This window comes from Ursus americanus, chromosome 1, assembly GCF_024610735.1.
Source record: "Ursus americanus isolate L20-20 chromosome 1, mUrsAme1.1.p, whole genome shotgun sequence".
NCBI classification, from domain to species: Eukaryota; Metazoa; Chordata; class Mammalia; order Carnivora; family Ursidae; genus Ursus; species Ursus americanus.
This window is the reverse complement of record NC_142127.1, coordinates 73472644-73616822: the sequence shown is the minus strand read 5'-3', so window position 1 is coordinate 73616822 and position 144179 is coordinate 73472644. Positions and strand designations below refer to the sequence as shown.

General features: G+C 40.6%; 3 protein-coding genes across 9 annotated transcripts; 1 reads left to right on the top strand and 2 right to left on the bottom strand.

Annotated features, from left to right (window-relative positions):
* Nucleotides 1-26180: 26180 nt before the first annotated feature.
* MAIP1 (matrix AAA peptidase interacting protein 1) lies at nt 26181-103494 on the bottom strand. Of its 5 annotated transcripts, XR_015724637.1 has the most exons (8): nt 102832-103488; nt 97613-97684; nt 97076-97202; nt 95842-95989; nt 36829-36978; nt 34965-35027; nt 28687-28789; nt 26181-28204 (listed from the first exon to the last, which is right to left on the bottom strand). XR_015724637.1 is itself a non-coding variant. In XM_087862415.1 (7 exons), exons 1-7 carry the CDS (start codon nt 103270-103272, stop codon nt 28144-28146), a joined length of 1062 nt encoding a protein of 353 aa, XP_087718541.1. In that variant the 5' UTR covers nt 103273-103490; the 3' UTR covers nt 26181-28143. The 5 variants fall into 5 exon arrangements, 4 of the variants coding, with proteins under 4 accessions (XP_087718541.1, XP_087718548.1, XP_087718540.1 ...); XM_087862415.1 differs by lacking the exon at nt 28687-28789 and having other exon boundaries at nt 102832-103490; XM_087862422.1 differs by lacking the exons at nt 26181-28204; nt 28687-28789; nt 34965-35027 and having other exon boundaries at nt 36343-36978; nt 103180-103494.
* A 29-nt stretch (nt 103495-103523) lies between these two features.
* Nucleotides 103524-123989, top strand: TYW5 (tRNA-yW synthesizing protein 5). 3 transcript variants are annotated; one of them, XM_087862426.1, is made up of 9 exons: nt 103524-103679; nt 108400-108554; nt 113021-113090; nt 115657-115722; nt 115844-115888; nt 116959-117096; nt 118843-118930; nt 119237-119353; nt 122233-123989. In XM_087862426.1, the coding sequence occupies exons 1-9, from the start codon at nt 103602-103604 to the stop codon at nt 122487-122489; spliced, it is 1014 nt and encodes a 337-aa protein (XP_087718552.1). In that variant the 5' UTR covers nt 103524-103601; the 3' UTR covers nt 122490-123989. The 3 variants fall into 3 exon arrangements, with proteins under 3 accessions (XP_087718552.1, XP_045662368.1, XP_045662369.1); XM_045806412.2 differs by lacking the exon at nt 115657-115722 and having other exon boundaries at nt 122233-123978; XM_045806413.2 differs by lacking the exons at nt 115657-115722; nt 115844-115888 and having other exon boundaries at nt 122233-123983.
* A 3919-nt stretch (nt 123990-127908) lies between these two features.
* On the bottom strand, nt 127909-140212 carry C1H2orf69 (chromosome 1 C2orf69 homolog). Its single transcript, XM_045806411.2, has 2 exons — nt 139720-140212; nt 127909-129875 (listed from the first exon to the last, which is right to left on the bottom strand). Exons 1-2 carry the CDS (start codon nt 140059-140061, stop codon nt 129048-129050), a joined length of 1170 nt encoding a protein of 389 aa, XP_045662367.2. The 5' UTR covers nt 140062-140212; the 3' UTR covers nt 127909-129047.
* Between the last annotated feature and the right edge of the window lie 3967 nt (nt 140213-144179).

The following is a 144179-nucleotide window of genomic DNA, read 5'->3' as shown; positions in this document are numbered from 1 at the left end:
GGATGGGACCTCTCACACATACACGCCCCTCCAACTTCCTACTGCGCTGGGCCAACAGGATGTCAGCAAAGCCTGCGGCACGTGTGACTTGGGCCAGAGACAAGGAAGGTGGTGGCCTGCTTTACCCCCTCCCCATGTCGCCCCATGATGCAGAGACTGCTTCCTGCTGCCTTGCATCCCTTGGTCAAGGGCAGAAGACAGCCGGCAGCTGGCATGGAAACAAACTGGGACAGGCATTGTCCCCGAGACCTCCTCCCTTTTCTTGCTGCTTGAGTGCTTCCAGAGCAGAAACGCCAGCCCTGAAAGTGCTGAGACCCTCAGCCAATGCCAGCTGCCCTCCGGGTCTGCACTACTTGTGCCGAGAAAAAGAACGCACTGTTGGTCGGGTTTCCTTGCAGTGGAAACATTTCTAACATATGCTTGCCACCAGACCAGTCATCCACATGGGTGTGGGGTTGCCAGCCACTGCCCTGCCTCGCCCTCCCCTGTGGCTGCAGCCTCAGCCTCTCCGTCCCCCCTGAGCTGCACACCGTCACATCCTCCGAACTCTCCCCTGCCCTCAATCTCTCCCCAAATCGTAATCTGTACTTCCTCCAGACAGATTAAAGATTTTATTTATTTATTAGAGAGAGAGAGAGAGAGAGCACGCATAAGCTGGGGGGAGGGGCAGAGGGAGAGGGAGAAGCAGCCTACCCCCTGAGCTGGGAGCCCGACAAGGGCTCCATCCCAGGATCCTGGGATCATGACCTGAGCTGAAGGTAGACACTTAACTGACTGAGCCACCCAGGCGCCCTTTCCAGACGGATTTTCAAAACAGAATACCATCTGTGCCTCTGCAGCTGAGTACCTTCAGTCCTTCTCCACTATCCATGGTCCAAAGCCCAGACTCCTCAGTGTGCGTATTAAGCACCCTCGGTCTCTCCAGCTTCATCCTTCCCAAGCCCCTCCCTGCACCGCAGCCACACAGAACCTACTTACAGCTTCCCTCGGGCCCGTCCAGCTGCTTGCCTATGCCTGATGGCTCCACAGCCCATTCCCTTCCTTCTGTCCCATCCTCTGGTGGGGAGAGCCCGCCCCCCCACGCACACACTCATCTTTCAAAGCTTCATCCAAAGCGACTTGTCTAAAGAGCCTTCCGTGACCTCCTCAGGTCCTGCTCTGTGCAGGACCCACCGCCCTCCCCACGCTCAGTCTGTGCTCCTCACATGGCTACCGATAGTTCCTTCCGGTTTGTTGCAGCATCTGCTTATTGATCTGCCTCCCACTATCCTGGGCGCTCCCAGGGCTGTGAAGCAAGTCTTACTCAGCTTTGCGACATCCTGCGCTGATGGCATTTCCTGGTCCTAGCAAGACCTGACGAGGGGCCTTTGTTGAATGAGTCATCAACTGATGAAAAGCCCCCAAGCCCAAATCAAGTCCATACGATGAGTTGTGGCCATCCCCGGGGGCCACTCCTGTGAGGATGCTGGTGGCCCCCTCCTCAGACAGATCACAGGTACACGGGGAACCCACTGCCCAACAGGGCCGGGGCTGAGCTCCCATCTTCAGGGGCCCTACCGGGAGTCCTGACACTCAGCGCACAGAGCAACAATGGGGGAGAGACACAAGAACGTGCCCCCCACGGCTGCCCTGAGACCAGCTGGGGCCCAGGCCAATATTTTTTCTGGGACATTTGTCTAGATAAGTAATTTGATTATGAAAATATATCACAAAACTCACGGGTCCATGTGAGGTATAGTAATTTAGTGATGAGGATTTTGACTAATGGATAAAGAAGAAGCACTTACATCTTTCTTTATAGTCCAATAAATGCATGAAGAATCTTCATAATGTCCAGACGCCATCTTTTCCTGCTCAAGTCCAGGAACCATCTCCTCGTGTTCTTAACTGCCAAATGTGCAGATCCTGGTGAATTTTTTGTCTTTCACCACAGGTAGAGATAGTAATACCATTATTCTCACGAGGATACAGCTCTTTAGGGCCAGTTTGTATTGAAACAATATAGATCTTCGGGCTCTGCAGTTCCCTGACACCCACTGTTTAATGTCAGTCCAGAATTGCTTCTGACACTGCCTCACGCAGGCTGCCCCCATGAAGACTTGCTTCGTTAGCGCTCTCAAAGGTGGTTTCTGTGCCTCACTGATGATGACCAAACATGCGAGTTTTACCTGGAGTATGCAGAAAAAAATGTGAACAGTAATTTATTTTCTGGTCATATACAGTTTTCTTTTTGGAATTTTATAGCATATGCATAATATATTTCTCTTAGGCTACATCACTGAATTTCTAGAACGTGTCTCTTTTGATGTTGATGTCGCCCTGTACACCATCACCAGAGAGTCAGAGAGGCAACAAGTCTATGGCTGAGTGAGAAGAGCAGTCCTCTTCCTTCAAGGAATGCTGGTCCCTCACTAAGACCTGCCCTGAAGATCGAGACATCATCATGCCCAGTGGAGGAAGAAGAGCGTAACACTGAGAAGGGCCCGTTGGGCTATGGAGCAGCAGCCTCAAAAGCCCTTGGAGCATAAAACAGGCACCCTTGGGGGCCTGTCCAACAGGTGGCATGGAGCCCACGGAAGGGGTAGGGGGACTGTCCTGGGTGCCCACAGCAGAGGGGGGCATAGAATCAAGGACAACGGAGCCACCTCTCCCCCTATGAGGGTGCTACAGAGCGGTGGCAGCATGGTCAGCGCATAGAAAGGCGAGAGCCAACTGGGCCCCACAAATGTAGCTCGAGCCCAAGAGGGGGCTGTGGACCATCCAGAGTTCAGAGCCCTAACTTTGTTCTGTGCCCAGCGTCAATAGGAATCACCCCAAATCAGCAGTCAGTAACGTACTGGTGGCCCAGGCTTGTGTGATCCCATGAAAGAAATACCTTACAGTTCAGTGGCTGTGATCTCCTGGCCAGGTGGCCCTCCCAGAACCTTTTTGGCCACAGATTGGGACAATTGCAGAGAGAAGACACACAAAACTTTTCAAGGCATCTGGTTGATGCCCCACACCAGATCGGGGATAGAAGTTTGGCGAACTCCCTACTATGGAACAATGGAGATGGCTTCACAGTCTCTGCTCAGATGGCACTGCCCATTCAGCTGGTGTCTTGCATCAGAGGCAGGTATCCTCTGAGGAAGGTTTGCTGAAGTGCATGGTCCTCTGAGGGTTGGAGTGGAGCCGACCGTTTGCCCAGGTCAGAGGTCATACTGGCCAGTGGCGGGGAAGCCCTGACAGTCCTAGTGGAGAATGAGATGAGGCCCTGTTCCTTTCATGGAAATGCAGTCAGAGCTTCTGCGCATAAATTTCTAGAGTCAGATCTAGAAAAGATAGAGGAGGACAAGCTGAGCTCTTCTGTACCTTCCATTAGGGAGAACAACAGGCTTAAAAGAAACTAGATCCTGTACTCAGGGGCAATAGTATTAAAGCATAACGGGTTGAATGGAAACTCCCAAAGGATGCCCAGTAAACCTCATCACAAAGGCCCTATAATTATCAAAGGGAGACCATGATTTCCTTCAAGGAGCTTTGAATTCTGGTTTCTCTACCACGTCATACTGGAAGTCAGTGAGCAATGAATTAAGAATTCCCAGCATGTAGAGAGATGCGAGAGTTACACGTAGAAAATCGGTGAGGCAGCAGGCAGGTGAGGTAAGGACGCCACACCGAGTCGGCCCTCCTGAGAGGGCAGCTTGCCCTTCACCCATGGGGGGAGCGATGACGGTGGATGAGACCTGTGGGAACCTGCCCTGTCTCTGTGGGAATTGTCCCAGTCTGCTGGGCTAAGCTTGCTCGAACCGCTCACACCTGTTTCAGCAGTGTGATTCCTGACGTTTCTTCGCGTACCTGCAGACACAGGATTTGCCTTCCAGATAACATTCCAGCAATCCATTGAAATCATTTAGGTGAAGTGCTAAATGACAGCTGAGACCCGGTAGTGTTCGGGAGCCCGTCTGGGTCTACCACTGGAATACGCTAACCCCTTGCTAAGCAGGACTCCATCCCTAAGCGCACTGCGCTGCCCGAGCTGGGGCGTGGGCAGTAGCTCCTAGAACACAGAGGAACTCGTGCAAAAGCAAACAAAAATCGGCGCTAAGTATCTTTTTTAACCCGAAAAAAAAAAAAGCAGCAAAACTCTTGATTTGTTGATAGTTAAAACTTTCTCCAGGAAGGTATCTTTGTCTTGAATCTTCAATTTCTCAGGAAATATTGGTATAAAAACCTACCTATTGAGAGGGAGTTTACCAAAAGAGATTTATTCTTGAAAGTCGATATTCTTTTTTTTTAAGATTGTATTTATTTATTTGAGAGAGAGAGAGAGAGCACGCACACGCCTGCATGTGCAGGCAAGGGGAGGGGCAGGGGGGAAGAGGGAGGGAGAGAGCGAATCCCAAGCAGACTCTGTGCTGAGCCCAGCGCAGGGCTCCATCTCACCACCCTGAGATCAAGAGTCAGACGCTTAACCGATTGAGCCACCCAGGCACCCCAAGTCTATATTCTTTTTAAAGTTTGAAACTTGCCTCTACTGACTTGAAATATAATGTGTTTTAAACCTGCTTTGGCTTTTTTGTTCTTTTTGAAAGACTCAGCAAATTGCACATGTAATGTCACCAACTGGCTTTTTCTGATACTTATCGCAGGTGGGGGATAGAGGTATCGCTCTGCCATCCACGTGCAGTATGAGAAGTGTGAGACAAATGCACTTTCCCCTTGACGTACTGACTTAATCATCCAACAGAACTGTCTACAAACTCTATGAGAGTTGAACGGAAGGAGCATAAAATAAAAATTTGAAGATTTAAAAAATTCTTGTGTAGAAATACAAGGTGGAATTACCTTAAAACTATGGCTAATAACAGTTATTATTGATTATGACTGGTTCACTGCTAACACATACAATGCCTGTGTAAGATTTAGGGAAATGTTCCCTTCCTCTAGTTTGGAGGTGTTTTCAGACTGGTGCAAAGCCCCACTGGCTGCTTTGCCTGGCACACCCATCAGTGCACAATCAACACAACTGTACATGGCGATCCTGATCCTGACAACTCAATGATTTCTCTGTGCAACGAGCCCCAGCCCAGCTTCAGCTCTCTTTCTTTCTGAGTATTGCTGCTTGCAGCCCTCACTGTGAATACAGGGATTGCATTTTATTGTCCTTTGTATCCCTCGAGCCTGACACGGAGTAGGCACTCAACAGACAGTTGTTGGTTGAATGAGTAAATTAAAAAATGATCAATGCAATAAAGAAAGAAGTTGCAAGTGAAGGGCTATGGAAAAACACAGGTGTCAAAAACATTGTGTGTCGTATCTACATATTAGAAAACCTTTTTATTCTTGGTATCACTTACCCCACGCAACAATACACTGCTAAATGCTGAAATGGTTAAACTCAGAAAAGAGTATAAAGTGACCCTGAAATAGCGGCAGAGAGTTAAGTGTTAATTTCTAAGGGTTGGGAGTACAGAAGTCCAGAAATCAAGGAGCTCAGGACAAGAAGTCTGCTTTGCTGATTTTCTTTTTCCATCTCATGAGTGGTTAGTATTACGCTTTGAAAGAGCGTGATTTAGGCTTGGTAGCAATCAGTTGCAGAACACCATTATGCTAACATTTCTAGGGGAAAAAAAAGTTTTAGGAACTTGCTCTTTAGAATTTCTCAAAAGTCAGTTGGAGCCTACACATGGAATTCAAAGCAAGTCTAGTTGGTATGCATCTTTTCCTTCCTTTTCTAATTTTATCGCCCAAAATTGAGTATCCTGGGATGTTAACAGCAGAAGGAACTTGGGGTAGACACTGACAAATAGGCCGTGACCGGGCGCTGGTGGATGGATACATCAGATGGCCTCCAGACTGGCATTTCTTGTTTGTATGACGCCCTCGAATGGGTGGCCTGTCGCTTCGTGTAGAACGGGAGGTTGCGTTGTGGTGAAAAAGCAAACGCCGTCCCTTGCGGCGCCTGGGGTCCAGCACCGGTGCTTCCTAGGGGAGCCTGGCCTGGGAGGCCCGCCTGGGAGGGCAGCGCGCGGTTCGGGGGCAGCCTCACAGAACCCCTCCTGCACAGGACGTGGTGATGGGGCCCGAACGCGGGAAAGTGCTGGTAAAGGCTCACAGCCGTTCAAGCCAAAACAGGCAGTGCCTTTCACAGACCAACCATCCCCGAACTTTCTGAAACTCAAGATTCGCCTGCGTTCAACTCACGGATCAACAGGCCCTCGATGTGTTGAAATAATGACTTTACAACAGCAACTGTGAAATATCCAGGGGTGTTTGTTTGTTTAAAGCAGCTTATTTCCCCTCACAAGGCAGAAGGTGCACGTCTATTCGCTTTAAACTGGATACATGTTAAACCAGGCTACAGAAAGAATGAACTATCATTAACAAGATTTAGCCAAGAGCTTCCCAGATAGAAAAACTGACGTGCGCCGCGATCTGTTTCGCAGGAACGAGGCTGAATCAAACATCTGCTGGGCTTTCCTCCCCTCCCTCTCCCCTCCCCGATGCTTAATGACATCTGAAGTGCTTCAGCTTTGCACATTCCTCCACTAATTAAATTCCTGCAAAGCTGTCTCATGAATCAGGTGCTTTGTGCAGCACGAACACAGACCCTGCCTTTGTGTCGCCAGGGCCCGCCTAAGCGCAGGTAGCCCGCGCCTCTTCTGCACCCTTTTCAAAAGGGTTCTAAGAGTTCTATTTTCCCCAGAGATCTTCCTTTGTTTTTTTATTACTGTTCTGTCAAAACTAAATTGACACAAATAGAGAAATGAGAAGTTGCACAGATGAAGATTGAAGAATGTGCAAGTACTAATTTTTGAGGGGACGGGGATATTTCAGTAACCCAGGTGGAAGTAGAGGGAAAAGGAACTGCTGCCGAAGCGAAGTCCTGCTGCTTCAAGTCCTTCCTTCCTTCCTTCCTTCCTTCCTTCCTTCCTTCCTTCCTTCCTTCCTTCCTTCCTTCCAACAAGCAAATATGAGTTGAGTGCCCCCTATACGTTCCTCACAGTAATGGGCCTGAAGGGAAGAACAGACCAGGCCCCTACTCTCTTGGCGCTTGCATTCGCCATCTCAGGCCTTAGGACCCTTAGACCAAAACCAGAATGAGCAGTGGGAATCCTCCCATGATCCAGAGATGATAAGGTCATTGAGGCAAGGGACTATAGAAAGAAGTTTCCAGTTGATGGATACCTCGGGGCAGGAATCCTGAGCACTGGATCCACCGTAGTCAAGTGATTATTAAGTGCATACTGTGTACTGTAGAAATAATGCTGAAAGCTGCCTCATATTAAATGCCTGTTACACACAAGGCTCCGTGCTGAGCACAACACAAAACAGTGCTGGGGACGCTGCCTACAGGGCTAGACTTCAGACAAGGGGGTCTGTCCCAGCATTCAGGGCACTCTCTGCAGTGGGGACTGGAGAGAAGGGAATCAAAGCAAGTTCCAGATCAGGTGAAAAGAAGCAGGAATGGAACCATTAACAAATTTTTTTTTACCATGAAGTCATTTTAATTAGGGAAAATTAGGTGAACAAAGACACAAAGGCATAACGAGCAGCAACTGTTCCAACCTTCCTGTACTTTCCTCAGACACTTTCTCTTCCAGGCTCACACTGTCCTCCTCCACAGAGGAAAGGGACACCGTCAGCCCACCCAGAGCAGAAGGTCCTGAGCACAGAGCTCTGCTGGCCCCTGCTCTGTCTCCTTCTTTCCCTCCTGTTACGGCACAGGTGCTTTCTCAACCTCACTGAGACCAAAGATCCAGCCTGTGTTCTGGTGCCAGGAAGTAAAGGGCAAGCCTCTGGTCTGGCTGCACGTTTCTGACAAAAGGACTAGCTGTATTAGTAGAAGTCACTAGCCTGAAAAAGAATAACTGCTCTACTCCCTAACCTCATCTCTTATAACTTCAACCAAGCAGAACTACCTATAATCCCTTTGTGTTCCGTGTGCCTTCATGCTGCTGTGGCATTCCCGAAGTTTTTCTCTCTGCCTAGGAAACCCTCTGCCTTTTCTCTACTTGACTGACTCCTATGAATTCTTCAAAACTTAGCTCAATGGGCACAATATAGGTTAGGAGTAAGGAAACTCAAAATAATAATAGCTGAGATATGTGGGTTTGTATTTTTTATATAAAAAGTAGGTAGTCCAGAGCTCTATGATGGGCACCATGATAGTTAGGGACTGAGATTCTTTATATTGTTCTGCTCTACCATCCTTAGTCCTTGGATCCTATCCATAAGTTCACCTAATGGTACAAGATGGCTGCTGGAGCTCCGGCTATTACATCTGCATGCCAGATGGAAATTAAAAAAAAAAAAAAAGGAGGAAAAGCAAAAGGGACAAGTTCCAGCTGTCTGTCCTCCCTTTTAAGAAGTCTTCCTGACAAATAGATCAGAATGTCTATTTATATCTCACTGGTCAGAATTTAGTCACATGATCATTAGGGAGACTGAAAAACAGAATTTCTCAGCTTGGCATATTGCCACACTGAATAAAAACTGGCACTAGATTAACGAGGAAGGGAGTGGATATTGGGTAGGCAACTAGCAGTCTTTGCTTAAATATCACCTTCTCTTGTAAGCCTTCCCGAGTCACCTCCTGCTTTGAGGTGATCTTCCTCTGTGTTCCTATTGCACCCGGGGGTCAGACAGGGGACCTCTGCAGTAATGCGTATTACGTCACATTGTCATCACCTGGTTTGCTTGTTTTTCCCCTCCAATGACTGTGAGCTCTGACGATAGGCACCGTCTTCATCACACATGAATTTCCTAGCACAGGGCCTGGGAAATTAGTCCCTAAATAATTGATTACATGGTGGCATATTTCTGAGCATCTCCTGGGCCTGGGTTTTCCACTCCTGTCTCCCTTTTTTGGAACATTGGTATTGTCACAGAGAAAACACTAGAAATATCTGGAAGGTTATTTCAAAGTGCTGCAAGCTACCACCATGACTGGTGGCAGTTTCAGAGCAAGGAGCACATGCTTTTGAAACCAAACTTAAAATAGTATTGAGATGCTGATTTCAATTTCCCCTCAAATAGGTCATTTATTTGCTATCTGTTACTAGGGAACCACACAGAGTGTGGTGGGTGGCAAGGACATTCTAACCAGGCTGCTATAATTGAAAAGGCCCGGAACATGAATTTGAACCGATCTCCTTTTAAATTACACTTTTTTTTTTTACAAATGCAAATAATTTGGGGGTGGGGGGAATGAGCTGGCTGCTAAGAACAAGATGGAAACATGGTCACGCAGCTCAACTGAAGTCACATTTTAATTATACGTATGAGTCTGGCTCTGTCTTTTTGTGGGAAGAGGAAATAAAGAGAACATTTTAAATGATCTATTGAAGGCCAACACACAAGGAAATCATACTAATGTGACACAAAACCTCTAGGAATTGTAGTACAAGATGCCATCTAACACCACAGCGTCATCCGCGACTTCCTACCCTTCCTGGCCTTTACGCTCTTTCTCTCACATCTCTTTCCTTCTACATTTTCACCGCCCTCAAGCTCCCTCAGGCCCTTCGAACACTGATGTGGAAGCAGCAGCGATCTCCTACCTGATACTCTGCCTCCACACCCCTCACCCTCCACCTTCTCCCCTGTCCCTGCCAGCCACCCACACCTCTCACCATCTTCTATGGATTCTTCGCTTCTCTCCTTCCCCCTCCGTGAGTGACAATTCCCTCGACTCAGCTACACTGGAAGGTACCACTTATACTTCCTCCTGTCCCTCCGGGCCCAGTCCAGAGCTCCGCTCATTGCAGGGACTAAGGATTTCTTGACTGCTGACTCAGGACTGAAGGATCCATTGGGCGCAGCGGGCACAGACATACGGCCCGCAAAACTTCCAGGGAGCTGTGAAAATGGTTCTATTTTCATTTCTTTTAAAATCAGGGGGAAAAAATGAATGTAGTCATAATAATGAATATATACTAAGGAATCCGGCCTGGATTATATTCATCTCTATACCAACAAAGCCATAAGATATCACTTTTATTATTTTTTTTAATGCAGGAAGGGGCCCAGGAGAGCCGAAGTGCCTAGAAGTCATGATGAGGCCCTGGACTAATTTTTCAAAGCCTAAGTCAATAAAAGTAAAAGTGTGTCCCCAACATGACTTTTTGGTGCTTATTTTCGATGTGTCTTTTCCTTGAACTCTATTTCTTGGATTTTTATGCCGGTCCAGGGCTGATCACCAGTCCAGAAAGTGCGAAGGCCTCTTCCTGCACTTGATAATTCGATGTAGATGGGATGTGACATGTTACTGGGTTACTTTGTTCACACAATCGCCCCTTTGAGGGCTCAGTAAAAGGTGGAAGAGAGAAACTTCTCATGATACCTGTGAAATATACGCCGAATTCAGTCTGTGTGTTTAAAGACATAAAGCTCCCTTTCCAGTTTCTAAAACGCTAATTTCTGTGTATCAGGGCCAAATGGAATGTGTTTTAGCTGGCTCTTGGGTAAACACAGAAACGTCATCTTTCCTCTCCTGAAGCCGAGCCCGCTTCACACACTGCATTCGTGTGTGTAATGTTTGTTTAAGCACGCAGGGACTAGGACTTGAAGCTGGTCTGAAAGCACTGGTGGGTGTTTTTCTTAAAGCATCTAAGTCTAATGATCTGAGAATTTACAATATTTTTAATCTTCCTAGCTAATTTTCCCTTCCAGGTAATTCATATGCAACTTGAGTTTGAAATTAAGGAAATAGTAACTGTACTTTCTTTTCTCTTTTGGGGGGAGGCAGAAGATGTTCTCTGAAGAACTGACATTACCTTGCAATTAGGAGTTTCATTTCTTTTTATCTAAACACAATTATCTCTAATCCAAATAAAATCCAGAAGATGAGTTGACCTTTCTCTTTGCACCATAAATTATAATCAAGGCCATCAATTGCTGCTTTATTCCATTAATTAATATGTTTTTCTGTCAAAATGTCACCTGCCCCTTTCTAACTTTACAGCAAATTTACATAATTTTAAACTACTTATATAGCTACCTAAACGGTCCATTTTGTGTCTTCATGATTTACTCCATGATTTACTTTTCTATTCTTTGAGTTTTCCTTCTCATGGTCCTAGAATTACAGCGTAAAAATGATCTTGAAATGTCGCCTGGCCTCGTCCCATGCTTTTGGGTAGTGAATGCCTCAGAGATTAGCATCTGGGATGAAGAGATGACCCTTCTCCTTCTGAAGGTCAGAGATTCCACTTCCGCAGCTCCCCTCTGGGGTGCCATCTTGTTTTAACTGCCCTGATCTTCAGGGAGATCCTCCTGAATCTCAGCCCCGAATCTCTTGTCTCCCTCCTCACTGGTTTCCTTTGACTCTGTCCTCTGCAAACATGAAGAATACCTTCACGGCATCTCCCCAGAGAAATTCTTCCTAAATTGGAAGTCCAAGTCTGACGCTTTTGCTTCCTCTTCCCCAACCCAGTCTTCTACTCTACCAGAGCCATTTTCTGCCTTAAAAAAAAAAAAAAAAAAAAAAAAAAAAAAAAAAAAGCTTAAATGGCATAGCCATGCAATGGACTATTATTCAGCCATAAAAAGGAATGACATGCTGGTCCAGGCTAGCACGTGGACGAACCTGGAAAACATTATGTTGAATCAAAGAAGCCACCAGAGGTCACATATCGTATGAGTCTATTTCTATGAAATATCCACAACAGGCGAATCCACAGGGATAGGGATTGAGGAGAGGGGGAACAGGGATTGGCTACTTGAGGCGGCATGGGTTTTCTTTTGGGGGGATGACACCATTATGGAATAAGTGGTGGTGGTTGCAACACAGTGGATTGGACACTTTATAGTGGTCAGGATGGTGAACTGTATGTGGCATATTTTACCCCGCTCCCCACATACACACTACTTAAATAATTCTCTGAAGCCCTTCAGTTTTTCCTTGTAACCCCTTTTAAGGGCGGTGAGGAAGAGGATGGGTCCCTAAAGGCCTGACAGGGGAGTGCAATAAAAAGATTATACCTCAGATGACCAGAGATGGAGTTCAATGGGTAGAAGACACATCTAAGAGTGAGGCGCTGGATTTCGTTCATTCATCAACGAATATCTGTTCAGCAGCTACTAGGTGGGATGTGGTGTGTCATCCTCCAGGGACCGGATATGGCCACGTGGACATTTCAGACATGGCCCAGGTTCTCAGGGAGTTCCAGTCCAGTTAGGCCATTCCATGACTTTATGAGAGTAGAGTCAATGTATTCTCTGACCTTTGTTTCACAAACAAAAGGGGCTGGGTGGATAATTATATTTCATCATATTTACCTTCCACAATCCAGAGTATGGCAAGGATTAAATGAGATAATGCGTGTGAACATAATTTGTATTTTATAAAGCACTATACAGAATAGCAGGCATTAATATTATATTATTCTAGTTTAATGTTGACTTTTTTCATGACAGCACTGCATTTTCAGTCAGCTATGAAACCGGTATGGTTGTCTCTTTATAACATTTATCGGTGCTGGGGGAGCAGGCTTCCTATTACAGATGTAATAGATGTCCATTGTAGGAAATTTAGCAAATCTGGAAAGGGACATTTTAATCAACAGTTACCTTGCCCGCAGATAGACCCACCGCTAGCATTTTAGTATATGTCCTTCGGTGGTGATAGATCACCGGGTTAAGAGCAGGGTGCTGCTGGAGATGGGTTCCATCACTAACTAACGAACTTTGGGGGAGGCAACTCACCTCTCCAACCCTCAACTCCTTCTCTGTAAAATGGAGGAAATAACAGTAGCCTCCCGATTGTGAGGCTATATGAGGAACTCTATGTGTATCACTTCGCAAAGTACTTAACACATTATACACACACACTCACACATACACGTACATAGCTCATACTTATGTCACACACATAAATATAAAATTTTCTGTTTGCTTCTTATTAGTGAAGCAGCAACAAACACATCTATCTTAATCAGTGCCTTAGCTCATTGAGTAACTACTTAAATGAGCCTCCCAAGTGTATTATAGTGTAACTTCTTTGAAATAAAAATATTCAACCCCTTCAAGGGTAGGAGATCTTACAATCTGTGTACAGAAGTTTCCAAGTTTTGTGCTGTGTATCATTCTTCTTTTGCCTGTAGTGGGGAGAAACAATTCATATTTTAACAGCTGGCCCTATGAGCTCCTTCAGACAGAAGCGTTTGCATTTAGCAAAACGCTTTGATATGCAGAGAAGATGACATCTTCAGGGTAGAATATGAAAGCATATGAAACAAACTGTCCAAACAAACCTCATAAAAAATTAATAAGAATTGGAGAAGGGGCAGAAGGAGGAGTCTGGAGCGGAAAAGACAGTAGGGCTGGGGCAGAGGAAGAGAAAGGGAACCAGCATCAAGCAGGATTGTGAGTTCTGATAAAAGGCTGTGAGCAAGAAATGTCCAGGGATGGATTAAGCAGATTGATGTTAAAGAGCCTGAAGTTCCAATATTCTAAGTTTGTGTGTGTGTGTGTTGCTGAAATATGTATGCCATCCATTATCCCCAAACTTGAATAAAGTCCTCTGTGCTCGTAAATACACTGCATAGATCTCCATGTAATTTAGGTCTTCTTTGCTTTTTCTTAGAAATGTTTTACAGATATTACACATCTTTTTGTGAGATTTATTCCAAAGCCATATTTTTTGCTAATATAAATGGTAGTTTTAAAAATTTCAACATCCAATTGTTCATTGCTAGTAAGTACTGCCAACCCTGTATATTGACCTTATAACCTGCAACTTATTAGTTCTAGTACCTTTTTTTGTAGATTCCTTCAGATTTTCTCTGAAGACAATCACAGTCTTCTGAGAATTCAAACGATTTTATGTCTTCCTTGTCAATGTGGATACCTTCTATTTTTTTGCTCACCTGCTTGTCCTGGCTAGACTTCTAGTACGGTGTTGAACAGAAGTGATGAGATGGAATGTCCTTACCTTGTTCCTAATCTTGGGGGGGGGGGCAAACATTTAGTCCTTTGCCATTAGGTATGATGTTAGTTGTAATTTTTTGGGGGGGGTGTGGAGATTCCCTTGATTCCTAGTATGCTCCAGAGTTTTTATCAGGATGGATTTGGGATTTCATCAAATGATTTTTCTTCACTGATTGAAATAATCATATGATTTTTTCTTTAATCTATTAATATGGTGAAATGCATTGAATGATTGTCAAAGTTTAAATCAACCTTGCATTCTTCAGATAAATCACACTTGGCCATGATGTATTATTTTGATTTCATATTGTTGAACTCAAATTGCTAAAATTTTGCTAAAAATCTTTGTGTCCGTGTTCATATGGGATTTGGTCTACCGTTTTCTTTTCTTGTAATATCTTTGCCTGATTTTGGTATCAGAATAACTCTGGCCTCATAGAATGAGTTGAAAAGTATTCCTCTTTTTTCAATTTTCTGAAAGATTTTACACGGAATTGTTATTATTTCTTCCCTAAATGTTTGGTAGAGTTTGCCAGAAAGCCACCTGGCCTTGGTTTTCTTTATAAGCATTAAAATTCTGTATTAAAAATTTTATTTCTCTAATAGACATAGGATAATTCTGTAATTTATGCCATCTTTTTTTCTATATTAGTTTGGTTAGACTATCAATATTACTGCTTTTATCAAAGAATAAATTTTTGGTTCCTTCATTTTCTTTATTTATTTTTGTTTGTTATTTCATTGATTTCTGCTCTAATATTAATCATTTCTTTTTTCTAATATTTATTACTTACTACTTCTACATACTCTCTTATACCATTATTTTTTCATTTCTGCTCTTGTTTTTCTAATTCTTCAAAAGGTTTTATTTATTCGGCAGAGAGGGAGAGAGAGCAGAAGCAGGGGGAGTGGCAGGCAGAGGGAGAAGCAGGCTCCCTGCTGGGCAGGGAGTGGATGTGGGTGGGACTCAATCCCAGGACCCTGGGATCATGAGCTGAGAGGAGGGCAGCCGCTTAACCGACTGAGCCACCCAGGCGTCCCTTGCGTTTCCAATTTCTTAAGGAGGAACCTGAGGTCATTGATTTGAAACCTTCCTCCTTTTTTAAATATACACATTTAGAGCTATAAATTTCCCTCCAAGCCCTGACGGCTTTAAATACACCTCACAAATTTTGACACATTATGTTTTCATTTTCATTCAGTTCAAAATATATTCTTATTTCCCTTTTGGTTTCTTTTTTGACCTGTGAGTTTGTTGGTTTGTTTGTTTTTAATGCTGTTGCTCACTATCCAATATTTGGTGATTTTCTGGGGCACTTTTTGTTATTGACTTAACTGTATATAAGATACTTGGTATGAATTAAATCCTTTTAAATCTACTGAGAGTTATTTTATGCTTCAGAATGTCTTAGTAAACGTTCCTGGAGAAGCATGTATATTTGGATCTTGGTGGTGGACATATCTATTCCATAGATATCAATTAGGTCAAGTCTGTTGATAGTATTGTTCAAGTCTTCAATAACCTTATTTATTTTCTATTTGTTCTATCAATTTTTGATAAAGGGGTGTTTAAATGTCTCAGTATAATTGTATCTAGTATGTATCTAGTTGTCTTTGTATCTAGTTCTCTTTGTAGTTTGACCAATTTTTGCTCTGTGTATTTGAAGCTGTCTTATTAGGTACATAAATATTTAGGAACATTATGTCTTCTTGATGAATCGACTCCATCATCATTATGATATGATCCTCTTTTTCCCTGGGAATATTTTGCTCTGAAATCTATTTTATCTGTTATTCATAGAGCCACTCCAGCTGTCTTTTGATTATTGATAACCTGGTATATTTTTTCTATACTTTTACTTTTAACTTGTGTCTTTATAAAAGTATTTTTCTGTAGGCAGCATATAGTTGAGTCTTGTTTTATTATTCAATTTAAATATCTCTGTCTTTTAATTGGGGTGTATATTAGTTACCAAATGATATGTAACAAATTACTCTAAAACTTGGCTTGTTGAAACAGCAAACATTTATCATCTCACAGTTTCTGTGGGTCAGGAATGCAGGTGGAGCTTAGCTGGATGCCTTTGTCTCAGGGCTTCTAATGTGGAAAGAAATTTATCATTCCTGTATTTACTAATCAATCATTTTGGGTTTTATTCTATATATTCCATACAGGTCTAGTTTTGACTGTCCGATCAAGTTCATTAATTTGAAATTCTACCATCAATTATATTGCTGTAATTTTTCTTGTAAGCCTCACTTTTGACTCATTTCTTACTCCGTCCAACTAAATTTCCTGAAAATTGAAGACGTGAGCTGCCCTGCAGCAAAGCCCCTGGTCCCCTTGCCAAATATGCAGAATTCTGCACCATAGAACTCACCTTTCCACTAGATGAGTTCTATGGTGCAGAATTCTGCATATTCTTCCATGAAGAATTCCATTCAGTAGAGAGGGCAGCAACCATGTCCATTATTCAGGAACAGAGGTGGGCATGATGGCAGCGGTAGCATCAGGGGCCGGGCCGGGCCACAGCACTCAGTGAGAAATGGCAGCAGCCACGGTGTCCTCTCCCTGGACTGAGCCTGTGGCAGGATCGTGGCCATGGTTCCAGCTGGCTATCCTTCCACTGTTCCCTGCGAATATACTGAGCTGTCGTCTTCCGTCTTTCCCCCTTCTCTTCTCTTCGTCTTCAATCTCACATTTGGTTGCAAATTCGTTTATAATAAAGATTCTTTGCTTCCAAGCACCAGAAATCTATTCTGGCTTATTAAGCAGAAAAAACATATATATTACAAAGGTATTAGTAGTTCACAGAATTGATGGGAAGACTGAAAAATCAGACTGGGAAGGGAAGAACAATCAAGGTAGCTCTGGATCGTGAGGTAACAGGAGTTCATCTATAGCCCGAGTCACAGCTGAGTTCATCAGGGTCCCAGCCTGGCAATGCGTCAGTGCCAACCATTTTGTTCCTCTGTCAGTTAACTCAAGATTGGCTAAATTATCTCAATGAACTCTCCTTTGGCTAAGGGAGGACAGCATGCTTTGACTGATGGTGCTACCAAAGGCCCATAAAGGGAAGAAGGGTAATTCACCAAAAGGACATCAGGATGCTGTTGTTATACGAGGGAGAACTAGATTCTAGGTAGCAAAAATAGAAATAAATAAATAAAATGCAATGAACGCTTACACGTACAGACACAATGCTTTCAAAATGTTGTATATAATCCTATTATATATATCTTTTCTTTTTTTCCAATGACCAAACTCTCAGAAGCAAGTGGATCTTTATTCCGATTGAGAAAAAATGTTGTTAAATGGACATCTTAACAAGATGAATGGGCTTGTAAAGGGTGAACCATGACTCTATCTATGAGCTGGGAGGGACAAAAGTCAATGTCACAGATGCTGGGAGTCACTGCAAGCTGCTGGGCATCCCTGAGTATCGCAAGAGTGTGGGGTCAGAGAGAAACACAGAAATGCAGCAGATGGGTAAGTGCCAAGCATTTATTTTGCTATCTGCAACCTCAGGTAAGTTAGCAGAAATTAAATTTTGTGGTAACTTACCTGAGGCTATTAGGGATCACTAGTTTTTCAAGGATTCGGTAAATTTTCTTAAAGCACTTTGATGCCATTCAGAAGGAAAAAACTAGCATGAGAATATTTTGATCACAATCCTGGAGCATGAAACCTGATTTAATACCCAAAGGTCACTGCACTGTTTTATGGAAGGGAACATTTCCCTTCGTGTTCAGAAGTTACAGGGTCCAATGAGCTGCAGTGGGGATTGGAAGCTGCTGTTTAGGCTGTCTGTCCTCCATTATACTGTTTGTATTATACTAAGGAGTTCTGGAATGAAGCCACACGGCAGCTCTTTCTCCCAAGACTTCTCTGGAAATAAGATATACGTCTCATGCGGCTCTCCCAGCAAAAATCATTAAAATAAATAAATACCCCATCTGTTGCTAGCCATCTGAATTGTCTAATCTCTTCACCTTTCTCTGCGTTGGTCTCACACTGTGGACTTGCATGTCAGGCAGGCCGAGGTGTGTCTGGAGTGACCTGGCCGATCTTCTCTGACACAGTAGAATTCTCGACTCTCTTTTGTTAATGTTACGCCAATGCATCTCTTTTGTGTCCTGCTTGGAGCAAAGTTGTCGTGAGAGCTGTTGTTTAAGGGCAGTTACCGGTCCAGGACTCGAAGAGAAAGTTCCCGGGAGGATGTGGCATTGAGGGTGGCTCCTAAGAGACAGGTGGGGTTTGTTGGGAAAAGTGAGGGCAGTGCGGACAGCAAAAGGGAGACAACTCTTGCAAAGAGGGGTTCAGCTTATGCTTGAAACTGGGGGTGAGTGAGGGCATGGCCTCTGCGATCTGCGAAGGCTCAGTGTGTGTGAATGTGTGTGTACATATGAATGTGTACGTGTGTGTGGGTATGTGTGTACGTGAGTGTGTGCATGTGTGTGAGAATATATTGAGGGTGTGTCTAGGGGCCTGGAGGCTGGCAAAGCACGAGGCAAGAGAGATTAGCTTATTTCATTTCTATGTGGTGCTGTTTGTGCTTTTAGTTCTTTGAACATAGAGTAATGGTCTTTCCCACTGTATCCAGTATTAGAACTGGCTTCAAAGATCAAAAGCCTTTTCAGGCATCGCTTTCTGGCCTTTCCTGTGGGCTCTTGTTCTAAAATCAGATTTTAAGATCAGGTGGCCTTTATTATAAAATCGGGCTGCCCACTCACTCATTTCGAATCCAAGTCCTTGAACCTCCTAGCTCCTCAGAGCAGTGGTTGGGTGCTCCTTCTTTCTGTGACAGTGTGTTCCAGCCCCTTTCGGTGTCACCCTCCTGAATTTTGCCCCCTTTTAACCGGCTAAACTATGGAACTGGAATTCGTATGTGGACTGATTTATTGAATATTCTTATGTGTAAAGTGCCTTCTCTTAAATTAAAAAGAAATATAAAGAACTATTATATCCATCACTTACCAATAAATAAATAGTCTTTGACTCATACAAAGTCCTTGATTAAATTTTTGGCAGGTCAGTGATGCTTAGAAACAAGAAGATTTTACGTGCTTGTACAGCTGCTATCACTGCTCGCCTGGCTTTTGGGAGAGTTATGTCCCTTACCTTCCAGACGCCTTATCTGGGTGTAAAAACAATCTGCAACATTTTCCAGAAGCAAGAGGGCAAGACTTTAACGGACGCCTGCATGCGGTAGCTCCAGCCTGGCTCCGTTTTATGCCCCTCTCTTTGTTTTTCCCTTTTGTTCTTCACGTATTTCTAATGTATGCTGTCTTGCTATTTTTTATGTATCCTTGTAAAGTCCCTTAAATCCACTCTGAGACAAGGTAGAGTATAAATTTTAAAAAATAAGTAGTATGAAAAAACATAAAATAAATCATGTACTATATATTTAAGAACAACATACTGTTTTTTCAGCACTGTGAGGGATTTTAACTCATTTTATAGTTAAGGGGCTGAAGGCTGAGAAAGGAGGTGCATTGCCAGGTCTCAGGAACATCCGTCCTGTATGTCTTTTGTTACCTTACAAATCCTAAAAGATGATTTTCTTTTAGAATTTGGGAAAATGTCTACGAACATCTCAAACCTGGTACCATAGAAAGAAGAGATTTCCCTACATTCCATTTTAATTCCTCAGGGACCTATCAATGCTTTAGTCAATTCAACCCCAGACAAGAAAGGGGGCCAACGTGACACCGGTGGCCTCCAAGAAGAGCAGGACCCCAGCCCCCACTGCCGTGGAAGCCCCCAGGTAGCAGCCCTCCTGCCCTTCCTGTCAGGCAGGTTGTGAGAGAGACAGAGACACAGAGAGAGAGAGAGACGAGTTTGGCTCCAAGTCTGGGGGATGAAGCAACTCCTGACACGGCTGCAGGGTGGCAAGGGGAGCAGCCATTAGAAGAGGGATGTCCCTGGGATTGTGAGGTGGGGCAATGAGTAGGGGATGAGGCTGTGACAGCTATAAGATAACACTATTGTGGGACAGGCAGGTTTGAGAAATTATGGGACAATTAGAGAAACAGTTCTACTTCTTCCTGTCCAGCGTTTCTAAACTAAGTCCACTTTTGTTTTTAGATGGAGAAGAATGTCCTCCTGGACACTTGAGAATATGTTCATTGATGACAGTTCGGAAAACATTGCTATAGATAGTATTTTCTCTGAGAATTGATGTGTGTCCTTGGGAGCGGAGTGTGTGTGTGTGTGTGTGTGTGTGTGTGTATGGTGTGTGGGGGTATGTCATATGTACATGTACGGTGTGGTTTGTGTATGTCTGTGGGAGTATTGTGGTGTGTGTGTATATGTGTGAATATGTGTGTGTGGTGTATGTGTGTGTGTGGGAGTATGCATGTGGTATGAGTGGTGTGTGTGTGTGAATATGTGTATATGTGTATGCGGGAGTATGCATGTGGTATGAGTGGTGTGTGTGTGAATATGTATATGTGAGTGTGCGGGAGTATGCGTGTGGTGTGAGTGGTGTGTGTGTGTGTGTGTGTGTGAATACATGTATGTGTGTGTGCGGAGTATGCGTGTGGTGTGAGTGGGGTGTGTGTGTGTGCGTGTGTGAATACATGTATGTGTGTGCGGAGTATGCGTGTGGTGTGAGTGGTGTGTGTGGGTGTGTGTGTGTGAATATGTGTATGTGTGTGTGCAGGAGTATGCGTGTAGTGTGAGTGGGGTGTGTGTGTGTGCGTGTGTGAATACATGTATGTGTGTGTGCGGAGTATGTGTGTGGTGTGAGTGGTGTGTGTGGGTGTGTGTGTGTGAGTACGTGTATGTGTGTGTGCAGAGTATGCGTATGATATGAGTGGTGTGTGTGGGTGTGTGTGTGTGAATACGTGTATGTGCGTGTGCGGAGTATGCGTGTGTTGTGAGTGGTGTGTGTGTGTGTGAATATGTGTATGTGAGTGTGCGGGAGTATGCGTGTGGTGTGAGTGGTGTGTGTGGGGGTGTGTGTGAATATGTGTATGTGAGTGTGCGGGAGTATACGTGTGGTGTGAGTGGTGTGTGTGTGGGTGTGTGTGTGAATACATGTATGTGAGTGTGCGGGAGTATGCGTGTGGTGTGAGTGGTGTGTGTGGGTGTGCATGTCTCGCCGCAATTGATTCCTTCCTGCGCAGTGATTTCCTCAGAGCAGGAGTTGATGCAACAGTGATTCGCGCACTGCCCCAAGGATGCCACAGTCCACACCAGCACGTGGAGACCACTGCTGCCACATCCACATCTGGAAGTGGGGTGAGGCAGGTGCTGCGAGAGGAGCATACCGGGCAGGAGTGATGAGCGAGCAGATGACTCCAGAGCAGGCAGCACGCCAGACTTGTCTCCTTCCTAAATATCCTGGAGAGAACTGACCGTGAAGGAGAGAAGAAAATGGACTTTAGGGGCGCCTGGGTGGCGCAGTCGTTAAGCGTCTGCCTTTGGCTCAGGGCGTGATCCCGGCGTTCTGGGATCGAGTCCCACATCGGGCTCCTCCGCTGGGAGCCTGCTTCTTCCTCTCCCACTCCCTCTGCTTGTGTTCCCTCTCTCGCTGGCTGTCTCTGTCACATAAATAAATAAAATCTTAAAAAAAAAATGGACTTTGGTACAAAGCAAGAGAGGCCACATAGGGTGACAGGGTGTCTGGGGGAGACAGGTCTGCACCTTGGCCAACAGACAGAGCGGGACATTTGACCCTCATCTTGCTGACAGCAAGAGGGGTCATGATGCCCACCGAGGCGCTCACACGGACCCATTCTGCCAAGTTCCTGTGTGGCCTCTTTTGCAAAACGTACCCAAGACAGTCAAGGGAAATGAACATTTTTGAAGTCTAATTTTAATAGGCAATATAAAATAAAATTAGACAAATCAACATACCATTCAATATTATAACCTGAAGACAAAGACCTTTTGGGGGAAAAAAATGCTTCTATTAAGACTTAGAACAGCGTGCGTTAATATACATAGGAGTCACCTGGGTGTCTTGAAAGCCTGCAGGCATTGATGGGGGGGCGAGACCGGCTGGGGCCTGGGATCCTGCACTTCTTTTTTTTTTTTTTAAAGATTTATTTATTTGAGAGAGAGAGTGTGCACACACACAAGCAGGGGAGAGGGGGTGGAGGAGAAGGAGAGGGAGAAAAGCAGGATCTTCGCCGAGTGAGGAGCCTGAGGCAGGGCTCGATCTCACAACCCTGAGATCACGACCTGAGTCGAAATCAAGAGTGGGACACCTAACCAACTGGGCCACCCAGGCGCCCCGAGATCCTGCATTTCTGAGGAGCTCCCGGTAAGGCAGGTGCTGCTGGTACATGGACCGTATACTTTGAATAGCAAAGTTGTAGTGTATTTTCTAGTCCCTGTTTTTTAAAAAAACCTGTACCTTAACAGATTATCTAGCAGCTTCAGGATCCCTACCTTCTTCGGAAATCTGTATTTTTCTCTGTTGGTGTGCAGTGTTGTCTGTTTCAGTTTTGCAATGGTTAATAACAGTATGCTGCGCGACATACGCGAAGCGCTGAGCACGCCAGGAACTGTTCTAAGGGCATTATTTCTCTCAGCTCATTTAACCCTCACAACCGCCTCCTGAGCAGCTACTATGATTGTCCCTATTTTACAGGTCCAAAAACTGAGGGGAACTGAGATGGCAAGTTTATTCCTACTCTTTGCTTTGGTCTTCACTAAGTGAGCCTTATTTCAGTCTGCATTCACAATTCAAACATGACACATAAGTCTATTGATAATCATTTTGAAAATAAAATCCAAGACTTTCTGTCCTTCTGAAGCAGCCCATTAAGCTCTAATTGTCTTCATTTTGGAGGTTAAGTACCAACAACTTTGCCCGATTCATCCAGATAATTGAGGGAAATTATCCAGCCTCCTTGCAGCCCACGCGTGTATTGAATAAGCCGTGAAGTTTCCAAGCGATCATTTGTTAGCACTCTTTATTGCTAAGGAAAAAAATACAGAATCAAGAAGTATTTGTCTGCCCTAAGCTCCTCTATCTAGTATCTTCTATGTTGAGTGAAACCAGCTCTGCCATTCTGCCCACGACAGTACAACCATGGATTGGTACATGGGCTTTGCCCAGAGAGGACAGCTGTCTCTGAAACAGCTTGACCTGAAAGTAGGTCCAAGGGGATGTTCCATACAAGATAGGGGCAAAGCACCTTTTCTTTAGGGGCATGAAGATGCTAATGACAAGGCAGGTCACAGGGCTAGGCTGTATTCCAAAGGGACGTTCTCCTTTTGTGTGGCATCTTTTTCCCTTTTGGAGGGGCTGGAGCGAGGAGTATCTGGCTGGCTAAAAAGAGAGTTCTTTCCTTGTATCTTTATCATGCGTCCTCATTACTGAGCGTAATTAGTGTCTGTCTTTTTCAAACTAACATAACGTACTAATAGAACTTGTTGGGTTATATCCAGTGCCTTGCCTGCCACTATCCTTTGGGTTTAAATAAGCTGAAACAACATATATATTCAATTAATATAGTTCTGTTTGGAATTAATTCATGAATGTAGTTTCCTTCCACATTTGTGCAAGATAGATAAGAATATTCTATTCGGGTGCCAGGGTGGCTCGGTTGGTTGGGAGTCTGCCTTCAGCTCAGGTCATGATCTCAGGGTCCTGGGATTGAGCCCTGAATCAGGCTTCCTGCTCAGCGGGAGCCTGCTTCTCCCTCTCCCTCTGCCGCTCCCTCTGCTTGTGCTATCTCTGTCAAATAAATAAAGTCTTTAAAAAAATGTTTGTCTATTAATTGCTGAATTTGGTGGAAAATGTGAGGCATTTTAAAAGGTCACTTAGCCTCCCAAGAATGTAGCCAGCAAAGTGTAAAAGACACGAAAAGAACATTCTCCCCATTTATTTATTTATTTATTTATTTATTTATTTATTTATTTATATTTGAGAGAATGTGAGGGAGCGTGAGCAAGAGACAGCACAAGCAGAAGGGAGAGGGAGAGGGATAAGCAGACTCTTGCTGAGCAGGGAGCCCGATGCGGGACTTGATTCCGGGACCCTGAGATCATGAGCTGAGCTGAAGGCAGATACTCAACCGACTGAGCCACGCAGCGCCCCCTCCCCCTGTATTTAATAAACATTGTTTGCATCTCAAAGTTTATTGTAAGTATACGTTATACATAAATGAATGTTTTTAATTGCTCAGAAATACGTTCTAGCCCTGTTACTGAAGAAAAGTCCTCCAGTGATTACGCAACTATAATAAACTTTGCAACACATCGGGTTAATGATGAAGGCAGTCCTGAAGTCTCCACTAAGTCAGCGTCTACACGCTTCTAAAACTTACTAACAGGGTCTCTATAAGATACGTTCTTTTTTTTTCTATAGGACAAATTATGACTGTATTTTGTTTGTTTTTGATTCCCTTAGGGGAAATGCCGTCATCCCTGTGTTAGCGTTGAAGATGTAGGATGGCCAGGCAGCATCAAATTTGCAGTAAAAGGAGTTAATTTTGCTAAATAATTTCAATACAGTAATATAAATGCATGTTTTATTTTCCTTAATTTTTCAGTCACGATCATCTTGCCCCGTAAGCCATGGCCTCCTTTTCTTTGTGTTCATCCTGTACGGGGTAAGGGAACGCAAACTAGAAATAATTTATCACTGCCCGGGTAGTTGGCGAAGTCACCAAGATTCAGGCTTCGTAAGTTACCTGAACCACCAGCTTCCACGTTTCTTGACTTCGGGCAGAGCATCAGCATTAACACCCGCTATCTCACGCCCGTCAGGAGCTCTGATAGGTGGTTACATATGTTTGCTGGATTCTTAAAGAAGCAGAAGGAAGGGAGAAATGTCTACGAGAAACTTAGTAGGCAAAAATGCCTCGAACATGGTATTTGGGAAGGGAAATAATTTTTTAAGGTCTTTGGATGGAGAGAAAGAGAAAAAAACACCCCTGGCTAAAGAATCTTTCAGATAACGTTGGGAAAGTTCTTTTTAGAATTACATTTAAAAAAAAAGAAAGAAAAAGAAACTGGGAATAAAAAGGTGAAAGTAAGAAAAGCTGAGAAAAGAGAAAAAAAGGCAAACCGGTAAAAGATGGAGAGGAAACTAAAACTGAGGGAAGCTTGGAATAAAAAGAGGAAAGGATCCAGCGTGTCGCCCTTCCTTCCAAACTGCCTTTGTAGACAGGAATTCCAGTTCACTGCCTCCGTCCGGAGCCTCTGCGTCGTTCGGGAGACCTGTGCGAGCCGGCGCCGAAGCCGAAGCGGCTCGGTTCTGGGTCGCTGGATTCTGAAGCCAGAGCGGGAAGAGCGCCCAGTCTAACCGGGAGCAGCACACATGATAATGATCTAGGGATCATCGGGAGAAAACGAAGATTCCTGGGTGTCTCCTCCTCCGAGTTAATGAAATAGCGGAGCACTGCAACGATGCAAAAAATCCTTTGGTCAATTTAGAGGAACCATGAAGATGGGTTCCTATGCGGATTATTTGCCTTTAGCATGCAGTTCAGCCTCACCGGATCTGGATACGGTGTCCCCACGAAGATGGACCTGTCTGCTTACGAAAACGAAATAGCATTCTAGCACCTTGGTTGGGTTTGAAAGACATTTATGTTAGGTTGTCCTGATAGCGCTTGATCGTGAATAAAGAAAATCAGTGATCGTCTGCAGCATGCTATGGTCAACGTCTCGAGTTTAGCCAAACTGTCATTGACTCATTCATTCATCCAGCAAGTATTTATTCAAGGCCTGCAATGGGCCAGCTGTGGTTCTGGAAGTACGGATTTGGCCATCAGGACATACTTCCTGACTCCGAAGTATTTGACCCACAGAAAAGCAGTGAGAAGACTGACTTTTTAGTCTGATTACAGAACTAGTACATTTACTCTCAGGTTTACTCACTTTTTACTTTTCACAGAATTTGCTTTTTACTTTTTACACAATTTAAAAACTCTTAAATAGGGAAGAACAGTGGGTGAAGAGAAATGATTCTGGATAGGGCTCAAAAAACAAAACAAAACAAACCCCCAAAAAACCAACAACAAAAACATGACCCTACTGGCCAACTGTAGCTAGGAGCGTAATTCTTTCCGTGCAAGACTGCGTGGCTTTCAACCAGGGCAGCTCCCGAACTAATCAAAATTTCAAAGGACACAGAAGACCACTTAATAGGATTATACCTAAACCTGTTCTAGATTAAATTCCCTGGCTGTTCGGCACCCTGGTAACGAGCCCAGATTTGTATTTACCAAAAGGAGTTGAGAAAAATTCCTCCTTGATAGGAACAAGAGAATATCCTACCTCGCCTAAAAAAAAAAAAGGAAAAAAAAAAAAGGCAGGAGGGTTGGGGCAGTGGGGACCCGTGCCAGGAAACAGAAAACCCGCCTCCAGTGTATTGTTGGCAAAGTTCAAATGTACCGGGAAGTACTCGGAGCCATGGCCCTCCGCGCCCTCTGATGCAAAACCGCACTGCCCGTTGTTTCAAAAGGCCCATGGCCAAGATCTAACATTTCTCCCCCGGAACAGCGGGCCCAGTAAATATCCACCTCCAGGTGACACAAATGGTTAAGCGTTGACAGAATTTGAAATAGCAAGTACTAAAAACCCTGCCTCCGAGCTGCACCACTAATCTTACTGTACCTTCAGAGCTTGAGGACGTTTGCTACTGACACTAGCAACACACCGGCAGGAAAATTATGGGAAGAGGAAAAAAACACAAACTTGTATTTTTAACCATAAAATGGTTGGAGGAGATGCAGCTGGGTGAAATGAGAAGGAAGCCATATTTTTTTTAATCGTGACGGATAATCCCTTTCCACAGACATGTGTTCACCCCTAAGCTAATTAATGTTCAGACAAAGCTGTCATTCTATTATCCGTGCAAGACACGAAGATGTTCATAAATAGAAAACTATATGAGTAAGAGTTGACGCAAACAGCTTTTCCTGACACCTATGAAAAGTCTTAAAAGTTATTTCTGTATTGACTTGCACCAGCTGGGAAGATTTTCTGCAGCTAATAAAGCAGTTTTCCAAATAGTTTTCTAATAAGGCCAAGTCAGGGTTTAAAACAGACCGTCTGCTTGAAGGTTGGAGAGAAGTCTTAAGAGTTAATTCACTTTTAGTGAAGAAGGCTGATTCATCCCAGATGGTTTGTATTTATACAGGTTCGATAGCTGATGCTTATTTGCAGCATTTTTTAACTCGACCTTATATTTGTTATCAGGAGGCTCTTCCGAGCTGACTTCTTTACTACGGAATTGAGTCTGTGACCCGTACTGTGCCGAGGTGAAAATACGGTAGGACTACCGTTGAAGCGTAAGGCCGCAGCTGGTGTCTAGGCGCTGTGTGTGGAAGGAGAGGCGTGAGCTCTGCTCTGCCGCCTTCACAGGGACGAGACTTGACGGGATCTGTCACATCAGAGGGTGCCTTGTCACAGTTGTGCTGGCTGGCGTATATAGAGCGCTGTAAACACGTCTTCCATCTACAACAAATATTTACATTTGTCATGTTTACAAGAGACGTTCATATTTATTATTTATAAACATGAGTATGCACTCCTACTTATTTAATTTGATTTTATCATAATCCTAACAGGGTAGGCACTAAAATATATTATTGTGTACTTGGGAAAATTTTCCCCAAATCCAAGGCTCTGCAAAAATGTATGTGTCCTCAGAAATCTCTGTTGCTTCTTCCTGCATACAGCGGTTAGCAGCAGAGGCTCCGATTCCCGCGAACATTCTACTTCTGCTGGTAATTTATCTCTCTAAATCTCAATCTCATTAGCTCTTAAATGGGGATAATCATAGTCTGCCTTCCGAGTTGCTCTAACAATTAAATGAGATAGTGCGCGTAAAGTGCCTCGGGTAAGTGCCTTGGAAAAATAGGCCTAAGTGTGTGTGAGGCACTATTCTTACCTATCGCCTCAAATCTACTGTCAGCGACTGCGAATGTAAACCACCGCGGTATAAACCACCACAAAAGAAAAAAACGGAACAACGCTGCCGGTTCAACCATACCACTATGATGTAATGCTTTTGCTTTTTCATTACTTAAAATTTTTTATTTTACGTTTATTGAGACAGTCTTTTGAGATAGAGACATTTGTTTTATCATATAGCCCTCATGCATATATGAAAATATGAGTGAAAAAAATTGGTTCAGGTATTCCTAAACTTCACATTCTGAGTCTGACTTCCTGAATCGCTTTTTGTCTCGTAACTGCTGGTGGCTGTGTTTTCTCCACACGGTGTCCTCCCGGCATCAAGTGTTGGAGACGCTGCGTCACCGGCTAAGCCACTGACACTCATCCTTCCGGGTTTCATGCTGGTGCTTCCCGGCTCTTCTGAAATGACAAGAGAAGGTTTTCATTCAGCGCCAGGGTGGATAGTTCTTTCTCAAATAACGACTGAATCATTTGTTGACTGAAACATACAGGAATTGTCTTTATGTCGGCACACCGTCCGGAAAAAAAATCCAGTTGACAAATGCACAGCAATGACTCTCCAAATTGGGAAACTAGAATTGATCAAATACAGAATTTTCCCTGTTACTTTTTTCCCTCTCTCGAGTGAGTAAAATGAGATTGTTACTACCTACAGTCAAAATGAAATTGAAAGTGAGGCACTTCCCTATAGAACATAGGTATTGATTCTAACAGTGTCCACGAAGACCCAACATTTACTTGTTATTTATTCATCTACGTTTATGGAGAGTCTAGTGTACGAATGCACAATAGGTAAAGGCATCAGGAATTCAAGGAGATTAAGGCTTAGTCGCTGAGACAAAGTGACAGACGCAGCTCTCGGTCAGAGGGGGAGAGCAAACCTGTGAGCTAACACTGAATGCAGCGGCCGGAGGTCCTAAGAGCTGCATGCACAGGGTATACTGGTGGCACAAAGGAGACCTCCTCGGTGGATTCTAGTTGGACCTGAAATGGAAAAATGAAAATGAAACTACAGGCCAGTAAGGGAGGAAGGGGCATTGTGGGCAAAAGGGGTTTTCCTCAAAGGAAACGCTGTGATTTCCTTTTCTTTCTTTCTTTCTTTCTTTCTTTCTTTCTTTCTTTCTTTCTTTCTTTCTTTCTTTCTTTTTCTTTCTTATTCTTTTCTTTTCTTTTCTTTCTTTTCTTTCCTCTTTCTCTTTCTTTCTTTCTTTCTTTCTTTCTTTCTTTCTTTCTTTCTTGAAGATTTATTTATTTACCTATCTATTTGAGAGGGGGCAAGGGGCAGAGGGAGTGGGAAAGAGAGTCTTAAGCAGATGCGGGGCTTGATCTCAAGACCCTGAGATCACGATCTCAGCTGAAACCAAGAGTCTGACACTTAACTGACTGAGCCACCCAGGCACCCAGAAACATTGTGATTTCTGATTTTTCTTCAATTTTATTTTATATGTCCTGTCCGTGTTCCTTGCACTGATAGGTTGAAATCAGCCATTGCTCTTCTTTCTTCTGGGAATGTCTTTTTATAACTGTTGTCTATTCTCCTCTTGGGTTATGTTCATTTATGGATTTGTAGGAACTTTCTATGTACTAAGGACATTAACTCATTCTACAATATGTATTTTGCAAACATATTCTCCATTTGTCTTTTAAATTTGTTGGTAGCAACCTTTATATTCCAACAGTTTAAATATTTCCCCAGTCAAATCTGTCAACATTTTCCTTTATGGTTACAAGGTTTTAGATTTGCTCATAAAGGCCTTCCCTACCCTAAAACACATTTTAAAAATTTCTTATATTTTCTTCTATCTTAAGGGATTTTTTACATGAAAGTCTAAAGCTAATATTAATTTTTGAATATTGCATGTGGTTACTATAACTTTTTCCCCCCAAATGCATGTTGAATTTAAACCTAACCTTAGATTTTCTGTTAGTTCTTACCAGATTGTTATTAACTTAGAAAATTATAAGCAGGCAACTTTCAACAATCAATGCCAACAAAGGAATGTTGTGTTACACATGAAATAAAACAACCCTTTTAGTTTCAGGTGTCAGAACTTTCTGTCAAAATAACTTTGGAAAGACAAGACTTTTTTTGGTTCTCGTAAAGCAAGAAAGGGCAGGGATGCGTCGGTCTCAGAAATGGATGGATCTGGGGATTTGAAAGTCAGAAAAACCAAGTCCACCATTTGTTTCTGCTTCTCTGTGTTGGTTCTTTTCTCCAACTGCTAACAGATTTTTTCCATATGGTAGGAGAAATGGGTACAGAGCATTCCAGACACATTCTCCCAGTTCAACAACCAGAAAGGGAATGTGTTCCCTATCAGATCTAATAAAAAACAAATCTCAGGGTAGAAGTCTAATTACACTACCCTTTAGTCACTGTTCATTTCTTTCTCAGGCAATGACCCATTCCCAGACCCAGAGGAGGGAGTTCTGTGCTCTGACTGAGCGGACCTGGGTCGCGCTCCCAGCCCAGCTGCCAAAGCGGTAGGATCTGGTAGTAGAAGAAAGAGATCACAGACATAACTGCCAAGAAAATCACTAACAAACAATCAGTCCCTCCACTGTGTGATTTGCTGCAATCAATAATCACAAAAGCAGGGGCGCCTGGGTGGCACAGCGGTTGAGCGTCTGCCTTCGGCTCAGGGCGTGATCCCGGCGTTCTGGGATCGAGTCCCACATCAGGCTCCTCTGCTGGGAGCCTGCTTCTTCCTCTCCCACTCCCCCTGCTTGTGTTCCCTCTCTTGCTGGCTGTCTCTCTGTCAAATAAATAAATAAAATCTTTAAAAAATAATAATAATCACAAAAGTAATATAAGCATTTACCATTTTCTTGTTGACTACATTAGAGTTTTAGACATGCAAGTGGCCTTTCTCAATTTTTTACTAACTTAGGCTTGTATTAAAATTGACTTCCATAACCTCAATACACAATGATTTATTTGAAACCTGGGTTTTCATTATTTGGCCTAAGATAAGCTGTTCAATCTCACCTAGTTCAAGACTTTTCATCTGTAAAATGAGGTCTTTGATCTTATGATGTAGGGAAACGGAAAGAAGATGATCCCAAAACACAAAGGAGTCTGGGATTCAGTTTTTGCCACAGATGCTTCCAAAATCTACAAGGGCATATGAGTAGGTGCTCTTAGGAGGTGAACTAGCACTTTCATTAGGCGAACTCTGCTAATGGCATCATGCACCTGTATCCTGCATGCCCTTCTAGATCTTGCATGTGTTACTTAAGGGAACGATAAAGCCCAGAACCAGAATTTTCTCTGTATGAGTCAGGAGCTCTTTTAGGAGCAAGTAATGGAAACCCAAATTAGGTTAATGGGGTAAAAAACTATTTACCAGTTTCTATACCTCGAATGGGGAACGCACAGCAATGAAGGAAAAACTACAGGAACTGGGGTCTTAGAAACTGTGACTGGAGACTCAAAGTCACCAGTGCCCTGTGTCCATTTTGTTCACTGCTTAATTTTACTTCTCTTTGCCTTTTTAGACTCATTATTTTGTAACGGAGAGGGGTGGGGGGGCATGGCTGCCAGAAACCCCAGGTGAGAAATCATAGCCAAAAGACATATTTCTACCCCAAGAAATGCCTCTGTCCCTAATTGGTTTATGTGCACATGACTTGGGCCAACCTCTGTTGGAACGGGAATTGGCACAGATTGACTTCTGTGGCCAGGGAGATGGCATCTATTCACCAAAAACTGGGGTGGATGTGGAATATGGCTGCCAGACTTAGCAAATAAAAGTTCATCCCATATTTAATCTGGCAACCCTAGGTGGGAGAGCTTTCTGAACAGGCAAAATTAATAACCACCCCAGTTTACTCCACTGTTGCTCAAGAACCTGCCTTGTGCCTCCGCCATGTTGCTCGTACCAGTGGGTAGATGCACGGGCAGACAGACAATGGCTGTCACCACAGGAACTTGGCTCGGCATGAAGGATGGGCTCTATGTTTTTGTCCTCCTTGAGAAACGCTGTCTTTGTTTTTCTTTTTCTTTTTTTTTTTTAAGATTTTATTTATTTATTCGACAGAGATAGAGACAGCCAGCGAGAGAGGGAACACAAGCAGGGGGAGTGGGAGAGGAAGAAGCAGGCTCCTAGTGGAGGAGCCTGATGTGGGGCTCGATCCCACAACGCCGGGATCACGCCCTGAGCCAAAGGCAGATGCTTAACCACTGTGCCACCCAGGCGCCCCTGTGTTTGTTTTTCTTAAAGCTAACATGCCTTTTCCATAAGCATCGTGGTGGCTATGAGCTATGTATTCTATCCCCGCCATAGAATCACAGAGCTGGGGAGAGGTCTGCAGGTCCTGGTTGGCCCTTGGAAGTGGTTGGTAATTTTGGAGTACAGAGAGTCATCTGCCCAAGAATGTCATGCGTGGCCATCTCTTGATGAGGAGGCTGTACCAACTCCAAGTGTTTCTGGAGCTTAAGGAGACAGCAGAGGAAGGAGATGAGGCTGGGAAGCAATCCAAAGGAGCTTTGACCAGCGAGGAGTTGACAAAGACCTTCCGTAGCAGAGCAGAGCTGCTCAGTCCGTGTTTTAGACAAACACACGGTTTAGGGACCATAAGGGGCAGGGCCAAAGGGAAGTAGCCTGATGGGAAGCAGGTGCATTGGTCCCATTGAAGGATGATGGGGGTTTCAGTTCCAGCAGTGGAGGTAGGAGGGTAAAGGAGACGCCTTTACGCAGTCCAGACTGATATATCAACAGGAATTGGTGGTTGATACTTTCCATATTTAACCTCACTCCTGCTGTTAGCTTTAACCAGTGACATATCATCAGTTTCTCACACTGTCAAGAACCCATAAGCAGCACACGTTGATTTTTTAAAAAGCCATATTCAAATATTTGCTAAAATACCACACAATTATTGAGTTCATCATATTCACACCATTTAATGATGTTTTTAAGTGAAAGTACTTTTCATACATCTGTCCGCTTAACGTTTATTTTTACTGTGGGAGTTATATGCACAAGGATGATTCTACCATGGTGTTGGTTTAAGTGATTTTTAAAGAAAATATGCAATGATCTAAATTCACTCTTTCACTTGCCATGATTCCCATTTTGACCTTACCTTCAAAGTGATGCAGTGGGGAAAATGTCAGATCAAGTGTTAACTGACCTGTTGCAGACATACGTCTTACTTGCACGGGTCAGCTGGATGACCATGGACGTGGGGCAGAATCTTGGATTCTCCACCTACAAAATGAGGGACCTTGGGCCAAGTCATGTCTCAAGAGCCTTCCAAATCGAGTACATCAGTTTCGGTGGCTGGAGAAAGTATAATTGAGCCCAGGAAAAGATGGTGACCTTTTGCTGAATGCTACCTCTTTCTTATAAAGTAAGCAGCAATCTCAGATGTGGGTTTAAAACACAGGCTTTGGAACCCAGCAGACCTGGGTTTGAATCCTGATCCTGACATTTCACATCTCCTCTTCCCTAAGCCTCAGAGTTTGCATTTCTGAGACAGAAATGGAAATACCTGCTTCCTACTGTCATCACAAAGGATGCATGAGATGAGGTATGGGGAGCACTTGACACACGGCTAGGCACCCAGCAAACCCCCAAAATGTGGAAGTTGGCAATACTATTCATTCCATGCCGTGCCAGCACAGAACTAGAGAAGTTCTTCCAATCATTCATTTGTTTGTACATTTATTCAATTGTTCATTCAAGGAATGCTACATGCTACATCTGCCCAATAAATATTTGCTTGGGCGTGCAAATCGGCATGGCCTCTGGCTGCAGACTCCCGTCAACAGTTTTTATATTCGAACTCTCTGGCTTCCCCAGCATGCTGTGATTGCAAGATTAAGGCCCATTTGGAGTTGTTACCATTATGTTATCTTTAAAAGTAACAGGCTCCTGGTTTTAATTAATCTTGGCCCCTAAGATTTTCATGAAAAGAAAAGCCGGTGAACTCACGCGGGAGCATCTATTTCCAGAGTCATTTGCGTGTGAAACTGCCAAAGGCAGCCTGGGTGACTGTCCTGTGGAACATCTGCACAGTGTTTGTCATTTTGGCATCTGAGAACTTTGTAAATATGTGCAGACCCGTGACAACCTCAGGATTTTGTTTCCAAATGTGCCATTGATGAATAATGGCTCAAATGAGCAAAATCATCTAGGCGACAATTTGGGTGGAGAGCAAGGATGGGAATTACAATGTGTTTCCAAGGGCTCTGAGGGTAAAAATCCGTTCCTATCATTGCAAAACAATGAAGTCTTTGGAAGCACAATAATGTGTAGGATGGCTTTAGAATCAGACAACTTGCTTTTGTTTTGGAAGCGCAAATTCAAGTCTGGCCTCAGATAATCACTGGCAGAAGCAGCTTTCTTGATTAAGTCAGTCCCATGAAAGAACATGTGTCTTTATTACAGAGAGCACCTTCTCCTAATTCCCACCTTAGAAGCAAAGGCCAAGTTCCCTTCAGCTGAGCTCATGGCTCCGTCAAGCCAGGGCTCACTGCCTCAATCCCAGCCACTGGTAATTTGAGATAAATTCAACTTGCACGGTCTCTGCTAGCGCCCCAGTGGCTCTCTCTCCTTTTAAACGACTCAATCTTTTGTCTTCAGATGGTATCTCGGAGATGTGCAAAGGCACTAAGGAGATTATTTTTGAACATCTCCTAGAACTCGAGAAACTCCTTCACAGAAGGTTGAAACCATGCCTGGTCATTTAGTCTGACTCGACTTAAAAAGGCATCAAATACAAATAGATTCTGGGAAATAAATCAACTTCAGGCTTTTTACTGCTGACGGCTTAAAATAATTCCCAAAAAGGCTAATTATGCCTTTCTTTGCTCAGTAGTTGGGCTTAATAATAAACACCAAACATATGGCAAAGACTGGGCTGCATGAACCCTCATAGCGTTCTGCTCGGCAGCAGGGGTAGATTGGTCCTAAAGAAATTATGTACAAGGAGCTTACATGTATTAACAATCGTAGTTGTAATATCTATTTATCTATTACCACGGAAAACTATAACTGCTAACTGGCTTCTAAAAATTTCTCTCAACTTTCTAGGAATCAAAGGAGCATCATGTAAAACAACACTCACAACCTATTTTTCACCGATCAGATTAGTAGAGTTTTTAAATGATGGTAATACTAAAGAGGATTTGATGAAATTTGCATTTTCATACCTTATGGTGAGACTATAAATTGGAACCATCTTTCCGGACAGCAATTTGGCAAGAGATACCAGGCTGTAAAAAACAAAAATTCATATATTTTGATCCCATCATTTCATTTCCAGAAATCTATCTTAAGGAAATAGTATAAACCGTGGATAAAGATTTAAATCTAAGACTGTTCCCTGCAATACCGTTTCTAAGAGCCAAATGTACAATGAAAGAAGAATGATCAAGCAAACTGCGTGTCTACCACATTCTACCGGGCATGATACAATCGTTCAAAATCATGTCGACAAATACTCTCAAAAGCAGAGGGGGGAATGCAAATAGGATCTAGAACAAGAGTTACGCCATGATCTTGACTATTTAAAATAATATAGCTGGGGCGCCTGGGTGGCTCAGTCGTTAAGCGTCTGCCTTCGGCTCAGGGCGTGATCCCAGCGTTCTGGGATCGAGCCCCACATCGGGCTCCTCTGCTGGGAGCCTGCTTCTTCCTCTCCCACTCCCCCTGCTTGTGCTCCCTCTCTCGCTGGCTGTCTCTCTCTCTGTCAAATAAATAAATAAAATCTTTAAAAATAAATAAATAAAAATAAAATAAAATAATATAGCCAACGCATTGTGGACATCAAAAGATGTTATTTTGAAAACGTCGGCAGTTTGTGAGTTCCAGGGAAGAAGCTGAAATGTGCCTTAGTCAGGGATTGGGGGACAGAGGGATGTGCCTCGGGCACTGTCCTCGGGGAGGCTCTGAACTAGTGGAAAAATCTAAATCCAACTGCAAGAAAGACACTGTTTAATATTACCAAAGTCAGCCTCCACTGTAGGCACTACGAGCCTCTAAAGAGCTCTGGCACGTGTTTAAGTGGCGAGGGTTTATGGAGCCCCCATCGTGTGCCGCGGTGCCAGTGAGGGGGAGACAGTATCCGGCAACAGAAACACGGTTCCTGGCTTCCTGGAGCTTACAGTCTGATCCGTCATCAGCAGCAAGCCACCTACCAATACTTCTTGGTAGTGGCATTGAGTCAGGGTCGGGGAAAGAGACGGCCGGTGGGATGTGTATGGCTCAGGGATGCTGGACAGAGCAACATGGGGTACTCTGTTGTGAGGTTCCTTCCCTACCCCGAAATGGCCTCGTGTGATCCTCGAGACATATGAAGTCTGTTAAACATGACTGCCTCGTGGTAGCTGCACCATGCAGAATAACGGGGGGGGGGGGCACAGAGCAGCCAGACAGGCATCCGCGAGCAGCCGAAGCCTACCCAGGAGAGGCCGAGACAGAAGCAGGAGCGGCTGCCAGTTCAGGGCGGGAGGTGAAGAGAGTCAGGATAGCGGGGGGCCCACGCAGGCTAACCGCCCCTCCACCGCGCAGAAATATTCAAGACGGGGTTGCCCTTCATTCACCTTGAGGGGAGCTCAGACGATTATTCTTTTAATATGAGAGGAAAGGCCGGAAAACATGAAGCCTCTCTACAGCAGGTAAGAGAGAGAGAGAGGTAAAATCCCGGGAGGAGATAAACCAAATACCGCATGGGTATAAGTGGGGTTATGGGCGTATTCATTGTTTTCATCCAGCCACGTGTATTATGACGACATGCACGAGACGTCACTTTCAAAACCTCTGCTCTTACAACTCTCGTGTCATTCGTGTGTACTCCTACTACTCTTAGCTTCCTTCTTCATCTTTCTCATCATTTTTCTTTTGCTTCCTTCTCTCCTTTGCCTGCCCACTGATCACAAGTCTTGTCAGCCAGTCACATGTAGAAGCAGCCTTTTTTTTTTTCCATGACCTATATTTGGTGTTAAAATAGCAAAGCTCATCGTGCACTGTGTTAAGCATTCACACGTATTGATTCTTTTAATCCACACAACAAACCTCCTGGGTAGTAATACCACTACTCCTCTTCGGCCGACAAGGACGCCGACGTGCAGAGATCTCAACCAACCTGCCCAGGCATCCTGGTGAACAGCAGGACTGAACTCGGAACCTGGGAGCTCAGGCTCCAGAGCACACACACCGGCTCCACTGGACAGCGTGGGGGAAACATAAGGGACACCAGTTATATTTCTTGTCCCAAGACTGCTTAGCATCTCGGCTTTTCTATAAAATTGAGGGTACAATTCCTGGGGTCCCGAGCCCAAGTATCTCATAAGTGCTGCGACACAGATCCCGGCTGAGTGCTTTAGAATGCTCACTGTTCCCAGTATGCCACACCCTCGCCAAAAGAAAGTTCTCCAACTCCAGTACTTATCCAGGCGGTCTTGCCTAAGTGACTTAGGTGTTCTGGATTTAGTTTTTCAATCTATGAAACAGGTTAGTAATACCCACCTCATTAGACAATATGTATATATCCTTAACACAATGCTAGAGCATAATTAGTTCTCAATAATATTAGCTATTTTTTCCCATTAGTCATTAGCAAACTTTATATGGAAGAGGACTCACTTGTCCTTTTGTAGCTTACATTCCAGAAATCAGCAAACTACAACCTATAGGTTAAATCTGGCCCACTGCCTATCGGTATAAATAAAGTTTTATTGGAACACAGCCATGCTCATTCATTGATGTGTTGTTTATGGCTGCATTCATTTTACAACAGCAGAGCTGACTAGTTGCAACAGAAACTATATAGCCTGAAAAGCTTAAAATATTTATGCTTTGGCCTTTTATTGAAAAAGTTTGCCAACCCCTGCTATGACACACTTACCATGGCAATAAAAGAAATCGACACAGTCAGTATCCTTTTGTCAGATTTTAGATACGTATCTCTGCTTGTTTCGTTTATTGTACAGAAAGCTAAAGTAAGAAGGTTTATTTTCTAGGCAAATAATATAGAAAATGTATAAAATAGAAATAAAAAAGTTGCAATCTTTAAAAAAATCACAGATACACAAAGTTATTTGGCAAGATGTGAAATGGTTTATAAATTCCCACATCATTTGTCCTTCCATGTGTCTTTCAACTTTGCTGCTGAAGGCTTCTATCCTAGGCACTGATATTCTTATCAGGGAGGCAATGATGTATGTTTCAGCCCCTTTGTTCATACGTTTGGGTATCATCTGCCTTGCCCAGAGATGAATCAAAATGAAACATTACAGGAGTGACGATGGTGGAGGTTATGGCTTCCAGAATAAAACAGCAGCCTAGTGATCTATAGAATGTCTCCAAAGGATATTAAATTAATCAGCCAAGGATTATTGTGTATTTTCCTGAACATCTGTGGGCTCTTTCTTTAGGTTGTCTGGGTGGAGTTTCTGTGATGAGCGGGGGAAGCACTGTTATTGTCATACAGATGGTATGTGGGGAGAGACTCTGGGTAGGCAGCAGGAGCTCAGCATTCAGAAGTCCAGTGGCTTCTCTGGGACTATGAAGACATGCTGGCCTGAGAAAGGAAGGTAGTGCTCTATGGTTTGTTTAGAGAAGGCTTAGGTTGGTCGGAATGGAGAATTTGTTTTTCCTATTGTGCTCTTTCCGAATCAAACAGCAGCCAAAAATCCCAGAGAAGAGAGAGACAGAGAGAAAGAGAGAGAAATAGAGAGACCTCTTTTCAGAAGGATAATTGAGGAGAGGGGTCAACCAAAAATGTACGGCAATTGTACATGCATCCTTACCAAGACAGGGATTCCTTTCCAATTCCAGTTCACATCACGTGACAAAGATCACAGATCCTAACTAACCAGGGACTTGGGGGAGCCTGGTTTGGAGGCAGAGATACAGGATGGAGACATGGAAACAATGTAGTTTAATGTAAAAAGCTATTTTGTCTCCAGCCTCCACCAAATGAATTGTGACAAAAATTACTTTTCAAGGAAGGTACTTACCTGGAAAGGTATAATATCAGGGTTTGGTTAGACAGTACTGCACAGAGATAAAACTGAATGCCATTGCCAGAGTCAGAGGAGAAAACCAGGGAGTTGGGACGCAGAAAGACCTGTTTGCGGTGCAGGTCAGCCACTAGTCCTAGTAGAATTTGGAAGAAATTACTTCACCTCTCAGAGCCTCCCTTTGCCCTGCCTACAGTCAGCCACACTCACACATAGAGAAAATGGCGACCCCCACTCACGACCCAAGGCTCTCTGCCTCACCCTTCAGCTTTAGGCCCCTCTACACCCACACTTTTTCTTGCCCTCTTTCTTCCCAAAAAAAATGGAGTGCCACTCCTCTTTTTCCCTTTAAGGCCAGCTGTGTCCTTGCCTATCTTCCCTCCCACCTCCTCTGGAATCCCAGTCTCTGTATTACCTGTCTGGTCCTCTCTACCCTACCACCTATTAACATGAGCATATATTCCCCATCTCTCCCCTGAAATTCCCTGACCTTCCATTTACTTCCTCATTCTGGAGACACTTGGGGGCCATTGGCTCTCAGTTTTCCCTTCCCTGGATATTATTGCCTTCTCTGGATATTCTTTTTAATGTTTAATGTTTATTTAACATTTATTTTAATATTTAAAAAAATATTTTCACTAGGTTGTTCATTTTATTTTCATAGTTATATTATAGAGTCTTAAAAATTAGGCATAGTTGGGGCGCCTGGGTGGCACAGCGGTTAAGCGTCTGCCTTCGGCTCAGGGCGTGATCCTGGCGTTCTGGGATCGAGCCCCACATCAGGCTCCTCTGCTGTGAGCCTGCTTCTTCCTCTCCCACTCCCCCTGCTTGTATTCCCTCTCTCGCTGGCTGTCTCTATCTCTGTCAAATAAATAAATAAAATCTTTAAAAAAAAATTAGGCAAAGTTATGCGCAAAGCCCAATTCCACCACTTGCTGGCTGTGTGAACATGAACACCTTAGTTACCCTTCTATACCTGTTGGTTTCCTTGTCTGTTAATTTGCAATAATGTATTTATTTTGATTTTAGGACTAATGAAAAAACACAGACAAGTGAAGAGATATAACTAATCCAATATCTATTTGTATAAGAAGATACTTTTTTGGAGATTATGTTTGTAAAATACATATCAACTTTTTCCCTTTGTTGACATGATTTGACCTTTCCTTGTGAAATCTATTCTCTCCCTTCTCCTCTTGCACCTCCTTCTCCTTGGATAATGACACATTACAAATAAAACCAGTCTTCCGCCAGAGTAGGGGAGGAGTAGGCTGAACACATTAGAATTATCTGGGCCCCCATACTCATTCTCATTCCACTACCAGAAATTCTGATTCAGTATTCAGTATTCAGAGGGGGGCCTGAAGAATTTGAGTTTTGAAAAGATGCTCCAGATGATTCAAATACTTACCCCTTCCATCCCAACCTGCCTCCCAAATAGAAATCGCTGCTTTGACTTTAGGCAGGTACCCCAAGCTAGGCCTCGGATCCTTCACAAGACACCTGCAGTCACAGCTGCGCGCCTGTTCAGTTAAATTAGCTGTGTGCCTTCCCGGAACTAGATGCATCCTTGACAACCTGTTTCTATCAGGCAGCTTTTGTCCTTTCTTTATAAGGACTCGAGACAACCGTTTTTGGCTGGGCCAAGTGTGTAATTGGAAGTCTTTGGGAGATCTTTTTTGGACTTCTATGCCAATTAAGTATTTTCATGTCTAACTTCCTACTTCGATGCAATTAGACGAATGCAATCCATGCTTGCAGCTTCTGACCTGCAAATCCCAACAAAATCTCCACCAGCTATTTCTGGGAATTCTCAGAGATTACTCATTAGTGACTTCTGATATTTTTGTTCTCTCTCCTTGCTCCCTCCCCTGGGTGTTGCTCTCTTGAACCTGCTGGACTCACCACGGCTTCCCCTTGAGTCTGCTGTGTCTATTCCCTCTTCTGGGTGTCACGGCCTCAGCTGGACAGTCCCACTGCTCTGGCCATACCACCCACCCAATAGGCCTGCGGCCTCCGCAGGCTGCCAGTGTCAATTCAAGGGGAACAGGCCCCCCAGACTGCTACTGGGAAGTAAGGGGAAAGTGACTCTTTCTGTATTCAGTGTGAGGTTCTCTTAGGGAACATCAGAGCAATGTGATTTGATTAATCAGCATAAAAGATACTAGAAATAAATTTTCAATGGTGAAACTAGTAGTATTCAAGATGTGTGCTTGGCTGGACCTTGATAAGGATATTTGAAATGTTTCTTAGCCCCTTTTGGAGTTTGGATTAAAGACTAAGGAATTTCAAATGCTAACCAAAGAATATACTAACCCTTAGATGTAGGCGAAAATCAATTTGCATATATCTATCACATTGTTCGTACTGAACTGTTTCAAATTAAAATACCATGCAGGCAATACAGCAGACCGATACATACTTCTAGTGGCCATCTGGATCAGGAGACAAATCCGAAAGATGAGCTCTCTGCTATACTCAGAATCGCCCTTCCCATTAATATTTAAGAATCAGTAACATTCTATTTAAAAAAAAAAAAGAAATTGTAACATTCTAATTCAGAGTATTGAACCTGATTCCTTTTTCTAGAATGACTTTGTTTTCTCTTGCGAAGTTCCCTGGACTCATTCGATGAGACTTTGGGTGGCCCACCCAACATTTCCCCAAATATGCCCAGACGTGGCATTCCAGCTACACATAGCTCTTGAATTTGCTCCCACATTAGTACTTATATGTTCCCCCATCCTCCAGTCAGATTTTTCCTCTCGATAACAGAGCTGCCCTTTCCTTCTCTTTCAAGAGCTGTTGATCACAGTTAGCTTCAATGACACCCCTGTTTCACTTTGTTGTTAGAAGTGGAGCAGGACTAGTCACTCACTCCTCATTTATCAGTTGTAACCCATTTATAAATAGACTTAAGGAGTCAAATGAGAAACAGTATAGCACTGGCGAAGTCGATGTGAGTAATGGGCACAGACACTTGACTTCTTTCTCCAATTTGGACTCACCCACTGATGCAACTAAACAACTGGAGAAATGCAGACCTTCCTAGCAGGTGAAGGTCTAAAGCAGCTATAGAAGATCAGCTATTTGAAGCAACTCCTTCTGAAGTCAGACAAATCCAAACAGGAAAAACGTGAGCCAAGGCATAACATGAGCCACTGACCCATTAGACCCCCCTGGGAGAGACCCAGAGGACATCGAGACCCTCCCCAACTTCCTGCTCCAGGCTGTTAAGATGCAGACGGGACAGGAGAATGGCTCCCTCCCCCATACACTCTTGGTCAAATCCTTTCACCTGTAGGGCACATTTATAACGTCCCTTCCCCCTACACTCACTTTTTAAGAGGTTATAAGGGGTCTTCTGTACTAAAGGAATAGAAGTTTCCGAAGAAGGAGAAAAATGAAGTTAAATGCCCTCTTCCTGGTTCTCTCCAGCTTTCTTTCCTCCTAGGCAACTGGAGGTAAGATTGGGGTGGGTGAGGGGCTTCTGCTTGGGAAGGACTTCTCCTTTTTGAGGGCCTCGTGGGCCCGGGTAGGGCCTCGGGTAGGGCCCGGAGAAAGGGAGCCCTGAGCCTGCTGTCAGGTTTACCCATCTCCACCTTCAGTTAATGGGGGTAAACAGATGGCCATGTGTCTGCCTGCTCAGCCAGCACAGAAGTTAGAGAGGTTCGAACCGCAAGACCTAGATGCCTATTAGAAAGTCAACATTTCCCAGGAATAGCCCTTAGGCATTTGTGCCCCCAGAACCAAGTGGAGCATCTCCACAAGCCATTCGGATAACAGGCAGCCCTGTCATCTCTTTGCTGTTTGTGGAGACCAGCATTGCACCACAGATAAGCCTCTCCCAAAACACCTGCTTGTATTTCCACGTATGTCTAGCATCAGCATTAACCCCACTTCATTATCATAGGATGATGATTTGTTCTTAAGCCAAGACTGTGCACTGTTTCTATCCCTGCACACTCAAGTAACAGCAGTGGACATGTGCTTGATTGCTTCTGATACAAATACTAGTAACTATTTTGGAAACCTGACAGTTGCTCGTCAAATTCTTTTCTAATGGCCTAATGTTACAGCCTTAGAAGAACTTATTAAAGAATGATTACCTCGTTTGAATTTTTAATAGTCTTCCATCTCTTTTTATGGATATCAACATGCCACTCCCTCACAGAACTACTATCATATGATTATTATGTTCATTAAGTCCAACAGCTGTCCTTCACCATGGGGAAAACTGAGGCCCAGAACATTTAAGCACCACTTTTCCGAATATCTCAGCTGAACTACCTGATGTATTGTGTATTTCTCTGGAAGATGAAGCTCTGCCTTGTGCAGTTTTGTCCTATTGCTTACATTGGACTCTACCTTTCCTCCAGTCATCTCATAAGAGTCTGCACAAATTTTCTTTTGGATCTGTGAAATTCTGACTACTAGCCCCCTGTTTTGAGAGGTGGGAAGTAGAACATAAGAGGAAGAGCCAAATGACCGCTGGTTGCAAGTGAGTTCTGTTTAAGAAAATCCATGCTCTAGTTTGATAAACTTTCTGCTCAAAGTTTCAATTAAGAGCAAGTGGTTCTGGAGTTTATTCTCAGGTAACAAGTTTATGTTCTAAAATCAGATTAGAAATTAGCTGGGTTCTTTGATCTTTTTCTTTTGCTTATTTGAATTTCTACTTTTTCTATAGAGAACATGAATTACTCATGTAACTTAGTAAAACTGTTGTAAAGAAGTTAGTAAATTGTGAACACTTCGAATTAGCATGAAGATGTTAACCCCATGGGAGGACTGTCTGAATGGAATGCTACCCAGCACTGACTGAATATAGCCTTAGGACTGTTTTTAATGGTTCTCTACTTCATTAAAGCTAAGTCTGCTAGGCTAATAGAGCAGTGTGAATTCATTTTTGAAAACTCACTCTGCTCCAAATACGTAGCAATGATGGATAAAGTACAGAAATACAGAAAGCACCAAGAAATTCAACTGATCTAAAAAGGAGAGATTAATATCTTACTGGGCCAGTCATGGAAGAGAGGTGTTGTTGTTTTTTCATCTGTATCTTTACAATTTTAATGTTTTTTCATTTGAGGTAATTGTAGATTCACATGCAGTTGAAAGAAATAATATAGAGAGGTCCTATGTACCCTTTACCCAGCTTCCCCCATAACACCTTATGTAACCATAGTGTAATATCACATTCAGACAATTGGCATTAGTATAATCCACCAATCTTGTACATATTTCATGAGTTTCACATGTACTTAGTCATTTATTTATTTGTTTGTTTTTTAAGTAGGCTCCATGCCCAGCATGGAGCCCAACGCAGAGCTTGAACTCACGACCCTGAGATCAAGACCTGAGCACAGATCAAGAGTGTGACACTTAACCAACTGAGCCACCCAGGCTCTCCAATCATGTATTTAATTCTATGCAGTTTTATGTTGCACGTACAGATTCACATAATCCTCTCCACTGTCTGGAGACAGAAGAGATTCATCACCATAAGGGTCCCTTGTCCTGCCCTTTTATGACCACAGCCCCCATCTCTCTATCCCCTGGCAACTACTAATCTGTTCTCCATCTCTAAGATTTTGTCATTTCAAGGCCGTCATATAAAATGGAAGAATCATACAGTATGTGACCTTCTCAGATTGACTTTTTAAACTCAGCATAATTCACTTGAGCTCCATCCAAGTTGTTACACAGAGCAGTTCCTTTCTGTTGCTGCGTAGTATTACATGGTGTGGATGTGCCACAGTTTATCTGCTCACCCATTGCAGGATATCTGGGTTGGTTTTCATGTTTGGCTATTACAAATAAAGCCACTATGAATATTTGTGCATATGTTTTTGTGTGAATGTTAAGTTTTCATTTCTGTGGGATAAATGCTCAGAATTTTTTTCTGCTTTCAAAAATAAAAACATAATAGGATGAAATTTACACTTCTCACAACCAGTCCATGAGTCCGGCTTAAATGATCGTGCTCATGTTAGAGATGAAGAAACTGGAACTGTCAAATGCTTCAGTAGAATTAGTCTCCATGGAAGCTTTGAAATTGGAATTCTCACTCATTTAAGGCCTTGTTTACTCTTTAAGGCAATCCTCTTAGAAGGGAAGTTTACTCCCTACCTTGCTTGAAACATACTCTCCTACCTCTGAGGTTGTTCATCTTAAATACTAATGTCTAAAATCCCAAATTCTGCACACATATCAGAGATGTCTGTGATTTTGAAAATTGATCCTTGGGGCGCCTGGGTGGCACAGCGGTTAAGCGTCTGCCTTCGGCTCAGGGCGTCATCCCGGCGTTACGGGATCGAGCCCCACATCAGGCTCCTCCACTGTGAGCCTGCTTCTTCCTCTCCCACTCCCCCTGCTGTGCTCCCTCTCTCGCTGGCTGTCTCTCTCTCTGTCAAATAAATAAATAAAATCTTTAAAAAAAAAAAAAAGAAAGAAAATTGATCCTTATCCCTATTCTCTTAATGAAGAGAACAGTCCAGCAACGGCAGACAATCAGGAATGCATTAGTGCCAACTGGGGAAGAGCAGGAAGTCTGCAAAGCCCTCAGTGAGGCTAGCTAGCAGCCAGAAATTCTTCCTCCCCATAAGCTGGAAACCAGCTGTCTCTGGAAGCTGTTGCTCCAAGGGAGGAATTACTTACACTCTTTTCTTTAACTCAAGAGATCAAGGCCTGGCCAAATGGAAGGCCAAGTCATTTGTCTGTTCGTTCACAAAGGGCAAATCTAGCATCCCTAACTTCCGACTGGTTGTACTTGAAAAAGTAAACCTGGACACCAAGAACCACCAAACCCTAAGCTTCGTTATATCTTCCTTTGACTGTTTTATTTTATTCAAATGGGCCACTCAATGATTATATTTTTGTCAATGTTTATCCATGTGAGAGGAGATGAAAAGACTTAATGACTCAGCAAAACCTAAAAAAAAAAAAATATTCTAAATCTATCAATCCCAAAATGTGCATTTCAGAAGATAGGGAGCCAGTCTAATTTAACAATATGCTAAAGAGGTAGGATATTTTATCTTAGAATTAAAGTCATCAGCAGTGAAACATGCAGCTTCTACGCTCTGCCTGGAAAAGACAAGAAATGTTCTGGCTCTGTTGTGAGAGCCATGCATTCAAGCCAGGGCAGGCAGGGATTCAAATGACCTGAATATGCCACTTTCCACAACTAATTCAGATTAAATGAATTCTCCACCTTTCCTGGTTACTGGGCTGGCCTGACATATAAATAGAATCAATCCTTGCCTATGAAATGGGATTCCACATAAGCAATAAAAACTAACACTTATTAAGTGCCTGCATGAGGCTACATACCTCACAGGGATTATTTCTGTAAATTTTCATGATAATCCTATAAGGTAGGTATAATTGTCCCTATTTTATAGATAATGAAACTGAGGCTTAGAGATGATAAGTAACTTGCCTAATATAGCTACTCATTAATGGATCCAAGATTCAAATGTGGGCACGTCTAATTGAGGAGTCCAAGTTCTGAACCATATGCTCAGCTCTTTACTCTTAAATTTTACATTAGAAAGCCACTTGCTTGGCATAAGATACAGTCCCTTATTAAGTGGCAATTTCCTTTGAGGGGGATTACATGTTCAGGTGTTATGGTATTACTAATCACCAACTCCAGTGTCAATGAGTTTTCCAAATCCTTTATAACTTGATAAAAAGCTGGGAAGAAGTGCATCAAGGAAACAAAGGGGAATGAGTATGAGAAGTTTAAGGATGGCAATGAGATGTGGAGGGCCTTTGAGAGTCTGTAAAAAGGCTATAACCAGAGTCCCTATGACTATTGCCAAGTCTGCCTAAAGAGATTTAAAGCAAGCCTACTTTTTTTTTTAATGATTTTTTATTATATTATGTTAGTCACCATACAGTACATCCCCAGTTTCCGATGTAAGGCTCGATGATTCATTAGTTGTGTATAACACCCAGTGCACCATGCAATACGTGCCCTCCTTACTACCCATCACCGGTCTATCCCATTCCCCCACCCCCCTCCCCTCTGAGGCCCTCAGTTTGTTTCTCATATTCCATAGTCTCTCATGTTTCATTCTCCCTTCTGATTACCCCCCCTTTCTTTATCCCTTTCTTCCCCTACTGATCATCCTAGTTCTTATGTTCCATAGATGAGAGAAATCATATGATAGTTGTCTTTCTCTGCTTGACTTATTTCACTTAGCATTATCTCCTCTAGTGCCGTCCATGTTGCAGCAAATGTTGAGAACTCGTTCTTTCTGATAGCTGAGTAATATTCCATTGTATATATGGACCACAACTTCTTAATCCAGTCATCTGTTGAAGGGCATCTCGTCTCCTTCCATGATTTAGCTATTGTGGACATTGCTGCTATGAACATTGGGGTGCATATGGCCCTTCTCTTTACTACGTCTGTATCTTTGGGGTAAACACCCAGTAGTGCAATAGCTGGATCATAGGGTAGCTCAATTTTTAACTTTTTAAGGGACCTCCACACTGTTTTCCAGAGTAGCAAGCCTACTTTTATCCTTCTGTCTGTAAATGGCATTCATACCCACACAGGACTGGCCCTACTCACTGACCATTCTTTTATGCCAAATTAACTTTATTGATACTTCTAGGTGACAGTAGTACACATTTTTCATAGACCCCCCCAATATACTTTCACCCACTTCTTTGGGTCTTATACTCCATACAAATCGAGTCTTCTTGTCTCTGTTTATTCTCAGTAACTTTTGATGAATAAGAAACCTGTTTACAAATTAAAGGGATAGAGAGGAGTGGAAACTAACATGAGCTGAGGATCTGTTATATGCCAGACACTGTGCCAGGGACTGACATACATGACCTCATTAAATATTAACAGCAACCCACGCATGAAGGTGTATTATCTCCATTTTACATTAGAGGAAACCCACATCCAAAGCCTGCCCTCAGTTTCACAGCCTCACCAAGCCAGGATTCAAGCACAATCTTACAGACTCCAATCTCCATTTTTGAGCCACTACTAGATCAAGTAAATGAGCTATAAAGTAAATATCTTAGAAACAAACCCCTGATTAAAATTAAAATAATATTCAAAAGGAGCAGAAAGGATACTGATACCTCATACGCATCTTGGTAGTCAGGACATCAAAGAAGGGTAGATTGGTCTTGATGGGGGAGAGTAGTGAAAGTGATGGGAAAGAAAAACCAGCCAACCAAAAGTCTTGACAGCCACTCATTTGGTGTGGTTGCTAATAGTACATGCTAGTCATGATCAACAGAAAGATGGCTTAGACTTCAAATCCTCTAATCCTTACCCGAGAGGAGGACATGCACAGCTGACACTCTAAATAAAGTTACATTGCTGATTACAGGGCTGGTTTAGGGCTTCAAAGCCCAAACTGGTCTCCTTGGGAGGTAGGATGGGCTCTGTGAGCTCTGGTTGCCTCTTGGTCTTCTAAGAGCAGCCAAATAGGAGATAGTCCTAGACTTTCTCGTTGCCCTATTACAAATGGGGTTTTATGTGAAGAGTGACAGCTTTTAGCTTTTGCCTCTCCCATTGGAGTTTTTGCTCCAATCCTTAGCATTATTTCCCAAATGAAAGAAAAGATGCACAGGGAATGCCCTTGGCCAAATTGTGTCCTTGTCTCACACCCAAATGCATTTTTCTTGGCTTGAAGGAGAAAGCCTTGAGCTCTTCTAGAGGCAATCGTTTTAATCGTCTCTTATTCACCCTATCAGTGAAGGAGGGATTCCCACCCTAGAGTTTTGTGGATGACCAAACACATGAAGCCAACACTGTACAGGTGAGGTCAACGACAGTTTATAAATCACATATACTCACAGACTAGGAAAGGAAGGCACTGCACATCACACATGGCCACATGAGGGTTCACTCAGTAAGAGAATGAACAACCAGGGAGGCTGTGCGAGAGAGATGCTATAGTATGAAGAGGGTGAAAGGCCCCTGATTTCCACGGGAGTATGTAATTGACTTATTTGAATAATTCTGTGAGCTGACAGGGACCTGAAGCCTGTTATTCAAAGATAACCAGGCACTATGCCTGGTCCCAGTGGTGAGAAGAGCTGCTAGGCTCTCCTCTTTCACAGGAGCAGGGCAGGGAGGTGAACTTGTGATTAGGTCCTCTCGGTTTTCCTCAGAAGTCAAGCAAGGAACACATAATATTAGGCCTTAGTTTTAGTCTTTGTACTGCAATAGCACATGCCATTAATGGAACGAACAAAAATACAGAAGGCATAATACAAATTTTGATTCGTATATGTCCTTCCTCTGTCAACTTACATGCTCTGGAAGTAAAGAAACATACCTGCCCCTCCCCTTTTCCTCTCCTTCATGAAGCCTTGGAAAATACTCAGTCCTTTTTGATGGAATGCCACAATAACCAGAAACTTAGAGTTACTGATCGAAGAAACCGATTTTTATTTGAGCAGATGCTGTCATCCAATTTTTAAAATGAATTTATCAAATATTTATAGAAACTCTGAATACATACCATCAGTATATGAGCTATGTCAGGGTTCTTTGGTTGCAGGCAACAGAAACTGACCCTGGTTGACTTCAGCAAAAAAGGAATTTGTTGGACTGTATTTGAGTAGTTTAGAAAAACAAACAAACAAACAAAAAACTTAAATGACTTAGAATCAGAAAAGAAAATAATCAGGGCAGCTCTGTGGATCATGGTAACAGAAATGAATGGATACTCTAGTAAGGACATCATAGTAGGAATGAATCAGCTCTAACACTTCAATCATTGGCTTAACATTCAAATTCCAAGGAGAATTTTAATGGCACTACTTAAATCTTGGCCAAGGAATGGCGGACACATTGATTAAAAGCCCCACCAAATCTGCAATAGATGAGGGATGATTTCTCAAAGGAAAATCAAATGATTGTTTAGCCAAAGAAAGGGGAATGGATTCTGGGCAGGCAAAAACAAAACAAAACACACAGGTATTCATTTCTAGAGAGGTTTTCTTATATTATATGAATCAGAAAATCAGTGATTATTAAACAAAACCGGTAAGTCGTATTTTAGTTCACTTGTTGGTTATACTTTCAACTGTGTATTTTTCCATTTGTGTACATATTTTTTCATTTAATTAAAATGAAGCATTTTCAATGTCTCAATACCTGGTTGTAGGGTAGATTTGTTATGGATTTAACTATTTATTTATTTATTTATTTATTTATTTATTTATTTATTTATTTATTTATTTATTTAAAGTAGGCTCCACACCTGGGGCTTGAACTCATAACCCTGAGGTCAAGAGGTTCATGCTCTACCAAACGAGCCAGCCATGTGTCCCCTGTTATGGATTTAATCCTTAAAGAAGCCAGTCTGCCTTTAAGCCTAATCTCTTACCTCAACTACAAGAGTAGGTCTTTTTATCTTTTCTTTTCCCTCAAAAAAATAAGTAGGAGTGTAAATAGATCAGTAGAAACTCAATTTGTTCAGTGATTTAAATACTGTTTAATGAAAGCGTATTATGTGCACACTGCAGTGCTAGCCTTGTGGGTAGTAAAAAAAACAGATACACCCAACAAAAGTACAACTGCCTACACCTAAGGAGTTTGTAATGAATGTATGCACACACAATTAAGTGAAAGTTCAAATAACAAATATGTAATCCAGATGTCAATGGAAACTACACATTCCTTTCCCTCTCAGTTTCCTGAAGAATCCAGAGGCTTCTGTATTCAAGGTCACTTTTGAATCTTAGTATCCGCTACCCCTGGAATCTTATTTTTACTTTTATTTCTGCCCCACAGTTGCTGCCTTTTCTCTGCTCTATACCAAACCAGCAGCACTCCTACTTAAAAAACAAAAAGGCATATATCTGAGTATAGTAGACCCCCTTATCTCCAGGGATACATTCCAAGACCCACAGTGGATGCCTGAAACCACGGATAGTACTGAACCTTATAGATAATATGGTTTTTCCTACATATATATATTTATGATAAAATTTAATTTATAAATTAGGCACATTAAGAGATTCACAATAACAACTAACAATAAAATAGAAAAATTATAACAATATACCATAATAAAAGTTATATGAATATGGTCTCTCTCTCTCTCTCAAAATGCCTTATTGTACTGTACTCACTCTTCTTGTGATGATGTAAGATGATAAAATACCTACATGATGAGATGAAGTGAGGAGAGTGACATAGTCATTGTGACATAGCATTAGGCTCCTATGGACCATCTGATGGTCTGTTAGAAGGAGGACCACCTGTTTTAGACTGCAGTTGACAGTGGGTAACTGAAATCATGGAAAACAAAACCACAGATAAGGGGGGCACTACTGTATAGCAAACTACTCAATCTTTGGAAAAATGAGGGGACTCACATCACAGAAGAGATAACTGGTTCAAAAAAAAAGTATGTGATTTCTATATTTTTAAAAAGTCCCTCAGCTCTTTCCAACAATTCATGCCTCAGCATTTTGCAACACATTTTAGCGCGTTCCTTCTCTAACTCCTTGCCAATAATTTGTCGCATGTTATTATGCAATGCAATTCAGTTCTCCTTAACTCAGCCCAGTCCCCCCTTGGCACATCCAAAGACCCTCTAGCTATTGGACAATAGGTCATCTACTTCCTCACTGGTCTCTATAAGAGAACTGGGCCAGTAAAAATAATTCCCCCCCAGGGATATTAATCTTACCACCCATCTTTGAGAGTTAGGATGGGGGCAGAAATGGTTATGGTTAGCTTAGATTTTAATATTTTAATACTTTTATCTTTGTTATAACTATGTGTGCAGGCCCATGAGGGAGGGAAGACTATGGGCCCAAGAGGTAATGAAAGGTTTTTCTGGGAAGAACTATGATTTGAACTCATGACTATGATTTAAAGGTGTGCAGACGAAATTTTTTTTTAATTTTTTTTTTTTTTTGGTCAGAGAAAGAGAGAGAGAGAGCATCAGGCAGAGGGAGAAGCGGGCTCCCCGCTGAGCAAGGAGCCCAATGCAGGACTCGATCCCAGGACCTTGAGATCATGACCTGAGCTGATGGCAGACACTTAACCAACTGAGCCACCGAGGCAACCTGAAAACGAAGTTTAAACTGAAAATTTCAGATTACATTTATTTCCCTACCTAAATACATATATTTGTCTCTCTTTTCCAAACCCCATCAAGATGTCGTAAGTAATGTCGAAGGAAGAACAAACCCATTGTAGTACTGAAAAACTGAGGGGGTACCTTCAAGCAAGTAAAGAATTCCTGGAGGATATAAAGCAAATGGAAAATCCCCCTAAAGCTGAAGAACCTGAAACTCCATGTAGTTGAAAGAGAGGAGCGCTCTCCCTCAGAAAAAAAGAAAAAGAGAAGAGAGAGAGAGAAAATAGGAAAACAAATATGAAAGGAAGGAAGGAAGGAAAGAAGTTTCCCAAAAGAATGTTGGAATCTTAAGATTAAGGATAGTAGGAATTAAAAGAAGAACTGACTATGGGGAGGGAGGTTGGGTAAATAACTAAAGCCTGCAGAACAACTGCACCAGTACCCTGCTCTCAGTGTTGCTGGCTCTGTTGTTTGTCCCAGGATACACTCTTCCACTGCCCAAATAAATGAAAAATCTGATACAGAGTATTCCCAGGGTAGTTTTTGGGACCAGAAAATCATGAAGTTCCCGAGATAATGTATGATCACTATGTGATCCCCAGTGAAAAAAAACAAGCAACTTGTACATCTTTCCCTTAACTTCACTTATCAATTGCCAAAAGAAGGTTTGCAATATTCAGAACCTGTCAATGACAGGTAAACAAGGATTTTCACTTGGGCTGAGGAAAAGCACTTCAGCTACCTATCTAGGTCAATATAGAACATTAATAAATATGAATATACAGCCAACAATCATCAATCATTTCAAGAAAAAAAATGACATGAAAGAGAGGGAGCCGACTCCAGGAGTGAAAGAACTACTTCCTGAAGAATAAAAGTTAAGAGAAGAAACAAAAGAGAGTCAAGAGCATGTCACATCCAAAAGAAGAGCAGATGGTTTTAGAAAGAATTTATCAGAATCCTTGGAAATTAAAAATATGATCACCAAAATAAACAGCAGATGGCTCAAATAACAGAATTTACATAGCAGAAGATAAAATTAGTAAATTAAAATATCTGGCCAAGGAAATCTCTCAGGATGCAATAAAAAATAATGAGATGAAAATAGGTGCAAAATTAAGGGACAGGAAAGATAGTTACAGGAGATCCAACATTTGTCTAATTGGAGTTCCAGAAGGGGAGAAATCCGAGAGGAAATTATCAAATAAATAATTATGTAAACACATTAAAAATGTTCAACATTACTAATCTTTAGGGAAATGCAAATCAAAACTGCAGTGAGATATCTCTTCAACACACTAGGATAGCTATTATCAGAAAAGAAAAAAAAAAGAAAATGACAAATGTTGGCAAAGATATGGAGAACCTGGAACCTTTGCACATTGCTAGTGGGAAGGTAAATGGTGGAGCTGCTGTGGATAACAGTATAGTGTTTCCTCAAAAAAGTTAAATACAGAATTATCATATGATCCAGGAATTCCACTTTTAGGTATATATCCAAAAGAATTAAAAGCAAGGACTCCAACAGATATTTGAACATTGTTATTCATAACAGCATTATTTACAATATAGACAAAAAGTGGAAACAAACCAAATGTCCATTAGTGGATAAATGGATAAACAAGATGTAGTATAGCCATATGAATATTACTCAGCCATAAAAAAGAATGAAATCCCGATACTTACTTCAACGTGGAAAAAACTTGAAAACATTATGCTTAAATGAAATAAGCCAGGCACAAAAGGACAGTGATTGTATGATTCCACCTACTTAGAGTAGTAAAATTTGTGGAGACAAAAATTAAATTAGTGATTACCAGGGGTTGCAGGAAGGGCGTTATTGCTGAATGGTTACAGATTTTGGTTTCAGAAGATGAAAAAGTTCTGGACATGAATGGTGGTGATGGTTATACCATAATTTGAGTGTACTTAATGTCACTGGAGTGTACACTTAAAAATAGTCAAAATGGTAAATTTGATGTTATGTGTATTTTGATAAAATGAAAAATTTTGAAGCAAAACAAAATATATTATTTAAACAGACATTTCTAAGAAGAAAAATTATGTAAAATTTCACTGAACTTAAAAGTCTTCATATTGAAAGAACTCACTGAGTGCCGAGCAGGAATAATTTTTTTAAGAAAATCAAACCTAGACACCTCATACTGAATTTTCTGAAGTCTAAGATTAAAGAGAAAATCCTAAAACCACAACACAGAAAAAGCAGATTACCTACCAGAGCAAAGGAATCATATTGACATCTTACCTGCAGTACAGGATGCTAAAAAAAAAAACAATGGAGTGATGCCTTCGAAGCTATGAAGGGAATTATTTTGAGTCTAGAATCCTTTCTTGAGCAAAACTGGCAATCATATGTGGAGGGAGAGCAAGTTTAGACATGTAATTTCTCCATTTACCAATTTTGAACCCTTCCTAGAGCAATTATTGGGAGATGAAATAGGGCAAACTGGAAAATTCATTTAAAAAAAGAAGTGCAATGCAAGGAAAAAAATAGATACTAAAAGACTTTTTAATTAAAGTTAAATAATTGTTGATAATGTGTCTATAAAACAACTACAATTTTTAAGAAAAGATAAGGATAATGTAAAATAATTCAGAATACTTAGAACTTAAAATTCAGAGTTATTTCAATGAAACCTGGGGAAGGGAATGGGGTAGAAAAATTAAGTGAAAAGTCTTGCGTAGTTTGAGGGGCATGAGATTTAGATATAGATTAAGCATCAATTTCAAGAGAAAATGTAAATTTAAATATGGTTATTAAAAACCTAAGAATACTGGACAATAAAAGCAAGATTTAGAACTTTCAAATACCATGGAGAGAAAAAGAAAACTTTATTAACAAAAGGGAAAAACAAGGACACACACAAAAATGTAAGCAAGACCAAAGTCAAGAAAGTCTTGCAAGTAGAGAACAACACAAGAAGGCAGGAATAGGACTAATGCATAGATTTAGCAAAAACCCAGCACCTGCATTGTCCTAGGGACTGTCCTAAGTGCTTCACAGGTATTGACTGTTTTAATCAAGCATACAATTATCTCAATAAAAGTGAATGGGTTAAATCCCTCAATTAAAAAGAAATTCGTCTGTCTTAAATTATGTTAAAGCAAGGGGAGAATGGGAGCAACAGTGGAAGTGAAAGCAAGAGAGGAAAGAACACCTTAAAATAAAATTAGTTAAATTTTTGAAAACAAAGAGCTAGGAAAATTACACCAAACCAAACCAAACCAAATAAACAAAGCAGGGATGGCAATATGATTATTGAACAATAAAATTCAAGTTGAAAAGCATTAAATAAAAGAAAAGGATTATTTGATAATGGTGAGAGCTATAAACCATTAAAAGCTTTAAGAGTACCAACTTATGAGCCTCAGAATAATATCAAAACATACTAATCCAAAAATATTAGGAATGCCAGGATTTGAATTGATTGAGACGGTAGAAAAGGGAAGGAGGAAGTTTTGGTAAAAAGAGATTACCCAATCAGAGCTCATACTGGGAAATGGTCACCTGGACTAAAACTGAGGCTCAGGGGAGGAGACTGAGGGAGAAATAAGACAAAAAAGATGGAGCAGGTTGAATGCCAGCTAAAGGGAGTCTAGATTTTACCTTCCAGGAAAGGTGATGAGGAGCAGAAGAGAGAGGTGATGAAAGGTGTTTTTTAGGAAGGTTAATCAGGCAGCAGTTACATGACTGGCCGGAGGGGCACTGGGGTGGCTCAGTTGGTTGAGTGTCCAACTCTTGATTTAAGATCAGGTCATGATCTCAGGGTCATGAGATAGAGCCCCGTGTGGGGAGTCTACTGGAGATTCTTTCCCTCTGCCACTCCCCCTGCTCCTCTCTCTCTCTCTCTCTCTCTAAAATAAACAAACAAATCTTAAAAAAAAAAAAAAAGGACTGGCTGGAGAAGAAATGGAGTATTGGCAAAAAGGCAAAAGTGCATGCTTACTATTGGTAAGTCAGCGGTACATTTTCATATTATACTTATGTTCTTGGACTATCACAAAGAAGTGTTTGGAAATTGAATTCAATAATGTATATGAAAGCACTCTGAAAACTGAGGCACTATAAATATGTAATATTAATATTAATTATTCTCATTCATTCTATAGTATTACACTTAAATACTTAGAGTCTCTAAATTATGATCAATGTAAATTGGTATCTGTTATCCTTATCCTCTAGGTAATTGGAAGCTTTGAAGAACTTGATCAAAGTGAATTCTTTTCACCAAGAAATCCAAGAAAAGCCAGAGTATGAGCAATTACAGAGGTTGTCCAAGCATATCTGCTTTCCTCTTTTTTTTTTTTTTTTTTCCTTGCAGGTTATCCTACTCTATACCATGCAGAAAGTTAAGATACAGGAACTTGAAAAGGTCCTACTAACTAGAAGGACATTTTCTCCTGTGAGAGAAGCTTTCTTTGTTAGGATATTAAAGCAGTTTTGTAAACTTAAGAAAATTTTGATACTCACATTTTTTAGGAAATATAATTTTTTAAATCTATAGTGCTCAAGATATGCACAGAAGCAGGCCACGAAGAACAGATTCGCCTGGTTTTAGGAACTGTTGTCAGAGATGCCCCCCGCCCCCAATCAGCTGCATTAATGGAGGAAGCCAAGCTGGAGATCATGCCAAGGGTGGATCATTCAAAAACACATTGCTCTTTAGTTGGGAGCATAGTCAATTACTTCCTTTTCTTGTAGCTAGATCTTTCTAATTGCATATTCCTTAGGTTAATGTTCAAATTCATTTACTATCCCTGACCACACACTAATTTATAACAGTAGGAATGGCCCAGGTATGCTGTTGGCAGTGGTGCATTAAGCCCAGATTTAGCAATTTGCCACAAATAACTACAAATGGGTAATTCACACCCAGATAACAGAGAAACCTTAAATATATAGAACTTTGTTAAGAGTCAATTGTTAAATATCTATGATATCTGTCATTCTGTGTGTGTGTGCATGTGCGTGTTTGTGTGTGTGTATAAGAGAGAGAGAGAGAGAAAGACAGAAATTAAGAAAGATTTTATGATAATTTTATGGTAATGTTTTAGCACTAAAAGGTAATTCCCAAAATCTTGTTTTTGGAATTGAAGTCATTCTCTTTAGCCTCTCTCTAACTTCGAATGTATGAGGATTTTTATTTTTAAATGAAAAAATTCAATGATAATCTCTAAGTAAATTATTTTAATGTCACATATCAGAAAGAGAACGTATATATTAAATATGAGACATCATTTCTCAACTGGTTTCATTAAGGATGATCATTTTCAGGATTTTTATCAAAGCTTCACACTGGCAACAAAAATAAACATAGTTAATTATTGTCTGGCTTCACAAAGCACTGTTGTGAGGTATTGAGAGTAGGTTTTAAGATAGATAGAATTATTATTGAAGGATATGAGCCATTTATATATTTTTCCATAATACCTATAAAATATAATTTAGAAGGAATTATAATCAAAGTGTATATACAATATCATTTTCTTCACAGATAGGAATCGGTGAGTAGTCCATCGTTTGGTGAACCTGTCCCAAATTACAAGGCTAAAGATAACATAGTTACTGATAACTGGTAATAACAATTGAGAAATTGAATGAACACCAGCTTGTCAAAACCTAATATTGGCAATGACTACCATTCTACCCACCTATCATTTTCTTGCTGCCCACTTGTTCTTCTTGAAGAGGATGTCTGGCTGTGACCAGAAGGGACCCTAGAACAATGTGTCCTTGACTATCAGACAGTGTGAGCTGATTGGACCTAGGTTGAAATCTCCCCAAATATGAGACCATCACATTCTCTCTCTTGGTTTTGGATATGCAAACTAGAATGCCATTTGTAATCAGAGATGGAAGCTGCTATTTTTAGGGACATACGTAATTGTATATTTTTCAAAAGACAAAAGCATGAAGCAGGTGCAGCAGAGACAGCACATGGGACAAGAGAAAAAGGGAGAGAAAGAAAGTGAGCAAAAGAAAGAGGAGTTTACTGATCATTTTTTGGTTCTGTAAAATTTGGCTCTACTTGCTAAAGTTGGGCACCATGAAAGGCATCCATATCCTTACAATAAACTTCTCTTTAATTAGCCCGACTTAAATGGATTTCTTCTTGCAACCACGCATAAGAAACTGTTCAACCACTATGTTAATTTTCAAGACTTCTAAAGATGGCAATAACTTACACTTTTCTGCCAGAATTTCAGAGAGAAGCAAGCAAAGCAGATATCAGAAATGCAGTTGCCTCATTTTTGGTTTGATCTCAAATCAGTTTAGGGAAGCAGTGGGTGAACATTATTTTTACATGGCCCACAGTCAACTTACTCTACTCAAAAGTGGGACTGCAAGACTAAGGAGATAGAAGTGGTCAAGAGTTTTTAAATTATTTTCTTTTAAGTGATGGTAATACCAAGTGTAGGGATTATACAGAGCAACTGGATCTGTCATACATGGCGGATGGAATTGTTAAATGATACAATAACTTTGGAAAACTATTTGACAGTTTTCTATAAAGTTCACAATATATTTGCCTTTTGGCCCAGCAATTCTATTCCTAGGTATTTACCCCAAGGAAATGAAAACATGTCCAGAAAAATATTGAAATAAGAATATTCATTTCAATATCATTTATTGTAGCATAAAATTAGAAACAATCAAACTGTCCATCAACAAAAAGATGGATAAACCAGTTATGGCATATTTACATAATGGAATGCTTCTTAGCAATAAAAAGGAAGAAACTACTGATACAACAACATGAATGAATCTCTAAAGGACTACTGAGTGAAAGGAGCTAGACCTCCTAAACTGTATTCAATAATAGGCAAATGTAATATATGGAGATATAAATCAGAGCAGTGTTTGTCCAAAGGGAGTGCTTGCAGACTTTGAAGAGAATTTTCTACGGTAAGAATTTTCTAGGGTGATGGCAATATTCTATAACTTGATTGGGATTTTGGTTTACAAGTGCATACATTTGTCAAAATTCATCAAACTTTACGCTTGCAATTGTGTGCTTTACTGTGAGAGGAAAGTAAAGGCATTACTTGATCAAAAACATGTAAGAGGGCAAAAACAGTTACTGAGGCAGAGGGGGTAAAGGAGGAGAGCAGAGGTGGGGCACATTCAGAGGAAACATGCTCCAGCTTGTTGTTCAACTCCAAGGTTCCTAGCATAACTGCTTCCCCTGGAGACCCTAGTAATAGACCTTGAAATTCCAGCACACATGAAATATATGAGTCTCTAGATGACTTAGTTAACCTCTCAGCTGTAAAACGGTGATGGTGATAATGGTAACACTCACCTGGTGGACCACCATAAAGATTGAATGAGTTAACACATGTAAGGCTCTTAAAATTCCTTGGCATGTAAGAAATACTTGATAAATGTTAAAATCTCGTTCTTTTTCAGAAAACCAAAAAGGAATTCTAAAGTGGGTCTTCATGCATAGACTCTACTGTGCAAGTTTTAACATACTAAGTAAAAAAAAGATATATGGACTTTTGAAATTTTGAACCTGCCTGTATATTTCTCTGAAAATGATGGTTTCTATTCAGGGAAGAGGCAGTCTGAACTTTTCGCAGGGATTCAAGAGGCTGTGAATTGTAGTAACGGTTTCACTGTGTTCCCTACCACAGTTGGGTGGGAAAGGCGCCATTGGGATTAAAAGCATTTCTTCCCATGCCAACGATTGTAAAGTGAACATCCCATTAACTGAGGCAGTTACTGTGTCTGCTTGTTTTCTCCAAATTACATAAACTATAACTAGTCAGACTACTAGTGGAATATTGAATAGTGCATTCGCTTTTACTGGTTCATCCTTCATTTGATCAAAGGCTATGAACATCTTCTTTTCACTTCAGATTTTACCAACAGTATCCATGAATTAGACCTCAAAATGACTACATTACTGCAAACTAGATTAACTTAGCCAGCTTATATTACTGGCAATAGTTTGTCTTTGTTCTGAGATAGATATACTGTCCTAAAAATCTGATATAGCCCTCTTTAAAAAAATTTGATGAATTCCCTAGTAGTGTACAGGAATCCAGAGACATTACTTACTGAAATGGATGCAACCGTATAATGTATCTTATTGAATCAGGACTATTTCCCAGTTGATTATTGGATGCATAAATCCAATCAGAGTTATCACCTATCGAACTGAAAACATTAAACTTACAAAGAAAAATGGATCACCCGGCAAATCATAAATATTGCCATGGCATCTACATCATGGTACTCTGTTGTTTTGAGTCAGGACTTGGGAGAAACATTAACTCTTTCATGGGACCAAGGGTAAGGTGTGTTCTCCCAGAAATGACCCGCTATAATCAGGTTTAGGAAGCTAAACTACCCTTCACATCTGAAAAGGCACCTTTCCAAGCAACACGTAATAGGCTCCTTCCATCTCCCTGTCCTTTCTCCCTTGGAGCCAGTGACCTCCAGAGCTGTAGACAAAGCAGCTTTTCTGCTGCATTTAAAACAGACAAACAGCACAGGAAGGTGACCCCATGTGATCAAGACAATATTAGGCTGTTCTCACTGATCATAAAAATACAAAGTTGAACTCTCATTAATATGCTGTTCCTGCTTTCCTCCTGAGAGAAAGTTGAATTTGGGGTTACCAGGAGAAAGCAGGGCTGTCTCAGGGTGAAGCAAAGTGGGTTTTTTCATTTTCATTTTAGAATGGCTTGTTAAATCCTCTGTTATTCCCCTCCTCTCTAGGTCCCATTATGTTTTTCTTTGTCTTGTATGTACACTTAGACATCAAGTACCCCTACATCTTACATATTTCTAGAGACTTCTGCTTTCAAATATGTTCTGCTATTTTCCCCATAAGCATATTCATACCAGTCAGATCATGTTTCCTGCTTTTTAATTTGGAGACCAAGGTCACTAGTACACCCATGATGAAAAGAGTTCCCTGTTTCGTACAGGCTGTGTGTCTTCATTCCTCCGTCATTAAGTGCGGCAGACGTTGTGCTACATTGGTATTCTCTGCCATAGTCTGTGTGCTAGTTAGCATTCTTTCAGTTGCAAGTGAGAGAAACAGTCTCTGGCTAAGTTAAGTTAAAAAAAAAAAAAAGTAATTTATTGAAAGGGTGCTTAAGCAGTTCCCAAATCCGAGGATGAAGAAAATAGCCAAGCCCGCTGGCTAAACTCTTGGCAGCAGGAGTCCATGGACCTTCTCTCTGAAGCGCCACCACTGACGTGAATCATCTCCAAGGGGTCCTATCTCTGCACATCTCATTGAAAAATCCCAAATTGGAGATTCCCTCCGGAATCTGATTTGCTTAGCTTGGCTCAGGTGTGCACTGCTGTATCCTTCAGCTTCAGCCAGAAGGGAAAGCTACTTGATATAACACGACAGCTGGGGACTGCCCCCTCTTCCCATAGGGCATTCCCCTGAAAGGAGAAGGAAAATGGCCCTGAACTGAGATGTGACACCAGGAGGCATCTGAAGCTCAGGAACCCCTCTGGCTATTGTTTTGAATTGAATCACGCCTGGCAAGCTTTTCTTCGATACTTCGCCATAATACTTCCAACAGTGGCTGGAAGTATTGCCTCTCCATCCCAAACGAATGGCACATTCTTCAGCCCAAATGCTTTCATGGCTTTAAAAACATCGTTTGACTCACCTCGACACGGTATAGAGCGTGCAAAGCTAGCAATGGATTACAATGTACCCACCAAGCGTGATAGACCAGGTTTTGAAAAAGAAAACTTCTAAAGCCAAGTAAGATACATCTACCTCCCCAAAGACATAATTTAGGATGGAAGGGAGAAGGGCTCTTTTAAAATGCCAGCTGGTTAGTTTATAGCCTCTATCAGTGCCACAGAGATGGAAAAGGAAGGTGTCAAAAAAGTGAAATAGCTGATTTACTATCTACCGAAGATTAACAGCGTTGCTAGGCCAAGGCACGTCTGGAAGTAGAGCAGACTGAAATGCTCCTGTTGGACTCACACTGATGAAAAGGGGTTGGGTGAGCAGATTGACCAACTTCTTTCTATGGTGATGAAAAAATCGTCACCCATCATGATCGAATCTAGTCAGGCAAGATTTGGGAATCTAGATCGTTTTAAGGTTCGTTTTCACAAATTGGTACAAACAATGATTCTGGGACTAAATAACCAAATTTCCACTACTTATCTGAGTTAGGGATATCACAGACCCTTAGTCTCCTCTGAGGATTTATTCTTGTCCTTCTTTTTGGAGTAAGGGGATGCCAAAAGGCCCCAAAGAAAGCTGCAACCTGGTGAAGGTTAGCATTGGCAAAGCTGATATGGCCAAAATGTGGGTCAAACCCAGGAAGCAAGATGTCGGGCCTGACTGGTGACAAGCCCGTTTCAGAGCCAGACTGGGCTCGTTCAGGCATCAGATTGGCTCATCCTCTCTCTGAACACTGCGGGAGGCAGGTGCCCGGCTAGGAATCTTTGCTCCTCCTGGCCTGGGGCAAGAGCAGCACCTTCCTCACAACCAAGCCTGGGTCTGGAGGAGGGGGACGAGAAACAGAGCGCTGGACGGTTGTTTCTACACACCTGGAGCCCGAGGCCATTTACTGAAATAATCTAAGGAGGTCATAAACACATGGCTAAATTCTGGAACATATTGAAATAAAAATTAACGAGAAAATACCTTTCTAAACCTATTTTTTAAAAAATCATGTACTTTAGTAGTGTGCTAAGAAAACCCATCAGAGCCTCATCTAGTTTCTAAGCATTTCCAATGTTAAAGATAGCTTTCTATTTACCCATGACCCTGGGTATGACTTCACAGAATGCACAGCCCCTATCATATTTAAACTCTGCCACCTAAGCCTCTGAGAGATATTCGGGTATTAGGGTAGTGCTTTTAAACCCTGTCAGACTCAGTATCTCCTTCTAGAGCAAGTATTTTGTAACATCTCCTTTCCTATCTTGAGATGATAATAACAGATAATGTATCTTAACTTCACTTGTAACTTTAAAAAAAATCAATATAATGCCATAGCTGTAATTTTAAGAAATAAAAGGAAAGTGATTTATAATAAAATAAAATATATTTCAATATGTAAAAGCTCAGACAGGCCTGAATTAAAAGAATGAAAAAGTCAGATGTTTGTACCTATATGTAGAATTACTTTGGTTGCCAGAGCGAAAAATGCCAACTGTTATAGGCGCTATGTTGGCAACTCAAGTGCCCCAAGCAGTATCGCTGTCAGTGATACAAGTTTCTGGAGTGGCTAAAAACTTTTATTAAATTCCCAACAAAGCAAAGTAGAATCTTCCATCCATTTGCATGGTAGTTGCCCTCATGGGAAATTCAGTATATATTTAAACTGTACCTAATATAGTCTGTGTTTAATATAAAGTAGAGTTGGGCTTTACGCTTAGATTATTACAAACAGGTTTTTCACCTACATTGATGTCTCTGGGGATATTTAAAAGACGTGTAGATCACGCATCAATTATTCACTATGCAAGACTGTCTGTGTATTGCCGAGTATACACAATCCCTGACACTTATCTCCCGAATGGCCATTGTACCCCCTAAACATTGTGACAATTGAAAATTCTCCTCCATGTTTCCAAATGGTCTTAGGGGAAGGTATCCTTGAGAGCCATTGAATTAGGGCATCATAGTATGAAATACCATTTAAACTATAAGAATCAATTAATTGACCCTTATGCAGTATCTTCACAGTTTTAAGGATAAAAATGTCAAGCATACAAGACTCAAATCTGGGGGCAGGAAGAGAGGGAACAACTTGAGGGTCCCTCAAATAATTTAAGCCAAGAACAAATAAGGATGTCATAAAAACCAGACATTTGATCTAGAGAACTAGTAACTATATCGTGTACCAACCTATACAGGCCAAACTGCCAGGTTTTAATCAATAGCCCAGAATGGAAAGCGCTCATCCATTTTAGGTTGCTTCATCTACCTGAGAAATCACTAACATGACATCAGATCCTACTCTGTTCTGTGCTTCTGACCTTCTAGAATACTTTGTGTCTGCGGGTTTAGCATTTAATGTTGACCTTCTGTGACTTTTTGCATAATCTAAGTGTTAAGCCCTTTGAGGGCAGGGATTTTTTTTTTTTAAAGATCTTATTTATTTATTTGAGAGACAGCACGCACAAGCCAGGGAAGAAGCAGAGGGAGAGGGAGAAGCAGAATCTCCACTGAGCAAGGAGCCTGATGCGGGCCTCAATCCCAGGACCCTGAGCTCGTGACCTGAGCCAAAGGCAGACTCTTAACTGACTGAGCCACCCAGCGCCCCTGACAGCAAGGATGTTTTCTGACGTATCTTGTGCTTCCTCACAGGGTGCAGTACACGACGGCAGATTGGCGAGCACTCCCAGGGAGGAACGGAGAACAAGGGATGGGAACTGCTTCCCGGGAGTGGAACCCAGCCGCAGTCAAGAGCGTTTGCTGTCTCCAGAGATGGGGAACCCGGCGGCATGTGCCCCGCCGGATTTCAGAATTGCTATGACTACTGCCTGCTCTTTACCCCTCATCCTTCCACCTTATACGTGAGAGTGTTCAGTGTGTCCTAACCGTGTCACCATTGATGGAGGGTATGTGTGAGGAGGAGGAGGGGACGGAGATCCTTGTATTTCTAGTTCCTAAGTCTCGAGGAAGAGGTGCTGCCCTGGGGGAGTCTATCTGAAACCCCTTGTCTGCAGCTGGACTTGGCTTCCATAATAATCCTGAACTTCAAGTCTGATACCACAATGACAGGAGAATTTTGAATGACCTGTGAAGACCATAGTAGATTTGCAAAAAAGGGTCACAATCTCTTTGGATTCCCCCCAATAACACTTGGTCCTATGGCCTGCCTTTGTCAACGGGACACTAGCACACATACAGCAAGAAACCTGAAGTGTGCTTGCACATGGTGGTTCACAGCTGTCGTTTGGAAACCATGTAAGCAAGCTTGAACTTGCCTCCTTAGGAATGAGAAGTTGTGTTAAGAGACCACAGCCGTCCCATGCATCCGTAAGCCGACTGCAACGGATGGAGTGAGCGAGCCCGGAGAAGCCCGGCAGGACGGCGAGGGGAGTCCAGCCCAAATGGCCAGTGCAGAGAATCATGAGCTAATCAGCGATTGTCGTTTTAATGCACGAAGTCTGGGCAGCGGTTTGCTACACAACACAGGGGAGCTGATGTGGTGGCTCGACCGCTCTCAGCGAGAGCAACCCCATCGCCGGAACAGCGCGGTGCAGTCCCCTGCATAGCACGGCCGAAGGCTTCATCATCTGGCTCACTGGAGACATCAAAGTCCCCAGCTTCTCCGAAGGAACACCAGCCAGTCTGATTACTGGCTTGTTTTATGCATCCAACGTTCACACACAAAGGTTTCAATCTTGCTAAGTTATCAGATCCTGAAACCGCCTGAGACAAAGAAACTTCATGGTCCAGTACACCTACCTGACATTTTTAGGCAGTTCCTCTGACTTTAATTGTACCTTTGGCTCATGAAACCTTATATAATGTATCAGTTTTGCTCCCGAAAAGCTTTGGGGTTTTATCAAACTACATGTTGTTAGTTGACCCCTATGCATTTCTCCCCATTATGCCGGCTTACGGCAAGGTACGTATGATTAAATACCATTAACCAAGGGGAAGAAAGAAGTCCCGTAAATACACACACCGACCTTTGAGCCAACACAGTCCGCAGGCTATTTCAGAAAAGAAATGCTGGAGTTTTCTTCCGGCCCTGCTCTTTCTGAGTTCAGTTGGAGCTGTGAGGTGAGAGAGGTACTCAGGTAGGAGTAACCAGGCCTGGTTTCCCAGCTACGCCATTCCTTCTGTTTTCTCTGGGATCCTGGAGTTACTGAACCTTCCCTAAGTCTCAGCGTTCCCGTCTCCTGACGGCAATGATGCAACCAGCTTTGCCGCTCACAGGCTGGGTGTGAGGAATAAACCAGGTAGTGTTTTTGAAGGGATTTTGAAAACTCAAGACGAAAACTTCAAAGCAACGCATGTCAGCATTACCGAGTGTTGACGGGGCCACAGAGGCTTTGTTTACAAAAAGCTGCCTCGAATGATAAAATTTCACCCATACCCGGGAATAGGTGAGTGAAACAGTAGGTGCCGTGCTTACCAGAGAGAAGCAGCCCACGCCAAGCCCTCCAGGCCTCGGTGCCCCGGCAGCTGGGAAGACGGGGCCGGTGCCCTCCCTGGGCCGCAGTCTCCACCTTCTGCTCAGAATTTCCCTGTCGCCGTGCTGGGGGAGGTCTTTTGAGCATGCGTCGTGCTTTTTCATGATATTAGATCATTCGACCCCTTCTATGACTGCCAAAAAATTTTCCCTGCTCCTCTTATACACACACCCCCTGACATTTTCAAGGCCTGGGGCAAGAGGATGAATGCAAATCCACCCGCCCTACGTAGAAATGTTTTTGAACTAATATGGTGCTTAAGTAAAATAGTCTCATATCTTGACAAATATACCTTCACGCTGACCTTGAAGGCTGGTTTCAAATTTAGAATTCCTCAGACCTCAGAGTTCCTTCCTAGGATATGGTGCCTTCGTACCCTCTCTTTCCCTTCCATCCTGCACTTTGAAGCACCCTAAGATCACACATATGTGGACATCTCTGTCTTCATGCCTAAGCTCCACCCACACCCCACCAAGATAGTGTTTTTGGCCCCTGGTCAGGCTGGGGGGGTGTCAGGGGAGTATGGGCCACACTCAGTAAGGCAGATGCACGCAGAGGTTTGCACGGGCCCTGCAAGTAGGGTAGGAGCCTTTTGGGCAGAGACTTCTAGAGTCCTAGATACCTGGAGTATGGTCCAGAAGGGGAGTCATGGGCCCCCTTCATGGCCACTTTCCCTTGGTCCTCAGCCTCACCTCCTGGAATCCCTTCAGCTGTCAGGCTTACCACTTCCCTTTCTCTGACTTCAAAAGCAAGCCACGACTTGAGAAGAGGTTGGGGGTGACGTTAAAGCTCTTTTAAAGCAAACACGGCATGAATACCATCCAATCATCCAACCGTTCTACTGGCAAAATTGACACAGGCTTTGAGCAGTTGCTATGGCCGTAGTTCTGCCTGGAGCTGGCACTGCCCTCTCTCTGATATTTGCTCCTGGCCTGTCCCTCTCCCTGCTACACTGGCAAAGTCCATACAACTGCTGCTCTGCCCCAGTCGACTTGCTGGACCTGGAAGCCTTCCCTGACCCCCAGTGTCCTTGACGGCAGCCCCGACACCCTTCCAAGTTCTTCCCAGCTCCTCTTCCAGGGCCTGGACGCCTCCGTCGATAAAATGGCCTGGACGCACAGTGCCACTACCTGCCGGACGGGGGCCAAGACCTGCTGCCTGTGTCCCCACGGCTCCTCCCCGCCCACTGGCATGGGCCCCACTGAGCCTGTCTGGAGTGAATCTTCCCCTCCACTTCCTGGGTGCTGGACAGCCATCGCACCAGCTACATGGATAGAGTAGGTGCAAAAACAGGCAAGCAGAAGCAAGACTGATTCAAGCAGGGCCCTCTACATCTGGCCTCTGCCCTCCCTGTCTCCAGCCTTGATCGTCTCTAGTTTCCACCGCTGTGACTAGGAGCTCCTTTCCATCCCGTCCCTCCAGCCCAGAATTTCTGGATTCGGCATCTCCTGCTCCGATTTCTTTCCATCCCTGGTCGTCTTCCCCGGTTTGCTCTTTCTGCTCCCTGCTTCTAGCAGAAGCTGCGTCCTGACTCCGCTTTGGTCTGCGCTCCAATGTACCCTCTTGCTCCCCCAGTTAGAGCATCTGACTAGTCATCTCCCACCTGGGAGAGGTCAGATTCCTGATGCGCTTCCCAGGGCAACAGGCCCCTGTGTCCCAGGCAGTGTCACCTGGAGTACCTGGGTCCCAGGTAGAAGTATGAATGGAGGTCCTTATATAGTACATCTAAATATTTTCAAGTTATACATTAAGCCAACTGCCTGCTAAATAAAACACATTCTATTATCTTACCTGGACAGATATACCTTCATAGTGTCCTTGAAGTCCAGATTGAAAATTCAGTGTATTGAACTCCTCAGAGTTTTATGGCAAAATGTGAAGGCACATAAGAACTAGTCCCCAACTTGCCACACAACCCCCTTTTCTTTCTGACCAGGGTTTGCTCCACATGGGGAGGGATCTTGCAAGGACATGTGTGGACATCCCAGTCCTCAGTCCCAAATTTCATCCACACTCCTTGAAAACATCTTCCCTTTGCCCACCCCATCGTTGGGGTGACCAAGCCAGGGAAGAGGCAGGCACAGGCCTTGGAAGCAGGCCTGAGGCTATCCGGACAGGGAATTCTGGGGTCCTGGATGCCCAGGCAAGTGTGATCTAAAAGAGTGGATGTGAGCTTTACGTGGAGAGTTCCCCTGACCTACGGATTTCTTGCCTTGTGGGGACTGGCAGAGCAGGGGAAGGGAGGGAATGAGCCTTGTAATGCCTGAGGTCCAGTGCAGGACTACTCTTCCAGGCCTAGAGGCTGTTAGGAGAGAGACAATGAGGAAGTTTGGCTTTCAATGTGTCCAATTTGAGGAGCTGTCCAGAACCCCAGGTGGAGATGTCCTGCAGGCCTTTGGAAACATGGATGTAAAGTTTGATCAAAGAGCCACAAACAGCAGAAACTTGAACATCACTGAGCTAAAAAAATAAAATAAAATTAACTGGGATTTCCCACACCAGCTGACAGATGGTAGAAAGTTGTTAAAGACAGTGGAGTTTTGCAGTGCCCCTGGAATCAATGGTCCTCACAGAGCAAAGGTGGTTGCCTCTCCCTCTCCTGGTAAGGCTGTTTTAGCAAGATACGTGGCTTTCCGGGGGGCATCAGGGATTTTAGAAGGTATACTAAGATAGATTAGGTTTGGCTACAAGTGCCAAAAAATATCAATGACTTACATAGTGGCAGTCCAGGCTGCAAAATTGGTGCCACAACACCAGGAGCCCAGGCTCCTTCTATCCATCATTCTGAGTAATAGTTTCCACCTCATGGTTCAAAGTAGTTGCTCAAGCTCCAGTCATCACAACCACATCCTAGCAAGCTGGAAAGAAGAAGAAGAAAGTATATACCTTTCCCTTTAAAGACATTTCTCAGAAGTCATATGGGGCAGTTCTACTGTCATCTCCTTGTCCAGAGCTTAGAGACATAGCCATATCAGACTGCAAGAGGCTGGGAAATACAGCATTTATTCCAGTCAACTAGGATTCTCTCCTCACCCCCTTGAGCATGAGGGACTCGATTGCTAAAGAATAGAACGGAAACATAAGGACAATTAGACAATTAGGGACTCTGCCACAGGTTGGAAGAGAAGAGGTAACAGAATGAGTTGCCTTAGCAACAGCCTCTCTTTGCTTCTGATCCACTGAGAAGTCTTCGGTGGTCTGGCCACCTTTCCACCCTAGTCTTTCTGCTGCTGTTTAGGAGGGGGTGACGGAAACCTCCCTTGCCCCCCGACCTCATTTCTATTCAAGCGAAGCCTGCAGCAGTAGGCTACTATCTAGATACTGGGTGATAGCCACGTCTTAATTTGTCCTTGCTCTGCTCATCAAAGGCTATTTCTCTCTTTGAATGAGCTGTAGCCGTTATTATGCCCGGAAAGGCTGTGAAGTTTCCACGGATCAGCAGTTTTGGTAGTTGACTCTGCCTGATCAGATGTAGAGCAAATCATAAACTATTCAACATGTAAACACTGAGGATGTGCTCTGCGTGGCTAACTCATATGAGGTTTGCTTTGGCTAAATGGGTCCTGGGAGGGCTTTAATTCAATTCTTGTGGGGAAGGGCGGTTCTAAGTCCTACCAGCCCAATGTGGCAAATTCGGGAAGGAGAGGAAGTTGAAATGAGGAAAAGGGAGGAAAATAAGGAGCAGAGTCTTCGCTAAGAGATTCTGTCCTTTTCCTTCCTGATCAGCCACTCAAAGTCAAAGACTTCCTGGGAGCTTATTGACGAAAGTCTTCCGAATGTCACAACGCATGAGCTTAGGGAAGAAAAGATGGCAGTACAAACCCCTTGGGGCACCAGCAACGTGGCCACTCAGGCTGAATCCCAGCACCAACTTGCCCCACCTGGTAAGCCCTTCACCAGAACGACAATCTGTCCTTTCCACCCGTTAGCACTCACTACCGGCCCACACTGACAGAGTGCCATTATGGCAAATGTGTGGGGTTTGGAGCCAAGTAGAACCAAGCTAAAATTCCAGATCTGCTATTTACTAGGTATGGAGTCATAAACATGGTAACTTTCTGAGCCTTAATTTGCCAACCCGTGACATGAAGAGGAGGGAGAAATACCTCACAAGGTTGCCGTGAGGCTTGAGTCAAGAGAGTACACATAAAACTCAAGAGCAGTTCCTGCCCAGTCAGGTATACGCGCTGTAAATTTCCTCCCATCACCCCTTCTCCCCCACTGGAAACCCTGAAGCATGTGTAGGACTTGGCCAGGAAAACCTGCTATATCTAATAATCCTCACCCACCCCTACTGTTCCCAGCAACAGATTCCCTCTCTGCTGCTATTCCTGACTCTCGGGTTGAGCCCTACCCTCACTTATCCAATTCTTTCTCACCAGTCCCAGAATGTCCTTTCTCAACAGCCGCCTGGCCCACATCAAATTCTCCCTGCCCCGGGGAGACGTATGGAGGAAGTCTTTCATTTCTCCTACCACAAAAAACTACTTGTTGGCTAAGCGATACCTCCACCCAGATGACCTGGGCCTGGCCAGTCCAGGGTGACAGTAAATGCACAGCTGGGAAAACATGTGGTCCTAGTAACTGAAGGTCCCCTGATTCTGAAGGCCCTCTAAAACACCCCCACGGTGACAAAACTCTTCTCTTGGGTTAGAGCAGGATGCAGGGCTAGCTGGAGAAACTGGAGCCCCAGAAACTTCCTTCTGGGCTGTTGCGTGTGTTTGTAGTTCAAACTCCCTTATTCTTCCGTGACATTAGCCGTCGCCAGAAGAGCCTGGCCACATCGGGTCCAGTTAGCACTGGAGGCCTTGAGTGGAAGACACAGAACTTGCTCCTGATCCTGACTTGCTTCCTCAGTAAGAGACACTTGGGGAATCTGCCTTCTCTTCTTCTTCCTCCAGCCACAGGGCAAGGACCCCTACAGCCAGCCCTCTGCTTTGGCTCAGATCCCAGTCCTTGAAGTGGTTTCCTTCCATTATCTCCTCTCTCCTCTTCATCATGAATGCTTCCCTCTGGACTGGATCATTCCTAACACCATACATACATACTTTGTCATCTCCCGGTTAATAAACAACCAAAACAAAATGGACACCCTCTCCTTACCCTGCATGCCCCTCCAATCACTATCCTACTTCTCAGACCTTTTAGAAGAATTGTCAGTACTGTCTGTCTCCTCTTTTTCATCCCCATTCCCTCCATGACACAATCCATTGTGGCTTCCATTCCTTTCTCTCTGTTGCCACTGCTGTTATCAAGACTCCAAAAGATCTCCATGATGACAGATCTTGGGGAATATTTTCTATCTTCGTCTTGCTTGGCTTTGTATCAGCTTTCAGTGAAGCTGACCACTGTCCTTCATGTAACCTTTCCTCCTTGGCATCTGTAATGCCAACTGTGTCTGATTTTCATCCCTATTCACTAATCACCCTCTGTCTGGCTCCTTTCCTAGTCTACCCTCTTCTATCCAACCCCTAAATACTGGAGCTGCTCATTGTTCAGCCCAGAGCCTCATTTTTTCTTTACATCCTATTGAGGGCCAGATATGTCTCATCCATTCTCATGGGTTTAGATCTCTTTAAATACCATTTATGTGCTGATCACTCTTCAGTTCACAAATATGCCTCCAACTTCACCTCTGAAATTCAGACTCCACTCACTGCTAGAATTCTCCATTGGGGATCTCATAGGTATTTGCAAATGGCCGAAATGGAACTTTTGATTCCTTTAAACCTCTCTTTCTTCTTCAGCCTTTCTCCAGCAAGAAAAAGGCATAACACTTCTACCCAGTCAGTTGCTCAGGCCAGTAATCCTTGTTGAATGTAAGTTCCACAAGGGAGGGGATCTTTGTCTGTTTTCATTGTTGACATATCTCAAACAACTAGAACAGTGACTGGCACATAGTAAGCACTCAATGTTTATTTGTTGAATAAATGATTCCCTTAATTTTTCTCATGCTCCACATCCAATTCATCAGCAAATCTGATTAATTACACTTTCAATTCAAACAGTACTCCCACCTGCTCGTGCCTCCTCTTCTCCTGGCTACCATTCTGATGATCTTTCACCTGGATGTCTGAAATAGCCTTTCTTTTTGTCTTGCTGCTTCCACTTTTGCTGCTTGCCAATCTGTTCTCTTCACAGCATCAGATGATAGCACTCCTTTGCTTAAAATCCTTCAGAGGCTTCCCATTGGGCTTCGAGGAAATTCGAACTCCATTCCTTGGCCTACTAAGACTTGAATGGCTATTTGTAACTTTTTGACCTCATTTCATAATCATTTCAAACTTTCTCATTAACTTTTAGTCATTGGTCTTCCATGAATTCCTGGAAATTTCCAATTTCCTTCCACCTCAGGGCCTTTTCAATCACTGTTCCTTTTGCCTAGGAGTGTTCTTCTCTCTGCTCTTTGAATGAAGGATTCTTTCTCAGCTTTTAGATCTCTGCCTAAATATCACTTTATAAAGAGACCTCGTTGACTTCCTTACATAAAATAGCCCGCCTTGGTATTTTCTATTACACAACTGCCACTAACATTGAATAGAATCCATCATTATTTTGACCATTGGTTTAAATGTTTATTGTCTCTCCCCACCTCTTTCTCTACTCCTCCCACACATTTGTTAACTCCATAAAATCAGAGGCTGTGTCTGTCCTGTTCACCATCATATGCTACTGAATCTGGTATAAGCACCAGCATTTGCTCTATACTGTATTTATTGAATAATGAATGAATGACTCAGATGTGCTTCACCTGTCAAGTTACATGTGCATTCTTAAGATATCTGGTCCTACTTCACAATTATTTGAATGTTAAGTAACTCAGACATCAGCTTGCAGTACCCATTCTTTCAGATTTACATATAGTTGAGAGGAACTCTCCTTCCTGCAAAAGTTCAATGTCCTCCTCAGGATGTTTGTGAATTCCTGGTGTCTCAGTTCTCAAGAGCACTTCTGGTTTTAATTTGCTGCTCCTGTAAATTCTCGGTCTCATTCACATCTCTTCTCATGAAGCTGTTCTTAGATTTCTGCTCCAACATGCCCCAGATGAGAAACAGCTTTTGCTTTCTCATTGGCCTCAAACACCACCTGCCCAGGCTTTGAGGATAAAGCAGAAGTGTTGGAGCATTTGCTGGGACAGAGGAGAAGCGAGGGAAGCAACAGTGTTCACACTACAGCACTGGGAAACAAATAGCTTTAAATTTCAACGTTAAACGTTCCTGTCCTTAAAAGTCCTAGAGCCACGACCACCACCACCTTACCATTGGTGATTTTTCACTGGTGGCATTTTGTGGCCCCTCTTCTCCTTTCCCATTGTTCTCCCCCTCATTTCTTTTGGAGAGCAGCTTAATGCTCTCTTCCCATTCTTTTAAACCAAAGGGTGGTGGGAGGGAGCAAAACGGGAAAAGTGACACTTGCCTTTCAAATAAACACAGAAACACCCTTAGAAACAGAGTGGCTTCAGGTTGTTGTGGTTCAAAAAAAAATACCTTTTTACTCTATTTTGCCTACTCATTCTGTGCCCCAATTAAGAGAAGTATATTTGTTGCTATAAGTGCCTACATTAATAGTGATATATAGAGATAGAGATGCTAGAGGGACAGTGAGATAGAGACAGAGACTGATAGAGACAGAGACAGAGATAGAGATGATTGGGCAATTATTTTGGTTGTTTTCCAAAGAACTCCTGTGGAAAGGCCAGAGGCTCATGGTCTTGATTCTCAGTGAGTCATGACTTTGGAGTCTGAGCAAAGATTCCTCTTGACTGGGTCTGCAGCCCCAACCCCCACTCCTTCAGGCTGTACCTGTTACACGTTGGCTCAGGTAGCCCAAGTAACCAAGTCTGGTAGAGTGTGAGCTGTGGAAAGGATTTAAAGACATTCACACAAATCCCAGTTAACATTAGAGCCAAGGAAGAATAAGAATCCCCATTTGGATGTAAAAGTATGGAACACCAATGGTAATGGTTGTACTTGATTTCCAAAGAACAACTCTGAGCACATAGGAAACCTCACACATCTCAGAAACAATAAGGAAAATAATAAAAGGACTATGTTCCTCTGGTGAAAGAGGTTGAAATCATTTGCTCTAGATGAAAACATTTGGAAAGGTCATGTTTAGATTACCCAAGGAACATAATAGCTGGTCTCCCCAGAGCTCAGAGCAAAGTGCAGTCTCAGACTTCACTTTGTGATTGAAGTAGGTTCTCTTTTGCTCTAAGTACAAGTTGATATATTCTAGACCATTCAAACCAAGATAACGTGGTCTTTAAATACAAAATAATTTATACTTTTTGGAGAGGTCTGAGCCATTGCTGACTTGCTTAAATTAATGGGGAGTAGGGTTATAAGTGGAATGGACAGCATCAGTATTTCTGTGGGTTACTGAGTAGGATACATGCCAGGTATTCTAGAAAGAATAGAGATAGGACCGTCCCATCATCCAAGGTAAGGTAGAGAAACAAGGGGTTGTTGCTGTTCCTGTGGTTCTCCTCTTATCCCCGGATGGCAAACAGAGCCAATCCTTACCCCCAGCTCATTACCTCTCCCAACATACTTCCTTTGGAAGTTAAGTCTTTTAAGGAAGCTGGGGCCTGTCCACTGGGGGCCAGGTGCAGTCCCCCTGATGAAGACAGCTGTAGTCTTGTTCTCTACATGGCTTTTACTACCAACGCTTCTATCCCACCCTTCTTTGCCTGCTGCCTTCTTGAGTGCTACGTCACTAGACTAAGTCAGAGGAGGTCACTTGGTCAGAGTTCATGACTAAATGAATTCCTACTCAGTCTCTTCTCCTCTGCCTTCAGGCATAACTCACTTGGGAGATCCAGAAGTCAGGATGTAGGGACTTCTGGACTGATGTTTGTAGTCAATAGTGACCCAAAGTCCTCTCACTTCCTTCACTGAGTAGTTCCGTAGTACCACAGGCACTGATATGATTCCTCTCTTCCCTCCACTCCTCCAACTTCAGTACAGAGGCAAGACACTTAGAGCTCTCAAAGCCTTCTCTCCATCCCCACTGCCACCAGCCCAGCCCAAACCCAGACTGGTATGACAGCAATTCCAGACGCTTCCTTATTTTCTCTCTTTTCCCATTTTCCACACATCAGCCAGAATGCTCTTTTAAAATGCAAATCAGATGATAATCTCTGTCCTGCTAAAGCCTCCAATGCACTGGCGGCTTTGGAACATCTATACAGGTTGGAAGAAGGACTGTTGTGTATCACTTCCCTAATATTGGGGAAACAGCAATTAAAGAATGAGCAGAGGAAGGACCGATGGGGTTATGGCGGGTGGAGGAAACCTCAAACCACTTTGCATAAAATCTATTGTATCCTGTGCCTTGAATAGACCTGCATGGGGTAGCCCTCTGCTTTCTCTCTGCCCTGGGATAGGCCCACTGTCCCTTTGCTCACTGTGGTCCTTCCCATGAGCCAAGCTCGTTCTGGCCTAGGGTCCTTAGCACAATGTTCTACCCTCCATCTCTGCTTCTGCATGACTGGATCCTCCTTGGCCACCATGTCATCCCCTCAGAGAGGTCTTCTCTGACCTCCGTCTCTAAGACCACTTCCCATCCCCCCTTCTCCCTCCCTCCGATTATTCTGTATCAACACACCGGGCTTTCTTCATAATGCTTTCCTGAATTTTGTCAGTCTTCCTGACTAGACTGCAAATTCCAAGACTGCAAAAGAGCATTTCAATTTTGTTTCTCAGCACCTAGCACAGTCCTTATCATAATAGGAACTCAAAAAATACCCATGAATTAATGAATGAATGAATGTCCACTGGCTGGCTGTATTATTTCTTTTCTGGTCAAAAGAATCATGTGTAACTAAATGAAGAAGGTAGTAAGGATGAACAGCAAATTTGGGCTCTGCACGCATGGTTTCAACCATTCCCATGCCTAATCCTAAAGCTGGGGTTGGAAGTAGAGATATATTATTAAGGGATAGTCTGATGGTGCCCAAACCCAGAGAACAGGTATCAGGGATCTGGGAAGGAACATGTGGAGATATATCATTACCAAATTTAAGTGCATATAGAACCATATGGTCTACTGCTGGGTTTCCCAGCCCTCACACTATTGAAATTTGGGGCTGAAAAATTCATTATCATGAGGAGCTATCATGGGCATCGCGAGACGTTGAGTAGCCTCTCTGGCCTCTGTGCACGAGAGGCCAGTATCACCCCCACCAGCAGTTGTAAACAACCCAAACTGTCTCAAGAAATCACCAAACGTCCCCAGGGAACAAAATCAGTCCCAGTTGAGAAGCACTGATCCAGGGAAGCACTTCCACCTTCAGGTGGGTTGCAGTGATCTGAAAAACCTTGGATCATGCCAAAGAAAGAAGAAAACGAGATTGGTAATAGGTTGCTTTTTATTCCTGGCATGAGGACTAGCACAAAGTGTTCAAAGGCCAGAATGTGTAATCAATCTAGCTTTAGCTTCAGAAATAGACAAAAGATCTACAGGATGAAGCCTGAAGCTCACTAGAGATTTCCCAAAGAAGAGAGGGGTGAATTAAATAGGACTAGATAAAATAATTCATGCAACAGCAACAGGATTTAATTACGGGTGACTGCAGTCTATGAATGCGAATCAAAACAGTGCCACGGGCACATGGGGCAATGATGACTGAAATGCTGCTCATTGTAAATGACCGGTGTATAAACCAGGGCTTGCTGGACGGAACGTGTGGCATGCGCTGCACCCGGGAGTGGTCTTAATCGATAGGCAAGTCCAGGAACGCAGTTCAGAGGCTGCTAACCTGATGCTATCGTTGGCCCATGGCACTGGGGCCAGAGTGCTTTATAAATCATCTTGACATCAGGCCAAGCAGGAGAAAAGCAAAACTGAGGTTTCGGGTCTCAGGTCTGGAAGGAGGCGGCTTGTGCACAGATACAGTGAGTAGAGGGAAACGATAGGGATGAGACAGAAGTGAAATGTGCTCTGCCCCTAGGAAACAAACGCCAAACTCTATTGCAGAAATGCAAATTTAGATGCAGAGAAGGCGTCAAAACAGTTAAGTAAATCAGCCTCTAAGGCACTCGGAATGGAAAAATGATTACAGCACAGAGCCCTCCCAAGGAAAACAGGAAACACACTGCACTGGGGGAAAAGCACAAAACCTTCCTCAGACAATCCTGCATGCAAGTGGAAACTTGAAAGGAGACGTGGAGCCGCACACTCTCCCACAAACACTCAGTAACCACATAACAGCTGCCTGATGCAAAGCAGAGCCTGTGAATATGTCTTTGAAATTATCAGTGGCAACAGCTGAATAAGACAGAAGCTGTGAAGGCTTCTTCACTGTTAAGAGAGGCTTTTAGAAAGTATCTGGGAGACCATGGGCCTCCTGATTTCAACAGCAGGGGAAAGTGTTTTGAAGCTCTAAGCCACAGCTTGAATGCAGGAATTGCTAAGAACGTTATGTTTAATTACAAAGAAATCAGCACAGATTTTCAGTGGGGAAACTGTCTTACAAACCTGCAAGGTGAATCTGCAAAGGAACATGTTAATGGCTGAAGCAGCCTCTCCAAATAATCTAAACACCTTTCCGGAAAGCATTTGACACCGTTCTTTGTAAAAACCCTAATCTGCACATATATACTCTGGCATTTACAAGGCAAGCTATTCTAACCACAATGAGGAAAAGAATCCCCCCCCACCCCCCCCAAGCCAATTTTGAGATAGGCTATCGGGTTCCAGTCAATATGCGGGCATGGCAGGAAGAACACTGAGGCTCATTTGAAATACTGTGTGCGGCCCTGATAAGGACATAAATATGGAGAAGGTGGAGCAGAGAGCAACCAAGTGATAAAGAGACTCAAAGGAGACATACTTTACATTAGCACGTATCTTGCAAAATCAGCAACTGCACAGCACTTGGTCAGCAAAGAAGGGGATTTATGAGAGAATTTCATTGAGATGTTAAGGGAAAATCTAAAGGGATTACAAATGATAATGCAACAGGGCTGCTTGACTTTTGAATGTAAGACCAGGGTCTGCAAATTTAGGTGAATAAAAAAAAGATTCCTGTTTATTTGTTCAATGGTGGAGGGCTTGGGCTTGTTGAGGTGGGAAGGGGCCTTGAGTGGTGTTGAACGGGGAAGGGGGACAATGGAGCAACTGTCCGAACTGTGGAAAGGATAAACAAAGAGGAAAAGGCATCTGACAGCATCTCAGACATGGGCTTATAAACTCATCCCACTCTGGACCGGAGAAATAGATGTTTTTCTCCTTGGGTCCATCTCATGGTTTTATGTACGGATATGTTTCTCGTGGACCGACCGCATCGCGGATTTTGCGTAGTCCTGTTCCACAACGCAGAAGGCTGGTCGTCTCACTGTGATAGATCACATGCGTCATCAGGCTTCGTAATGTTCTCTCCGGCTTTTTTCTTACTTCAAGTCCAACACATCCTTCAAGATTCACCCAAATTCTACCTCCTCTAAGAAGTCTTTGCTGGCTTCTTCAGTTGAAAGTGATTCCTTCCTATTCTGAACTCTTCTGGCATTCTCTTTTCTTCGTGACGCCATTTATTGTGCGTTTAACTTACACCTATACGCATAAGTTATATCAAGAGCAAAGAAAAAAATGAAAGACTAGAACATTTTGAGTGGGGAAATAAAGCAGAACAATTAAAATGAGAGAGCTGGGATCTAACGCTAATTAAGATTTGAAAATGGAAGAAACCAATTTCCTTAGAAAAGAGAAAAAGGACTTTAAATGCTAATATATGGTTGTGTTTATGCTACATTATTTCGTTATGTTTTCATTAGGTAATCCTACTCTACAATACATGACTGCATATAGATATGTCTGTAAATGTGTATTTATTTTTAATTCTGGAGGGACAGACACCTGCTAAAAACTCCGATTTCTTCCAGGGAATGGCGTGACTGATGGACACTCAAAAAAGACCTCATTTACATGACCACATCCAGTATGGAATGTGAGATGGGACAGGAGATGATTGAAGACTTTTTATTTGCCCCTATTAGTGGATTATTTTTATTTTTGTAAATGCACAGTCATGTCCTCATGTGCGTATCTGCCAGCGTCTCAGAAGACATAAACTATCCCAATTATTTCAACAGTGAGACTTTAACATAAGGAATTTCTAACCAAGTGTTAAACAATTAAAAGCATAAAAGAGGTACTAACTGCACAAAGCACCCGCCACCTCGGGCTGGGGTAAAGGGAGGTCGGCATCATTACATTTTAAAAGTTTGGAAGGGAGCTTGGCTGGCGCTGGTGCCTTGGGATCTTGGAGGACGAATTCAGATCCCTGACGAAGGGTGTCAGGGAAGGCTGGAAAAACTGCAAAACTGAAATCAACGCCTCCGGGGTAGAGTCAGGCGGAAGGGCCATTGCTGGGCCACCCCCACAGGAACAGGAAGGATGGGGAGCTGCTGGTTCCTCCTCTTCCTTCCACCTTTCTCTCTCCCTTTGACGCCCCCTAATGGAGACAAATGGCAGCGCTTCTCCCTCGGTCCCCGGGGATTGTGTACAGCGTGCTGATGCACCTTACTCACCCCTTAACCTTATCGGTTAAGTTGTATTGCAAACTCTATGATCCTCGTGGGTGAAATAAACAATTCAGCTCTATCATAATTCCAGGAGCCAGAAAAGGCATCAAAGAGGTTAGAAATGGATGCTGTGCTGATATCTAACTGGTTTCCTTGAAGAGGAATGTGGGTTTGGTAGGGAGTACACACAGGTAGGAACTAACAGGTTTTATTCTTTCTCTGGTTCTGCCCCTAAATGGGCAATCTTCTATAAACGATGTCATCTCTTTCAGAATCACAATAGTAAGGAATTAATCCCTGTCTAGTACTTACTAGGTATCAGGCACTAAGTGTTTCATGTATAGTAACTAATTCAATCCTTCCAACAGTTCTGTGAGGATCGGAGACTTTAGTTAATTCACCCAAGGCCACAAAAGAGTAAGGGGAAGACCAGAGTATGAACCCAGCAGTCTGCTACAGAGATTTTCTTTCACTACCAAGGTTTGCTGGCTCTCACACATGCCAGGCACCTTTCTGGGCCCTAAAGTATAGAACACCCTCTGAGGTGAGGACTGTCATCCTCATTCTACAGATGAGGAAAATGAAGCCCAAAGAGACTATGACTCTCTGGCCTCTGTTTGTCTGTATGTCAAACTGAGGAGGTTGGACCAGCTGACACTGAAGGCTGTATCTGCAAGACCCTAGGATCCTATTACAAAAGAACTCAGGGGCCATGACTAAAACCTAACCACAAAGAAAGGCTCTCTCACATATTTATAGACCCCTGATCTCACAAGACTAATAATAGCACAATCTTGCACGTAAGTACAGAACCTGCCAACTCGATATAGGTTATTATTCCCCATCACCTAGTCTCCTGCTAGGAGTTAGATGAGAACTAAAAGGAAGGGGATCAACAGATTTTTTAGGGGAAAAAAGTCATTTAGGATAATCTGTTTCTTGCTTTTGGCATGTAGCTCCGTGGTCATTCTGCATCTGACTATAACCCTTAATACTGAATTGGGGAGGGGATAACACACATTTTTTATTACTTTGTTTTTTCCTATTTTTATATCCTATTTGACTTTTAAATGTTCAGTCTACCACAGACCTTTGAGATGGGTTAGTATTTTCGAAACGGAAAGGTCCAGAGACCAGGGATGCTTGAGAACTTGCCTGAGGATACCCGCCTGGTAAGAACTGAGCTGGGATTTGAACTTGTGATGAGTTTTACCTATAGTGACAGTAGCAGGGCTACCAAGACTAAAACTGACCTTGTCTTGGAAATCCTATTTTTTAAATAAAAAACATCCTGTCAGTGTGTAACCTTGTAACTCCTGACAAGCCAGGGATAGGGATGTTAATAAATTGCCAGCCCTTCGGCCAAATGACCTGACACCACTGAATCCCTGAAAGTGTCACCAAAGCAAGTCACAGGCCAGCCACCTACCATGCTGATGGGGCCCACGGCTGTCCAGTGTCCCCAGGAACTTCCCACCACACTACTGGGCCTGATATGTAGAATATGACAAAACCCATAAAAGCCTCAGGAATGAGGTGATTTTTCTAAGGACAGACACCCATTTTCTTAGAAATGTTCCTATGGGGGAAAAAAGATTGTGCACCTGGGCTAAAGCCAACCTTTTCTGTTCACCCTCAGATGATTTTAGTCAGAACGTTTGCAGTGCCACATTGGGCTTATGATAAAGTCCCTACTAGCCTTTTGGACCCTATCTTCTGGGAAACAGAGTGCTCACTGTAATAACAAGAGGCCTGCCTCAGAGAGATCTTGATTCGTCACCTGAACATCTGTAGAGCCCCAGAAAGAGTTTGGATAAGAAAGCGAGTGAAGCGGAGAGAACAAGCCTTCCCAAGGAATGGTCCTGGAGTGCCCGTTCCAGGTCAGGACTCAAGCAACAGCTAAGCAGGAGGGTGGAGAGCTGTTCCTGTTTCTCCTCTTCCCTCCCCACATAGACTGGGCTTCCTTTGGGAATTCTATACTGTCTTTACAATGTAGCCACAGCTTGTGCCCAGTGTCTCCCTCAAACATGAAAATGAATTACTTTAATCAACTATCAAAGTCAATGACTAATGGAATCCAATATTTCCACTGAAGACATGGGGTGGTTTCTTAGGTCAGGGCTCAAATCCCAGGTCTTCTACCAGCTCTACAAATCTGAGTGGGTATATAGCCTCTTGAGCCTGGCTGTCTTCATTGGACAAAGATGGGCGATAAAACCCGTCTCATTGACTGGTGTATTAGTTTCCGTGGCTGTTGTGAAGAAGTACCACGAACTGGGTGGCTTAAAATAACAGAAACATTTACTTTCATAGTTCTGGAGGCTCAAGTCCGAAATCAAGGTATTAGCAGGGGTAAGTTCCTTCTGAAGGCTCTAGGGAAGACTCGTTCCTTGCCTCTTCCAGCTGCTGGTGGCCCCAGGCACACCTTGGTTTATGGCGGCATAACTCCAGTCTCTGCCTCATCTTTACATGGCCTTCTTCTCTCTGTGTCCCTTGTCTTATAAGGGCATCAGTCGTTAGATTCAGGCCAACCCTAAATGAGATGATCTCATCTTGATTTTTAGCTAATTACATCTACAGACCTTATTTCCTAATAAGGTCAAATTCTGAGGTTGCAAGTGGACACGAATGGGGGGGGGTCACCATTAACCTGTGATGGCTGGTCAGGGGGTTAAATGAGAAGTGTCTCACGCAACACTTGCATGTTACAGGCCTTTAATAAATAAAGGAATGGTTATTGGTTTTGTTACTATTGCTGCTGCAGGAGCCATTGTTTTCCTAAGGAATTTTTAAAAAGGTTTGATCTGGGAATGAAAGGGCAGGCCTAAGGAGCAGAAGGGAAGGGACAGCATAAAGATACAGCAGAGAGAAAGTAGGAGGTTCAGAGAGGGAGAGGAGGAAGTGCCAGAGTGACAGTTACCGTGTGGGCTCGCATATTGTCTGTGCCCCCTGGAGGCCAAGACCCTGGATAAGCTATCAGCATTGGTCAGGAAAACCAGACACCTCAGCCAGGTCCAGCCTGGCTTTACTTCCCTGAGGGAAAAGAAACAGAAGACTCTGGGGAAGGGAACTCTCCACATCCCCACTTCTGGTGTACGTATTTCAGAATGTTTCTTACAGCAGTGGAAGAGGATTAGGTTCTGGAAGCAACGCTCCCACGGGCTGAGGCCTTCTCACTGAAAAGTGACTCTATGTCTCAGAGCTGAGCATGGAAGGAAACTCATGATTTCAGATGATTCCTGAGCCCTGGAAACCAGCCAAGTATAGCGAAAATGTGAAGCCAGAGACAGCTAGAAAAGCTAGGCCCCTTCCTCCCTGAGGCCAGAATGACAGGCGTCCTGAATTCTCTAAAATTCAACACAATTCTGAATACACTAAAATTTCATTCTGATGTCAATTGTACGCTGCCAAGCACTGTAACTAATAGTTTTGATATGTTTGACACATCTTTACATCATCAGAGGAGATGGAAGGGCAGGAGGTGAGTCACAACTAAAAATTATTAAGTATAAAGATTCCCTTGAAGACTAACTTCTTTCTTCCAGAGACTTGCCCAGTGGCCTCTCAGCCAAGTGTTCCTAACCCTCTCTCTGTACCACGGATACTTTTTTTTTTTTTTTTTTTTTTTTGAGAGAGAGAAAGAGAGAGGGCGTGTGCATGACCAGGGGGAGGAGGGAGAGGAAGAGAGAATCTCAAGCAGGCTCCATGCTCAGCATAGAGCCCAACACGGGGCTCGATCTCACGACCCTGAGATCATGACCTGTACTGAAATCGAGAGTCAGATATGTAACCAACTGAGCCACCCAGACACCATTGTACCAGGAATACTTTCGACAGTTTGATTAAGTCCATCGGCCTCTTCTCAGAATATGTTTAAAAAAAAAAAAAAAAAGCGAAGTAAAATAAAAAAATAAAATAAAATAGCAAACTAATGATACCAATATTAAAATACCAACAACAAAAATAACAAATGTGTGGTATGGTCCATATGTGCTTTTTTATTGATGTATTAAATAACAAGATCCAGCAGCAGGTCCTCTCATGACCTTATTTTGAAGGAGTGAGGGATACAACCAATATTTCAAGAGCTCTGCAGCACCTATGGTGGGATCTACAAATACCTGTGATTTGTTGCCTACATTCATGATTGAAGAAAATTCTAAATTTCAGTAAGAGGATAGTGAAAATAAACACATAGCTTTTTCCCCACCCAATTCTATCCATAGAGATGTTTTGCCCCCAAATTAAGAACCCCTGATCTAAGCTAACTTTTCAAAGGTACCCAGTTTCCTGTGGGGCTCTGCCAGCTAGCCTGAGCACCAACTCAGTTATGTTGGCAAAGGAGGCCCCCTGCTGGCCAAAGGGCTCAAGAGCGTCATCTGCAAACGCCCGTAATTGGCCGTGGTAGAAAACAATAGGTCAGGCAATTAATTCACTCACATCAAGAAATGGAGCAGGAAAGCTCCTTGTCAGCCAGGCTCCGGGGGATCTAATCAGTACAGATTTAAAAGCTCCATTTGGCTTAATGGGGAAGGGCCGATGGTTTGTGGCTGCTGGTCATTAGCAGGCGAGGACGAGATGCCAGCCCGGCAGGCTGTTTCTAAGGGGGCTGCTTTCACCTGCTCCTGGTCAACAACAACAAAAACCCTGCAGATTGCTTAAAGGTTAGATTTCCCCGTGGACTTCTCTAACCAAGATTTTTAGCAGCTGCCTTCAGTACTTGGCGCGTGGAGCCAAGGAGAAGGGAAGGAGAGCAGAAACTAATGCAGGATTTACCGTGTGCCATTAACCAGGGTGTTTACGGATAGGCTACTGCAATCAATGCCTAAAGCAACTCTGCATGGAATTTTTTCATTAATTAGTTAGTTTTTATATACAGATGTAAATGAGGCTTGGAGAGGAACGTTGTCACTTGCTCATGGTCACTGGATGAACAGCCGCGTGGGTTGAAAGATGGGAGCCCATCTGATGCCCAGTCTCTGCCACCAGGGGCGGGGCAGTGAGATGCCCACAACAGTGCCCACTCCTCTTGGCACAGAGTTCTGGAGCCTGTTGTCTGGTTTGAATCCCGGGCTTCCGCACATACTAATGGTGTGAATTTAGAAAATTAACTGATCACTGTGTGCCTCAGTTTCCCAAGCTGTACAATGAGGATAATAGTACCTATTAGAAGGGATGTTCCATCGATTACATGTAAAACCCATAGAACAGTGCCCAGTATCTGTAGACAATCCATAAATGATAGGTACTATTACTCTCGGACAGTATTGACAATATCGCCTTCTGAACCCCAGCACAGCAACCCAGCGGCCAATAGCTTAACCCGGTGTTCCTCAAATGCAGGTGATTTCGTTTCCTAGGAGACCCTTGGCGATGTCAAGACGTGTTTGGTTGTCACAACTAGGGGGCCAGAGATATTGTTAAATACCCTATAGTGGACAAGACAGCTCATCCCACAACAAAAAGTATGTAGCCCCAAGTGTGAGTGATGCCAAGGTCGAGAAACTCTGCCCTAAACCGAACTCCCGTGAGGTAAAGGATATTTTGCCAGACATGATGAGACAGTACCTTGAAATGGGAAGCCCCCAGTCTAGCAGAGGGAGGCCAGACAATAAAGAAATAAATGAAAAAGAAACTATTGGATGACAGTAAATGCTGTGAGAAAAAATAAATCAGAGCATGATCAGGTCGGGCTGCTGTAGATTGAGCAGGAAGACTTCATGGAGGCAGTGGCATTTAAACTGGAACCTGGATGACAAGAAATGACCAGCCATTAAAGATCAGAACAGAGAGCATATAGCTGGCAAAGGGATAGTTCTTCCAAAGGTGCCAAGGTAGGGACAACCTTGATGTGCCTGAGGAACAGAAAGAATGGGAGGCTAGAGACCAGTGGTGAGGGGGGAGGTAGGTAATCAAGTAATAGTCCAATAAGTCTACACAGAATGGCTTCTTTTGGGCAAAGCTAATCCTTGGTTTAGTCCCTCGGAAAAATGATTGCCTCAAAGTACTTGATGGTGACAAAAATATGTGATTTGTTATGTGGTATAAATTTTAAGTTGGTTTTAAAATTGGGTTTTTTCCCCCTTTAGGGAGCAATAATAGGGAGTCTCTTTCTTAGCAATAAATTAGTTAACAAGGTCAGTTATTGGAATTGGCTATTCCTGTTTGAGATAAACCATATTTTGCTCTATTGGAGCTTTTGCCCCAGGTAGAACACCGTATCACAATGCACATTGTGAGAATCAATAAAGCCAGGATAAGGGGTGGGGAGGAGGGCAGGTGAGGTGTTTGCTCAGCCCATACAGCTTTGCCCGTAGTTCCTCTGCGCTCACAGTCACAGGCTGAGGAAGGCTCATCACAGGATCTGATTATCTACTTTTTCCACTGTTGCTAATGGACTCTTCACATAAAGGCAAAAAGTATCACAGGATACTTTAACTACTTCTCATACAAAATTGAACCAGAGTTGTCATTCATTAAGCAAGTAAATGAGGTAAATTTTGATAGAATGTCCAATAGCCTGATTGGTTTATAGAACGGAGGGGAGTACAGTCACGAGGTTTCTATTTTTGAAGATGGGATAGACTATACCCAGAGTCCTCCAGGCAGGAATGCGTGTGTGGTGTAAACAACAGGAAGTGAGCCCTCAGAGGTCTGGACATACTATTTGGAGCATTCTTAAGCAGCTGTGGGCTCAGTCTTCTCTGGTGCTCTATCACATCCAGGTTTTAAAAATTAGCTGGGCGATGGTTAGGGCTATTACCAGACCCCAGCAAGAAAGCATATGGGGTTCTTCCTCAGTGAAGCTGGCAAAGCAAACCTATCAGCCGTTTACCAGAGTCCACACCGACTCATGACTCAAGTAACTCAATTAGGGCAAGTTGCTCGTTGCCGCCTCCTCTTCCTTTAGTTTTAGGACCCCTAGTTTTATTTGGGCAATAAAATGTACCCAGCAAAAAGACAGTATTTCCCAGCCCTAATAAAATTGTGTCTGGCCATATGTCTAATGGAAGTGTTTTGTGTGATTTCTGAGAAAGCATCTTTGCCTCTTTGCTTATTCTTTCCTTCCCCCCATTCTGCTACTGGAATATAGATATAATGGCTGGAGCTCTACCAGCCATTTTGTACTATGAGGACAAGTGTCATACTCTAAGGAAGGCAATGTTGACTGGAAGGAGCCTGGACCCCCAAGGACTCTGTGGAGTTGGCATACCAGCCCAAAGTATCCTATCTCTGGAGTTCTTTCATGTGTAAGAGAAGTCAACTACTTCTGTATTATTTAAGTCGTGATCTTAAAAGTTTTCATTTCATGCAGTCAGAAGTAATCCTAAATGATATGCCAATATTTGCATGATTTACCCAAACTGAGATTGAATGACCAAGATTAAGTACTCTCATAAAGTTTTATTTTTATCTAAGTTTCTTAAAACTATTATTTTGGAACAATAAACAACTTATAATAAGATTGACACTATATAAGGTCTTAGCTAACCAATTTCAATTTCATATGTTGCCCCCATTAATCTAAAGGGTATTTTAAAGCACCTTGGCAGATCTCATCACAGAAGAGAATGGAATTCAGGTGTTCAATGGTCTCTTTCATTTAACACTGGTCTAAGACCTCTTCCATCACTAGTATACGGAAATAGAGCCCCTCATCTTCAGGCTCTTATAGCAGAGTAGTCAATAATCCTCAGCTAATAATAAGTTACCAGAAGATCTGGGAAGTCCCTTTTTTTTACCAAGCTTCCTGATCTTTCTGATGTAATAGTATGAGCTGACTGGCTCTACAATAGCCATTCTTAGAATTAAAACAAGAGAGGTAATTACTTGCAGCATGTGGTAACAATTGTTACTGTTCACCAAATGCTTCTCAATCTCTGTCTTTCAGCCACATGATAGAACTGTACTTGGTGGATCTCTGTAGTTAAGTAGGGTCATGTTCTGGCCAATGAACTGCATCACTTCCAAGTTTAGTCTTTAATTGCTAATGTGAGACCCTGCAAAGTTGCATTTTTTATTTACCATCATATCAGGTAGTGGCTGCCCATCAGCTGTGTCCAGGAGGGCAGGTGGTGTGATACCACTGCTGAGTAGAGCCCCCAGGTATCTCTTATTAATAGCATAAGCAGTGTAAACAAAAAATATTTTTTTTGCTTCAATCCACTGATATTTGGAGATTGTTTGTTACTGCACCATAATCTATATTATCCTGACTGATACACTACACCATCCAGAAAAAACCTTCTGAAGATGGGAGCGATCACAGCAGAACTGAATGATACAATCTACAGTTCCAACATTCAGAGAAGAGATGTGGGTAAGTTTCATGCACGTAACCCTTTTAACATCAATAAACTCTGTTCATGAAACTTTTTTGTTAAGCAGTTTCCTACAACATATCTATCTACAAAAATCTGTCAGTAAGCAAAGCAATTCTCCCATTCCTCAGTGACTTCAGACCCTATCAAATTTACTGCCCAGCCTGGCATTCAGATTCCATACACCATTAGCGCCACCGTGTGGTATTTACAATAAATGACATTTACTATAGGACTATAAAAAGCAAGGTCACTTATCAAATAATATCATTTACCCACTGAGAAGGGGATTGCACATGACAAAAGAAACCACATCCAGCTTGCTGGGACACCAAATCAAAAGCAAGAGGGAAAATTTTCCTGTCATATGAACCAGGAAACTCAATAGTAGTGAGGCTTGCTCATTTATTTATTCATTCAACTAATATTTACTAAGTTCTGCCATATACCAGATATTGTTCTGGGCCCTGGAAATACAGCAGTGAACAAGACAGACAAATTCCTTCCCTTGGTTGGAAAGACAGACAATGGAATAAATCAACAAAGCAATATATACTACACTGGCAGATATGATAAGTCCTATAAACCAAAATAAATCTGAGTTAGGGCATAGAGAGTGATGGGGGAGGAATTGTTTTAAATAAGGTTGACAGAAATAAAAGCAAACGGTCTACATTTAACTCTCCCAAAGTTACTTTAGAAAAATGATCCCAAATCTCAAATATATGTAAATATGAGCATTCTCTTGCAGATATTAAATGTAAAATGCTTCAAGATGCCCAAAGGTTGGTTTCTAAACATTATCCTGTCTTAGTCCAATCAGGTTGCTGTAATGAAAGTACCATAGACTGGGTGGCTTAAACAATGAACATTTATTTCTCACAGTTCTGGAGCGTGGGAGGTGCAAGATCTAGGTGACAGCAGATGCAGTGTCTGGTGAGAACCCTCTTCCTGGATTGTAGATGGCCATTTTCTCATTGTGCCCTCATATGGCAAAAGGAACTTTCTGGGATCTCTTTTTTGAGGACAAATCACACTCATGAGGACTCTGCCCTCATGACTGAATCCTTCCCAAAGTCCTCATCTCCTAACAACATGATATTGGGGGTTAGGATGTCAACATATGAATTTAGGAGGTACACATTCAGGCTATAGCAATCACCCCAAAAAGAAATCATGATTCTTTGCACAAAACACTGATTTTTCAGGGGCGCCTGGGTGGCGCAGTCATTAAGCGTCCGCCTTCGGCTCAGGGCCTGATCCTGGCATTCTGGGATCGAGCTCCACATCAGGCTCCTCCGCTAGGAGCCTGCTTCTTCCTCTCCCACTCCCCCTGCTTGTGTTCCCTCTCTCCCTGGCTGTCTCTCTCTCAAATAAATAAAATCTTTAAAAAAAAAAACACTGATTTTTCGGATCTGAGGCAGGAAATGAACATGAAGATCCTGGGACATATCTTTATGCCAAAAAATGCAGAAGCATTCAAAGATTAACAACTACAGTCATAATAGTCTTTACCTGTCACAGCAAACAAATTATAGGGGCTCCCACTGGCCAAACTGGGGGCTATTTAAGAATCGAGAGGATAGTAATTGATATTACACTGGATGACTAAAATTCATGAGCTTGTGGTGATTTATCTTTTTAAAGGGAAGGGGCTCTGTTTTATAGAATGCCAATAGAAGGTATTATAGAATTAGAGAACCGTTGTTTTGCAAACTGTAGTAGAATTCATGCAAGGATCATCTGGTATATTAATTCCTGTTGCCAATGTAACAAATTACTACAATCTTAGTGGCTTAAAACAACACAGATTTATTATTTTACAGTTCTGGAGGTCAGGAGTCTAAAGTGGGTGAGCATGGCCGCTCTCCTTCCGCAGGCTCTGGGGGGAAATCTGTTTCTTGTCTTTTCTACATTCTAGATGCTGTCTACATTCCTTGGCTCTCATGGCCCCACATCACTCCGACTTTCGCTTCCATTACTGCATCTCCTTCACTCTGACTCTGACTTATCTGCTTCCCTTTCATAAGGACCCTTGCGATAACATCAGGCTCAGGCCCAGATAATCCGGGCTATTCTTCCCATCACAAGATCCTTAATCATATCTGCAAACTCCCATTTTGTCATGTAAGATAACATATTTACAGGTTCCCGGCATTAGGATATAAACGTCGCTGACACTATTATACAGCCTACAGCTGTGTATGGTAGTATGTATGACTATATATATTTATTTGTGTGTACGTGTTCTATATATGTGTATATATGTGTTCTATAATACCAAGTACGCAAATCACTTGTAAGATATTCTTACCAAAAATGTTTACCTTGAATCTAATCAAGCCTTTAGCCCTAACTTCCAGCCAGCTTACAGAAATGACACCATAATAAAATAATCAAACACATTCTGCATCAGACATGCTATATGTTTACTACGCTATATGTTATACTATCCTAGACTCCTCAGAATTACAATGCCATAAAAATGGAGAATATTCCAAAAGTTTTAAAAGAACTTAAGACATAACTAAATGCAATGTGTGAACCTTGATTGGATCTTGGTTCAAAGACATTTTAAAGACAATTGGTGGAATTTTAAACTTGGGTTAAATATTAGATGACATGGAATTATTGCTAATATTCTTATATTTATATAGGATACTGTCTTTATTTTTGGAAATGCATGTTGAAATACTTAGGAGTGAAATATACAATGTCCAAAACTTACTTTCAAATAGTTTAGATAAAAACTGTGTTGGGGGGGCTGGAGAGATGAAATAATATGGCAAAATATTCATTTTTTTTATTCTAAGGGGAGAGTATATAGTCTATATTGTAGCTGTGACAGTTAATTTTATGAGTCAATTTGGCTAGGTCATGATACTCAGATATTTGGCCAAACATTATTCTAGATGTTTCTATGAAGGTATTTTTAGATGAGATTAACATTTAAATCAGCAGATTTGAGTAAAGCAGATTATCCTCCATACTGTGGGTGGGCCTCATTTAGTCAGTTGAAGGCCTTAAATGGAGAAGACTGACACCCCTCCCCTGTAAGAATGAATTCTGTCAGGAGACCACCTTCTGTCTTAAACTGCAGCACTGACTCTTCTCTGGGTGTCCTGCCTGCCCACCTATCCTGCAGATATTTCACTTGCCAGCTTCCACAATCACATGACCCAATTCCTTAGTAACTCTCCCTTATCTCTCCCTCTCTTTCTAGCACATATATAATAGGATGTATTTCATTATATATAGATAGCATATGTATAATATAGATAGCACATACATAATAGGATATTTTATATGTTATATCTTATTCATAGATAGATATCTTCCTGGGCTATCTAATTTATAGTTAGCTTGCTTAATTGCTAGCCTCTCAAAAAGTAAAAAAAAAAAGAGATTAAAAGTAGCAAGTTAGGGAACAGCAGGAGGAGATCTAACTAACCCAATTGTATGTAAGAAAATGGCTTTGAAAGGGCAACATATATATATGAAATGCATTACATCGGGACATGTAGTCTTTCCTTTATGCATAATTGAAGGCAGATTCAAAATTGGAAAGGAAGTGATGATAAACTAATAACAGACTTTAAAAATAAACTTCAGGAAACATTTAAACAGTTGGAGTAGACACAATACACCCAACACCTGAAAGAAAGGGTCTTTGTTCTCTCAGTGTCAATGGGCTCACACCTGAAATAGCGCACTTAATCAGAGAAAGTACAATGAAATGGAAAATTGCCAATTTGGAGAGTTCCAACATGTAGCTGAACATTTTCAAAGAGATTTAAAAAGTCAACTAGCTAGAAGTCAAACCAAATTTATGTTCCTTTAGATAAAATACCTGGCCCCCAACTTGATATCTCGGCTATTATAAATAATGCTACAATGAATGTTTTAACTTCTTTAGAATTTCACAGAAATGTAATTATACAGTAAGTACTCTTTTATGTCTGGCTTCTTTCTTTCATTTGTCTATCTGTTCATCTACTGAACATTTGGGGATCTTTTTAGTTTGGAGTCATTAAGAAAAAAAAGCTATGAACATTCACATACAATACTTTGCAAAGATGTAGGCTTTCACTTCTCTTGGATAAATACCTAGGAATAGAATTGCTGGATCCTATAAGCATATGTTTAACTTTGTAAGAAACTGCCAAAATATATTCCAAATGGTTATACCACTTTGCATTATTACAAACAGTATTTGAGAATTCCAGTTGCTTCAGATCTTCACCAGTATCTGGTACTGGCAGTTTTGTTATTGAAACCATTTTGGTGGGTTTGTAGTAGTATCTCCATGTCGTTTCATTTTCCTGTTGACTAAGGGTGTAGAGCATCCTTCTACGTGTTTGTTGGCAGTTTGAGTATCTCATGGAGAATCTATTCAAATCTTTTGCCCAATATTTAGTAGACTGTTTAACTTTTCATTATTGAGCTTTATAAGCATTATTTATATTTTCCAAATACAGGTTCCTTGTCAAGTATAGGTATTCCAAGTATTTTCTCCCAATCTGTGACCTGGCTTTCATTTTCTTACTACTGTCTTTCAAAGATCGTAAGTTTTAATATATTCCAATTTACTTATTTTCTTTCATGACTGATGCTTTGTGTGTCCTAAGAAATCTTTGTCTCTTCCAAGATAGCAATTTCAAAGTTTCTTTCTACAATTTCTAGAATTTTAGCTTTTAAATCTATGACCCATTTTGCAATCCAATTTTGCACTAGAAGTATGTATGGTGTGAGGCAAAAGTTGAGGTTATTTCCCATTTGAATAGTTATTCCATTTGTTAAAAAGACTACCTTTTCCTCAATTACTTTGGCCACCTTTGTCAGAAACCAATTGTCCAATAGGCATATATCTTTCTGAACTCTATTCTGTCCATTGGCCCTTAAGATTTTTTTTTTAAAGATTTTATTTATTTGTAAGAGAGAGAGCACAAGCAGGGGAAGTAGCAGGCAGAGGAAGAAGCAGCCTCCTCGCTGAGCAAGGAGCAAGATGAGGGACTCGATCCCGGGACCCTGAGATCATGACCTGAGCTGAAGGCAGATGCTTAACCGACTGAGCCACCCAGGCATCCTGATCCTTAATATTTCTTATAGGTCTACTGGTCTACTGGCAACAAATTCATTTGTCTTTTCCCTGTCTGAAAAAGTCTTTTCTCACCTTTTCTGAAGGATATTTTTGCTGAATATAGAATTCTAGATTAATAGGCTTTTTCTTTAAGCACTTTAAAGATCTTATACCAAGGTCTCTAACTTGCACTTTGAGGAAAGAAATACACAGTCATTCCCTGTGTGGAATGTGTCTTTTTTTTCTCCAGCTGCTTTACAATTCTCTCTGGTTTTCAACAATTTGATTATGGTATATTTAGTAAGGTATTCTTTATGTGTTACCCTGCTTGGATCTGTGAATTTATAGTTTTCATCAATTAGGAAAAAGTTCAGACATTATTTCTTATATTGTCTTTGTCTCCCTTACCCCAACGTCTAGGAATCCAAATACAAGTATCTTAGAGGACTTGATATTATCCCATAGTGGCTGAGGCACTGTTGTATTTTTTTTCTCTTGGTACTGTAGTAAGCTTCAATTTGACTGATCTCTGTTTCTGCAGTGAGCAATCTGGTACAATTCCATCTAGTCCTTCTCATCTAGCTAGTGACCAGAAGTAATCAAACAGCAGCAGTGATTTTTAAAAATAAATCTTAGATGTACTGGAATTATTGGTTTAAATGTATTAATGACAAATAAAATATTTAAGGACTATTAATTTAGAAATGTGTAAATAGTTTTTTCAATACTTCCTTTACTGTCTATAAAATTAGGTTGTGTACAAGTGACATTAGAAATGATATTGAATATGAATGACACCAACAATGGGCTGTTGTGGTTTTTTTACTTTGATCTCTTTTATAGAAGGTGATAACAATCTGTGGAAAATGCTTTATTGTATCATGCCAATATACTACAAGGAATAGTTCAAAATAATACAAAAGTAAGCCACAGACTTGTCTAAGTGAAAATCAACACATCCAAAAATTTCTTTCCTTAATTTTTCATAGTTAATTGCCAGCAGTCCAATAAGCTGATTTTTCCAAGAAAGATCATTCTAATAACTTTGAATGTTCAATCCGTGCAATGGTCCAATCAGGCTTTACTCCTTGTGTAAACTCCCTCTGAAATCTAGGGGAAAATATTATAAATAATGTGAATCTTAACATTAGCCCAAATACTTCTTGGATAACTATGTAATTTGCAAGTGTACATTAGAGACAGTTTTTAGCAACAGGCTAATGGTTAATCATAAATAAACATCAAAACAAAAAAAGTTTAATTTACCAATTCAATCACAAAAAATATCCTCACAAAATTAGAACATTCTCCACTAAAATGAGTATTTTTGTTTTCCTGAGGTAGGCTCCACACCCAGTATGGAGCCCAATGTGGGACTTGAACTCATGACTCTGAGATCAAGAACCGGCCACAATCGATTGGGCCACCCAGGTGCCCCAGAAATGAGTATTTTAATGAACTGATATACATTCCAACATCTGCCAGTCCTTAAGAGAAACTCAGGTATTATTCTGTTAAGTACTTGCTATCACAAATGCCTAATATGCGGAAAAAGAAATTGCACCATGGTGATGGAAAGAGTACTTTAGTGGAATTTGGTTTATATACATTAGATCAATCTTGAAAATAACGGTGTTTACGAACTGTCCATGGTCTTACTATGGAATATCAGAAGCAGCAGAGGTGAATATTGATTATATTGTTCTTTAATTATAAATAATGTCTTTAAAAGGAGATGATTCAGATTTTGTATAATAACAATGCAAAATTCAAAATAAAGAAAAAAGAAAAAAAGCACCGTCCATTAAAGAAAAGTGAAAAAATAAGGATACCTTTTACCTTAGTGAAACAAAATATATTTTCTTTCTTAGGTCCTTTTTGGGATTTGTTATTTTAAATCAAGTTTATATAGTTTTGGTAACACAACAGTATTTTCTTTAAATAAATATTAAATTATGTCTCCACTGACTTGCATGACTGGTTCACTGTCCCAAATTTTATTAGCACAAAAATACATGCTAGTGTCTCTTTTAAATAAGTTGCTAACCTACTAGATAGTACGTCCTTATAGGCAGGAATTTTGTATCTGAACCCCTACCAGAGTACCTGGTAAATAGGAAATGATGAATAAATGTCTAGAGAGTGGATGGTCCATGTGCCAACTGTGGCAGATCTTATTTTCCAAGGATGGTTATAACCATATGCCCCATCCCACATGTTCTTCTGCAGTGTGACCCTGCTAGTGCCCCATAAAAAGGTGGAGTGTCTCCATGCCCTTTCAACTGTGTAGGTCCTAGGACTGCTTTGACAGGCAGAATAGGGTGGAAATGATCCAGTCCTGGGCAAAGCCCTTTACTGGTCTAGCCAACGACCACATAAAATGTGTCAATAGCCTGAGACTACCACAAACCCAAGCCATGAAGAGAGGCCTTGGAGAATGAGACGTTATGTGGAGAAGTCAAGGTGCACGAGAGTGACGAAGCCGTTGTGGAAATGAATCCTCCAGTCCCTGACACCCCAGTTGATGCGAAAGGAAACAAAGAAAACCCCACATCTGAGCCTTACCAAAATTCCTGAGCAGTAAAACAGCAGACAAAATAAATGGCTGCTTGAAGTGACTGAGTTTGGGGGGGGGGGGGTTATAATGCAGCAATAGACAGCTTAAACACCTTTTAAATTCGGCAATATTACCTCTTTCTAATCTCTGAACACTTCTGTTTCATGTCCAGTATGTCTTTATGACTTTCTCTCTTCTTAAATAACTTGTCAAATTTCAATCCTTTTCTTCCTAAAGCTCCCTTTAGTTTTCATACCTTCATACTTCCTTCATACTACCTTCCATTTTCTAGAGAAAGGAAACAATGAAATGAGATTAGACTTACTCATAGCTTGCACTAAGAAGTTGTTTAGTTTCCACGTTCTGATCCCCCAACTTAACCTGGAATACACTGGCTCCACTTAAAGTTTCACTGGGGATGTTGGCACTGGTTAGATACCAAAAGCACATCAGGATGTTAACAAACTTCCTTCCTTAGAGAAAAAACACACACACACATATACAAATACAAATCACAATAATCTATCATCCATATATCCAAAATGAAATTAGAAAATGGCAGTAGCTACACAGTTGTTACAGATCATATTTTATACTTATTCTAGTCTAATTTAAGATACTTACATTGACACCTTTTTATTTTTAAAAAATTCTTAGGGTTTATGATGTATTTGCCTTCTTCTCTGCATCTCAGAAATAATAGTTATGATTTACTGAGCATGTACTATTTACCCTAATTCACTTTGCTATGTGCTAGTGATTATGACAGTGTCCTATGTTAAAATCAGGTAGTGACCATGATGCTGAGATGCAATTTGAAATATTAGGGGAGAAGAAAATATTTATCACTAAAAGTACCTGTAGAAATGTTCCAAATTAACATGTGTGTAAAAAATGTTTAACCATTAAACAGTCCTATATCAGAACTGCCTAGAAAGTGTGTAAGCAAAGGCTAGATTTCCTGTATGCCTGGCACATAATACATTTGCAATTATTTGTAGAAGAAATAAATGAGTCAATACATTTTTAGGAAGGCTCTAGAGAAAATGGATGCATTGGACAAGGAGAAGAACCAGATAATCACTAAAGTTCCTTTCAACCTTTTTCATGACTCCAAACAAATCCAATTTGGGAGTTCCACAGTTAGTCTTACTTTCAAAAAAGTCATTAACTGATATTATTTTTCTTTTACCCCTTACTCTTTCTATTTAATATACAGCTGGACATTTAAAATGCTGAATTGTTTCCTTCAAGTTAGGAAATCTGAAACACAAATATTTTCTATTTGAGACATGATAGCAACCTTAGACAATTTTCATCAACTTAAGTGATGATGCCATCTCTTGTGAATGAAATAACAGTAGAGGAAGGTCCTCGATAGAAGGGTTTAAGTAATTGTCATATCTCAATTCTCCCAGAGTTAGGTCTTGAAAGAATGAATGTATTATTTTCCCTGAAGTCGGCTTGTACCAACAAAACCCCACTATTTCATGATTACCCCCTAGTTTAGCTTATTGGCAATTATATATCATTTAATGTTGACTATGCTCTAGCATTACCTTTCTCATCATAGTAAATGGAGATGTCTCCTGTTGATGTGTATACAATTTCATCTATGTCAGCAGCAAGGGCATTTTTATGGTTGTCAGGTAGTAAAGTAACCTTTTCCTTCAATACATGGAGCACCTAAGTATGGAAAAAGCAAACCATAGTCCACTTGTTGAATTTTCAAAAGCCTCTCAAAAAGCAGATGAATTCTTTATGGAATCAATTTTTCTAAGCCTATTTTTAAATTCACTACCATATTTACTCATATTCAAAAGCTAGGCTGAAAGGCATCAAATTGTTGAATAGGTAATTCCTAACAGAACATTCAGTATAAAGACAATTGAAAGACATCGTGTTTACTTACTTATTCCTTAAGTAGCAAGTCATTCTATGCTTTTATATGACCCAAAGTACCCAAAACTAAAGATACAGGGACTCTACTTTGGCTGACGGCACACATACCACTTTTAAGTAAGGGTAACATATATTATTCTATTGCAGGAGAATACTACATTTATTTTTAAAGGAAAATTAAAAGTATACTTTACCTCTTTGGCCACAAGTTCTTCCAATAGATCAAATTTACACTGTGACAGTAACTTGGACACATGAGCAAAAGCCTTAAAAAAAAAAGTGAGAAGAGGTTGGTAATCGTTATTTCAAAACACCATGCAAAATACCATACAATATACAATGCTCACACTTAAATAGCTTAGTATCACAAAGACTATTTCATGATGAAGGTGGTAAACAATGTCAAATACTATGATACCACTGTTAGGCATGACTCCTTCAAAGTTGGTTGGCTTTTCTCTTCTCATACGACTTTCCCACATATACAGTAGAGAGCTGACAGCCGATTATGTATCCACTCTCAGGAAAGGGGAAAAGATGGTGTGTGCATACACATTTGCTCCTCGATAAAATCCTCCTACAGATTTCCTTTTAAAATAATAATGAAGTAATCACTGTTATCACTGTAATGACTACTATATGACACCCCCCTCTTAACCATGAACACAAAGAATTTGAGAAGCAGTGCAATCCAGATTGTAATGGGAGTCTGGAGATTTGGGTCTTCAATCTTCATTAAGATTGTTAAGGCAGGTTTGGAGAAGTGGAGAGAAGATAATGAGTTTACAGTCTAAGCGGATGCCAACTCTGAAGTATGAGATCCCACTGTAAAGTAGGGGGGAGCCAACTGTACCCCTCCATATTCTTAGCAGTGAGAAATGAAACTGTGTGTAAGACTCCACCTGTCTTCAAGGAGCTCTCAGGCTACTTGAGAAGGGAGGGGAGTAAACTGACAAGTTCAAGAACTATGACAGGGGTCAGAACAGGATGACCTGAGCAGAAGAGCCACTGAAGCCAATCTGGGAGGACCAGGGAGGGCCTCTTAAGGAAGTAACATCTAAGATGAAAGCTGAAGAACCAGCAGGACCAGGGGGATGCACTGGCACGCCAGACAGACAATAACTGTTCGGGATGGGATGTTATGGGATTAACAGTGTTTCCCCCAAATTCATATGCTGAAGCCCGAGCTCCCAGTACCTCAGAAGGTGACTGTATTTGGAGACAGGGTCTTCAAAAAGGTGATTAAGTAAGATGAGGGTGGGCCTTAATCCAATCTAACTAGTGTCTTTGTAAAGAGTAAATTTTGACACACAAAGTACCAGGGTACATGCACGCACAGGGACAAAACCACGTGGCAAACAGAACGCAGCCATTTGCAAGCAAAGGAGAGAGGCCTCAGAAGAAACCAAACCTGCCAATGCCTGGATCTTGGACTTCTAGCCCCCAAACTGTGAGAAAATAAAGTCCTGTGGTTTAAGTAACCCAGACTGTGGTATTTTGTTATGCCAGCCCTGCCAAACTAGACAATAACAGAGTTGAATTTTGAGAAAATGCATATATCCAAATGGATTCAAGGACACTCTGCAAACACTTTAGAGGCCCTAAGGACACTGTATATATTAATAAGCCTTCATGTGAGGAAGATAGGTGGCACTTAGGTGAGAAGAAACAAAGACCACAGTGATCATGGTGAAACCCAACCATTACATTCTAGTTTGCATGGCCAAGGTATGAGGTTTGGGGGGCCGAAGATCCCACCTGAGCAAATTATCTGATAAGATAATAACGAACCAATAGGAGGCTGCTCTGACAAGGCTTTGATAATACAGGATTATCTAACTCAAAGAGGCTTCTAGGAAATAGCCCTCTAAAACATGCAAGCAAGACACAGGAAAATAAACACTGTATGATTAATGTGGTTTGAGGGCAGTAACAGGGAAGACAGATCATATGCCCATATCGATAGTGCGATATTGTGATAGAAGAAGAAAATACACCCTTGTTCTTCATTCTGATTCCTGCCACAGAGCTCCTAAAACAAGCCCCTTTCAACCAAACCTGAGTTTAGGCTAATGAGGTGACTGTTGTCAGAGGACTAACCATGTGATTAGAGGGTTGGAATTTTCAGTTCCACCCCTAGACTTCAGGGAGGGGAGGAGGGCTGGGAATTGAATTAACCACCAATGTTTTGATCCATCATGCCTACATAATGGAACCTCCATAAAAACCCTAAACAAAGGGATAGGGAAGCTTCAAGGTTGGGGAACACGTGGAGGTGTGCCCAGAAAGCATGGAAGCTTCATACCCTTCCCACATACCTTGCCCTATACATCCCTTCCATCTGGCTGTTCCTGAATTGTATCCTTTTTAATAAACTGGAAATACCAAGTAAAGTGCATTCCTAAGTTCTAGGAGCTGTTCCAGCAAACCATCGAACTTGAGGAAGGAAGATGTGGAAACCCCCAATTTATAACTGGCCAGTCAAATGGGGCCCTGACTTGTGATTAGCATCTGAAGTGGAGGCATTCATCTAGGACTGCGCCCTAACCTGTGGGGTCTGCTTTAACTCCAGGGAGTTAGTGTCAGAGCGGTTGTAGGATGCCCTGCAAGGCCTTGATGACAAAGGAGTGTCTAACCTAGAGAGGCTTCTAAGATATAGCCCTCTTCTTCACAGAAAAGGTTAAGACTTGCGAACAAGAGATATAAGAAAACATACAGTATATGATTAATGTGGTTTAATGTCAGTAATAGGGAAGATATGTTATATGTACATATTAATGGAAAGCAGGGTGTGTGGCACTAATAAAGCTTAGCATTGGACCACCTATTTCCCTGCCTCATGTGATGAATAAAAGCTTGACTAGATTGTACTTAACCATTTCAATTTCTAGTGACTAGAGGACCAAGACTGCTTGTAGACTGGGTCACAGGACAGTGGTTACAATGCATCCTTGAGCCAACTGTTTTATCATTTATAAAGGAGAGTTAAGACTAGAATGATGATCTTTAAGATGTCTTTTTGTTTTCATGTTCTCCGATTTTAAAAAAATCTGAATGAACATGATCTAACGAAAACTTGATATTCATAACCCAAAATAACATTTTATTGCTGGAAGTTAAGCTTAAGGAGAAAAGGAAGTGGAGCCCACGAGAGCAGATAAACTAGCTAATGTTTCTGCACCAGATTGTTCCCAAACCCTAGAATTATACCCATGCAAAAAAAGATACAGTCGCATTAAGAGAACTAGTAGGGAGAAGGTTTTTTTTTTGCCATGTCCTTTTAAATCTTAGGTGTTGAAGAACTGATTTGCTTGATATATATATTTTTTGTTATTATGTTAGTCACCATACAGTACATCATTAGTTTTTGAGGTAGTGTTCCATGATTCATTGTTTGCATATAACACCCAGTGCTCCATGCAATATGTGCCCTCCTTAATACCCATCACCAGGCTAGCTCATCCCCCCACCCCCTCCCCTCTAAAACCCTCAATTTGTTTCCCGGAGTCCATAGTCTCTCATGGTTAGTCCCCCCTCTGTTTCCTCCCCCCTTCATTTACCCCAAAGATAAAGGTGTAGTGAAAAGAAGGGCCATATGCACCCCAATGTTCATAGCAGCAAAAATGTCCACAATAGCCAAACTGTGGAAGGAGCCAAGATGTCCTTCAACAGACGAATGGATAAAGACGTGGTCCATATATACAATGGATTATTACTCGGCCATCAGAAAGGATGATTACCCAACATTTGCATCAACATGGATGGAACTGGAGGAGATTATGCTAAGTGATTTGCTTGATGTAAAAGATACATTACGCGACCAATGGTTTAAGGCACTAGATTAATATTTGTCATGGATGACCAATATTCCTTTCGAAAATGACAGTGGTTAAATGCACAAAAACTGATTTAGATGAGGCAAAAATTGTTTACAGACTGGCTGATTAAGGGGCAGAGACACTACTTAATAGCAAGGAGGAGGGCTAAAATAGCTAACAGCTGGAGACAAAATCAGAGCGTGGCTAAAAAGTGTTTCATGCTCCTCTGTGTTCTGAGGAAATGGGGCCTAAGGGCTGATTCCTGCCCATGTAGGGGAGAGGATTTCATTCCTTATTGACATATACATGAGCTGGTACAGTTATATAATGTTATGAGGTAGACAAATTAACATATCATCAGTGAGCACTGTGGAGCACAGTAAGATCATGCCAACTTACCTCAGCATGGACCAAAGATTTTGAGAACTGACATGAGCAGAGGTTCACCTCTTACAATGCTATAAGTCAAGCTTGCCCTTTGCTTTTTAATTTTTTATAAACACATAGAGCAGTCAAGAGAGTTGACTCAGGGAAGCAGGAACCAGGAGTTAATATTGACATTGATTATATAAAGCTGGAAACGATTTATGACTGATGGGTTACACAAACAAATATAAATGGCTGTGTTTACAGAAATAATCTGAAATAAATTAGGAATAAATATATCCATATCAGTATACAATCAGTATTGTGAAATGATTACACTAATCAGAAGTTTAAGATATATGGCAGTATGAACTGGGAAATAAACTATGACTTTTATTTATCAACAGTTCTGAAATGTTTGGGAATGACAAACTCTTGAAGGGATTCAAAAGAAATTTACATATGGACTTTCATCCTCGAAAAATGCATGTACACACAAAATCCGTAAATAATCTCAGGACCCAAAGTGACCATTGTGTGACAAGAGTAAGGCAGGGTATTACCAGTCACTCAGAGAGAGAGAGAATAGGCAGGGGTTAAACTCAGTGTGCAGGGTGCTGTGCACTTATCGCAGGCCAGGCTGTCTCAGCAAATTCTTTGAAAGGGGAAATCGCTTATCTGTAGGTTATTCTTTAAAGAGTATGATGGGGAGGGATTGGGGGTACGAAGATGGGCAAGGAAGCTCTACCAAATAGCTAGCAGGAAGTTTTGTTTTTCTACCAAAATCGTATTACTGCACTATGAAAACACTGTCTTATTTACTCTTCAAAACAATCTTATCTATTCATTTATTCAACAAACATTTGTGTAGTGCCTACTGTGTGCCAGGCATTGTCTTCTTAATTTTGCAGAAAACCACGTTCAGAAAAGATAAAGCGATGTAGCTTTTAAGTGGCAGAAATGGGGTTTGAATCGAATCCATTTCTATCGGATTCAAAACCTGTAGAGTGGAAAAAGAAACTGGGGGACTTCACCCTCGTGTCTCAATCGAACCACGCAAACATAAGCGGAAGCTTAATTTAAAAAGTAGCCAGAGGACTCTGTGCCTGGGTCACTACCCCTTTGGATAACTTGGGACCCGTGAGGAAAACTCTTCGCTAAACCCTTCTTGCGTGTAACAGCTGAACGCATGAGAGGCTAACGGGTCAACCCCAAGGAAATAAACAAACCTGCTTCGCTCCCTCAGAGAATTCTGCGATGCTGAACTCTTGGTCGAAATAGGCCCAGATTAGGAAGGCGTAAATTCGAGTCCGAACCCAGTTGATGGGGTTGGAGAATCCCAGAATGATCATCTTGGTTTTCTGGCGCGGCTGGGGCTGCTCCTCGGCGCTGTAGCCGCGCCGAGGGTAGGCAGGGAAAGCAGAGAAGGCGGCGGGGAGTCCCGGAGGGCTAAGCAGGGGACGCTGCGGGCCCCGAGCGGGCGGCGCCGAGGCCCAAGTGACTCGAGGAAACGGGGCCGCTCCGGAGCCAAGCAGGCGGCGGCAGAAGCAGCAAAGTCCAGCCAACGGCGCTCTCACCTCGGCTATACCGGGAGTCCGGGGTCGAGCGGGCCCGCCGAACAGCGGCGGAAAGAGCAGCAAGCGGGGCAAAAGACGAACGGCCAGCGCCATTTTTATGACTTTTCACCCCAGTCCCTGTCTGTGCTGTGTCGAATGAAAGTCGGTGGGAAACCATCTGAGCAGCATCCGGAGAGAGACTAGTGAGCAAAGCCGACCTGCTGCTGCCACCTCTGGTCAGTCAGCCCCATTCTGCCGCTCCAGCACGCAGCTCACGTAGAGGCCTTTTAGGCCCGGGCCGCCCTCTCCCACCAGCCGCGCTTCCGAGTCCGCCGGTGCCGCGGACCTTTTCTCTCCGGCTCGTGTTTCCGGGCGGATGGCACACTGAGGAAGGTGTCAGGCCAGGGTTTCCAGGACTTGGGAGAGGACGGGCGTGAGCAACCATGGCCTGGCAGAGTCTCCCGGTACCCCGGCTTGAGGGCGTTTCGCAGGAACGGTTCATGCAGCACCTGTACCCGCAGGTGAGGCCCTCTCTACCACTTGGCGGCTCCGAACAGGTTTCTTGAGACCCAGGGTATGGGGAGGAGGCAGCGGGCGGCTGAAGATGGTTGGTTGGCTCTGTGGCTAGGGGAGATGGCTCATGGGGAATGTAGAATGGATCATCTGCTAAGTTTTCCAGAGAGAACAGCTCCACGTTTGGGGAGCAGGATGACAGCGGAGGGCTGAGTGCGAGAAATGGCTTGCCTAATAAGCACTGCTCCCTGCGAAGAGTGGCCTTTCTGGGACTGTCTTATACGGCCTTCTTCCGTTACCATGGCAACGAAGGGGGCTTTCCCACCCCATCTTGCATTGGGTTTCCTGAGGTTTAGAGGAGGTTTCACCGCCCCACTGGTGGCGCGTAAGATGCCTGGTCTGCTCGAGTTACTGGATTCAGAAGAGCAATTTTTCACTGCACTGAGCCAGAGGGGAAGCAATGGGAATCCCTCAGGAAACTTCCACCGGTTTTGGATTCTAACTAACCTGAGTTCTAGTTCAGACATTGGAAGCTCTTACATGTGTAATTCGAACCTTAGTTCTTTAAGAGAAAACTCAAGAGGAAAATATTAAAGAGAAGTATTTTTACTTGCAGTGCTTTGTAAGGGAACCCATACTTCAGAGAAACTGAGACTAAAGAGCCCAGCAGATATTTAAAGAAAAAAATAATCCACAAGGTTATAGTTAGTATGCTTAAGGTTGAACTCCTGTTTCCCTACAGTTTTTCTTGATATTTACAAGGTGGTCATAGAGCTACAGTTCTCAGTATTAAAAAAGCAGGAATGAAGTTTTTTCTTTTAGGAGTAAGCAACCTACAGAGAGGATCTAAGCCTTCATTTATTTTTGGGTCTAGTGCTGGATGGTTTGTTGTTGCCCTCCCCACCCCCACCTCAGGATGTGTTAGTATAAGATGTTTGCAGGGCACCATGGTGGAGATCCAGTGTTGTATGTGGAAATGCTTTGTAAGATGCATGGCAAAAGGTATTTTATAATGTAATCTTCCCAGGCAAGATATATAATATGTCACAGAGAACGCATCACTAAGTTTCATAAACTGGAAAATTGCAAACAACACTCTGGTCACAGGGTAATAAAATTAGAAATTAATGAAATTGGAAAACAAGATCTTTCTACTTGGACACACTAAAGAATATCTACAAGGGGGCATAGTCTTCATATTTTTAACATGTTTTAATAATTAACAGTGTGATATGGGTGCATGAATAGATAGACCAGAGAAATAGAACCAAAAGCCTGGAGATCTACATATATCCAGAAATTTCCATTTATATGGAGATTCAGTATGTGATGAACATGACATGTTAAGAATCACTAGGGCAAAGGAACTTTTAAATAAATGGTGCTGGGGCAACTGGATAGTTTTAAAAAACTGGATCATTTTTTAAAAATGATGAAATTAGATTTATATCTGAAACCATACACAAGAGTAACCTCTAAATGGATCAGAGACGCAAATATAAAAAAATGAAACTACACAGTACTAGAAGAAAACATGGGTAAATTCCTCTATAATGTAGGTCTGTGGAAGGGCTTTCTAACTATGACTGAAAATTCAGATATAGTAAAAAATTAAAATTTGAATGCATAAAATACAAGCTGGGAAAAAAATATTGGCAACACGTTTCATAAAAGGGCCATAAAAGCCCATGTATTTAAAAACCTTTAAAAATTAAAGGGCTGGGGTGTGAAAGGCCAAAAGTCTGATAAAATGTGAGCAGTTGACCTAAATAAATAAATAAATAAATAATGGCCTCTAAGCATAAAAAGATGTTCAGCTTTACTCAGAACTTCAAGCCACACTGATATGCCATTTCTTATATAACTATCATTGGCAAAAAATCAGAAGCCTGATTTTTAATGATACTCTTGGTGAGGCTATGAAGGAACTGGCACTCTCACACTTTATGCCAAGTGGTACAACCCTTGTGGAGGGGAATTTGGCATATCTAACAAAACTATATATGCTTACTTTATGATCCAGCAGTCCCTCTTTTAGGAGTTTACTTTGAGGATTATTGCAGATAAGCTAAAAAAAACTATGCATAGGAGAGTGATTGATTAAATTGCTCATTTACACTATGGTGTACAAAGCTGTAAAAAAGAGTGAACCGATAGCAGTGATTTCCAGGGTATATTTTTAAATTAAAAAAAAAATCAAATTACAAAAGAAAATACATAACATGCCACCTTTTTGTGAAAAAAAGAAAGGGAAATAAAGAAGTACATATGTTTTTGGTCTCTTTGAAAAAAAAAGAAAGAAAGAAAAGAAAAAAACAAGAATGATAAGCCAGAAATGAGACTGGTTATCTATAGGGGATGAGTGAGTATGAGGTGGCTGGGGTGACCTTTTGGTATAGTTTTGACTTTGGGGAGCACATTAATGTTTTACATTCTAAAGTAATAGTAATAATAAAATTAACAAGGATGAGGAGGAATAAAAAACCCAAAACTCAAATATAGAATATAAAAAAATAATAAGCAAGGGGAAGGAAGATAAGTAACTCACTTTTGAACATAGTACATATGGTATGTCCTCAGTCTAAAGACAAGAAGAACTGTAAACATATACTGAATTCTAGTTAATAGACTTGTTTTATGGTGATGTGACTTAGCAATTGTGAAAGTACTTACTGTGAATTTATGCAACTGATTGAACATTGAGGATGATGGGGCAAGGTTTCTCATTGTTAAGAGAAAGGAGTTACAAATATATAAACAAAAATTAAAATGAGTCTTGTGTTATAAGATCGGAATTGAGGTATCAGTATTAGAGGTATTATGGTTCGTTCATACATACATCCATTAAGTGTGTGTGTGTGTGTGTGTATGTGTGTAGTATGTATGAATGCTTGGAGGGAGAGAGAAATAGATATGGTATATACATATGTGGGTGGGGGGGTGTGCGCACGCGTGCATATTTGAGAAAAAGGAGAATGACTATACACAGACTTCCACATATTTCCTAGCTCTGTCCGCTAAGAAGGCCTAGAAGTAATGATACCCCAATACCAATGAATATATCTAACACCCAGATCATGGTTTCTAAGTAGCATTCCCTTTAAAAGAAACCAGAGCTGCTTGAAGAAATGACTAGGTCTGGGATAGAAAGAGTATAAAAGGATTCTGGATTGTGTTTTTGTGCTATAAAGTAAGGAAGTGTTCAGGCAAAAAGTCACAAGAGCCAGCTTAATTTGGGTCCTACTGGCCAAATCTAAGAAAATTTGAGCATCACAATCACATCAGTAGATTATAACCAAGTGAATAAAATTAATAGAGATAAATAAATAAGCTCATTTTGACTTTAGAAAGCCAACTAATGTAGAAGATGATGGAGTTTTTAAAAAATAATAATTTTTGCATTCATCATAGCAATACTTAATTCAGGCAGGAATTACCAGTTGATCAAAATTAACATCGCAAATAATAGGGCAGGATATCATGTGCTACCTGATGTGTTGCACTGAGGACACAACATTGCTTCTTTGGTACATTCCTTCTAAAAATGCATAACCTGAATCTAATCATGAAGAAACATCAGATAAACTGAAATTGAAGGGCATCCTACAAAATAACTGGCCTGTACTATTCAAAAATGTCAAGATCATGGAAGGAAAAGGCTGAGGAACTGTTCCAGATTAAGAGACATGGCAACTAAATGCAATGTGGCATCTCAGAAATAGGAAAAAAACAACAACAACAACAAAAAGCAACTATAACGGATATTATTAGGACAGTTAGCAAAATTTGGATATGGACTGTGAAGTCGTAGAATTATATTAGTGTTAAAGGTAATTTTGATAATTCTGTGGCTATGTAAGAAGATGTCTTTGTTCTCAGGAAATATACTCCAGTTTTTGGAGATAAAGGAGTATGATGTCAGCAACTTACCTTGAAATAGTTAAGAAAAAATTTAATTATTTTTAATAATATGTTCCTCTCTACACACACATAGAGTGAGAGCAAATGATAAAGTAAATGGGGCAAATGTTAAATTAACTGTTGGTGAATCAGAGTAAAGGGTATATGGGAGTTCTTTGTTCTTGCAACATTTCCACAAGTCTGAAATAGTATCGAAATAAAAAGTTACGAACAATATTTGACTGTAAAATACAAATTTTAATCATTTATATTTTTGTCATAATAATACTTGTGAAAATGCCTTTATTTTAAAAAGATTTATCTATCTATCTATCTATCTATCTATCTATCTATCTATCTATCTATCTATCTATTTGAGAGAGACAGAGAGAGAGCAAGTGTGAGGTCAGGGAGGGCAGAGGAAGAGAGAGAATCTTGAGCAGACCCTGCGGAGCGCTCGAGCCCAGATGTGGGGCTTGATCCCATGACCCATGAGATCATGACCTGAGCAGAAATCACTAGTTGGATGCTCAGCTGACTGAGCCACCTAGGCACCCTGAAAATGCTTTGAATAATGTTCAGATTTCTTGTTCTCAGCTAGTGATGGTACTGCTGTTTTATTTGGTTTGTTTTCCTAATGTTAAAATTTTGTTCTAAGTATATTACATTGTTGCTCTTCCTGCTTTGTAGCATGAATTGTCAAAAGGTTTGAGTTTGAGCATTTTAGGAATAAGAATCATTTAATTGTCCTTCTATTGCCAAATATAACTCCTGATATTATTGTTTATTTTCCCTAATTTTCTGTTGTATATTTTTCCCCACTTACAGAGAAAACCCCTAGTGTTGGAGGGAATTGATTTGGGGGCATGTACAAGCAAATGGACAGTGGATTACCTGAGCCAAGTTGGAGGGAGAAAAGAAGTAAAGATTCATGTTGCTGCAGTTGCCCAGATGGACTTCATTAGTAAGAACTTTGTATATAGGTATTTTCTTCTGCGGTTTACTCTGGGACTACAAATAACTTATTTTAAACCTTGAAAATATTTTTGTATTATTATACAAAGACCATATGGCATTACATCTTTTGGCTGCTTTGATATAGTCATGGAATAGCTTGCTAATTTTTAAAGAATAGCTTTTAAAAGACAAGAATTCTGAGTTTACACAATAATATAAAGACATTTTCAAAGACCATTTTTTTCAAATAGGATATACGCCTGATACCTTTCGGAGCTATGGAAGGAACTGGATTTCTGTAACTGGAGTTAAGAGTACCTCTAACGTTGGCAGTGCTATACTCATTCAGTGCTTCATTTATTAATTGATCCTACCTCATTAGTAATTCTTATCTAGAGTAATGAATTCTAAAGTTTTCCTTCATAACCTATTTTGATTTTTAATGCTCTTTATTTTTAGAAAATTTTCTAATTCCGAATTGTTACAGAAGCATAAGCCCGTGTTTTCTTTTTCTGCTCTCTCCAGAAATAAAGAACAGGTAGTTGCTATGATTGGTATAGTTTTTCATCAACTTGGATAGTTTTAAAAAAATCTTACAAAATTTTCTCTTTTGGCAAAATAACCTTAAATACTTTTAATTTCCCTTGTGGTTGTCATTTTATGTTTTGGGATGTCTTAAAAGTAAGTAAGATATTTAAAAGCTGCTGAATGTCCAAACTTGAAAGTTTTAAATGTTGTGATCTTATAGATGTAATATGTTATTTATTCCCATGTTTCATTAAAAATATTAAAAAGCAAATTTTTATATTCTGAGCATGTGCAGTTTCCAACAATTCAGTCTATTGAAAAACCATGTAGTTCACAAAAGATTGATTTTTAAAGAAAGGTGGTTCTCACTGTTCCTTCCAGAGTTTAGAGATGAGTTAAACAGAGCTTGTAATGTCCAGAGCCATTCCTTTCTCATTAGAGTTTTCCAAGCTCATATAGCAGCTTGCCAAAGCATTTCTTAGTTTTTGATCCTTTGAATAGTCACCATTATAGTTTTGATTTTTAATAGGCCGTGAATTGCATTTAATTGCCGTAAGTTTTTCTAAGTGTAAGAACTTTTCATTTTTTATTAAATCAAAAAGGTGGAAGAAAGTGCTGGAATGATGAACATTTTTAAGCTGGCAATTAGTGATGTTTATTTTCCAGAGAGTCCAAAGCCATAACAAATGGGTATTGAAACTTCATCTTGAATTGCTTTGCTGTTTTGTCATGTTCCATAAACTTTTCAAACTTGTTTTTGAATCACATACATTATGTAATGTTCCTATCCCATTTTTCTCCAAGCCTTTCACTAAAACTACTAAAGAGTTGCAAGATTATTTTCTTAGTGCAAGAAAAAAATAGATTTAGTCATTTTTGGCAGTTACCAGGGAGTAGGAAAGAAGGGAGGCATCTGGGTCAGAAAGAGTCTAGGAAGGAAGAAATTGTACACACATACATCATTGTTATCACTTCAGTTTAAGGTTGCATTTCTGCTTATTAAATATTTGAAGAGCAATACATTTCCAGATCTCAGCTTTACTTCTTTCTTCTTGCTGGCTCTCATTGTTCTTCCAGAATCAGGGTATTGTGAGCGAGAGGAGTATTATGTGGTGAAAGAATCCTGTTGGTTTTCTTCTGGTCATAGAGTTAAAGAACTAAATCAGTCTGACTCTTATATAAGCTTTATTTAACTGCTTCTGTCTATCATATCACCTAATTCCTGTTATCACCCTGCTCTTATTGTTTATTATACTTTTATTAATCCTGATCTTGAGTTCCCAAAGCAGTCTTTGCAAATGGGGAACAGGACAGTGAAGATTTTTTTTTCTTTTTCTTAATGTTGGCAACTACTTTCATGCTGCTGAAGGGTACATTATCGTTGTTAACCCCACCATTTATCCTTTACTGAGCACTTACTATATATCAAGTACTGTGCCATGCATCCTAGATTATGTTAGTCATTTAATTTAGAAACAGTCTGTGAGGTAGTTTTTGTTTTGTTTTCAGTAATTAAACAGTTGAGAAAATGGAAGCTTAAAATCATTAAGTAACTTACCCAAGATCATATAGCTTGAAATAATGGAACCAAATTTGTACCCAAATTTGCTTGACTCCACAGAACCCATGATCCTAACCCCTCTTTGATATTACCTCCCTTACTGACGTGTTTACCAGTCCAGATAGATGCCCTTCTTTTTGAAACACGCGTAGGGTAGATAAAACCTTGAGTCTAAGAGACTTCCTAATTCATACCTTGTTTCCCCCTCTCTAAGCTTTGCTTCTTCAGAAACTCTGACAGGCACCACTACCTAAGGAAAAAGATTGCTGAGAGCACCCAAGTTCTGCTTCTCTGGGTTGAATTACTCTATCCGCCCTGTTCTTATAGAGGTCTTGAAACACTTCTGAGTTTTCCCTAGTAAAAAGATAAGCCTGGACACCTGCACCAATTACAGGGGTAGCCCCGGACCTGAGAGGCTTCCATAATTTCCCCAGACTCTTCAGAGTTGCTTTGGTAGGAATGAAGGGTATATGGTTAGGTCAGAGATGGAAAACATTGCATTGGAAGATGCCAAGTAAATTTGTTGATATAATTAACTAGAAACTGTAGTAGCAAATTGGTCTGAGCAGATGGCAGACTCCTGTCTTCTCTCTTGCAGTGCTCACTCTTACACGTAATCATCAGCAATGTCCTCAAGTTCAGATTGACATTCACACCCACAGGACCCACTAGTCCATAATCTGGCATCAGATTCACTTAGCTTTACAAAAGGATACAAGGCAGGAAACCACATTCTAGCCGTATAGTATCAGTGGAAGTCCTTATACCAATCCAGGAGCCGTTTTTTTTTTTTTGGTTCACCAAGTGACAGCTTAATTGCAAGGGAATAAGACTATAAAGATGGGTACAGAAACACCTTAGCTAAATTAAGCCACATAGTAGACAAAAACCAGTGACATGAAATGGCCCATGAATTTAGTTTCTAGGTTCCTCCAAGGGACAAACTCAATTACAAGAGTTACGCCACCCACAGGGAGGCCGTATCTTTTGCTTCTTAACAAATAGATATAATCCACTCATCAGCCTTTTAGTTCAGACATAGTTCATCAATCAAGGGTCATTTTTACAATAAACAATCTTAACTGATATCATAGGTGACATTCCACATTTATCTTAACTCATTATGTTTCTACAAAAACATTGCTGGGAAAAGGTAAGCCCATGGTCATCTTCTTATAGAGAAAGAGAAAGGGTTTTTGCTAATCCTTTCTCTCCTCTCTCCGCTCCCTCAGTACAGATTGTTCAAGTGGAAAGATATTTAGTGGTAAGAGTGAAAAGGCTAGAAGAAAAAAAGAGAGAGAGAAAAGACTACTACTCTTTTTTTTTTTTTTTAAAGATTTTATTTATTTATTTGACAGAGAGAGAGACAGCCAGCGAGAGAGGGAACACAAGCAGGGGGAGTGGGAGAGGAAGAAGCAGGCTCATAGTGGAGGAGCCTGATGTGGGGCTCGATCCCATAACGCCGGGATCACGCCCTGAGCCGAAGGCAGACGCTTAACCGCTGTGCCACCCAGGCGCCCCCAAAAAAGACTACTACTCTTAATCAGAGGTGTGGAGGTTGGGGGGAGATGTTTTTGACCCAGATGCTTTTGAGGACTTCATTGTCTTGATTTTACTGTTATCATCTTCATGTAGGGGTCAGTACTTTTGCTTCCAGAATGATGAAGGGACAGGATAGGATCCAGAGAAATGGTAACCCTCCAGGCTCAAGAGTGAGATAAAAGGAAACGAACTGCTTCTGTGATGTTCAGCCCTGTTTATAACAAGGGAAGGAGACAGCCATTTGAACAGAAATATTGAAGAATAAAACGTGGTCACTTCCCTGAATTCTCCTTGAGGTATTCCTCAGAAGCCTTAAAATGACAGAGTGGTGAAGAGATTGAGAGCAGTGTTGTGGGCTTCTGTTTTCTGTGGTGGTGCCGAAAGGCAGGAAGATCAGTGAGAGAGTGAAGGACAGGATCTTGACCATTTGCCTACTATTTCTTCCAAAGTAGCATTTGGTAGTTTGTCGCATCCCTCAGTCACAAGACTTGTTTTGCTCTGACACTTGAAGTAGCACATTTGAAAGTTTGTGTATATCCGAAGGTAACCAGATACCATAGAAACATTTTTCTAACAGTAACTTGGAATAGGAGGGTATTGACATAAGGATTCATCTGTCCCATAGATTTAAAAGTCTTTAATTTTTAAAATCATAATTTTAGACAGTCTAGGGCAAATAAGCACACTGCTAAATGAATTTTGAAAATTTAGAATTCCACATAATAGATTATAATAAAATTATGGCTATTATAAAACAAAACAGCGTATACAACTACAACAAGCCTATATATATATATATATAGTGATAAGGGTATTACTAGTTGATTCATTGAGTCCAAGGCTTCTTTGTCTTTATTTCAGAACTTTACCTTTTGATAAGTTGGTTCAGAGGGCAGCTGAAGAAAAGCATGAAGAATTCTTTATTTCAGAGGTAACTGCTTTGAACATACTTTCTTTAGAAAGCATTAATATGTATATACTAGGTGGATTTTCTTATACGAGAATATTAGATATACAAGAGCTGTAGCCTTCTCTGATGGCTGTTTTTAAGGTTTGGTTGTGTATGCCAATAGACCTAGTTTTGCTATTTATTAGATCTCAAACCTTGGCCAAATTATTTTTCTGTGCCTCAGTATACTCACTATAAAATAGGAACAATAATAGTACCTATTTGATAAGGTTTTTGTGCAGTTAACTAAATAAAATCTGTAGAGTACTTAGCACAATGCCTGACATGTAGAAACTCCTCTCTAAATGTTAGCAATTAATAATACTTTCTTTGAAAATGCTTTGGTCTGGGGCGCCTGGGTCGCTCAGTTGGTTAAGCAGCTGCCTTCGGCTCAGGTCATGATCCCAGGGCCCTGCTCAGCAAGGAGCCTGCTTCTCCCTCGCCCTCTGCCTGCTGCTCCCCCTGCTTGTGCTCTCTCTCTCTGTAAAAAAAAAAAAAAGAAAGAAAAAAGAAAGAAAGAAAGAAAGAAAGAAAGAAAGAAAGAAAGAAAGAAAGAAAGAAAGAAAGAAAGAAAGAAAGAAAGAAAGAAAAAGAAAGAAAGAAAAGAAAAGAAGAGAAAAGAAAGAAAGAAAGAAGGAAAGAAAGAAAATGCTTTGGCCTGATAGGCAAAGTTCAAATGCTGAAGGAGAACTTTATTTTCGTATCTTATTGACTATTAGACTATTTCTATATTTTATTATTGTTATTATCAGTGTGATTTCTGTTGTATTTGCTATAACATTTGTTCAGGATTAAATGCAGAAGAATTCTACTTATTTACATTATAATCCAGCTTTAAATAATTCAATTTAAATATCTTGAGATAAAGCACTGAGGCTTATATATAAATACATTTTTAAAAAATTCACTGTTATCTCTAAAGCACATTTTAAAAATAAACTGCTTTTTAAGCTTTGAATAAAGCTGCTATCTGCATTTGAGCCAGCTGGGCTGGTGGCCAGTTTAGTAGTGACAGGTGCTGCCTGCTCACAGTTGTCTCAACAGGTAGTGATTACACCAGATTACCACCAGGATCCCTCCAAACTCTGCAGGTCTGTGATTCTGTAGTATGATTAGATTGTCTATTGAAACTGATTCCATTAACTATACCTGAAGTAACAGTGTATGTTCATCTTATCTACATACATTGCATAATCTAGACAGTAAATCCTTTATCTTGTCTCTGTTTCTTTTACTTCACTTGACTTTTCATGGCTATTTAAATCTGTGCTGCTCATTACCCTTGGACAGGAAAGCTCCAAAGGGCAACTGAATATACATGTATATTTACATCTTAAAATTATGGAAAGAATATAGATAAGATGAACATTGTTAGTTCAGGCTTTCAGGAAGCAGGTACTAAGATGGAATTAGGAGTGCAAACAGGTTTACTGGGGAGTAATACCTCTGAAAGGAAAGGGGAGGATTGGGTAGGGGGAAGCCATCAGACAGTGACCTAGAACTGAGAGACTCTCTGCCAGCTCACTGTGGAACTCCTGAGCAAAGACCGCCTATTAGAGGAGTGCTGTGTGGGTGGCGATGTCTAGGCCTTTTGCCATCTTGCTCAGTCATTGGTTTGGCCTATCCCAAGAAGAGCATGACCTTGAAAGGCTGAGGTGGACCTGAAAGAATTAATAGTTGGCGGCCGTAAGTTAATCACACTTCTTTGCAGCTAGCAATGAGTTCTTTCCTGAAGGGGTTCTGAGCAGTGCACCTCTGTGTCTGCTCCATGAATTTTTTTCCAATCCTGAAACATTAGAACTGGTAGAAAACCCTTAGGATTTTGAAGAACATACTTCGAAACCTATTAAGCCATAATAAATTTATAGAAATTATCTGGTACTACTTAAAAATATAAAAACATTGAATCTGAGAGTAGAGTTAAATTTTTGGTCATAGATTTATAATATTTTGTTAAGGTAACTAACATGGATTTTTGAATTTTGTTCAGGTAAAAAAGAGGCAGAATTCTTGAGTTGGATTGCCCTTGTGCTTGACCCAGTATCTTAGTTCTCTCATTCTTAGAGGAAAGGCAGGCAACAGTAGTGTTTTATAATTCAAACAGTTCCCTCTTAACAGCTACTCAATGAAGGGTAATTGGCACTTTTTTAAAGTATGAACATAAATTTACTACTCTGAAATGACATTTTTTTTTTGAAATGACATATTTCTCATTCATACATGAACTGACTCTAAAGGATTTGGCTTGAGAATTTATATGGCCAGTGGTAGGCTTAACTTTATAAAATGCAGTGTTCCAGATTTTTAAGAAATGTATTACTGAAAGTATAATTATTGTATTTATCTCCTATTCTACGTTTGCATTATATTAAGAAGTTTGTTATTGGCCTCAACAATACCTTGAGATCATGTGTGTTATACAAATGAGAATTCTTTTAAGTCTTCTTATTGTTAAGAGTCTAAATAATTTAAAGCCTAAATTAAGCATTGTGTTTTAGATATAATAGATATGTGTTGCCTTTCATACTTACATATTTTATGAATCCAGTCATTATTACAAGCAGCCTATAAAGACATTTCTTCATATGGCCACCAGAGAGCATTACTAGAAAGGGTAAGAAAATAGAACTGTTTCAAAAACAACTAGGTTAGATTTTAAAACTCATTTCCTTCCATCTTTACTTTCTATTATTTTTACATGAATATTTATGTTACTTTTCTTTGGGGCGTTTAAGGATGAGAAGTACTACTTACGGTCACTTGGGGAGGACCCTAGAAAGGTAAGAATTCTGAATGTAAAACAAAGACTTAAAACCTAATGGATGTATATATTTAAACTGGCACTGTAGTTTTTATACTTATTGCATGACATATGACCTGTTTCATCTTTTTCCCATTCTTTTCTCAATGATTTCTGCCCTTGAATAAGAAGTAAAATTATTAGGGGTGCCTGGATGGCTCAGTCGGATGAGTGGCCAACTCTTGATTTTGGCTCAGGTTATGAACTCAGGGCCCTGGGGTCAAGCCCTGAGTCAGGCTCTGCACTTAGCAGGGAGTCTGCTTGAGGATTTTCTCTCTCTTTTCTGCCCCTCCCCTGCTTGCATGCATGTGCTTTCTCTCTCTCTAAAATAAATAAATGAATCTTTAAAAGAGAAAAAAGAAGTAAAATTATTAAAATTTGATTAGTTTTTAAGTAGGACCATAGTATCTTAGTGTTTAAAGTCATCTCCTCTAATCTCTACACAATTAAAAAATCCTTTCTACTATATTTTACAGATGGCCATTCAGCTAATAAAATATAATAAAAAATAATTATTAAAATATTGAATAATTCACTAATATAAGCTTTGACATGTATTCAGAGTCAAATTAATATGGCTGCATTGTTAAGGAATGGTCCCTAAAATGATCAAGTAGGATTCTGTTTTTTCCTTTTCTGTCCCCATTTAGTTCTGGACTTCTTTTAGTCTCTTTCCTCGGTAAAACCCACAGGTTTTATGTAGTTGATAAAGTTCAAATTGTTAACTCCTAAATTTTAAATGCTTATTATTGGGGTAGATGGCAATTGTGTGATTGTTGTCTAAATAGGAAGAACCTATTAATGAAGCATATTAAGATTAACTGTACTGATACTGTTGAATCTGCAGTCTGTTACATAGTCTGTTACTCTTTCATTTGAAAGATCATGTGTTGACTGTGGTCACTTACTAGTATTTTAAAGCAAGGAACAGAGTTTTACCCCATTCCTCCTTAGTATCATGGGCTCTGATGGCAGCCTGTGAGGTAAAACAAGCATTACACAAATATTGCATTTATTATTAAAATTCTTACCATGTTTCTCTCAATGCAGGATGTTGCAGATATCAGAAAGCAGTTTCCTTTACTGGAAGGAGATATCAAGTTTCCAGAATTTTTCAAAGAGGAGCAGTTCTTTTCCAGTGTTTTTCGAATTAGCTCACCAGGATTGCAACTTTGGACCCACTATGATGTATGCTACATAAATGAGAAATCTGCAGCTACAGTAGATATTTAGCACTTATAGACATAACATTTACAGTTTCAGCTTTCTGTAGACTACCGTAAAGATCTTGGAGACATAATTTACTGAAACACTGAGATTTGAAAACAGGTGCTCTGCAAGTTGGTGATATGGGAATAAATTATTTAACTAATGCTATAGCCTAGTTAGTTTCTCACATTTGCATTTCTCTGTGGTGGTGTTGATTCGTTATATTTTGTGTGTTTGTGTCAAGTTTTATGAAGTGGTTTTTTAATATGTGAAAAATGGCCACTAGGTGAGGGGTAAAGTTGTACAAGTGGAAAAAGCAATAAGGTTGTGACAATGAGGATGGGGAAATGGTACAAATGACTAGATGGAACTGTTATTCAAGAGGAAGGCAGAAGTTTGTGGAGAGCCATTTCCAGTTTTAAGAATTTAGGGATTTCTGAAGGTCTTAGATTATATATCTCTTGAGAATGTGAAATGTCCACTGTATTTGTTGAGCAGCAAGATGTATAGAATATTGTCCCTGATCATTTACTCTATGATATTATAATTTTACTTGCTTAAATGTATGCATATAAATATTTTAAACACATTAAAAGTATAGTATTGTGTATGGTTTGGTGTCGGGTGGAGAAATTTAGGAAGCTAAAGCAATACCTAGTGGGTTTCTAAAGATAAAATAATTTTTTAAAAAGCTCTAAATCAAGCTATAGTAAGTTTTATAAGTGTGTTATAATTCAGCTGAGGGCCCCTTGGGAGAATTTTAACATCATAACTAATTAAATGAGAAAGACATAAATTATTAGCATATTTTTTAAAGGTTTTGCATAAATGATGTGAAAGAATGATGTGGTAACTTAAATATATTTTTAATTGTATTATGTGACTTTTAAATTTTAACTAGTATCACTTTTGTCTAGATTTATAATAGAATTCTATACAGATTTTCTTACATTAAGAGTAAGTCAAAGGAATGCTTGCTATATAAAGTTTACATAAGAAAAGTGTTAATAATGAAAGGAAAGATGCTTAGGTAGAAGCGATATGGAAATAATTATGAATATATCTTGTTTAGTATATATTTTAATTCCTTGGCTGAGAATTACATAGCTCTGCCTTTTAACATTTTCCACAAAGCGTACCCTTGTATATGCAGAAATAGTCAAGATTACTCCATTAATAAGTACATCAAGAGAATTTGCCAGGTTATAATCCTATAGAAATAATTTGGAAATCAAGATGCCTGTAAAGCTAAAGTATGGTTGGCCATATGTATTAAAAGAATTTAGCGATGGTTGATTACAGCAGTACCTTGTGTTTTCCCAGCACTTAATTTTTGTAAGTGCTTTCAATCTGTTGCCTAACGTTGGCTGTGTAACATTCCGTGACAGATAAGTAAGTACTAACCAAGGAGAGCCTCAAACAGGTGTCGTCACTACCCTCCCTGTCAGAATGGTGGGGCAAGGGCAAATAGTTCTCAGATTTCCTAATGGCTTGCCAGTCCTTCCCATTTTAAGGCAGTGCTACAGGAATATCTTTAATAGAGGCACAGTTGTATTTACAATAGAATGTTTGCATTGTTAGATTAGAATATTACTGTGTTTTAGATAATGTGAGTCAAGTCCTACTGAAGGATAGGGTTTACATTTAACTGTTTGGAATATACCATTGGTTCTGTTTATTTAAATTTTAGATATTGCTTATCCATAAGTTCTTATTGGCCTTCAGGTAATGGATAACTTCTTAATACAAGTGACGGGAAAAAAGCGTGTTGTACTCTTCAGTCCTCGAGATGCCCAGTATTTATATTTATCAGGTACTTTTTTTTTTAAGTTTATAATTATGATGTATTTGTGTTCTCCACATGTATATAGGTAATGATAGGCTGTATGAACAATGAAATTTTCAGATTTTCTTAATTATATTATAGGGATGTCAATAGTCAAAAAGGGTGGATCATTGAAAATTGTCTTAGGTTTCAGGAGAATAGTAATTCTTATTAGTGTGGATACAATAAATAATTGTACAGAAAAGAATAAATTTTCAGGTTTATATTTGTGATTATCTTTTTAGAAATGCTAACTTTGCTTAATCTATATTATCCTTTTTTGGAACTTTTCAGGTACTAAATCAGAAGTACTGGATATAGATAACCCAGACTTAGCTAAATATCCGCTGTTTTCCAAGGCTAGAAGGTATGAATGTTCCCTTAAAGCTGGAGATGTATTATTCATTCCTGGTAAGATTTCTAGACTTCATTCATTTGCTGTTTATAAAATCTGTACTCTGTCACTCATCCATTACATGATTTTTTTAGTACAAAAGTATATTTGTTATACGTATTCTATTCTATACAAGTTGATTTTTATATACAACTGTATGTATGTTTAAAGTATGCTTAAGCAAATTCTTATAAAATTAACAGTCTTGCTTTTCAAAGGCAATCTATAAATATACCATTATACTCTTATTAAATGACATCAAATAAGATACTTTATATCTGGGAAAGGATTATACCTGATTGTTCTTTTTAATCATTTCTAAAATATTTGCATATTGGGACACCTGCGTGGCACAGTGGGCTGAGCGTCCAACTCTTGTTTGGTTCAGGTCCTGATTTCAGGGTTGTGAGATTGTGCCCCACGTTGGGCTCCGCACTCAGTGCAGAGTCTGCGTAAGACTCTCTCCCTCTCTTTCTGTCCCTCCCCCCATCTCTCTAAAATAAATAAGTGAATCTTTAAAAAAATAATAAAATATTTGCATATTTTAGAACTATGTCACTTAAGTATTTACCAAGAAATGGTAAATATATTTTAAAGCCAAAACAGATTAGAGATTTTGTTAAATATCAAATTGTTATAATCTCAACACCTGTGATGTCTTTTGTGTGCATTATTTTCTATGGTCTGAATTAGTGTCACTTAATTTCTTTGCACAATACGCATTAGTTGTTAGTAATTGATGTAATTAACATCTGTAATTCATAAGTGAATACCTTAAGATTATAAAAATCATAATTAAGATTAAAGGAGTGCATTAACAAATTGTATAGTCATATTTCTCATATTTAAGTTAATATATTTTTAATCATTAATACCTCTTTTTCAGGGCACCTGGGTGGCTCAGATGGTTAAGCGTCTGCCTTCAGCTCAGGTCATGATCTCAGAGTCCTGGGGTTGAGGCCCATGTCGGGCTACCAGCTCAGTGGGGAGTCTGCTTCTCCCTCTCCCTCTGCCTCTCCCTATGCTTATGTTCTCTCTCTCAAATGAATAAATAAAATCTTTAAAAAAAAATACCTCTTTTTCAGTGACAGAATTAAGTAGAAAAGTATTAATAAAAATATGATGATCTCATTTGGTTCTACATTATAAATTGCTTGAGGAAAAGGAACCATGTTTTGGCAATCTTTGTATTCCCTGAGGGGCCTGATACAATGTCCTTAGCATCATTGATTATCTATAAAAATTTTATACATTAACTTCTTATTCTTATGTTCTTTGTAAACAACCAGCACACTAGTCTGTATTTTATTTTATTTTTAAAGATTTTATTTATTTATTTGACAGAGAGAGAGACAGCCAGTGAGAGAACACAAGCAGGGGGAGAGGGAGAGGAAGAAGCAAGCTCCCAGCAGAGCAGGGAGCCTGATGTGGGGCTCGATCCAGGACTCTGGGATCACGCCCTGAGCCAAAGGCAGACGCTTAACGACTGAGCCACCCAGGAGCCCCAGCACACTAGTCTTTAAATCCATTGCTATTATTTAAATTTTTTGGTTTTGTATCTTTAGAGAATGGTTAAGAGCTATGCAGTTTTCTTATTCTGTATACAACTTAAGAAAAAAAAGAGCCAGAAATACTTAACATTTGCATATATTTTTAAATAAAAGCAAAACCCCCATCTTTGCATTTAAATTTAACAGAATGGTTAGCTTTTTTTCCTGTTATATTGAATAAGGAAAAAGATTCTGAAAGAAAGAATAGTTAAGATTAAATCCATGTTTGAAACTAGTTTTGCAAATCAAAATATTTTAAGCTTTTGTTTTTCCTAGAGCACTCTTAGAATGAGTTTGTTTCTAAAATTTAGCATCTTGTAAATCTTACTTTCTCCCATTCACAAGATTAAACATTTTTTGACGTGACTAGTATTTTAAGGTTTTATTTATTTATTTGAGAGAGAATACTGGCGGGGGGAGGGTGGTGGGCAGAGGGAGAGGGAGAAGCAGACTCCCCACTGAGCAGGGAGTCCCACTCGGGGCTCCATCCCAGGACCCTGAGATCATGACTTGAGCCGAAGTCAGACCAGACGCTTAAGGGACTGAGTCACCCAGGTGCACCATTTACATGACTAGTATTTCATCTTGGTTATATTGTGATGTTGCTTTCCTATTCCTATAGCACCCATAGTTTGAAAACATTTAGACTCAGTTGAAAACAAAGAAATAAACATTCTAGAGGAAGTGAAAAATTAATTAGCTATATCATATGATAAAGTTTATTCATCTTCTCCACCACCAAAATATTTGTTTTAGTTTTATATACTTATTGTACAGGAGCTGAAAGGAATATAAGACATTTATAACTGCATTACAAATATAAGTATAAAACTAAGGAGGCTACAATGAATGCAGATTTAAGCAAGTTAAAAACCAAATGCAGCTTGAATAGGAAGTCTTTGAGAACAAAAGTACTGTGCTAAGGCAGAAAAGGTCAAAGATACTCCTCAAATAATTGAAATGTTCTGTGTACAAAAAATAAACACTTTTAATGTGGTTGTATGACTCAGGAAGTGTAAACAAGTAACACAAAACATAGCCCCAAATTACAGAACTACAAAACAAATATAACTTTATTATGTCTTTCAAGTTAAAAGGGAAAATTGCTATTTCCAAAAGTTTTAAAAGTAGGGTTGTGTTATTGACACTTTAAATTGGTTGGCAATTCATAAAAGTTAAAATGATTCTGTTAAAAGCTGGGAGTGTGCTAACGAAGGGATCTAGTTACAAGAATTTCTTACATTGGCTATATGCAATTTGTGATATTTCACTGACATTTTGTTTTTTTTTTCTTTTTTACTCTAGGTTTTATTTTTAACTTTTTTTTCCCTTTAAACTTTTTCCAGCTTTATGGTTCCATAACGTAATTTCTGAAGAGTTTGGAGTGGGAGTGAATATCTTTTGGAAGCACCTTCCATCTGAATGCTATGATAAAACAGATACCTATGGAAACAAAGATCCTACTGCAGCATCAAGAGCTGCACAAATTTTGGACAGAGCTTTGAAAACACTGGCTGAATTACCAGAGGAATACAGGGACTTCTATGCACGGCGAATGGTCTTACACATTCAAGATAAAGCCTATAGCAAAAACTTTGAGTAAATAATGAAGTGAATGCAGTGAATATAAACTTTTAAATATAGTTCAACTCAAATATTGGAAAAATATAACCACATGTAAATTATTTTTTTAAAGATTCATTTTTTGTTAAAATAGGAAAGAAAAACCTCAGATTTATAAATAAATATGAATTGTTTATATGGTTTCTATTTAATATAGATTGTTATGGGTGGGACCACTCTAGCTTTCAGATGCAAATAACTAAAAATCCAACTTAAAATGACTTAATAAAATATATTGAATCATTATACATGAAGTCTGCTGATAGAATGGGCTTTAGTATTTCTGATCCAGTGACTAAGTAGTGTCCCCAAGAGCCTCTAGGGTTTTTTCCTCCCATTTTCAACTGCAGCATTGGCATCATCCTAAGGCTGGCTACCCTTGTGGTCATGGGATGATTGCCAGTAGCAGTTTGAGCCATGTGCGTCTTCATTTACATGCAGTGGAGGAGTCAGGCTGGATTCCAGGGGCCTTCTCTTAATATGCAAAAGCTTTCCCAGGATTTGCCACCAAATCCTTGGGTCTCATTGACTTAAAAGTAGCTTAGACCTGTCCATCCCTGAGTCAGTCACTGGGAAAGGGTATGGAATAACCCACAGGCCAGTTGGGTCTCCTGGAGCTTAGAACTCTCTTCCTCTGAGGCACATGGGGTATATATGGGGACAGCAAGGATAATTTTTAAAATCAGGATTGAGATTAGGAAAAAAGGTGAGCAACCAACAATATCTACTACATTTATCTTTTGAGCTTTTTATATTTTTTAAGATTTTATTCATTTATTTGACAGAGAAAGTATAAGTAGGGGGAGCAGCAGGCAGAGGCAGAGGGAGAAGCAGGCTCCCCGTTGAGCAAACCCTGACATGGTGCTCCATCCCAGGACTCTAGGATCATGACCTGAGCCAAAGGCAGACGCCTAACCGACTGTGTTACCCAGGCGCCCCCTTTTGAACTTTTTAAAATGCGGATGTCTAGGTCCCAACTTTGTAGATTTTGATTTAGTATGTTTGGGGTTTGGTATAGTATCTGTATTTGGTAAACCTCATGGGTTGTTTTGATGTATAAGCAGGATTGAGAAATTGGATCAGATGATAGTAATTCAGATTATTAGTTTTGTGATTCATCCAAAACATGTTTAATCTGATCCTGGTTTTTCTTGACACTCAATGTAAGTCAGGCCTGCCTCTTTATTCAGTTTTTCAATGTCAGAATACTCAAATCTGTTTTAATTTATACCTATAGCTAAACTTCAACCCACTTAGTTTTCCCTACTAAATGCTTTCCCACCTATCCCTTTTTTAGAGAGAGAAATTATTTTTTTAAGAACAAATACAGGAGAGATCCCAATAATGTTGTCATCATTGAAGACAATGAGCCATTGTATGTGGATCTGTGCCATTCTTTGTTTTGCACCTAGTAATTCTATTGCAATGTCACTGAAGAAAGACCAGATACATCTACTGAGCACAAATGTGCTCATCATCTAAAGTAATCTGAGTGCATCAAGTTGGTGCATTTTAATTATGGAGAAAATAATTTTTTTCTGTTAAAATAATTCATCCATTCATATCCTATGTTTGCAGTTGGATTAATTTCAGGTATAAAAAGATTATAATAAGTAAGAAAGTAAAATATATAAAAAATTATTCTGAACTTCTTAGGTGTCTTTAGGAAGAGATATTAGTTACTCAGTTAACAAAAGTGAAAAGATGATATGTCAGAAAAGGAATTACTACATTAGTCAGATTTAATGATTAGTTTTTTTTCATCTTTGGTTACTTCTTACATTAAGCAAAGAAATTCTTTAATGACTCCTTTTCCTTTGGTTAGGAGAAAAAAAGACGAGACCTCTTTCAGTTTGAACAGTACTTATAGTCAGCTTTTAAATAAAACCCTTCTTGGTTTTGTTTCTTTTTAAAAAACCAGTAAGAGAATCAGTGCAAAGTACATATCCAGAGTCATGTAGAAAACTTGGAAGTAAAACTGAGATTACAATCTTCCCATGAATATTCATTTTAATCAGTTATTTGGGAAGCAAACTGGATGACCTTAGGTGATTTAAATAACTTAGTCTTTATGAAGCTTATCCACCTCATCTTTAAACTTGTACTTTATAGGGTTGCTACAAAAATACAAAGAGATAATTCAGGGCAAGGACAGTTGATGGCTGATGCTAGCTTTCAGATTTGAGATGGCTCTTGTTGCAGTATTATAATATCTAGAAAACTAGAAGTGAAGTTTTAAAATTATTTCCTTGGTCATAATCTTTAATGTTAAGAGTGTTTATTTTAAATGTAAAGTATTTTTATCTTTTTTGGTCACCTGATTGAGACCGAGATGTTTTTGATTTTTAAAATATTAAACAGTATGTGTTAGCTGCAACTTCTCAGGAATTCCCGATCTTAGAAATCATTTTATCAATCCAGATTGCTTAAGTGATTGTCCAGGCTTACACAGCTGCGTGATACACCTGGAATTAACGGTTGTGACCAGATCAGTCATTCTTCATGCTTTCTCCCTTAGGTGCAGCTCATCTCTTTTTTGTTCTTTGGCTACAGTTTGGGGGCTTGACCTGATTCACAAAGGAATTTTTTTCCTCTGTCAGCAAAACAACTCACTATACCACATGGACAAAAGATACAAAGTAAGACAAAGGGATGCAAAATAAGATTAATGAACAAGTAGACAGCAGAGGGTAATATAAAAATGGAATACTATGCAGTCAAAGAATGAGAAAATGGAATACTATGCAGTCAAAGAATGAGACAGAGCTATTGTAGTACTGGCAAGAAATTTTTCCAAGGTAATTAAATGAGAAAAAGGTTGGAAACTATGGCTATAGTATGCTGCCATTTGTGTAAAACAAAGGTATTCTGTAAGTAAACATTTGTATATGCATAGAATTATCTCTGCTGGGATACACAAGAAACCAGTGATAGTGATTGTCTCTAAGAAGTTAGACAAGTTAGGTGGGCAGACTGGACTCTGCAGTTGTGTATTATTTGACCTCTTTTTTTTTTTTTGCCCCTCTATCATTCTTTCAAAATAAAATTCTTTTAAAATACATGTGTAGACTCTAAGTATTAGTTTTTCATGAACATTAACAGTGTTTATCTTGGCACATAATTACATTGGAATTCTATTTATTCAGTAATTAATTTAAAACTTGTCACTCAAAATTTTTTTTTTTTTTTTTTTTTTTTTTTTTTTTTTTTTTTGAGAGAGAGCATGAGAGAGGAGAGGGTCAGAGGGAGCAGACTCCACGCTGAGCTGGGAGCCAAATGCGGGACTCCTCCAGGATCAAGACCTGAGCTGAAGGCAGTCGCTTAACCAACTGAGCCACCCAGGTGCCCCTCAAAATATTTTTAAAAAGAGAAATAAAGTCAACAAGGCTTATTTTGTATCTTTCCATCCTTTTGAACAGCAGCTATGTGAACATTTGGAAAGAACCTTAATAGGGAGGCTTTTCTCTCACCTATCTCAAGTTGCCAACAGACATCTAAGTTGACAAGGAAAAAAAAAAAACATGCAGGAAGCTGGAATGCAGGTCTGGATGGAGTTGGAACTGGGCTGCGGTGACTCCTTCCTCCGGTGCTAAAAAAAACACATGTAGTGAGGAGGAACTAATGTATATTGGCAGTCACCCACATATCCCTGGTATTACCTTAAAGTCTTATTTGAAGCATACAGTCCATAACTACTTGGGTGTTTTAAGTACACCTAAGTTGTATTCTATTTTTTTAAAGTTCCATTAAGTGGGATACTAAAATGACCATCCTAAGTAACTGCCTGTCTCTACCACTAAGAGCTGCTAGGCCTCTCTGCCTTTGTAAAGACCAACCTGAATTTACAGATGAGGTCTATCTACATATATATCCTATCCTCTAAAACATGTTTCTCTTAAAGGCCCTTAAATGAAGTATGACAGAATAGTTCTTTTAAGAATTCTACCTCTATTCTGCCTTAGACTATTACACATTTCTATACTCAAATGCTTGGGACTGTTTTGTCTGTGCCTAGATCTTTCTTCCCTTGGTGGGTGCTTAGATATTACATGAATGAAATGAAAAACAGATCACACCATATTCTAACTAAGTCTTGTAATGATAGCAAAAGGAAGAGATACCTGAAATGATTAGCACATAAAAAGAAAAACTTACTTTTGAGCGATTTTTTTCTCCAAGAAATTTAACAGAAGAAATGGAAATAAAGCAGATTTTTGTGGGGCAATTTAAAGGTGAGAAGAAATGTATTTTTACAAGGAAAGGTTCAAAGTTGCTCATATGAAAAAACATGGAGGGTTAATGAAAACATATACAAACCTAAACTGGCAAAGTGGAAAGAAATAGCTTCTTCCTTCCACGTAACAATCTCAAGTTTTAACAAACCTGGTGACATAAAGCACATCAAACAGACGTCTCTGGATTAAATTTAATACAACTGTACATTCATGCTGTGGCGGTAACAACTTTCACATTATCTGTATGACTTCTCAGTTGACTCTCATGACACAAACACAAAGGCACAGTCCAAAAGGATACACTAACATTTACAATAGTTTTAAACAAATGTAGAGAAGACAGATTTGAAGTCTTAAAATATTTGAATATGGATCAACTGGAATATATTTTCATTCAAGAAAATATTTCTACTTTCAACACTCTCATTTTGCTGCAGTGGCAGCTCCAAGTGTCCAGTGAGTTATTCTTAATATCCATTGAACATACATACAACAATTATAAATAAGCAGTCCCATGACTAGATAGCTAAAGAACCCAGATTTTTAAATATCTCAGATTTTTTAAATGAATCCTTCTGCAAAAGGTCCTACTTTTTCCATTTTAGTTAATTCTGTAAAAATAAGTGCCTTTCTTCCTCCTCTCATTAGTGCATTCACTACCTTGGCTGCTTAACATTAGATACACATTAATTTAACCAAGGATTATTAAACATTGAAAGAAGCCATCCAATCATGGTACTTTAAGATTAGGTAATAAAATGCTAAAATCAGGACTTGTCTCCTTGTTGGGAATTTTTGGTCTCAAAAGAAACAGGTACTTAAAGAAACTGAAGCAATATAAACGAACTTGTCCTTAAAAAAAATTGAGAGATACTATTCTGTACTTTATAGAATTAAGGGATGTTATTTTTAAGCATTTGGTGAGTAAGAAGTCTTATAAATCTGAATATATGGAATGTATTATAGAGTCATTAAAATATAATTCTGGGAAGAAACCAAGAGATTAACATTTTAATTCTGTATTTTATAAATTTAGGTCCTCTGGGTTATTAAGGTATTAAGCTTCAGTGTCTTTTTTTTTTTTCAGCCTGAAAGCAGCCATGTTACTTCCCTGCTTAATTATTTCATGACCTGCAAAAGCTAATTATTAATAAACAATAAAAAAAGTGTTCACCTTTTATTGTAATTACACAGCTATCAATGTTGGTTGACATTCATTAGATCTTGGTTTCTCAAAATGTATTTATCTAGGTCAAGAAAAACAAGCAGAAGGAAACCTCACCCAAATTATGTAGCAGTGTTAAGCAAATTCAGTTTTTGAGCCAAAATTAAATCATTTGTGTCTTCAAACTTTCCCTGTAACTTTTCTTATAGCAATATAATTTTGCATTTGGCCAAAGAGAGCTGCTTTCTTTTGGCAGACAAAATCATGCTTCTGGATAAACACTGCCTTAGATCTATAGACTCTGTCTCCTTTTCAATACGGCAGTAACAAATAGAGTGCTACACATTTATTTCACCTAAGTTGATCTCTTTCTGAAGACCAATATGATAAAAATGTGTAGCATACTTTTACCCAATATACCTAATTACGTTCAATTTAAAACAATTTTCCAAAAGAACTGGTTTTTGGCCAAGAGTCAAGAAACTCCAAAATATCTGATCTAAAAGTCATCAATTAAAAATTAAGCCATGGTGCTTAAGTGTACTGATTTTAAAAACCAAATGTACACTACTGCATGTTCTTGGAAATTTGGAAAAAAATATATTTTGACTCTTAAGAAAAAAACACTGGTGGCACATTAAAGAATGATTATGAGTTTACAAAACATTAAGAGGCAATTCCAAAATTATGGAAAACATCAGTGTGCCTTTGCTTTATTTGAAGAGACATGGAGTTTTGAGTGCCAAATAGCTAATTACTGTTAGTGTCACCAAAATTAGTTCCAAACAATACTCAGAAAATAAACTATCCCCAACAATAAAAATTTTCATTACCTATTATAAGGACTATTTCATAACTTTCATTCTTAAGGGTCTTGTATCTCCTTGTAGGATTATCACAAACCATCTTTTACTTTTCAAATGAACTAATTCTAACCCAATCCAAAGTAAAAACTGTTCACATTCACAAGCAAGGAATACTATTGCACATTACACTCATTTTAGGAATGTGTGCTTCCTCCCCCCGCCCCCCCAAAAACTGACAATGCATCTATGAATTACATCTCATTATCTGAATTTATAACACTCAAAGTGCTTCTGCTCTTCCACTGAACAAGTACATTAATATTCTCATAGTCTCAAAATACTTCATGAACCCTGAAGTGATTCTCTATGGAAGGAGCTTCCTTTGCAAAATGAATTTGGCTAGTCACCTGCATACCAAAATCTCCAAGAATCTGAACAAATTTCTTGTGCTCCTTTCCAATCCAAGATCTCATTGGATCACATACTTGGTAAGGTGTTACATGGGTATGAACAATAATCCCTGTTTGTGCAAATTCTTTCAAGATTTCTGGATAAGTAACCCAAGTATTGCTTCCTCCAGAATGACCGCCATCCAGCCAGTACATTGTTCTTATGCTTTTGATAAAAGCATCTATGTTCTTGTCTTTCTTGGCTTCTTTTAATTCAAAAAGCAATTGATTCAAAACAACACAACCTTTACTGAATCCAATCAAAGTAAAAGAAGCACCATTTAGTGATGGTGGGTAAAAACTCATGGTGGACTCATGGGATTTTTCACAGGTCCTCTCTTTTTCTCCCTGGCAACCATTAGGAGTGTGAGAAGAACTGGATCTACAATTAGATGCTTTGGAGTCCTTATTCAAATCTTTCACATTCTTCTTTGATAACAAACTGTTCTGACTTAAGTTAAAAGCATTAACTAGTAACATATAAAGGTGTTTAAAAGCTCCAAAGTCAGTATTGTGTTCTGGAGCACCAAACATATTACTTTTCACAAAATTGTCATAGCAGCTGAATTTGTGCAAATGCATTCGGGAACACTTTATCACCCAAATATAACTATTGGGGAACCGGTGGGCTAAAATGGTGGCAACATTTTCTAGACTCCAGTTTTCCCACTGATAATTCTCAGGATGACGAGTCATAATTTCATGGTAATTCTGAAAGGTAAGAAAGATGAAACAAGCATTAAATACACATTTATATAAAATTATTTCCACAAAATAGTTTCCCATTTTTATTGTGGAGGAAATTTGGGTGTTATATGACTAATAGTTAATGTACTAGAAATGAAAACTATAAATCCATCATTACTTTCTGATCATAAGATTTTAAACAAATAATTTTAGTTTAAACCTAAAATCCATCAAAAGACAAGGTTATGAGATATACCTAAATAGCACAATAGAAATTTTAAAAATAAAACTTAATTTAAAAGGATTATATTTTTAAATAAATTTTATTTAATATACATACAATCTCCTATTTCTAACACATTAACTGAAAATAAAAATTGGTTTATTAAACAGACTTTTTGACCAATCCAGAACTTTAAAATATTTTTCCATTAAAGCTGCTATCCTGAACCCTCCCTTTTTGGATTACTCTAACAACCTGAATGCTAAGTTTGATTTTAATTTTGGTATTACAGTTAACCCTTGAACAACATGGGTTTGAACTGTGCAAGTCACTTACAAGTTAGTTCTTTCCTATAAATACAGCATAATACTGTAAATGTATTTTCTCTTATGATTTTCTTAACATTTTTTTAAGATTTTTAAGTAATCTTTACACCCAATGCGGGGCTCGAACCCACAATCCTGAGATCAAGGGTCCCATGCTCCACCAAACTGAGCCAGTCCGGTGCCCTCATAGTAACATTTTCTAAAGAAAAATGTTACTTCATTGTAAGAATACAGTATGTGATACATATAACATACAAAATATGTGTTAATCAACTGTTTACTTATCAGAAAGGCTTCCATTTAACAGTAGGATATTAGTAGTTAAGTTTTTGGGGAATCAAAAGTTATATGTAGATTTTCATCTGGGTGGGAAGTCAGTGGCCCTAACCCCTGCTTTGTTCAAGGGTCAACTATGCAAAGCTGCAAAGAACGTTCTAGAAAAATCTTTTTATACATCTGTGATTACATCAATAAAAATAAATTATTGGATATGGGGTGTCTGGGTGGTTCAGTCGGTTAAGCATCGACTCTTGATTTCGGTTCAGGTCATGATCTCAGGGTCATGAGATCAAGCCCCGCACAGGCTCTATGCTGGGCATGGAGCCTGCTTGAGATTCTCTCTCTCCCTCTCCCTCTGGCCCTCCCACAGCTCACTAAATAAATAAATAAGTGAATGAATAAATAAATAACATCTTTTAAAAATAAATAAAAATGAATTCCTGGATATGGAAACACTGGGTCAAAGAATATTCATAATTTAAGATTAGTTATACAGACGACAATGCTATCTTCCAAAGAGGTATGTATAATTCTTTTATCTCCGTTCAATTTCTTACGCAAAGGATAGTTTATTCTAATTTGGATTTACTGAAAATTTGAATGAAGTTGGAATTTTATTTATATATTTGTTAGCCACCTGGATTTCTATTTGAGTCTGTTCACACCTTTGGCCCTTTTTTATTTGGATCTTATTTATTTATAAGCATTCTATATATATTAATAACTTTTTGTATAGGTTCTATGATATGCATATAAGTTGTTTTCCTTTTTATTTTTTATTCACAGTAGCTATTTTTAAAAAGAGGGAAATTCATTCAAATTTATTAATTTATTCTATGAGATTTACTGGATACCTACTGATTGGGTATGGATCAAAACAAACTAAAGCCCTGCCCCCAGAGAGCTTACACTCTAGTACAGAGATACACTACAGACAACTCCATAAACAGCAACACTGTCCAACAGAAATATAACATGATCTACACATAAAATTTTCTAGTAGCTATATTTAAAAAAGTAAGAAGTTAACAGGTGAAACTACCTTGAATAATATATTTTATTGAACCTAATATATCTAAAATATAATTTAAACATGTAACCAGTATAAAAAAACAATGAGAGATTATGACATTTCTTTTTCTTACTAAGTCTTTGAAATCCAGTGTGTGTTTACACATAGCACATCTCAGTTTGAATGCTAAATTTTCACTGGAAATACTGGATCTGAATTTAGATTTCATAAAATTTACAGCTGAAAAAGTAGATTCACATATCCAAGTTGTTCAAATATACTTAAAAGTTTTCTAGGAACTATCAGTTTTTAGATTTAAAGTTAAATATAATTAAAAATTTAATTCCTTGATTAGACTAGCATTTCAAGTGGTCAATAGCCACAAGTGGCTAGTAGTCAGACAGCACAAAATATTAAGATGGTAGTTAAGTGCAATGGAATATAATTTTTAAAAAGCAGGGCATAAGGAATACAAGGTTTTGGAGAGGATGGAAGATTATTATTTGAAACCCAGCGTGGTCTCCAGTAAGATGATAGTTGAGAAGTACCCAAAGGAACCAAGGGAGTCAGTCATGATATTTCAGGCATAAGGAATTGCAACTGCAAACAGCCCTGATGCGGAAGCATGTGTGGTATAGCCAAGATACAGCAATGAGACTAGAGCAGCTCCAGTAGTGGGAACAAAAAGAAAGTGGGGGCGCCTGGGTGGCTCAGTCGCTTAGGCGTCTGCCTACAGCTGAGGTCATGATCCCAGGGTCCTGGCTGGAGCCCGGGCATCAGGCTCTTGGCTCAGCAGGGAGCCTGCTTCTCAGTCTCCCTCTCCCTTTCCCCCTGCTTGTGCTGGTGCTCACTTGCTCGCTCTGTCAAATAAATACAATCTTTAAAAAAAAAAAGGAAAGAAAATGATCGCCAAGGTCAGATTGTTGGGGAGAGGGGAAGGTGTGAGGACTTTGGCCTTTGCTCGAAGCAGAGGGCTGATATAATTTATGTTTTAAAAGGATTACTCTTGCTCCTACGTTGAAGGGTCAGGAGTTGAAACAGGGAGACCAGCAGGAGGTTCCTGAAGAATAATCCTAACGAGAGAAGGTGGCTTGACAAGAGTGGTAGTAGAAATGAAGGTGATAAGAAGTGGTCAGACCCTGAATATATTTTGAAAATCGAGTCAACAGCATTTGCTGATTGACTGGATACAGGGTGTGAGATAAAGAGAAACAGAGTCGTGATTTTCCTTTATCTATGTTGAACAATTTTAAATGTATTTCTCTTTTGACCTAGTGATTCCACTTCTAGGAATTTATCTCAGTGATATATATATATATGCATAAATAAATAAGCATGTATAAAGCTATTTATTTGTTTCAGAAGAATGAAGCAGGCCTAATGAGTACTCATAGGCATTGTAAAACAAGTGCTAAAAAACCCCAGTAAGCTATGCTACCATTTGTGGTTTAAAAAAAAAAAAAAAAAGAGTTTGCGGGGCAGTAGGGTGGCTCAGTCAGTTGAGGGTCTGACTCTTGATTCCACTCAGGTCATGATCTCAGAGTCCTGAGATCAGCCCCGAATCAGGCTCCACCCTCTCCCTCTATCCTTACCCCCCCCACCCCCACCCGCAAGTGGGCACGTCTGTACTCGCACACTCTAGGGTGCACGCTCTCTCACTCTCTCAAATAAAGAAATAAATCTTAAAAAAGTTTGCATCAGCACAGAACGTCTCTGAAAGAACACATAAATCAGCAACAGTGGTAGCCTTGGGGAAGAGAAATGGGAGACTGGAGAGATTGGGATGAAAAGGAGACTTACTTTTCAATGTATAACCTTAAATAAACTTAATTTTTAACAATGCACATATTTTTCTAAAAGTAATGAAAGTAATACTCACTATAAAAATTTAGTCTATATACAAAGGTATAAGGAAGACAGAAAAACCATCCATAAAACCACCAATTAGAAATAATCATTACTAAAATTCTGGGAGTCTAGCATTTCAGTTTTCTTTAGTATACATAAACATTTGTAAATATGCATATAAGACAGCATTCTTCTCCCTCAACAAGCTTATACATACAGTTTTCACTTAATATATTACAGGCATGGTTCAGTATCAATAAATACAGATTTGCATCATAATTTTTAGACTTCCCATCAAAAAGATTAATATCAATTTCCACTCTCACTGGAAGTATACAAGAATTTACCCATATTATCCACACTGGCTATTAGCATTAATTTTTTAATAAATCTTCACTACTATGATAAAATACCTTACTTTTGATTTAATTTGCATGTTTTGCTTCCTAAGCTGGTTGAATATTTTTCTATCTTTATTGACAATTTTCATTTTTTTCCTTTTGTTAATTCTCTATTCGTGTCCTTTAATAATTCTCCCAATTGGATGCTCAAGTCCTTTTTAACAGTTCATAATCTCATTAATATTAATAGTTTGTCAAATATGTTAAAAAATATTTACTTCCAGAAGGGTATCGTTTAACTTTTTATGGATTCTGCTACTGCCCTTTGCACATTCAGATTTGTGATATAAAATTAAAACAGGAACTTAGATCTCAAAGGGCTCATCTAAATCCTTTTTATAGCTAAGGAAACTGAGGTCTAGAAACTAGTTATTTCTATTATAGTTATTTGGTTTATGAGCCAAAATGAACTCAAGATTCTACAATTCTCAGTTTAGTGTGTACCACATAGGAGGTAATCTAAAAACTTGGTATTTTCTTTGATTAGCCCCAGGTTACACGACCAGAGGGGGAAAATGCTTATACTAAGGAACTATGCACACTAAAATATAAAAATAGTATTGTTACTGTTATATCAAAACCCAGATCTCGAAATAGTGGATAAATACTACCATATTCTAAAAAGAGACACAAAACATCCCCATAGGACTTGTTAACAGGTGGCCAAAACTGGTTCTGCAACTCCAGCTATTACCCAGGGCCTATCTACAGAAAAGGCTAAAGACTGCAGAAAGAGTGTTTTCTTTTGAGAATTTTCATCCCAATTGGGAATGTAACACACTTACTTGCTTGTAGCAAGGAATGCTTGTAGGGGGCATGATGCTTCTCATCACCAGTGAGGCAAGTGGCAAAAAAATCTCTTGGAGAGATTAAGGGGTGCTTATTTCACAGGCAGATCTTGCGGACCTGCAAAACTCAGAGGCCCACCCCAGACTGCTACTAAAGTAAAGGTACAAAAGATTCTTGGGAAAACTTGATATGCATGTGTCTCCAACAGTTTGGAAACATTCATGATTAAATTTCAAGTAAGGTGGATTATTCTTACAGCAAAGCAAGGATAACTATATTGGATATGAGCTGTACTTCCATCAAAAACAGGGGAAAGGAGCATCTTTGCTGAGCATAAAGTAGACATCCCAAGTAAGCAAGCTAGAAGGACCATAACAGGATCCAGCCTAAGAAGGCTGCCTGACAAGAGCACAGGAAGCCCCAGGGCACAGGATCAAGTGCAAAATAACAGAATACATATATTTATATCTGCTCCTGGTTCCTGGCACAGAGCTCCTAAAACCCTTGAAATTTCCTGGGTGACAGGAACATCTTTGTTCGAATGAGGTGACTCTTGTTGGGCTCCAGGATAGGAACTGGTCAACCAGAAAGACCAAGACACGATTAGAAGTTTGAAACTTTCGGTCCCACTCTCCATTCTCCAAAGAGAGGCTGGAAATGGAAGTTAATGATTGATTGTAACTATGCAATGAAGCCTCCATAAAAATCCCCAAATCATGGGTTCAGGTAACTTCTAGGTTGGTGAACACACAGGTGCTAGGAGAGTGGTGCACTGAGAGAGGTCTTTGGAAGGTCCACACCCCTTCCCACATACCCTATGCATCTCTTCCATCTAGATGTTCATCTGTATCCTTTATCATATCCTTTCATAGTAAGTGGGTAAAGTAAGTACACTGTTTCCCTAAGTTCTATGAGCCACACTTGCAGATTAACTGAACCCAAGGAGGGTATCATGGCAATCCCAATTTATAGCCAGTCAGCAGCAGCACAGGTGACAACCTGGGACTTGTGACTGGCATCTGAAGTGGGGGGGTGCAGTCTAGTGGGCCTGAGCCCTTAACTTGTGAAGTGTGACAATAACCCCAGGTAGATACTGTCAGAAATGAGTTCTAGGATATCCAGCTGGTGTCGCAGAGCATCACCTGGTATGGGGAAAAAACCCACATATCAGGTTTCAGGAGTGTTTGAGTCTGGCAACAGTGTGAGCAGTAAAGGTGTGATAAAGGAGAAGTGAGTCATCACTCACCAAGACATACACTTAGGGCACAGTCTTCTATATATCCTAGCCTTTAGGAGAACAAAATTTTTTTCAAGGTAAAATTGGAAATGACCCAAACGTTCACCAAGTGTGAAATGAGTAAATAAATTGTATATCCATACACAGAAAACTACTTAGTAATAAAAAGGAACATACCACTGATACAGGCAACAGTAAAAATGAACTTCAAAAGCATTATATACTAAGTGAAAGAAGCTGGACACAAGACTACATACTATGATTCCAAATTAATGAAAATCTAGAAGAGGTAAAACTATAGTGAAAAAAAGCAGATCAGTGGTTGCCTGGGGCTAAGAGACAGAAGTGGGGCACAAGGGTACTTCTTAGGGTGATGGAGATGTTGTATAACATGACTGTGGCATTGGTTACATAATTGTAACATTTGTCAAAATTCATCAAATTATAAGCTTCTATTTAAAAAAAGAGAAATAAGTATAATTTTATATCCTGAGGCTTTTAAAAGCAAGATAACTCAAGAAAATTGGAACATGCCTATTTAAAAAAATCCTGATTCTCCCCTCCAAAATCATTACTGATGGATAAAAAAAAATCAAAGTACCTAAAGAAACATGAATTACTGTGTTCTCAGCTTGCCTGTTAATTCAAATGAGAAAATAACAAGTATAGAATAAAAAAGGACACACAACAACAAAATGATTGCAAAAGCAACATCAAGAAAGTAATGGTAATTCAAATTTAAAATTACATGGACAACCAGATCTAATTGATACCAAAGAATAAATCGGTGTTAACATGAGGTAAAGCTTCTAATGGTACTCTACAAAGTTCTGTTGGCCCAATTCTGCTCAGTATTTATCCAAATTAAGAATAAAGATATAGGAAGTATGCTTATTTAATCTATATAGGATACAAACCAGAATAATGGTTCTATAAAAAAACTGGTAACACAAATAGTTGAGCTGTATCTAACGGTAAATTTCACATGGATAAACATGAGGCTCATAAAAATCAAGTACAAAGACACAGATGAGAAAATCTGAGCCAAAAGCATTTCATATAACAATAGCAAGATTTATCAAGCACTTTGTGCACTGCTTAAAGCAATTTGCATATATTCATTCACTCATTCAACAAGTTACCTACTGAACACCCACTACATGCCAGTCACTAAGCATCATAGATGTATTAGTGAAAACAATGGACATGAAACTTACATTGTAGTGCTGGAAGACAGACAAAAACCAAAATGAATAATACAGTAAATGAAATGGGTAAAAATAAAAGAGAAAAGCTGACAGGGATCCTGTGGTCATGTGATTACTAAATAGGGTGGTCAGAAAAGGCATCACTGTGAAGGCAACTTTTAAGCAGACTCAAAACAGGTGAGGTAATGAATCCTACAGATAACTGCAGGAAGATTGTTCCAGACAGTATGTGTTAAAGCTTCTGAGGTAAAGGGTGTCTACCATGAGAAATAGGAAGAAAGTTGCTAGGGCAGAGTAGAACTGAAAAAGGAGACCATCAGAAAAGCAACAGAGTGGGAAAAGGTGAGGACTAAGAGCCCTTGGAACCATCAATAATTCTCTGGTTTTTACTCTGAGTGACAGGGGAAGCTACTGGAGAGTTTTGAGCAGTGGTGTGGCATGACTGGACTTACTTTTAAACTGATTCATCTGATCACTTCCAGAACGATTTAGAAGGGGAAGCAACTTCATTTATTGATGGAGGTATGAGGTGTGAAAGAGAGGTTACTAAAAGATAACTTCAAGATTTCTAACTTGAGCAACTAAAAAAGAATTTCCATTAACTGAGATAAGGAACACTAGAGGAAGACCAGATTTAAAAAGCAAAGATCCAGAGGTTTTATGTCTGAGATATCTATTAAGTATCCAAAAGGAAATATTGTGCATGCAATAGGTAGTCTAAAGTTCTGGGGCTCTATCTAGGCTAGATACACAAATGTTGAAGGTCATTAGAGTATAGGTAGAATGTAAAACTACAAGACTGAAGGAGATTAAGGGAGTAAAGTTGGAGGAGAAAAGTCCACAAATTGAGCCTGATAATAAAAAAGGTCATCAGAAAGATAAGGAACTGTTACTCATTAGGTATTCACGTATTTAGTTCTCACTGATATCCTATAAATTATTTTTCCTATTTTATAGTTGAGGTAGCTGCATTTGGCCAGAGATTTCATAGCTAAAAAGTGCAGAATCAGGATTCAAACCTAGGAAATCTGGCCTCAAACACTTTTGATGCATTTACCTTATTCTTCTCTAAAGGACCTGAGTTTTTAAAGCACTTCATACTCTTCATAAATCAACACTATATCACTGTCCAAAAAGCTAATGGAATCTCAGGCTACATTAGGAAATGGATGATGTCAAAACAAAAGGAGGTATTAGTCTAAGTGTATTTAGCACTTTTTAGACCTGTATTGTATTCTGGCTGTCACACTTTATAAACATTTAGTAGGTGCTCAATAAAGGTTAGTTATCATTATCATCATCATCATCATCATCATCATCATCATCATAGATGCACACAGTAGCTGTTGCTCAAATCTCTGCAAGTTGCCATCAGTAATGTCATGCTGTTTTCCCAAACTGAGCAAGAGAGCATTAACTGAGTATCTTATCTTAAATCTAACAACTAGTTTTTCCATAGTTATCAGCAGTCAATTAGGCCAGTTAATAAGAACAAGAGAAAAAAACTACATGTATCTTAATCATCATTTAACACATGGCACAAAGTTTGTAACTATATCATTTTAAAGCATCGATTTCAAAAACAATAAACTAATACTGTTTCATGGTATAAGAGACACATCTAGCCCTATTTTAGCTTTACCTGTCTACAGCAGCACTACCCAACAGAACTTTCCCTGATGATGGAAATGTTCTGTGAAAATGCTCTGTATTTGCGCTCTCCATTAGGGCACACACACTCTCCATTAGGGCACAGACCTTAGGGGCTTCTGACCACTTGAAATGCAGCTAGTGCGACTGAGGAACTGGATTTTTTATTTAACTTAAATTAAATAGCCACATATAACTAACGGCTACCGTATAAGACAACAGAGTTCTGGATTAAGATCTAAATTAAGACCCAGCTTTCCAGGACAATACATCCCCGAATATTTGTTTGAAGATATAAAATTAATAATGATAAAATCACATACAGAAGTAGAGAATTTAGGTGAGCACAAAATACTGCCACGCTTAGCAATTACTGTCTCTTCCACCCACCGTTCTTTTCTAGGGTTACTAAAAGTGTCATACCCTTATTTTTTTTACTTGTTTGCTTCTTAGTTACTGCCAGCGTTTTCGGAACACTACGTGCTAAGTTAATTTAAAAGCCATCCCTGTCTCCTGCCTAATACACACACACAGACACACACGCACGCGCTCGCGCCTCTGAGAAACCAAGTTATAGAATGAATATACATTATGTGCCTCATTCCTTCGGTCTCAAAATCCACCCCCTCGAAGCCCGGACTAACAGCTGGCTCTTCCGAGGTCGATCCTAACCCTCCAAGGACACCTTCCCTCTGGGGCTCCAAAAAGCAGGGGGTCAGGGGTGTGGCAGGGGCGGTTTTGGATTTCGTGGAGCAACGCAAGAGCCACGCCGTGAGTGCATGTGTGGGTGTGTTCGGGAGAGGCAAGGAACCCGGCACTAGTACGAGGGGGAAATTGAGGGAATTCGCATATGCACACGAGGAAGGAACAGGTGTCCACGCAGGCCCCAGGTTACCTGCACATCCCCAGGGAAATAGAGAACGTGATGCTGGGGCGCAGGCTGCGGCTCCTCCTTCGCCCGGTCCCCAGAGAGGGCCCGCCGTTCCGGTCCCTCCCCCGCCGTCTCCGCCGCCAGCAGGAGCAACTCGTTGCTGCGCTGCGGGTCAGCTCCCGGCACTGTGGACAGCTGCAGGCACTGCGGCCGGCGCCCCTCCGCCGAGGGGGAGCACCGCGCACCGCTGCCGCCGCCCAGGTTCATGGTTTCGGCCTGCGAGCGGGACGCGGCGATTCCGAGGCTGAGCTGCGGCAGGAGGAGCAGCAGCGGCGGCGGCGACCGCAGGAGCCTGAACTCCCACATGGGTCGCTGCCGCGAGAACGGTTCAGGGGCGGGGGGAGGTCCTGAGGGAGGGACTTCGGCAGGCAGCCCAACGGTCAGCTGGAGCGGCCCGGGCGCGACTCGGCGCGGGGGCGACGACGGCGTCAGAGGCCGACGTCCGCGCGCAGCGTGCGTAAGGGAAGGAGGGGTGTGCACGAAATTGGACTCGGCTCCCGGAGGTGGAGATGGGGGCGTAGCCCGAGGAAGACCTTTGTGATTGGTGGGTTCCGCTGTGCGGGAAGTTCGAACGGAAGTCTGGTAAAGAGCTGGAGGAGAGCAAACAAAGAGGAAGGAAAGGACTCTGAAAGAAGGGCTGCAGTTGTAGCATACGCACAGCAGCAGGAGTGGCCCGAAGGTCGTTGTCCAGTGACTGGGCAGAGTTTTGAGTATACTGTGCTCCCGTTTCGGTAGGCTCACCTTTCAGGTGAAACTTTTTATAGTTCTTTGAGCCCTAAATGAAGGGAATCTTCCTTTTCTCACAAGCTCGAGTTTCTTTGTAGATACAGAGGATTTCTAGGTTCATGAGAATTTATTGTTAGATACGAAATCTAATTCACCTTTGATTGGTAGTGGGGAACAGGGCACATGGACTGGGACAGGAAAAATGGAAAGGCATTACCTGTTACACATTGTTGTCCCTGGTGTTTGTAGCCAACGGGATTTGCTATTTTAGGGTTTTCAAAAACCAGTGTGGTGGCCAGTTGTGTAGGAGTAAGATTTGGCCAAATGTATCCTAAAGACAGGGAGGGGGGAGGAAGGGTTCAGTATTTTAAATCTCAAGATGTTTGTGAGGCAAGGCACTGTAAGGAGCCTTATAGGACACAATATTAGTGAGAATTTTAAAAATTATGGCCAACATTAATTGATGTCTTACTATAGAATTAAATACAGGCATAGACCAGATTTGGCCTGTGGGTCACAAATGTGCAATTTCTCTCCTGCATGTTATAATGAATGGATACAGAAAGGCAAAGAATGGGGGGAAAAGGAGACCTTAATTGTGGGTTCCTGGGGGAGACTGAATAAAAAAGGAATGAAGAAAGAAAGATTTTTAAAGCTTTTTCTTGGAATTTGAATTGGATCCCATTTGGTATTCTTTGAGAGATTCCAATAATGTTTTAATTCTTTCCAATTTTTCTTGGCTTTGGACAGGTATTTTGTGTGTTTTCATAAGCCTCTGTACCAAAATTGGATACCGAAAGGACCAGGCTTCAGATGAGGTATGCAACTCTATCATATAATTTTGCCCTCAAAATGCCTAATAAAACAAGATTAGAAAAAAAGGCATGTGGGGATTTGAAAGCTTATTTTTTGCCTAGTCTCCCTAGCTAAGTGACACTCTACACTGCTCTTGTAGCATGTGATTTAAATACATGTTTCAGCAAAATCCGTAATCCAAATCAACCTAATAAAGGACATCTGTGAAAAGCCCATAGCTAACATTATTAGTGGTGAAAGACTGAATGTTTGCTCCCTAAGAACAGGAAGAAGATAAGATGTCTGTTCTTGCCACTTCCAATCAACACTGTATTGGAGGTTCTAGCCAGGGCAGTTAGGCAAGAAAAAGAAATAAAAAACATCCAGATTGGAAAGGAAGGAGTGACACCATGCAGATGACATGATCTTGTATATAGAAAATCCCAAGGAATCCACTAAAAACTATTAGAAATAATAAGTTCAACAAGGTTGTAGGATACAAGATCAATATACAACAATCACTTATACTTCTGTACACTAGCAATGACCAATCTAACAGTGAAATTAAGAAAATTCCATTTATAGTAGCATCAAAAAGAATAAATACTTAGGAATAAATTTAATGAAAAAGATGAAGAACTTGTATACTGAAAGCTACAAAACATTGCTGAAAGATATTAAAAAGACCCAAATAAATGGAAAGACATCTCATGTTTGTGAATCAGAAAATATTGTTAAGATGGCAATTCTCTCAAAGTTGATTTACAGATTCAGTGTAATCCCTATCAAAATCCCAGCTGCATTTTTTTGCATAAATGACAAGCTGATCCTAAAATGCATATGGAAATGCAAGTGACCCAGAATAGCCAAAACAGTCTTGAAAAAAGGTGATCAAAGTTGGAAGGCTCATAACTCCTCCATTCCAAAACTTCCTACAAAGGTACAATAATCAAGACGATGTCACACTGGCATAAGGATAGATATATGGACCAGTGGAATAGAATGGAGAGTTCAGAAATAAACCTTAAATTTATAGTTAATTGATTTTCAAGAAGGGTGCCAAGAAAATTCAATGGAGAAAGAAGTCTTTCAGCAAGCGGTGCTGGGGCAACAGGACAGCCACGTGAGAAAGAGTAAAGATGGACCCCTTTTTTTACACCATACATAAAAACTAACTCAAAATGGATCATAGACCTAAATGCATGCACTGAGACTATAAAACTCTTAGGAGAAAAAATAGGAGTAAAACATGACCTTTCATTAGCCAAAGCCTTCTTAGATATGACACCAAAAACACAAGAGTTAAAAAAAAAAATAGATAAGTTGGACTTCATGTAAATAAAAAACTTTTGGTGGCTCGAAGGACACCAGGAGAAAGTGAAAAAACAACCCACAGAATGTGAGAAAATATTTGGAAATCATATACCTGATAAAGAACTTGTACCGTACATCTAAAATATAAAGAATAATGGGACCCCTCGGTGGCTCAGTTGGTTAAGCATCTGCCTTCAGCTCAGGTCATGATCCCAGGGTCCTGGGATTGAGTCCCACATCAGGCTACTTGCTCAGCAGGGAGCCTGCTTCTCCCTCTGCCTGTGGCTTATCCTGTTTGTGCTCTCTCTCTCTGACAAATAAATAAAATCTTTAAGGAAAATAAAATAGAAATAAATAATAAAGAATATATAAAGAATATTTACAACTTAGCAATAAAAAGACAAATAATGGGGCTCAGTCAGTTAAGCATCTGCCTTCGGCTCAAGTCATGATCTCGGGGTCCTAGGATCAGGGCCTGCATCAGGTTCCCTGCTTAGCGGGGAGTCTTTCTCCCTCTCCGTCTGCCCTTCACCTCTCATTCTTGCTCTTTCTTTTTATCTCTCTCTCAAATAAATAAATAAATAAAATCTTTAAAAATAAAAGACAAATAACCCAATTTTTTAAATAGGCAAAGGATCTGAATAGATATTTCATAGAAGATATATAAATGAGCAATAAGGACATGAAAAATACTCAACATAATTAGCCACAAGGGAAATGCAGATCAAAAGCACAAGAGCTAGCACTTTACACCCACCAGGATGGCTATAATAAAAAATACAGATACTGATTAGTGTTGGTAGTGATGTGGACAAGTGGAACTGTCAAGCATTGCTGGTAGAAATGGTGAAGCTGCTTTAGGAAACAGTTTGACAGTTTTTCAAAATGTTAAACACAGGGGCGCCTGGGTAGCGCAGTCGTTAAGCATCTGCCTTCAGCTCAGGGCGTGATCCCGGCGTTCCGGGATGGAGTTCCACATCAGGCTCCTCTGCTGGGAGCCTGCTTCCTCTCCCACTCCCCCTGCTGTGTTCCCTCTCTCGCTGGCTGTCTCTCTGTCACATAAATGAATGAAATCTTTAAAAAAAAAAAAAAAATGTTAAACATAGATTAGCCATGTGGCCCAGAAATTTCACTCCTAGGTATTTACTCAAGAGAAATGAAAACATATCCACATAGCAACTTGTTTGCAAATGTTTGTAGTAGCATTACTCGTAACAACCAAAAAGTGGAAACACCAAAATGTCCATTAACTGATGAATGAATAAATAATGTGGTATATCCATACAATGAAATATTATTCAGTAATAAAAAGGAATGAAGTGCTGATACATGCTACAAATCGATGAACCTCGAAAACATTATGCTAAGTGGCAAATGCTAGTTACAAAAGACCAAATATTGTATGAATCTGTTTATACGAGGTGTCTGGAAATAGCACATCTATAGCACAGAAGTAGATTAGTGGTTGGATAGAACTGGGGAGGAGGGAGACAGTTAAAAACTACTCACTAAGTCTAGCCCACAATTAAGGGAAGGAGAATTAGTCTCCAGTTCTTGAAGGGAGGAGTGTCAAAATTCTTGTGGATTTA

Coding starts and splice junctions, on each gene's coding strand:
- MAIP1 (XM_087862414.1), bottom strand. CDS start 103,272: ATGGCGCTGGCCGTTCGTCTTTTGCCCCGCTTGCTGCTCTTTCCGCCG. Junction 97,203..97,612: donor AAGAACTTGTGGCCAAAGAG/GTAAAGTATACT, acceptor TTCCATACTTAG/GTGCTCCATGTATTGAAGGA. Junction 36,979..95,841: donor CTTCTTAGTGCAAGCTATGA/GTAAGTCTAATC, acceptor CACGCTGTCCAG/TGGAGCCGGTGTGTGTGCTC.
- TYW5 (XM_087862426.1), top strand. CDS start 103,602: ATGGCCTGGCAGAGTCTCCCGGTACCCCGGCTTGAGGGCGTTTCGCAG. Junction 113,091..115,656: donor AAGAATTCTTTATTTCAGAG/GTAACTGCTTTG, acceptor TTATGAATCCAG/TCATTATTACAAGCAGCCTA. Junction 118,931..119,236: donor CCAGTATTTATATTTATCAG/GTACTTTTTTTT, acceptor GGAACTTTTCAG/GTACTAAATCAGAAGTACTG.
- C1H2orf69 (XM_045806411.2), bottom strand. CDS start 140,061: ATGTGGGAGTTCAGGCTCCTGCGGTCGCCGCCGCCGCTGCTGCTCCTC. Junction 129,876..139,719: donor ATTTCCCTGGGGATGTGCAG/GTAACCTGGGGC, acceptor CTTACCTTTCAG/AATTACCATGAAATTATGAC.